This window comes from Aethalodelphis obliquidens, unplaced genomic scaffold (assembly GCF_003676395.1).
Source record: "Aethalodelphis obliquidens isolate GAN/ISIS:26980383/991018 unplaced genomic scaffold, ASM367639v1 scaffold47, whole genome shotgun sequence".
Taxonomy (NCBI): Eukaryota; Metazoa; Chordata; class Mammalia; order Artiodactyla; family Delphinidae; genus Aethalodelphis; species Aethalodelphis obliquidens.
In genome coordinates this window covers 9719361-9863539 of record NW_020837991.1, presented here as the reverse complement: position 1 = coordinate 9863539, position 144179 = coordinate 9719361, and the positions used below count along the sequence as shown (strand labels likewise).

The 144179-nt window shown below is 48.8% G+C and overlaps 1 protein-coding gene and 1 pseudogene across 4 annotated transcripts; one reads left to right on the top strand and one right to left on the bottom strand.

Moving 5' to 3' along the window:
* Positions 1–6282: 6282 nt before the first annotated feature.
* LOC113607236 (ubiquitin-conjugating enzyme E2 N-like) lies at positions 6283–7038 on the top strand (annotated as a pseudogene).
* Positions 7039–42993: 35955 nt separating this feature from the next.
* Positions 42994–103253, bottom strand: TFCP2L1 (transcription factor CP2 like 1). Of its 4 annotated transcripts, XM_027082577.1 has the most exons (16): positions 103115–103252; positions 102461–102490; positions 99493–99644; positions 67195–67271; positions 66541–66646; positions 65746–65852; positions 64481–64633; positions 60815–60925; positions 58344–58435; positions 56487–56535; positions 56312–56405; positions 54056–54146; positions 53142–53245; positions 50557–50699; positions 46217–46268; positions 42994–44949 (listed from the first exon to the last, which is right to left on the bottom strand). In XM_027082577.1, exons 1-16 carry the CDS (start codon positions 103174–103176, stop codon positions 44903–44905), a joined length of 1470 nt encoding a protein of 489 aa, XP_026938378.1. In that variant the 5' UTR covers positions 103177–103252; the 3' UTR covers positions 42994–44902. The 4 variants fall into 4 exon arrangements, with proteins under 4 accessions (XP_026938378.1, XP_026938376.1, XP_026938377.1 ...); XM_027082575.1 differs by having other exon boundaries at positions 56312–56535; positions 103115–103253; XM_027082576.1 differs by lacking the exons at positions 102461–102490; positions 103115–103252 and having other exon boundaries at positions 99493–99992.
* Between the last annotated feature and the right edge of the window lie 40926 nt (positions 103254–144179).

The window sequence follows — 144179 nt, the reverse complement described above, 5'->3', positions numbered from 1 at the left end:
CTTGCTCCTTGGGGAGAACCTCTGGAATTGGAATTATTCTCCCGGTCGCCCACCCCGGGGATATGGGTCTTGACTATGCTGTGTTTCTGCCCCTCCTACGCATCTTATCACGGTTTCTTCTTTATAGATTTTAGTTGTAGAAGATCTTTTCTGCTAGTCTTCAGGACTTTCTCATCAATATTGCTCTGTAAATAGTTGTAATTGTCGTGTGCCCGTGGAAGGAGGTGATCTCAGGATCTTTCTGCTCCGCCATCTTGGCCACACCCCTCTTGTTGATGGTCTTAATGGGGGTTTCCCCTACGTAACAAGATTGGAAACTCCAAGGCTCCAGACCTGAGAGGGGTTGTGCCCTGGGGTTTGCAGCCCAGTGTTGTTTAGTCATGTCTGCAGTGGGAGTGCTGGGAACTGAGACGGGGATTAGCCACTCCTAGCTTTACCCTCCACGGTGGGGTCAGAAGTAAGAGGCGGGTGAGAAAGAGGGAGAGCTGCCATCTCTCTCCTGAGGGTCAGGAAGACTCTGCCCAGCTGCTGCCTAGCCCCCCATCACCCCTGGATTGTTCAGCTGCTCCCCTAGCCCTGCCCGTTCATGCATCGGGAAAACCACACACTTGAGCCCTTTCCACTTCCCGGTGGTTCGGGTGCCTTGGCTAAGGCCCTATTCTCCCCTTGCTTGGTTCCACCAGACTGTCACTGAACACCTGGGGAGCTGTCAGGGTGCATCACACTTGATACTTGGACACTTCCTGTGGAAATTCCCGACCCCTGGTCCAGGAGGTCAAGGGCCAAGGATGGACTGAACCCAGGCCCTGAAAACCATTCATAGAATGAAAATTCATAGATTGAAAACCATTCATAGAGCCCTGCTGCCACACCCTTCCCAGACCTGGAGCCTCTGGGGCCATGGGACACACAGCAAGGCCACAGGGCGTGGCGGTGGGGATAGGGGTTTGGGGTCTGACACCATCCTCACTGTGTTGAGACGGATGGATCCCTTAACCTCTCTGAATCCCAATTCTCTTACCTGCAAAATGGATAAAATAAGATACCTACTTTAGAACACTATGGAGTTTCCTTAAAAAACTAAAACTAGAGCTACCATCTGATCCTGCAAGCCTACTCCTGAGTGTGCATCTGGAGAAAAACATGATTCAAAAAGTTACATGCACCCCAGTGTTCATAACAGCAGTAATCGCAATAGCCAGGACATGGAAGCTACCTAAATGTCCATTGACAGAAGAATGGATAAAGAAGATGTGGTACATATATACAATGGAATACTACTCAGCCATAAAAAAGAATGAAATTATGCCATTGCAGCAACATGGATGGACCTAGAGATGATCATACTAAGTGAAGTAAGTCAGAAAGAGAAAGACAAATACCATATGATATCACTTATGTGTAGAATCTAAAATATGATACAAATGAACTTATTTACAAAACAGAAATAGAGTCACAGATATAGAAAACAGATTTATGGTTAACAAAGGGGAAAAGGGGGTGGGATAGATTAGGAGTTTGGGATTAACATATACACACCATTATATAAAAAATAGATATACAACAAGGACCTACTGCATAGCACAGGGAACTCTACTCAACACTGTCTAATGACCCATATGGGAATAGAATCTGAGAAAGAGCGGATATAGGTATGTGTATAACTGATTCACTCTGCTGTACACCTGAAACTAACACAACATTGTAAATCAACTCTACTCCAATAAAAATGTTTTTAAAAACAGAAAAAAAAAAAAAAAAAAACAGAAAAAAATAAAATAAAAATGCAAAAGTTCCTGGGAAGGCTTACAGATGGAGCCTCTCAGCTTGAGTGTGAAAGCCTTCGTCATTGTTTGTTTCATCACCGTAAGTGCCGTGAAAGTGGAGAGAAACAAGAGGAACCTCAGGGTGGGGTCAGGGAGGGAAAGACCCGGAGTGAGAGGGGGTGGGGTGCAGAAGCCCAGCTGGACCCACCTCGCAGGTGGCGCGCAGGTGTGGGTTGAGGACCTGGGGTAGTGTCTCCCTGGGGGTGGTCCGGAAGGGTTTCACGGGGGAGGAGACCCCACCTCAGAGTCTGGAAGCAGATGGGGTGAAGCTCCGTGTAAACCGTGAGCTGCTCTCTCAGTTCCCTGCAGTCCTGTGACGGGGCAGCCGCAGGGTGGCCGCAGAGCACACACCTGCTCCCAGGAGGACAGAGACGGCTGGAGAGACGCTGATTAGATGGACCCCAGCGAACTCCCTCAGAGGACGGCTGGGCCCACGCCCTTCACACCAGCGTCCACGGGCCCTTCGGACCAGGGCACCTGTTCCCCTCTCAGAGCCTTCACACGGGCTCTTGTGTCCTCTGCTCACTAGATCCTTCTAGATCTTTCCTGGACTTCTCAGCTCAAATGTCACCCCCTCAGGGAGAACTTTCTGGCTCCTCCACAACTGAAACAAGCTCTCTCTCCACTCAGAGTGCCCTTTCCTCTCCTTCATGGCTCTGATATAATTTGCAGTTAGAGATTCATTTGCTTGTGGGGACGATTGTACTTATGGGAAATTCATCAAGGCCCAGTGAAGGGGAGGTCTCAGGGAGAGGGCCTGATGCCCTGCTTTGGGGCCAGAACTTGCAAAAGCACAAGCCCAAGGAAGGGGCTCTGAGCGAGCCCCAGGACAGCGGCTGGACCTGCCGGACAGTGGGCTGCACTCAGGGACCCTGCAGTATAAGTTGTCCGTGGAGCTACACAAGCCTTTCAGCACCCAGAGGCAATCCTAGAAAAGGAAAGGGAACCCTGAACTAACGGCGATCCACCAAGGATGTACTCTCCCAATGAAACGAAGTTTCAAAATAGAAATGAATAGGAATTAAAGGAATTAAAGAAAACTAACGACTTGAGAGAATGAAATTCACGCCTGTCTCCTCTCCCGACTTGGCTATGGTCTGGATCCTGCACTCGGCCACGAGTCCCATCGTGGTGGATGATGGAACCTTCGTAACCACTGTATTTTCAGAGCAAGCACTGCGCCTGCCACATAGTCTGCCCCCAGTACATATTTTGTGGGGTGCCTGCGTGGGATGGATGCGTGGCACAGGGCACCTCCTCCCCCACAAGCCCACCACCCCAGAGTAAGTCTCCTTGTTCTTGGGACCAATGTCCTGCCCCTCAGATCATGGGCCAGCATGTGTGAAGCCCCCTGCAGACCGCTTTTCTGGGGACCTGCCTCGGGGGCTTGGCCCAGACATGGTGCCTGGGGCTTCTGAGAGGCAGGTGACAGACCGGGCTGAGCTGGGAACGAAGGGACCGAGTTACCACTGAGAAGTTGGGCCTGCCAGGACAGGGGCTCAGGCCAAGTCAGGGAATGTGTCACCAGAAATCGGGGGCATGGGGGGGAGCACAGAGCGCGCTCCAGGGCTCCTGGGACCCGAGCTCCAAGGCCACATGTCAGGCTGTGCTTCCCATGGAGGCCAGGGCTCTGGCCAAGGGCAGAGAAGTACCAGAAGAGGCTAGGTCGGCCCCTGGGCTGTAGGAAATGAACAAAGTGGCCATAAAGCAGCCAGTGGTGCAGAAGCCTAGGTGATAGCGTGGAGTGGGAGCGGTTCACCAGCCCTGAGCCCTGAAGCACGTTTCTGAGCCTCCGTTTGCTGCCACCCTTCTCTCCTGTGCCTTGTGATGCTGAGGCTGTGATGCTGAAACCACATTTCTGCATCGCCAGCGGGCGCTATTTTAGGCTCAGCCCATAAGGGGCTCTGGAGGGAGGATGCAGGGCCGGCGGAGGAGGACAGGACTTGCTCCTTGCCTGTCTGCTTTCCATCACTCCAGCCACACTGCTTCACCCCAGGGCAGGAGTTCCTTCCCATAGCAGCAGCGGGATCCAGTCTGCAGTTTCCCAGGCTTCGTAGAACCTAGCCCCTTGGTGCTGCATCTCAGAGACTCAGCCCCAGACCAACAGCATCTCCCACACTCCAGAGATCTGAGCGTCAGCTCCACAGGCCCTCTCCTCCAACTACAATTTAATTAATTAGGTAAAATTATTAAGTTTTAATAATTCTAATCTCTTCCATCCCTTCGCCAGCCCCAGGGTACTAGCTGCTTCCAGCAGTTACTACCTTGGCAATAACTTAGTTTCCTTCTTACTTTTTCAGTTACCTAATTAACAACTTTATACCTGGTTAACCCTTTTTTTTTGGTTGCATTGGATTCTTAACCACTGCAGCACCAGGGAAGTCCCCCTGGTTAACACTTTTTAAATGAATTTCTCGTTGTATAAATATGGTTTCTATCTCCTGACGGGGTCCTGACTGATCCTTTAGGGTACTGAAACATGCTTCTTATTGTTTGTTTGTTTGGTTGTTTGTTTTTGATTTTGAGGATGAAGTTAGACAGCTTTTACACGGTGACCGGCATGTAAAAAGTCATCAATTCACGTTAGTCCTGTCCTTCCTTCTGGAACATTCTTAGAGTCATATGGTGCCAAATTGTTTTCAAAAATCTTAATTTTTTCCTTACTGAAATGTCTAAAAGTACAGGTTTGGAAACAAATAGATTTGTGCTTTGCTGCTTTCTCTGTTACTTTGGACAACTTTCTTCATGTCTTGAAGCCTCATCTATCAAGTGGAAATGACAGGAATAGCACTTATATAGTTGCCGTAAAGATTATATCAGTAATGTTTGTTGACTGTGCCTGGCACAGAGCAGCAGTCGGAAAATTATACCAGTTATGGTCGTTCCCTCAACAATTACTTTTGCAGCCTACTTTCAAACTGCCTCTCCTTCCTAAACACACTTTCCAGATGAGTGTCTGTTAAAACTCTGGTGCACAGAGCAGAATGCAATACTGCACCCAAGGGGCTGACCAGAGTGGAGGGGGCAGGTCATCACTTCTTATGGTCGAAATGTTCTGCTCTCTTTAATGGGAACTGAAATCACAGCCTGTGACCACTTTATTTGGAAGCGATGTCCCCACTTCTTTTACATCTCCCGTATGGTAATACTTTTGTATCAGTCTTGGTTCTTATTTGGGATCAACAGAAAAGATTAAGAGCTGAACCGTGCAAACCAAAAAAATAGTCAACACACACCGGAATTCTTAGAAGACGGTGGTGGTATTTTTAAATCTTCCCAAATTGTCTCACAGAGCAACGAAGATAGCAAAACTGAAGACCCACGGACAACATCTGCAACAAAACTAGGTGGTAAGATCTCCCCAGTATTCTCCTGATACGAGGAGGTGGGAACAACCCACTGGTAGCTAAGCTACAAGGACTGCATGGTGCATAGGGCGACATCTGGGCTCCTAAGACAGAAGAAGCCCCAAGTCACTAGGATGAACTCACTGGAAAGTGCTGTGGGCCATTCTGAGAACTAGGTTTTGAAGGATCCAACCAGGAGGCAAGTGCAATGGGTCCATATGACAGAGCTGATAGCACTGGAGCACTATGGGCCCTTGAACTCATGAAATGTAACAAATCAGGGACTTCCCTGGCAGTCCGGTGGTTAAGACTTCGCCTTCCAATGCAGGGGACGTGGGTTCAATCCCTGGCCGGGGAGCTAAGATCCCACATGCCTCGGGGCCAAAAAACCAAAAGTCATAAACCAGAAGCAATATTGTAACAAATTCAATCAAGACTTTAAAAATGGTCCACATCAAAAAAAAAATCTTTAAAACAAACAAACAAATCAAAGCTCTTTTCCAAAGCAGAGATCCAAACTGAGAAGAAACAGATAGAAGCAGAATCCAAATTGAGCAGGATAAGGAGAGTAGAAGCAAAGGAAAGAAAGGTCCAGATAAAAGCAGAGGGGGGGGTTTCCCTGGTGGCACAGTGGTTAAGAATCTGCCTGCCAATGCAAGGGATAGGGGTTCGAGACCTGGTCCAGGAAGATCCCACATGCAGCAGAGCAACTAAGCCCGTGCGCCACAGCTACTGAGCCTGCACTCTAGAGCCCGTGAGCCACAACTACTGAGCCTGTGTGCCACAACTACTGAAGCCCGCACACCTAGAGTCCGTGCTCCGCAACAAGAGAAGCCACCACAATGAGAAGCCTGCGCACCACAAACAAGAGTAAACCCCGCTTGCTGCAACTAGAGAAAGCCCGCGCACAGCAATGAAGACCCAACACAGCCAAAAATAAATAAATAATTTTTTTTTTATTTTAAAAATTAAAAAAAAATGCAGAAGAGGGGAAGAGAGTAGTCAGATCTCCAAGAGTGTGAGGCCATGCTTTTAATCATTTTGTGAAAACAACATAAGAGGAAGCTATAGGAAGAAGAGACCAGAGGCCCATCTTGGGATCTGACAAGATGGCCGGGCTACCCCATGGGATTTTCAAGGAAACCCAGCATTTGCTGGTTGGACCAGTTCCCAGCATCAAAGCAGAACCAGATGAGAGCAACACGCATTATTTTCATGTGGTCCTTGCTGGACCCCAGGGTTCCCCCTTTGAGGTGGGGACTTTTTTTTAATTAATTAATTTATTTATTTATGGCTGTTTTGGGTCTTCATTTCTGTGCGAGGGCTTTCTCCAGTTGAGGCGAGCGGGGGCCACTCTTCATCGCGGTGCGCAGGCCTCTCACTGTCGCGGCCTCTCTTGTTGCGGAGCACAGGCTCCAGATGTGCAGGCTCAGTAGTTGTGGCTCACGGGCCCAGTTGCTCCACGGCATGTGGGATCCTCCCAGACCAGGGCTCGAACCCGTGTCCCCTGCATTGGCAGGCGGATTCTCAACCACTGTGCCACCAGGGAAGCCCAAGGTGGGGACTTTTAAACTTGAACTCTTCCTTCCAGATGAATACCCAGTGGCAGCCCCTGAAGTATGTTTCATGACCAGAATTTGTCATCCTAATGTAGACAAGTTGGGAAGAATATGTTTAGATATTTTGAGTGGTCCCCAGCACTGCAGATCCGCACAGTTCTGCTATCGATCAAGCCTTTGTTAAGTGCTTCCAATCCAGCTGATCCATTAGCAAATGATGTGTCGGAGCAGTGGAAGAGCAACAAAGCCCAAGCCATAGAAACAGCTAGAGCGTGGACTAGGCTATATGCCAGGAATAATGTTTAAGTCCATCTGATCATCAGGTGTGCATCACTTCTCCTGTTCTGCCAAGACTTCTTCCTTTTTGTTTCCATTTAATGGACATAGTCTTAGAAACACGGCACAATAAAAGCCATTAGCATTTATTACATTAGCAGATCTAGGTCTGGTCCTGATCCACTGCTGTAAAACACGAGCAGAGGCTAGAAGTATCACCTGGATTGCTGCGAAACATCTAGAAACAGTGGCGCCTCTCTGCTTTTATTCGTTTCCCCCAACAAGGGTTAAGTATAAAGCACTGTGAATGAAGAGAGTTGTCAGGGTTAGCTGCAAGGATGTGGGTGTTTTTCTTTATTATTTTTTTTTGGGGGGAGGTAGTTTTATGTTTATTTTATGGGCTCCTTTCCCTCTTTTTATGATGATCTAATTGTACTGGTTAAAAGCAGCTAACCAGTTCTTTAGAATATGCTAGTTATTCAGATGCTGTAGATGGACAAGCTTCATTGTTTGAACCAACACGGGAACATTAAACAAACATCACAGTCCTCACTAATAACATTGTGACTTTGCTGTCAAGTGTAGAATCCTCCCTTCAAGTAAAAGCTTATGACCATTTTGTATGGCTTGTCTGGAAACTTCTGTAAATCTTATGTTTCAGTAAAATATTTTTTGTTCTAAAACAAAAACCAGGGAACTCTACAGGGATGAAGCCAAAAAAGGTATTCTGACACACATTTACATGCTAAAAGCAAGAAAAATGCATTGCAGATAAAAAGTGAGCAACAGAAAAAAAAAAAATCAAATCCCATAAGAAGATAATTCTGAGGAAACAGGAGAATGGGGAGTATTATATGTATATATAATAATATAGAAGAATCAGAGAATAAATATCCCCCCCAGACAATAAAACACACCAGAAAGACATGTATACAAGAGATAGAAGTTATAATCCAATATTAAAAAGCAAGCTAAAATGTATTATGAAAATGATAAAAATTATTAAAGAAAAGTATAAATTAAAATTAGAAAATCTTACAAATGAGGTGACTAGAGAATAGGAAGCTTTGAAAAGAGAAGTGACAGAACTTGGGACATAACTAGAAAAAAGAAAAAAATCTTTTAAAAATGAAGACTAAAGTAGAAGGAACACAAGAAAGAACAAACACAATAATGCCTTAAGATAAAGACAAGATGGAAAGGAAGACATATTTTTTAAACTATTTTAAAAGAGATAATAAGGACTGAAAGAAAAATGATAGATAGAAAAGATAAAGCAAAGAAGATACAACATATGTATAATAATGGACTTTTCAAGAAAGTCCATGAAAGCAAAGCAAAAGAACAAAGACTAAAATATATAATTTGAGAGAACATTCCTGAAATAAAAGAATTTGTGACTACATAGTGCAAGAGTGTATCACAATCCTAGAGAAAGTAACCTATATGGCCAATTTCAAGATATAGTCCGGTAAAATTATTGGACTTTATGAAAAAATTATTTTAGGCATCCTGGCAAAAAGACCAAGTTACTTAAAAGGGAAATATAACCACATCATCATCAGACTTTTTGATAGCAATTCTTCATGCCAGAAGACAATGGAATAACATATCCAACACATTCAAACAATATGTCACAGATTTTACATCAACCTAATAAACCTCTATGTAAAAAGACCATAGAAAAATGTTATGAACATGATAACATGGGGAATACTGTCCTACAAGCCCTTCCTGAGGGGCCATCTAAGGAATAAGCTTTCCCAAAACACTGGAAGGGCATGATGGACTAATAGGGACCAAATTTACCCTTCCACCTTGAACACCCAAAATACAAAACAAAATGTGTGAAACTGGTTTTCAGACATTTAAACCATCAACCAGCCCTGTGACCAAGGACAAGTACTAACCTCTCTAAGTTCCCAGTTTCCTCTTCTATGAAAGGAAAGACTTGGCTGTCCTAACTTCATATGGTTGTTGTGAGACAAAAATCAGATTATACATGTCGTGTGCTTACCATAGGCCCTGGCAGGGTTCTGGGTACCTAGTAGATATTAGTTTTATCCTTACTCTGCAGGCTGAGGAGATAGGAGGGTCACAGATACTAAGAAAGTCGCCAAGGACATACAGCTAGAAAGTGGCAACACCCATGCTCCTGACATGGTCTCTCTCTGTCTGGTCCACAAGGAGACCGCACACAATTTTACCACATGCCCTAGTGAGGTTCAGATAGGCTTTGTCTTTTGCATTCCTTGCTCACCAATATTTAAAGCCTGGCCTGAGAAAGACAAGCTGGCACAGGAAATTAAGAAAAAGTGTCAGAGAATTTCCCATCTTGACTATTCATCTTTTCATCTAGGTTGCCCTGGACGTCAGAGAGGAGAATGACCAGAACCAAGTAGGGTCATAAATAAGGAGCAAATTAGTAGAACAAATAAACTGATAAATGAATGAACAGACAATTAGCCCAGACACTGCCACATTATCCAGGGTCCAGATCCAAAGTGATGTTGGCTCTGGCCCGGCATAGTGACAACTTCCATTGCCATGGCGATCCTGGGGAATTTTTCTCTGCTCTTCAAAGAAGTTTGACCCCTCCATGATACGTGGGGACATTTCCAATGTCAGAAATTATAACCAACTGTAAAACATGTATTAAATCCAGGCAACAGCCATCTCTGTTGTATAAACATGTCAGGAAGGAAAGCGAATGCCCAGAGATGCTGGCTGTAAAACCCAAGGCCAAACCCAGCTCTACCCTGTTCTGCCGCCTGTCCCAGCTCCTGGGAGGTGCCTCTGGCTTTTTCATGCACTAAGACTTTATGGGAATGACTCAGATTCCCGCCCCTTCCCTAGAACCATCAGTACTGAAAGACTCACGTAGTCACCCTTGAACCCAACTGCGCCAAACTGATAATAATTATTTACCTACGTGCTGCTGGGGAAATCAAAAACCAGCACGTTCCTTCATCTGCCACGTGCAGATGTTTTCTTTTTGCCCCAAACCAAGGGCTGGTAATCCAAAGAGAGGGGAAAACCATCTTCTTTCTTAAGTAACTCAGCTCCAGAAGGGTGTCCAGCCCTCCAGGCACACCCCTCCCCACTTTGGTTTTCTTATTATTCATGAGTTCAAGGGAGCAGCCCTTTCACTTCAAGATTTTTTCCTTTGTATCCTCAACGTGGCTAACTGTGGCACAAGGCCCCTGGCTTCCGGCCTGTCTCGGCTTTCGACATGCCTTCCTCACTAAGCTTCCTTTCTAGTGTTTTATTTGACTCCCCCTTTCACTTCGAGGCCACTGTAAGGTTACTAATTGGCCTAATTTCAATATTGTTGTGTGTCAGGGAACAGGTAGGACCAAGAAGACGGAGAGATTGGGGAACAGCCAGTGGGTGGAGCAGTCAGAACACACACGTTTATAGATTACGTTTGCCATCTTCTATGGGCATGGTTCACGGTGCCCCAACCAATTACACTAGTAACATCAAAGACCACTGATCACAGATCACCATAACAAATATAATAGTGATGAAAAAGTTTGAAATATTGCAAAGATTACCAAAATGTGACACGGAGGCATGAACTGAGCAAATACTGTTGGAAAAATGGCAGCACCAATAGTCTTGTTTGACACGGGGTTGCCACAAACATTCAATTTATTTTTTAAAAAGCACACGAGGGCTTCCCTGGTGGCGCAGTGGTTGAGAGTCTGCCGGCCGATGCAGGGGACGCGGGTTCGTGCCCCGGTCCGGGAGGATCCCACATGCCGCGGAGCGGCTGGGCCCGTGAGCCATGGCTGCTGAGCCTGCGCATCCGGAGCCTGTGCTCCGCAACGGGAGAGGCCACAACAGTGAGGGGCCCGCGTACCGCCCAAAAAAAAGCACACGAAAACAAAGCGCAGTAAAACAAGGTACGCCTGTACTGTGCACTGGATGCTGTGAGGGGTAAAAAGGTGAAAAATACAAAGTCTTATTCCTCAAGGAACTCATGCTTTTTTCTGGGAGAGGAAATATAAACCTTTGGAAATTTCAACCAAGAAACAAGATTAAAAAAAAATTTTTTTTCTTCCGGGTTAATTGAGATATCATTGACATACAGCACTGTATAGGTTTAAGGTGTACAGCATAACGATTTGACTTACATATGTCATGAAATGATTATCAAGGTCAGTTCAGTGAACATCCACCATCTCATACACATATAAAATTAAAGAAATAGAAAAAAATATTTTTCCTTGTGATGAGAACTCTTAGGATTTACCCTCTTAACAACTTTCATACATAACACACAGCAGCGTTCATTAAATTAACCATGGTGTACATGCCCCCGGGGAGGCATGCCCTCAGGGTGGAGGGCAGCATTCCTGGCCCCGGGGGGTGTAATCCGTTTGAGGGAAAGAGTATTTGCTCGCCTGGAACAGTTGGTATCATGCAAGGCAAATATGTGTGTTGAGTGAACAACAGAGACCTGACCCAACTCTGGCTGCCAGGGAGCTCAGAATTGGCAGGAAGGTGAGAGAACAAAGCTCAGGAAGTGGGCAGGCGCCAAAGGAGGCCAGGAGCGAAAAGCAGAGCCAAGTCACAGCCAGGTGCTCTGGGCAAGGTCCACCCCACCACGGCTGGCCTGCAGGACTACTGCTCACCGACGCAGCCATGGGGAACAGAGTCCAGCTCTCCCTTTGAATGATGTCACTGCTTAAGATTCTGAGCCCTGGATGGGAGTGTCCTTTTGGCCAAGCCTGGTCAATATGCCCAGGAACTAGGTGAGGGTACACCTGCCCCCTTTCACAGCGGTATCACCTGCCAGTATCACATTAAAGAGGTTTTCCTCTCAAATAGGGCGAGGGGCAAGTCTGCTGGACAGTCCACTTCCCACCCCAATAACAGTATCCCCTGCAGTGCTTAAGAGCTCAAGAGAATGGCCTAGAGGCCGTGGGATCTAGTTATCTAGAGGAGGGGCCCAGGCCAGCGCTGGAAGGACTCAAGAGGGCTTCATGGAAGAGGTGTGTCTTGACGTTGGCCTCCCAGAGAGGATGTGGCCCCTGTTCTGTCCGTGATGCTTGGCCTGACCTAGAGAGTCACCTTGCAGGGTCTCTGTGTCATGGTCACAAGTCCCCCAGCCCCCAGCACTGGGCTGAGAGCCAGGCCTGCCCAGCTTCCAGCTTCACTGGCTCCATTTCACAGATGAGGAAACTGAAGCTTAGAAAGTCACGTGCGTTGGATAGAGGAGGCTGACGTGGGAACCCAGGCCTGTGCGACCAGGACCTCCCCACCCTTTGCCCGAAGCCTGACGCCTCCCAGCACGCTGAGAATAGCAGGGACACTGCACTTCACTCCGGCTCCACGTTTTTCTCAGGAGTTCCTGCATCCTTCACGCCAACCCTATGAGACCGCGAGGGCCACGTGATTACCCTGTTGAGTAGCTGAGGAGCCCGAGGCTAAGGTCAGCCAGCTTTCACACCTGGTGAAGGCTCTCCACCCTGATCTAGCCCGAGAGCTACCTTCCTCCCCGTGACCCTGTCACTGGAGGCTGTGGGGAGAGTGGCTTGGGGAACAGATCCCACGAAGCTGTGCCTGTCCGCGTGGTGTGAGCCACACCTAGCCCGCCCCAGAACTCGTGGTTGAAAGTGCGGAGGGGCCCCGTCTAGGGGAACAATGCGTATTGATGATCCTGGCAGCGGCAGCTGGCAGGCGCCCGAGGCAGTTTGGTCTGGGGTTTGGGGTAGGTTTTACTTGGATGCCGAAGCCCAGTTACTCATCATTCTCACTCTAGGCCCCTGGGCTACCCGAGATCCAGTGGGAACAGCTCCACAGCCCAGGACGTGGGCTGTCCGCTCCCCAGCCCCCGGCCCCTCTCCTCCCGGGACTGACTCATGTCACGGCACTGGCTGGGCCTGGGCTGGCCTGACACCCCTCCAAAGGCTGGGACGGGGGCCTGGACACTGGGGTCCGACCTCCTATAGCCCTGGAGCGGGGTGGGGGGCATCCTTCTTTATATGGGGTGCACACACCTGAGAACTTTCCAGAGAGGGCTGTCTTCATGCTCCACTCCTGGCCACCTATCTGTCGCTCCAAAAATTCTCTCTATGTATAACACACACACACACACACACACACACACTCTCTACATTTACACCCAGAGCCAGGCAACCTTCTTCCTGCCTGTCACCTGCCGGGGACCGTGGTCACCTCAGTGGTCTGAATGTCACGTGATCTCACGCCAGTCCCCAGCCACCAAGGCATGGCCTTTCACGTCCCCTCTCAATGTCCCCAGCTGTATGATAAGGAGACCGGACACATCAGCCACTTTGTCTGCACAGCTCTCTGGACCTCACCTGCCTCTTGATCCAGCCACCTGGGCACCTCTGCGGGGACCAGCTCTGAGTTCTCGTCCACTGAGCACACCTTGCCGGGCAGACGCGCACTGACAACAGGAAAGGGTGGGATACAGGGGCCTGAGGGTAAATCTCCCTCCTCCCGCCCCCAGGCAGAGTGTGTGCTGCTCAGAGCCAGGACCCAGCGGTCTGCCATCAATCCCATGCGAGCATCCGTTCTCTATCCCAGCCCGTTCACTCTCCTGTCCATCGCTCCATCTCCCAGGGGGTCACACTCCCCCAAAAAGGTCTCACACAGAGGCCAGGAGCCTCAGTCTCTGCTTGGGTGAACCCAGGTCAAGATAGTGGGGGCCTCTATTCTGTCACACAGGAAGGGTGTCCTTTAAAATAAAACAATGTCAAGGCCGGGGTTTTACTCATGCTGCACCTGCTGTGCGTCCTCGCCTCCTTGATTCACTGGGTAACTGATTCTCGCTGACCCTTCTTTCCTTCCTTCCTCTGCGTAATGAGGCTGAACCCTTGCAGAACTGCTCCCAGGATGAAATGAAACAATGCATCCAATGCACTGTGAGCAATGCCCGGTGTCCAGTAGGTGCTCAAGAGGGACCTTTCCAGCTGTCCCTCGGGAGGTGCTGCCTCGCTGGCTGCCCTGATGGCAGAGGGACCCACGTCCACCCAGGTCCCACACGCCTCCCTCCTCCGCCAGCCCCCAGATCTGGCGTTCGCAGGCTGCATGGTGCGTGCCCAGAACCGGGGCCGAGACTCCGGCAGGCACTCAAGATCAACAAGCATCAGGTTTCCTGGTTGAGGACACGCACGTACACCATGTTCCCTCTCTCCAGAAGGACGTGGCAGCCCCAGAGCCAGCCTTGTGCTCCTCTGTCACCCTGACCCTCTCCCACGCCCCTGCCCTCGGTTTCCCCCCAGCTGCCTGGGCCCGTTCACCTGAGCAAACCCAGAGCAGCTCCGAGGTGTTTCTCGGTGCAGCAGCCCCATCCCAGAGGGACGAGCGCCAGAGATAACTGTCTGCTCGCCCTGAGCCGGCCTCTAATCCTGGGCTCACAAGGCTCCGGGGACTTGGCTCTGCTGGGATCTCTGACAGCATCGCCATTCATCTCTGGAGGTCAAGGCCGGGTGGGGACGGTGGGAGGCTGGCAGTGAAGGAACTCCAGGATGGCGGGAGGCGAGTGCCCCTGGCCAGGTTGTCAGATACGAGCACTGCTCCCCCAGCCATCTGGACAAAGCTGCAGGTTGCCCAGTAAGTGGAAGGCCAGGGCCCTCGGAAGGCCCTGGCCTTGGGAAGTTGGTGTCATCACCAAACAGCCTGGGAGAAAACTCACAAGAGGCCGTCAGCCCTTTACTGGCAGGTGCGGTGGGAGCCGAGGCGGGGAAGCAGCGGGTCCCGGGGGTCCCAGAGGGTCAAGTCCTATAAACTCTGACTCCAATTTCCACATCCCACAAGATGGGCAAATGCGTGAAGTAAAACTGACCCTCTGGCCTGGCTCTAAGATTAATCTGGATCTAAACCTTACCCTTATCCAGGAGGCCAAGTCTGGTCCTGACCCAGACCTGGACTTGAACCCTAATGGGATCCAGTCTGCAGGCAGATCTCGATCTTTACCCACATGGAGGGCTCAAGAAACCCTTGTGTGATGAGTAACCAAATCGAACTCAGAAACCCTCTAGAGAAAGACTCTGGAAAAAGTAAAGCAGATTCAAAGAGCGGCTCCTCTGTAGGAAACCCACCTGCAGCCCCAGACCACAGCCGAAGACAGTGGCAGGGACTCAGGTGTCTGGGAGAGACACGTCCCTTCAGTGCTTCCGGAAATGGGCTGAGGGTCCCCAGGGAACCTGGGGTCAGTGAGGGTGTCGGGAGCAGTGGACGAGAGCAACTGGGCTTCTGTCCTCTGGGGGGCTCCTCCTCTCCCTGGAGGTCTCACTGCCCACCCTGACCAGCCATTGATCATCCGCACCCCCCGTGGGAACCCCTGCCAGGGCCGGGACCCATTCTGGGCACTCAGGGACGAAACACATGCAGATCTTGCCCTCAGGAACCCAGCTGCAGTGGGGGAGGGAAAATTTATCCCCTTGTTCACTCAACAGGCATTGCACATCTTTTGTAGTTCTCAAGCTCACGGGCAAGAGTCCCACAGCGCGAGACTTTGGACATCTGATTTGGGGGACACCCCACTCACAGCTCCATCTCTCGGGATGGGCTCATGTGTGTAAACCTTCAGGCCTATGCATTTGTCTATGGTGAGCAGTCCTGGGACATGATGGAAACCGCTCTTGGCCTGTGACAGTGCCTTCTCCCCCAGAGCAGACCTTCGTCAGAAAACCAACAACCATTCGTGAGTTGGAGCATGAATGTGGCACAGAGAGAGCTGGATAAGCCGATGCATCCAGAATTCTGAAAGGGCATTGACTAAAAAGCCTCCTTCTCATGGGCATTGCTGGGGTGGGCACTGCCAGTGTTTGCTTCTGTGACACTCCCCTTCTGAATGGCTGTGACAGTAACATTCCTTGTTTAGATGTTGTACAAGATAAGAATACATTTGGCTTCAAATTCTCTGAGAGGCTTTTCCTTTATGCTTATTGCCTCATGGTGACAAAATGGCTGCTGCCCCTCCAAGCCTCACAGCAACATTCCAGCATCCCCTCCACAAACCCCGACAGAGGGAAGCAGGAATGCTAGAGGGAAAGGCACCAGCTTTGGAGCTGGCCAGCCCTGAAGCCAAGTCCCAACCCTCTGCTCTGGCAGCTTCACCCCTCTCGGAGCCTCCATTTCTTCAAACCCGCAGGCTTTGGGGGAGGTTAGCACGTCATGGGGTTAAGTGGAAGGCTTCCTGGAGGAGGGGATGACTGAGCTGAGTGGTGAGGGAAGTGGCGGGTAGGAGTCAGCCTGCATGGGTGGGCGGAGGAGCTCAGGGAAGCACAGCAGCTCCTGGGGCTGCCGTGGAAGGAAGGGAGAGGTCAAATGTGAGGGTGGATAGTGGGCAGGGCTGGATCACAGAGGGCTGGAGGGTCAGGCGAGGGAAGGCTGGCCTCCTCCCACCCCTAGGAAGGATCTGTGCTGTCCCTGCATTCTCGAGGTGATGGCTACGTTTGCACAGCACCCACGAGTTGGGGCTGCTCGGAACTGTTTACTTGCATTAACTCATTTACCTGGTACAGCCCTGCTCTGAGGTGAGGACTCTTCTCACCTCTATATCACCGATGAGAGAATTGAGCAGGGAGGGCAAGGCAGTTGTCCAAGGTCACACAGCGAGTCAGCGGCACCCAGGCTGTCTGGTTCCAGAGCACAGGCTCCTAGCCTCTACCCCGCTCAGCACAGAAACACCTTTGGGTGGCTGCGGCCTGGGATGGGAGCAGCCCGGCGCTGCGACCTCTGATCACCTTGATTCTGCTTGAACTTCAAAGAGGCACCTCTCCGCTGCCAGCCAGGTGAGGATGCCGCTGACCCAGCCCTTCAAACCAAAGTCGTAAAAGGCAGCTTGTCTCCCAGGGGCAATGCAGCTGGAGCCAAGCCCCGAGGGGTGGGCTACGGGCCAGGGACTTGGTATGGCTCCAGGACATCACAGAGCGATTTGCAACACCTTCAAATCTCCCGGAGCAGCCAAAAGAGGCAGGTGAGGCGCAGGCCTGCGGGAGCAGGGCCAGGTGTCGGTTTACCTGGGGATGGGGTTGGGGGGAAGGGCCCTGGCAGCCCACCCCTCCCATCAGCACACCCACATTCTCCCCCATGCAGCGCAGGGCCTGGGGCCCCCATGGCCGGGTACCAGCCTCTGCAGTCCTGCCTACGACCTCCGTCAGCACCCCAACTTGGTCCCCTGGCTGGAGCTCCCCGCTTTCCCCTCCTCAGTAATTCCATGTGCAGACGTCTCTGTAGGATGGGGGCACACACGTAGGCGGGGAGTGTGGCCGTGACCTGCCCGCCAGGAGTGCCCATTACCTTCAGCACAGTGGGCTCAGGCTGGGTTACCCGCCTCGGAGCAGATGCAGGGGGTCGTAACTGTGGATGGTTTAAAGGCCTCAGATAAGACAACTGATACTTCCCCAGGGTCTGCTACAGGCCAGGCGCTATCATATGGGTTTTTCTCCCTCAGACACCTACCGAGTACCTACTAAGTGCCAGGCACCCTGGCAGGAGCGTCCAGGTGAGCCAGACCCAGGCACCGACCATCCCAGCTAATTCCCCCACGAACTACAAGGGATAGACTGCCATTCAGGCTTTAGAGGGGTGACACTGAGGCTTAGAGACGCCAAGCAAGTTGCTCAAGCTCACACAGCAGCCATGGTAGGATTTGAACCCCATTCTGAACACCTCCAAGTTCTCGTGCTCAGCCCCAGGGAACAGGGCAGGGAGGACAGTGCCAGGCAGCGGGAGCAGGAAGGCTGTGTGTAGATACGGTAGGAGTGGGCCTTCTGAGCAGAACGGTGACTCACCCACTGGGAGACGTCAACGCAGATTACACAAGAGGCCCGGCCTGTGCCAGACCCTTATTCTCACTCACTTTCTTCTGTTCCTTCCCTGCCCTTCCACTCCCTGTTCCTTGGGCTCCTTGAGTACATTCTGTTCTTGCTGAACTGAGCAGGGTGACCGGGTTAGGCCCGAGGACCGAGGACCCTCAACCACCGGGATGATCGCCGTGGCCTCCTGAGGGACCCGGGAGACAGGGGCTAAGGTGAGCCCCAGAGCCCAAGCTGCCCAGGCCGCAAGTCTGCACGGCTCCCCCTGCTTTTCAGGTGAAGTTCAACACTCAACTTGGCTCCAGGCCTGTTCGATTGCTGGGGCTGCCTGCTCTGCAGTCTGGCCTCCCCCTCCCCTCCCGGGCCCTCAGCACAGAAGTGCTTCTCAGACACACGAGCCATCTCCGCATCCCTGGGCCGCCCACCCTGCTGCCTGCAATTTCCTAACGTGGATCATTGTACTGTGGTTATGTCAAAGAACGTCCTTGCATTTAGGAAACACTCACTGAACTATTTAGAGGTAAAAGCTCATCATATCTGAAACTTACTTTGAGACGCTTTAGAAAAAATAAATTTCGAGAGATATAGATAAATGATGCAGAAGAGGATAGATGGTGGATAGACAGGTGAGACAGGGTGGCGGGGACACTTGGAAAGGCCCAGGCTTGCCATCCTTTCACTCGGGATGTGCTCTACACCGGGCACCTACCTGTCTGCGCTCTGCTCCAGGTACGGGTGACCCAGCAATGAATGAAGCAAAGTCCGCCTCCCAGGGACCGGCTGTCCTGCTGCAGGATACTGGCAGCCCCGCACAGCACGGGGGTCTACAGCACGCCCTAGTGGTGGAGAGAAAATGAATCTGATTAGCGGACTCTGGGGAGAAGTGGAAGGCGCTGGTCCAGCCCCTAGAGGCTGAGCAGATGGCGGAATCAAGGCCTCCAGCTGGGACGCTGGGCCAGACCCTATTCTCAAGTTGACACCAGGGAGGTGGTGCTGGGGGACCCTCCCCTGCCTCCTTTGAAAGGTACCCATGCCCTTGTCTGGAGGTGTTAGGGAACCATTGACTGAAACTGCCCGCCTTGGCCAGGCATGGTGATGGCCATGTGCATGAGTTGTCTCACAACAAAAGGTCCCCATAAGGAACATGGCTCTGCTGCCAAAAACTAACTGGAAGAATTCGGGAGGGGCCCAAAGGAGGGAGGAGACGCCAGCCCATAATATGTCCTGCCAGCCTCCCAGACTTCTCCTCGCTGGAACCCGTCTTGCCTGAGCGATGCACGCGCCACCAGGAAGGATCCTGAGTCAGACCAAACACGGGCCAAGCAAGGTGATTGGCCAGAGACAACCCGGAAACTAACCCCATCACCATAAAACCAGAGGCTGCGAGCCACGTGGCAGAGCAGCTCTCCTGGGTTCCCTTACCCTGCTGCTCTCTGCCCGGGTGGGCGCCACTTCCCAATAAAGTCTCTTTCTTCGTCAGCATGTGTGTCTCTTCGGACAATTCATTTCTGAGTGTTAGACAGGAGCCCACTCTCGGGCCCGGGAAGGGGTTCCCCTTCCTGCAACAGAGGGAAGTCACGTGGGCCTTCCACCCCCTGTCCGAATGGCCTTGGGTAAAGGCAAAGGGGGATCTCGGCTGCGGCCCCTCTTACCATCCCCTGCCCTACCAGCACTGTCTTCCTCCACACACAGCACAAGACCTCTGGTCTTCCCCAAGGTCATAGCCAAGGTCAGCCACAGGTGAGGTGTTTTCCTCAATGGACTTGAGGACTCCCACCCTGCCACCCTTGGAATAGTCACTTCAGAGCATCATCATGCGGGGATTAGGGTCCAAAGCGGGGAAGAAAAGTGAGTCGGGGAGACCTCTGCTCCTCTGCTGAGCCTCAGAACTCAGCCACCTTTTCGGCAAGTGTCCAGCGTCTGTTGAGTGGATGCCCTTACAGGCCTGTGTGTCCACCACCTCAGGCATGTAAGTTGACACTTGCACGGGGCAGCTTCCATGAGAGCTGACGTCTGCCCATTTGACTCTGATTCTCTCGGGGAACCAGACTGTAATGCGGCCTTTCCTTGGCCGGGGGTCTGGCCTTGCCCTGCCCTGGACCCCATGCCGGGCCTTGGACCCTGGTGGTCAGCCTCATAGGGCCTCACCCCAGGCTTGGCCTCTAGTTTCACCAGCAGTGCGCTTGAGGGCTGGCTGGTGCCTGGCCCGGTGAGGGTTGAGGATGCCCACTGTCTAGGACAAGCCTACACAGGCAAGGTGGGACACGGGATGGAGAGGACGCAGGTGCTCAGCAGGGAGCCCGGCAGCAGGAGGTCGGGGAGTGAAGCTCTGACACGCTCCTGACCACTGACCTTCTTTCTCCTCTGTTTTCTCAACTGGAAAATGGGTGTAATAACACCCATCTGGCAAAGCCATTGTGAGGATTTTCCGAGAGAATGAAGCAGAGTCTAGCTCATGGTAGACCCTCAAGAAACAGCGTTCCCTGATTTTTCCTTATAAAAGTTTCACGTGGGCTTCCCTGGTGGCGCAGTGGTTGAGAGTCCGCCTGCCGATGCAGGGGACGCGGGTTCGTGCCCCGGTCCGGGAAGATCCCACGTGCCGCGGAGCGGCTGGGCCCGTGAGCCATGGCCGCTGAGCCTGCGCGTCCGCAGCCTGTGCTCCGCAACGGGAGAGGCCACAACAGTGAGAGGCCCGCATACGGCAAAAAAAAAAAAGTTTCACGTGATGGGCGGGGCAGTGGGGTGGATACTAATGAGCCCCAGATTCCCCTTCAGGGATGAAGGGATTTCTCTCCAGGCTGCAGGGTGGGGTGCCCACAACCAGCCCCCCACCGTCTCTGCAAGGATCCCCGCCCTCAAGCCACGCCCCTCTCGCCTTCAAACCACGCCCCTCCCGGGTGACTAGCGTCCGTGGACCAACTGTCAGGGCGGGTAAAAGTGTGGCTCTCTCACCACGTTGGGGGGCAACTCTGAAATGTGGTCCAGCCGCGAGCTCCCCGTGGGGCCCGCGGAGCGCACCCCCAGACTGCCTGGCAGCCCAGCTTCTCCAAGCCCTTGCCTGCTTCATCCCCTCCCCCCCTTCGCAGTGCGGACCTCAAGAGCATTCCTATTAAGGAGCACCTTCCCTAGAGAGCATTCTCTGCATGCTAATCGCTGTCCCAGGGAACCCAGGCCCCCAAAGTCCAAATTCTGAATTTATATAAGAAAAAAAATTAGATGGGCTTCGTTGCTCTACCAAAGAATCCTTTACTCTCCCAAAGAACTAACTCATCACAGGCTTTCCTTAAAAGATGAGCCCCTCTGGTGCGTTTAAACTAGCACTCAAGTGACCCTCATTCTGTTTGGCCTCAGCAACTGGTCTGCCCTTTGAATCGGCTGTGTCCAGAGTAACCCGCGGAACCAGGGGCGTTGAACGGAGGGCTGGGGTTTGCTCTGGACGGCTGGTCAGCTGCCTGCAACTCAGCGGGGCTTCAGGGTCTCCCGAGCTTCCGTACTGAGACCTGTGGATCCCTCTCTTGCTGCATTCAGACCCTGGGCTGGCGCCAGAGCACCTGGGATGTGAGTAAGACAGGTGCCTGTGCTCCAGCTGTCTCTCGGCCCAGGGGAGGGCAGGGCAGGGTGGAGCGTCTTCGCTGGGGCAAGCCCAGGGCTGTGGGAGCTGGAGAGGGGTGTCTGGCCCACCTGAGTTTGGGGGCGCTCAGAGGGCTCCCTGCAGCAGGTGAGGGGTCTGAGGGACGGTGGGCTGGACGTCAGTGGAGACGTCTGTGCCTGCAGGCAGGGAAGGCCGTCCTGGGCATGGAAGCCACATGGTCGGGCCCTCTGCACATAAGCACCCGTGCCTTTTCCGTGTCATCGCATTGAAACCAGGCACCTGCTCTTGGGAGGAAGTACGGTTGTCTTTATTCTCCCGGCTCAGAGAAGTGGTCAGGGCAGATCTGCCTGAGCCCTGTCGTGCACCAGCTGGCCAGGAGTGGGCTGAAATGCCTCATGGTGGGCAGCTGAGCTCTGGCTCCTGGGGGCTGGGCCAGCACATGGCCAGGGGATGCAGAGGACCGCGTCTGCTCCCACCCATCGTGAGGCCTCCTCTTTCTCCAGGGCTGTCAGCTAGAGCCGTTTCGATAGGCGAGAACTATGGACAACCGCTCTGGCCTTTGCCTGGCATGACTGTGGGGTCGGGGGAAGATGGGCTGGCCTCCCAGGAGGGGTCCCCACGGACGGAGCACGAAGCAAGCACGAAGAACATGGACCCGAAACCAAGCGCGGCCAACACCATTTTGTGGAAGAGACTGGAAGCAAAGCAGGTGCGTCCAGAGGAGAGGACAGCAGACGATTCTTCCGGTCCGAGGGAACTGCCCGCTCCAGCTAGGAGCCCTCTGGGAGCGGGTCCTTCTTTTGCAGAATGACATGTTTCACGAACTGAGCATTTCTTTCTCTTTCTTTCTTTTTCAAACCTGTTTTATTGTGAAACTTGACGTGGATACAGAAAAGGGCACAAAACAGACACACAGCTCAGTGATTTATCACAAAGCCAACATTCATTAAGTCAGCGCTGGGGCAGGAAATGGACCACCGCAGTTCCCCAGCACCCCCGCAAACCTCGAATCCTCCCCCACTGCCCTGCCCCTCCCCCCCAAGTTAACCACTAGCCTGACATTCACAGCCATCACTTCCTCGCCTTTCTGTTGAACTTGACCTCCTAAGCATCCCTAAACACTCGCAGCTGTGCCTTCTTTACTGAGCTAGGAAGTTGGGCAACACGCCTTCTTCCTGGCTTTTCACTCACTGTCACGTTCTGAGATGGTCACGTGCCGCTTACTGAGAGGTCTTTACTGAGCATCTCTGAAGCCAGGCTGGCTGGTCCCAACTGCAGGGCACCTCGTGGGCTCCGAGCCTCCCTACACCTGGGCATCCTGTCCAAACCTGAGGATGTCCCGAAAATGCCACCCAGCTGAAGAGCTCCAGAACTCAGGATGAATCCAGGCTACACCACGAATTTTTTTTTTTTTTTTGGCTGCACTGCGAGGCCTGTGGAATCTTACTTCTCTGACCAGGGATCGAACCCGCGCCCCTTGGGTTGGAAGCGTGGATTCTTAACCACTGGACCGCCAGGGAAGTCCCTTCACCACTTTCTGATTGTGTCATTTTGAACAAGGTACTTGTTTTCTCTGAGACCCCATTTTCTCCTCTGTAAAATGGTGATAATAGTATCTCCTTGCAGGATGGTTTTAAGAATTACGGATGTTTGGGTAAATGCAGGCCCGTGGTACACATCTTGTCCTCTAAGCAATAATGTTCCTGTCCTGATGTGAGGTATATACCATATTACTTATAAAGCAACCACTTGTGAGACAGACCTTTTTTCTACTTTATATTTGAAAGCATGATGGTATCTATGCAATGCTGCCACAGTCCTGGCTGAAAGGACGCCCTCTACAAAAGAGCTCTCTGGGAACTTCCCTGGTGGCGCAGTGGTTAAGAATCTGCCTGCCAAAGCAGGGGACACTGGTCCAGGAAGATCCCACATGCCGCGGAGCAACTAAGCCCGTGCGCCACAACTACTGAGCCTGCGCTCTAGAGTCCGCGAGCCCCAACTACTGAGCCCGCATGCCACAGCTACTTAAGCCCATGCGCCTAGAACCCGTGCTCTGTAACAAATGAAGCCAGCTCAATGAGAAGCCCGTGCACCACAATGAAGAGTAGCCCCCGCTCGCCGCAACTAGAGAAAGCCCGCGCACAGCAACAAAGACCCAACGCAGCCTAAATGAATAAATAATAAAATAAATTAAAAAAAAAAAAAGTGCTCTCTGCCCTCAATGCATTCCCGGCTTAAAGGGAGTGGGAGGAAAGGCCTGCTGCCCTGGGGGAGCCCGGGACCCAAGCAGCTTGTCCCAAGTCCTGTCCCAGCAGGAGCCTCCCAGGGCCTTCGGATTCCTCTGGCCTCCACCACCTCAGAGCATGGGGTGTCCATGAAAATGTTCCAAAACCCTTTGTGCTCTGCCAGTTTGGGCCTTTCAAACCCACCCCAGCAGGAGCAGAGAAGGCACCTCTCAATAAGCAAAGCCACCAGTGTTAGAAAGAAAGGCAGATGGAGGTGACCTCTCTGGCACAGGACTGGCACACCAGGAGCTGTGGGCTGCAGGTGTGGGGCAGGACCCTAAAGTCAGGCTTCCCCCAGTCACACTCCCTCCCCAACTGGGCACCCAGCCAAGCCCAAGGCACCCCCCGACGTGGATGCCAGCCCTCGCTGGGGACGGCTGTGTCCCTGCTCCCTGGCCTAACCCCAACTCCTGAGTCTGTCCTGGCCACGATACCCCTTTGAAGCTAAAGTGTCACGAATCCTGGCCAGATGGAGATCAATTTTAAAATACAGAAGACAGGAGCGAAAATAAAGAAGTGAATGAATGAAATTTAACACCCTCATTCACCCGTGTGTGTTCCGTAATCTGTTTGCAATTTCACCCATGGAGGCAGATGTCCCACTGAGTTAGAGAAATGGAATTACACTCAGGTCCCCAGATGTCACTCTGGTCCCTCTTGGTCCTTTGTCCCTGCTGGACCTCAAAGGGGACAGGATGGAGAGGTTGGGCTTGGGTCGCTTTCCTTAAACTGGGCCCCACCCCAAGAGGCAGCATCTTATACCCAGATTGCCGGTCACCATGCAGGTATCAGGCCACCAGTCTTGAGCGTAGGTGGTGTCCTCCATGGGAAAGATGATGTGAAGAGGTGGGAGGGAGCTCTGTGCAGCCAGAACCCCCCCGTTCAGGGTGTCAGCCCACACCTTCTGGCCAAGCCTTTACCACATGCAAGTCAGTGCTTTTAAGCCTGAGGTTTTTCCTTGGAGAACAAGGGCAGTAGTCCTGTCTCACAGGGAACTATATCCATCTCTTGGGATAAACCATAATGGAAAAGAATATAAAAGAAGAAAGTATATCCAAAATATAGCAGAGGGAGGAACACTCCCAAACTCATTCTACGTGGTCACCATCACCCTGATACCAAAACCAGACAAAGGTGTCACAAAGAAAGAAAACTACAGGCCAATATCACATAGATGCAGAAATCCTCAACAAAATACTAGCAAACAGAATCCAACAGCACATTAAAAGGATCATACACCATGATCAAGTGGGGTTTATTCCAGGAATGCAAGGATTCTTCAGTATATGCAAATCAATCAACGTGATACACCATATTAACAAATTGAAGGAGAAAAACCATATGATCATCTCAATAGATGCAGGGAAAGCTTTCGACAAAATTCAACACCCATTTATGATAAAAACCCTCCAGAAAGTAGGCACAGAGGGAACTTTCCTCAACATAATAAAGGCCATATATGACAAACCCACAGCCAACATCATCCTCAATGGTGAAAAACTGAAACCATTTCCACTAAGATCAGGAACAAGACAAGGTTGCCCACTCTCACCACTACTATTCAACATAGTTTTGGAAGCTTAGCCACAGCAAGCAGAGAAGAAAAAGAAATAAAAGGAATCCAAATCAGAAAAGAAGAAGCAAAGCTGTCACTGTTTGCAGATGACATAATACTATACATAGAGAATCCTAAAGATGCCACCAGAAAACTACTAGAGCTAATCAATGAATTTGGTAAAGTAGCAGGATACAAAATTAATGCACAGAAATCTCTGGCATTCCTATACACTAATGATGAAAAATCTAAAAGTGAAATCAAGAAAACACTCCCATTTACCATTGCAACAAAAAGAATAAAATATCTAGGAATAAACCTACCTAAGGAGACAAAAGACCTGTATGCAGAAAATTATAAGACACTGATGAAAGAAATTAAAGATGATACAAATAGATGGAGAGATATACCATGTTCTTGGATTGGAAGAATCAATATTGTGAAAATGACTCTACTACCCAAAGCAATCTACAGATTCAATGCAATCCCTATCAAACTACCACTGGTATTTTTCACAGAACTAGAACAAAAAATTTCACAATTTGTCTGGAAACAACAGACCCTGAATAGCCAAAGCAATCTTGAGAACAAAAAATGGAGCTGGAGGAATCAGGCTCCCTGACTTCTGACTATACTACAAAGCTACAGTAATCAAGACAGTATGGTACTGGCACAAAAACAGAAATATAGATCAATGGAACAGACTAGAAAGCCCAGAGATAAACCCACGCACCTATGGTCACCTTATCTTTGATAAAGGAGGCAAGAATATACAGTGGAGAAAAAACACCCTCTTCAATAAGTGGTGCTGGGAAAACTGGACAGGTACATGTAAAAGTATGAGATTAGAACACTACCTAACACCATACACAAAAATAAGCTCAAAATGGATTAAAGACCTAAATATAAGGCGAGAAACTATCAAATTCTTAGAGGAAAACATAGGCAGAACACTCTATGACATAAATCACAGCAAGATCCTTTTTGACCCACCTCCTAGAGAAATGGAAATAAAAACAAAAATAAACAAATGGGACCTAATGAAACTTCAAAGCTTTTGCACAGCAAAGGAAACTGTAAACAAGACCAAAAGACAACCCTCAGAATGGGAGAAAATATTTGCAAATGAAGCAACTGACAAAGCATTAATCTCCAAAATTTACAAGCAGCTCATGCAGCTCAATAACAAAAAACCAAACCACCCAATCCACAAATGGGCAGAAGACCTATAGACATTTCTCCAAAGAACATATACAGATTGTCAACAAACACATCAAAGGATGCTTAACATCATTAATCATTAGAGAAATGCAAATCAAAACTACAATGAGATATCATCTCACACCAGTCAGAATGGCCATCATCAAAAAATCTAGAAACAATAAATGCTGGAGAGGGTGTGGAGAAAAGGGAACACTCTTGCACTGCTGGTGGGAATGTAAATTGATACAGCCACTATGGAGAACAGTATGGAGTTTCCTTAAAAAACTACAAATAGAACTACCATATGACCCAGCAATCCCACTACCGGGCATATACCCTGAGAAAACCATAATTCAAAAAGAGTCATGTACCAAAATGTTCATTGCAGCTCTGTTTACAATAGCCAGGAGATGGAAGCAACCTAAGTGTCCATCATTGGAGGAATGGATAAAGAAGATGTGGCACATATATACAATGGAATATTACTCAGCCATAAAAAGAAACGAAATTGAGTCATTTGTAATGAGGTGGATAGACCTAGAGTTTGTCATACAGAGTGAAGTAAGTCAGAAAGAGAAAAACAAATACTGTATGCTAACACATATATATGAAATCTAAGGGGAAAAAAAAAAGGTCATGAAGAACCTATGGGTAAGACGGGAATAAAGACACAGACCTACTAGAGAATGGACTTGAGGACACGGGGAGGGGGAAGGGTAAGCTGGGACAAAGTGAGAGAGTGGCATGGACATATATACACTACCAAATGTAAAATAGATAGCTAGTGGGAAGCAGCCGCATAGCACAGGGAGATCAGCTCGGTGCTTTGTGACCACCTAGAGGGGTGGGATAGGGAGGGTGGGAGGGAGGGAGACGCAAGAGGGAAGAGATATGGGAACATATGTATATGTATAACCGATTCACTTTGTTCTAAAGCAGAAACTAACACACAATTGTAAAGCAATTATACTCCAATAAAGATGTTAAAAAAAAAACGATTTTGAGGAGAGCATTAATGAAAGTTTAAAGTGCCTCAAATTCACTGTTCATAGGATTTTGGATTTTGAGGAGGCTGCGTCCGACATCATCTATGGTCCTCGGAGATGTAAATATGTTGACTCTTGTGTCTGTGGACTTTCACTAACAGTGGCTTATCATCTCGTGTATTTATTGGTTAGGTCATTGCTGAGCTAGCTCCCAATGTCCTCTACACTGCTACAGAATCCTTCTAAACCACTTATCTCTTCATGTCATTCCACTGCCTAACTTTCTTCAGTTATTACCGTTGCCTGTAGGATGATTTCTTGGTGTGGCACACATAATCGTTCATGATCTGACCCCAGATGATTCATTTAGATTTACTCTCTATCACTTCCACTTGTAGTGTATTCAACAGTGATTGAACCCTAAGTCCAACCAGCTTTCTTATACTTTTGTTCCTTGGCACAAACTGTTCTTTTTGTCTGCAAGCCTTCCCTACCACCTGTCTATCTGGGGAACTCCTCACAATACTTCACAGAGATGCTCTATACCTCCACTTAAAACATTCCACAATTTACTACACAGATTTCAGCCCCTCATCCAAAATCTCATTGAAATTTTAATATCCTTTTATTATAGCAATTAACATAGTATATTGCATTTATGTGTCTGTACATTTATTTCTCCATTAGATTATAAGCAACTTGAGCTCAGGGCTTGGCATAGGTGGTTATTTAGAAAGTGTTTGTTGGGACTTCCCTGGTGGCCCAGTGGGTAAGACTCCGTGCTCCCAGTGTAGGGGGCCCAGGTTTGATCCCTGGTCGGGAAACTAGATCCCACATGCATAGCGCAACTAAGAGTCCACATGCTGCAACTAAGACCCAGCACAACCTAAATAAATTAATTAATAAATATTTTTTTAAAATAGTGTTTGTTGAACGAATGAATGAGTGAATGAACGGTGCTTTAACCCCTCAGTCTTTGAGCTCTGGGATTATATTTTTCCAGCTTTATGGAAGTATAACTGACAAATAAAAATTGTATATATTTTTTTTAAAAAAAGAAGAAAGTATATATGTGTATAACTGAGTCACTTTGCTGTACAGCAGAAATTAACACAACATTGTAAATCAACTATACTCCAATAAAAAAAAAAATGTGGCCATTTAACTGGGTCTACTGTGCACTTGGCCTGAACCGTGGTGTACGCATCCCGTAAGTGGTGGTAACGGGAGTCTGGAACAAAGACCCTCCCAACCCCAATACTCCTGTGACCCCTCCCTCGGAGGCAGGGACTCAGCTGCCCCTGGCCGAGGCCCCTCCAAGCCAGACAGCCAGCCTCCACTTGTCTCGGGCGCTACCCCCTGGGCAGGTGCCTTGGCCACCAGGGCCTCCCCTTGACGTTCGGCTGCCCGCATCCACCATCCTCACCCGCTCCAGCTTCTCCCTGCATCCCTGCCTCCTGAAGGCTTCTCCGTGCTCTCTGGGTCCAGCCCAGCCCAGCACCCTCAGTGGCCACGCTGTCCCAGGAGCCACCCACTCCTGGGCACGTTCCTGACATCTCTGATGTGGGAAGGGCCGGAGTTGGAGGACAGAGCCGGAGGACCTGGGCACCTGGGCTCCTTCTCAGCCTGGATGGGCTCCCCAGACGCCAGGGGACCTGGGCATGCTGTTTCCTTTCTGTGGGCCTCAGTTTCCCCCGAAGCAGCAACAGAAGAGTTTATGTAACCAAGGGTGGGATCCAGCTGCTCGCCGCTCAAAAGCCAATAAAGAGGCCAGGTTGGTGGAAAGGAAAGTGTGCTTTATTCTGGATGCCGGCAACTGGGGCGAGGCAGGTGGGCGGACGCCTGTCCAAAGGCCGACTCCCCCCCACACCCTGACAATCAGGGGACAAGAGCTTGGAGGGGGCTACGTGCAGGAACAGCACAGTCGGCTCTGACCGTCACCTTGAAATTGGTCATCGTTGGTCTGACCACCGTCATCTTGATTGTTTTCAGAATAGTTAGTCTTCAGTTCCAGGGTCGGTTTGTTCCCATTTCTTTGAGGCCAGTTCTTGGAATTGTGGCAGCTTAGGTCATGGCGACAGGCTGGTCATCACGTAGTTAACTTCTTCCACCTGTTGGCGGTTCCAGTATCTATAAGACAGCTCAATGGATATGGCTCAGAATATTATCTACAGCCCTTGAGAAGGAACTAAAAGTCCTTGAGTCTGCTTAATGACTAAACGATTATTATTTGGTCTCCTTTGACTCTTTTCCTTTGTTTCTGCATTTCCTCGCTTCTCTGATTAAACTTATTCTTTGGCTAAAGTTTTTCCACAGACAAAAGGCGGGCGGAGGACATGGGAACAAGGACCATAGGGTCCTGCTCTGTTTCATTTAGACAAGCTCAGAGTTGTTCGCAGCCTGGCCCTCCGCACTCTGGGCATCCTCAGAGCCCCTCTCATAAATCCGTGCCCTCACCCCGTCCCAGTCTGGCCCCTCAGAGCAGAGTTTGGGGTGCACAGACACACGCTGCGGAAGGAAGGTTTGGGGGGGACGGCTTTGAAGACCCCTGGACTGGGCGATGTCGAGGGTTCCCGGCCGCACTGACCGTCCAGGGCCGGGTGACACGGGTCCGGCTGGCGTTGCTGCAGCCGGGTCACGCGGAAGCAGTGGATACGCCTCCTCAGTCACCTCTGTGCCAGAGACGGTCAGAACCAGCCCAGGAGCCTCAGCCCGCCTCGCAGTGGGCCCTGTGTGCCCCCGCCCAGCCCAGCCCTGCACCCCCAGGCCCAGCCTCTGTTTTGTACACAAACACCCAGGACGGGGCGCGTTGGAAACCTGCGGGCTGGTTTTGTCTTTCCAAAAACAATGCCCTTTTTTTTCTTAAAGGCACCTTTGCACACTCAGGTTGGGAAGGTAAGTAGAGGCCCTCAGAGAGGGCTGGAGGAGATGGGAGACCACAGCCCTGCATCCCTCCGCTACCTGCACGGGCCGGAGGGTCCCCCTGCATCACCCTGTCCAGCAAGGTGCCTGCCTGCCACACAGCACAGCGGGCTCAGAGTGACTGTTGGCTAAGAAAAAAATAATGAATGAATCGTGACGCAGAGCCCCTAAACATCACCCTACCTTTGACTTTTTTTTTTTTTTTTTAACTTTTTTGAGATTGTGTCTCTGTCAGGGCAGAGTCAAGGAGTGATTTAGGGCACAGGCTTGAGCCAAAACACTGGGGTTCAGATTCTCTCTTGGACAAGGTAATGAGCCTCTCCCACTCCAGTTCTCTCCTTCCTGAAACGGGGCTGTGGATGGCGTCTGAGCAGGGCCGTTGGGAGCGCATTGGTGTCTAGACCCTGAACAGAGCCGGGCACAGGGGTGACACCCGATGTGTCAGCAAGTCCTTTCTTCATCGTGGGTTTATTTATTATTAAACGCCATGGAGGCAGTGAATGCTGGACTTACAGCTGGCGTGCATTTCTCAGCCGCCCAAGAATGGGGCCTGTGGGGTCGTGCAACCGTGTTCTGCCCACGGTCATATGAGGGGAAGTTGCTGGGGGCTGCTTTCAGGCTGCTCTCTAAAGTCTCTCCTCCCAGCCTGCAGGGTCTCAGCCCATCCTCTCTCTGGAGCGAAGGGTCAAACAGAGGGCTCTGGGGCCCTAGAAAACAGCGGGACCCCCAGAGGGAGGGAACCTCGGTCCCTGAATGACCACACGGAACACAGCCCAGCAGCCCAGATCAGCCTGGGACACAGAGAAGAAATAAATCTTTATTGTGTTGGCTGAGGTCTAGGGAGTGTTTTATGGTGTCTAGCATTACTTATCTAATACGGCCATAATGTGAGACTATAGTAATCAGTTCTTCTCAGGGCATCGCCAACTTAATCTTTTTTTCTAATAATTGTTATCTTGGTGGGACTGTGTTATATTCTTGGTAGCCTTCTTTTCAACGTTATCTTGTGGCTGCTTCACAGACAGTTGAGTTGGTCTACCACCCATTCTTCTCTTAAGTCGCTAACAACCTAAAAATAAATGACACCCAAAGCACTAAGTAGAACACGTGGTTCCATCCACCCCTTTATGTGGCCCAAGGGCAGAGTTGGGACATGGCTGAGATGGGGACCATGGTACATGACCTCACCAAGGGTGTGAAGAGTTGAGAGGTACCCGGAGAAAGCTCTAATTTGAAAGGATACATGCGCCCCTATGTTCACAGCAGTACTATTCACAATAGCCAAGACATGGAAGCAACCTAAATGTCCATGGACAGAGGGGTGGATAAAGAAGATGTGGTACGTATATACAGTGGAATACTACTCAGCCATAAAAAAGAATTATTTCATGCCATCTGCAGCAACATGGATGGACCTAGAGATTATCACACTAAGTGAAGTAAGTCAGAAAGAGAAAGACAAATACCATATGATATCACTTATATGTGGCATCTAAAAAGTGCTACCAATAAACTTATTTACAAAATAGAAACAGATTCACAGACACAGAAAACAAGCTTATGGTTACCAAAGGGGAAACGGGGAGAGGGATAAATTGGGAGTTTGGGATTAGCAGATACACACTACTATATATAAAACAGAGAACCAACAAGGACCTACTGTACAGCACAGGGAATTATAGTCAAGATCCTGTAATAAACCATAATGGAAAAGAATCTGAAAAAGAGTATATATGTATAACTGAATCACTTTGCTGTACAGCAAAAATTAACACAACCTTGTAAATCAACTATACTTTAACTTCGAAAAAGAAAAAGAATTGGGAGGAAGGGCATCCCACAACCTACCTAGACGTCCTGGATCCTCCTTCCTGGCTCAGAGCAGCACCTCAACAAGCAGGTGCTTCCTCCCTACCTCTGGCTCCATCACCCCCTCCCCAGAGCCACCTGGCACAGCCCTGGAGTCCCTGGCAGTCCTTGGAGCCAACAGATGCAGGTCAGAAGCCTAGGTCTGCTCTGGACCAGCTGTGTGTCCTTGAGTAGACGACCCAGCCTCTCTGAGCCTCAGCCTCCTTGTGGGCAAGACGGAGACGTTAACACCCACCTCAAAAGGTGCGGTGAGCACTGAGCGAGCTCACAAAATGTCAGGGAGGGAAAATCTCTCCCTCTCCCCTCTGATGTTCAGTGACTGGGGGGCCAGAGAATTAAATGAACAGAAGGCAGATTAGCAAGAGAAAAGACAGAACTTTAACCTCGTGTACACAGCAGTTCACAGAACAATGTGACTCAAGGAGACAGATAGAATTTGGGACTTTTATACCATCTTCACAGGGGAAGGGGTGGGGAAGAAGGGCACTAAGGGGAAAACAAGTCATTTGCTTTCCAGAATGACAAGTGGGACCTTAGGAGAACAGAGGGAGGGATGATCATTTGGTGACAATGTTTGTTAGGTGATGTCTTATCCAAGGGAAGACGTCTTGACTTTTTCTCTCTGGTGATAGGAGTCAATCTTCCCTGGTTATAAAACCCCCGGGGAAGGGATTTGGCAGCTGAATTCTTTCGGAAAGCTCTGCTTTTAGGCAGATAAGGAGAGTTTTTAAGAAAAAAAAAAAAAAAAAACGCTCCCTGGTGGTGTACTCTAGCTCATTCAAAAGTCTGTAAGACCCTCGGCCCATGGTGGGTACCTGACTCAGGGCTCTTTCCATGCCGACCCACCCAGTGTTCCTTTGCCCCGTGCTTGGTCCTTTTCCCAATTCCCTACTCTCCCATCCAAACTGTCCTGTTCCCCAACCCCTACGACCATAGCCCCATTCCCTGTGCTGTGAGCGAATACACTCACGTGAAGTCCTGCCAAGGCACGCCAGCTGGTCCCCTGCCCCATCCAGGCACTCGTTCTCTGGGGCCTCCAGCTCCCACTCTTTCACTCGCCCACCACCATATTGCTCTCATTTAGTCATTCAACAAACGTTCCCGGAGAGGCTTCTCCCTGCCAGTCCCTGGGCTGGACCCCAGAGTGGCAGTGATCAGGCAGACCACCCTCTGTCCTCTAGGAGCTCTTCCCAGTGAGGGAGGCATTCAGACACACGGACAGTTCAGCCTATGCCCAGGAGCGCATGGGAGCTCGGAGGAAGAGTGGGGCTGGCAAGCTCAGTATCTTGTTGGTACCAGGAGATCTGGGTCCACAGAGGGATGGGAAGGAGGGAGGGAGGGAGGGAGGGAGGAAGGATGTCCCTCCATCCACCTTTCTCCCCTCTGGACGTGTTCGGGGTCCAGCCCCTCCCCCCTCCCCCCACCCCCCCACCCCCGTTCCATGTCAGCCTCTCAGATGATCAGATATTCCAATAGCCACTCCTGCCCGAAAAACTCTCTCCAGATAACCCCTTTCCCTTGTAATTGAGTTTAAATATTGATCCGCCCAATCAAGGCAGGTTAATATGCAACCCAGCTGAGCTCCCAGCCGCCAGGCTCCCTTCCCCAGAGAGCCCTGGGCAGCCATGGGGCACAGTCTTCTCTGGAAAGCGTGTTCATCTGGGGGCTTGGGCTGGGGTCCGTCCAGGCCTGGCTCTACCCCTGAGGGGCTGGTTCCCCGTGACGGAGCCAAGAACCCTCTCCGAGCTAAGCCTTGGTGCCTCTGCCTACAGCACAGAAACTCCAGCACCTGCCCTTCCCAGCTCACGGACCAGGTGAGGGCAGAACACATGGACGGTTTGGGCCCTGTCCACTGCTCTGGCCAGGGCAGGATGCAGAGGGAGAAGCACTTCTGCTGGTTCCTGCGCTCAGCTGGGAGAACAGCTCTCCTTTAGGGGCTCTGCTTTGCTGGCGTGGAGCGGATTCTCTCAGGCTCCTGGGGGTTTTGTCCCTGTGAGTCAGCCCCTGAGGGCCCATCCTCTCCGACACCCTCCTGGTGGACTCTCCAGCCCACAGGGCAGAGGCCCAGAGAGTGTGCCCCCGTCCCCGACTGGTGACTTTTTCTGGTCTTCCATGGGGACAACCACAGTCAGTGACGTGGGAGCTGCTGCAGCCCAGGACTCAGGAGAAGGGCTCAGTGTGGCTGCCACGCCTGGTCCAGAGTAAACAGGGGAGTGGAGCGCCAGCAGCCTCCACACTTGTAGCCAGGAGGCCTCCTGCCTCCCCGGGGGTGGGGGGTTGGGGCAGAAACCGGTTTCACAACCCAAATCAGCTTCCCCCAGACTGAGGATGGATGATCCCAGGGCTGTGACCACACTCCTCAGGTTCTGGTGACCTTTGTGTCCGCTGACCTAACATTCTCCAGTCACGCCCACTCCTCCGCCGCCCCCGCCCCCCCCTTAGCTCCCACCCAGGTCTGCATCCTGGGTGACTTGGATGCTTCTTCAAGAGGGTGCAGTCCTCCAGGGCAGTGGTTTTCAATGGGTGGTCCCCCCGCCAGCAAACAGCACCCACTGGGAACCAGGGAGAAATGCAAATCCTCAGACGTCCCCCGCCACCTCTGCCTCGCTGAATGGGAGACAGCGAGTGGGACCCAGCCCTGTGCCTTACGAGCCCTCCCCCTTCCCAGGGAATCTCAAGCTTAGGACGCTGGTTCTCAGCAGGGGCTACAAAGTTACCACTCCCTGTCAGGGCCATTCCAAACGCTTTACATAACTTAAACCCATTTAATCCCTAGAAAAATCCTAGGAAACAGGCATCATTAGTCCCCTTTTATGGATGAGGAAAGCAAGGCACAGAAAAGTTGTCACATCGCCCAGGTGACAAAGCTAAAAGCTGACTTGGAAGCACGGCAGTTACCCACTGCTTCAGGGGTTCTCAAAGTGTGGTCCCCGGACCAGCAGCGTTGCCTGGGAACCTTCTAGTTATTTATTTATCTTTTGGCCTCACTGTGCGGCATGCGGGATCTCAGTTCCCTGAACGGGGATCGAACCCACGCTTCCTGCAGTGGAAGCATAGAGTCTTAACCACTGGATGGCCAGGGAAGTTCCACCTGGGAAAGTTTTAGAAATACAAAATCCTAGGCTCTAGCTCAGATCTACAGAGTCAGAAACCCTGGGCGTGAGGAGTCCGTTGGACAAGATCTCCAGGTGACTCTGATGCAATTGGAGGACCATAGTACCCTATCCAGTTTGAGGACCACAGCACCCCATCCTGCTGCCTGAAAATGGGGCATCCCATGCAAGTCATCCCCGAAGCCTCATGCCCACATCGTGGCTAAGGGAACGTTTGCTGGAAATGGAGCATCTTGCGGTGTGGCCCCGCTCCTGCCCAGCTGGGACGTGCCTGGTGGGGCTCGCCTGCCTGGGCGTGGCTGGCTCTCTTGCAGATCGATGGGCGGGGGCAGCTACTGCTGAGCCCGGGCGGCTCTAGGTTCCAGCCGCTGGAGTGCCTGCCCAGGGTAAGCCAAGAGCACTGCTGGGGACACACCACCGGGCTTGCTGTGCCCTGCTGCTCATGTCTGAGTTCCCTGCTGGGACAGAGGCCACACAGTCATCTGGACAGCCAGCAGCCAAAGCCAGAAAGAAAGATAGGGTGATGCGGGGTAACGCCCAGGCTCCAGCCTCTAACGGCTCTGAGGCCTTGACGAGCTCCCGAGGTCTTCGTGGCGGTGCGCAGGCTTCTCATTGCGGTGGCTTCTCTTGTTGCGGAGCACGGGCTCTAGGCGCGCGGGCTTCGGTAGTTGTGACTCGCGGGCTCCAGAGCGCAGTAGCTGTGGCGCAGTGGCTTAGTTGCTCCACGGCATGTGGGATCTTCCCAGACCAGGGAACCCGTGTCCCCTGCATTGGCAGGCAGACTCCTAACCATTGCGCCAGCAGGAAAGTCCCCAACTCTGAGTTTTTGAACCCAATCCCATCCATCCCTTCTTAGTCTAAGGACCTCCATGGTTGTGTCCCACTGTGCTTAGAAAACAAACCAGAACTCCCCTCCCCGCCCACTGAGACCCTGTGTGAATCTTGTCAAAATGCAAGGCACAGCCCACCCGTGGGCTGGGAAGTCAACTTGGCAGGTCAGGACCCGCATTTCTAAAGAAAAGGTGAAATGCAACCGTTGGAGTACTGTTTTGTGAGACTCCTGTTCATGGGTAGGTGAGCGTGTACTGGGTGAGATCGTAAACCCAGAGAAGCACAGCTTTATCTGACCTGATCCCCGACCTCCATCTGTTTACCCCAAGCCCCCCATGGCGTCACTCTCCTTTGGATCTTGGAAAACATCAAGCTGTCCCCCGCCCCGGGACCCTCACCCCAGCTGCTCCCTCCTGTCCCTGGGAGCCCGGTCCTGCCAGGCCTTGTGCTAGGCTGTGCAAGGTCACATGTTGGCCTTGGGCTAGGCGGTGACAAGGGTCTAGGGTGGTGGCCACTGCAGATGTGCCCCCAGCAGGGCTCAAAACAGCCCACCCACTGATCAAGCTTCAAAGACCCCAGGCCTCCTATGAGGATGGTACTAGCCAAAAAAGAAAAGAAAGGAAGAAGGAAAAAGAGAGAAAGTGAGTGTTGGTAAGGATGCGGAGAAATTCGAGCCCTTGTGCACCACCAGTGGGAATGGACCATAAGATCCAGCAACTCCACCTCCAGGTGGGTGTGTATCCAGAAGTGAAGGCAGAGACCCCGACAGATATTTGCACACCCATGGTCACGGCTGCGTTATGCACAACAGCCCAGAGGTGGAAGCAACCCAAGTGTCCACGGATAGAGGGATGCACACGCAGCATGTAGTGTGTACAGACAGAGGAATACTATGCAGCCTTAAAAAAGGAAATTCTTGGCAATTCCCTGGCGGTCCAGGAGTTAGGACTCGGCGCTTTCACCGCTGAGGGCACGGGTTCAATCCCTGGTTGGGGATCCCACAAGCCTCGTGGCACGGCGGGTTAAAAAAAGGAAAGAAATTCTGACACAGGGTACAACGTGGATGAACCCTGAGGACATGATGCTGATTGAAATCAGCCAGTCACAAGAGGACACAGACTGCAAGATCCCACTTACATGAGGTCCCCAGAAGAGTCACCTTCGTAGAGACAGAAAGCAGAAGGGTAGGTGCCAGGGCTGGGGGGAGGGGGAGGGGGCGGAGCTGCTGTTTAATGGGACAGGGTTTCAGTTGGGGAAGATGGAAAGTTTCTGGAGATGGACGGTAGTGATGGTTGCACAACAGTGTGAATGTACTTGTCGCTGGATCCTACACTTGAAAATGTTGAAGATGGTAAATTTCCTCTTATGTGCATTTTATCAATACAAATGAAAAAAAAATTAAAAGGCCAGAGGCTTGAGTCACAGAGGTTTCTTACAAATGAGTTTTATTTGCTTTCTGACCCAAGCACAGAACCCCAAACAGATCTCTCGTCTGCACAATGGTACAGTAACAAGTGCAAAATATGCTTTATTTCGGGTACAAAATGTGGCAGTGTGACAACTTCTGCTTCAATGCCCACTCCCCCCACCCACGCCATGACCCATCCCACTGCCGTCACACCCACCTGACCCATCCCAGGGCCACACTACCCCAATCAAGACACCCGCCACCTTCAGAGAAGAGTCACCCAATCTGGAGAAAGGTGAGGAAGTGGCATTTTAAGAAAGAAATCACTTTCAATACAGGAACATTGGCGAACACAGTAAGCAAGATTTTGCCCAGCAAGGGGAGGGCTGGCCTTCTCTGCTGTCCCCACCCAGGGCGTGGAGCCCAGGGATGAGGTCGGCACAAAAGTGAGTGCTAAGGACGAAAGGGCTCCCTCCACCTGCGTGTCTGGGGCGAGAGCGTGCGTGTCTGGATGTGGGATCCAGAACCCGGCTCAGCCCACCAGTAGTCGTAGGACCCTGGGCCCCCATCTGATTTCTCAGTCTCGATTTCCTCACCTGGAAACCAGGCTTCGGGGGCCTCAGAGCCGTGGGGAGGCTCCAATGAGACAACGGCAAAGCACAGAGCACAATGTGTGACCCAGGCGAGGCCAGCCAGCATCAGCGGCTGGTATTAACAGAGGACCGGCCGCAGGCTCCGGCCATCTGCACAGGGAGCGAAGGAGCCGGGGGGCCCAGAAAGGATGGCCAAGCCACAGGGAGGTGGTCCCATCCCGGCTGGACCTCAGCATGAGGGATTCACCACGTGAGGCTGCCTGGGGGCTGGCTCCTCCGGGCGCAGAGCTGGGAATCGGGCCCAGGGAGCACCAGCAAGCTGAGGCTGCCACAGGTGGGGCCCTCAACAGAGGAAGAGCAGCAGACACGTGCGGAGGGATCTGCGGGACCCCAAGGAGCTGCGAGGTCCTCAAGGCACCGTGGAGGGGAAGGTCAGGCTGCACCTCCCAGGGCAGGAAAGTCCCAGTGACGGAAGTCAGCAGGCCGCCATCCACCGTGGCTCGGGGCCAGTGGAGGTCCCTCCCCGCACCTGGCCCTCGGGACACCAACCCCCAGCACCCTGCCCTGGGGATCCAAGGGTCCAGCAGGTCTCCAGGAACTGGACAGCAGGAGGGAAGGGGCAAGAGCAAAGGGCTCTGGTTCCTGAGCGGCTGGTGCAGAGCCGGCGGGGGGGAGGGGGCCGCATGCCCAACAGGCAGCAGGGGTTCAAAGACTGCTCAGCTGAATGGCTCTCCTGCTTCAAAGCTCCGAACAAAATACTTTTTTTTACTATTTTTAAAAGTCCTTATTTTCTAGGATGTTCTTCAACATAATCCAGGGGGAAGAGTAACAGAGGTCTAACTCAGCAGTGGGCAGTTTTTCTGCAAAGGGCTGGATGGGACCTATTTTGGGCTTTAAAGGCTAAGAGGAGGTAAATCGGTATTATATCAGTATAAGAGAAAACAAGTTTCCATGACATTTTTGATGATGAAATTCAAAATATAATCTTTGAGTACATTTTTTGGTAATACAGGTATACTAATGGAAATGGAACAGGGGAGGGGTACAGGATGCCTTTTACTTCATTGGGTTCAGTGTTCACTGTCATCAAAGAGACCGTGAAACCCAGCAGGGAGCTGCATTCAGCTCCTGACGAGTGGGTGTAGGGTGACCACTGCAGAGGCTGGGTGACGGGTACCAGAGTTAACTATATTCTTCTGCCTTTGAGAAAGGATTGCGAACCTTCCATGATAAAAGGCTTCCCTGGTCCCTGCTGGCTCCCTGGAGACCACCCTCAGGGCTCCCCAGGATGAAGGGCACAGGACAGGCTGACACACTCCCTCTTCGGAGGGGGCTGGTTTGACGGCCGGGAGGGCAGAGCGGCTCAGCTGCAGACTAAGCAGTGCCCGCCGTTCCCCACCTCACCCCACCAGCTGCCCCGCATAGAACAGCAAAGCCACCTCTCAGAGCTACTTCTTGGGGACACTGCCGCTAGAAGGGCCCCTACATGACAAGGCGGGGGGCGCCCCTCAGAACTTAGCTGTTCCCCAAGGGAGCAGAAGGACGGAGAAAGCCCAGGAGAAGCCTTTGCAGGGAGCTCTGGAGAGCTGGGCGGAGGCTGCAAGCGGCTCTCAGGATGCCGCTGGGAAGGAGGCCGGGGGACAGGGGGGCGCGGCTGCCCAGCACCTCACTGCCCTGTCCCCACAAGACAGAGGGGAGAGGGCTGGGAGGTGACCGGACAGAGTGTACAAACATTTCCTATTGGCCAGCCTGACTGATGATGTCACACACAGGATACACAGCCCTAGCGGACAGAGGGTACCTGAGGCAGCTTCAAGGAAGACCAACTCCACGGACTCCTTTGGGGTCCTGGTCAGATGACAGCTGCCAGCACTGCTCCCCTCCCCAGATGAGCGGGACTTAGGGCGGGCGTTTCCCCTCGATGAGGGCAACGGTGCCCTAACCATCTTCGTCAACGGAGTCTAAACCAGGAGGATCACATAAGATCTAAAGAGAGCAGCTGTAATCACCGCATCTAGGTAAGCTGAGGATGCTCAGGGCTGTGCTCATGGCAGACACAGGGGCGGGGAAAGGGGTCCACGTGCATCCATAAACACACGCACGCACACATGCACGCACGCATGCAGGCACGCACGCACACATGCATCTGTAATGTAGGCACAGAGCCAGCCAATGGAATCCAGCCTCAGGCTGCGGGGAACAGCTGGCGGCCACTCTTAAGAGCGCTGATGGAGTCAAGTCAACCCGGTTGTGAGCTAGGCTGGGTTCTTAAAGACACAGCTAAGATGCCATGCCTCACGCCGAAACGTGTGCAAACCTTGAGGTGCGTGCACCAGCCCAAGCGGGAGCATCTGAGGTGCCAAGTACCACCAGGACATACACGCACGCACGCCACCTGCCCACAGTAAGACCCTGATGGTGGGAAAGACGGAAAGCCTTGCTGCCCCTCAGACTCACCGAGGACTGAGTCAGCCACGACCCCAGAGGCCTCCCAGAGAGGAGGCAATACCAGAGAGGCAGAAGCCAAGTGAGGGTCTGGGGACCCAGGACCCCTGGCTCTTGGTCACCTGCTTTTCCATCTTCTCTGAGAGCCTGGGGGCTGCCTTCTTTTGCCCCATGACAGCAGCAAAAGAGGCTTTTTTTCCATTCTCCTCGTCAACTCGTTAATGATTTTCAGACCTTAACTCACTCAGCCCGCCCCTGACGCCACTCTGGACTTGGAAACTGGTGACACACTGTTCAGGCAGCTCCACTGTGCTCCCAGGAAAGGCCCCTCTAGGCTCACAGCTCTTCCCAAGAGGCCCTCGGGCAGAAGGTCACCAGGGCAACATCTGACCTTCGCTTAGGACCCCAAACCAAGCTTTCGACCTCCCTCCCCCATCCTGCTCTTTCCAAAGGCCCATCGGCCCTTCCCCCATTCAGAAGCCCGTGTCTTTATTATAAAGGTGCAACTTGGTAACCAGGAGAAGGTTCATCACAGCCTTGCAAACAGACACCTGCCCAGCAAAGAAATGTGATGGCCTGAGAATAAAGCACTCAGCTTCAGGTGACCCGAGACAGCGGCCCAAGCGCACGGTTTATCTTTTGTCCCTCTGCGGATCCCTTTTAAAACGTGTTGCTGCCGAGAAGCCACAATCTAGAATACGTGGGGGCAGAGGGGACAGTTCTGGGAGGGGCCGCCTGTCCAGCAGGCCCAGGCTCTGGACTTGGAGCTCACAAGAAAGACAGTGGACAGGGGTGGGAAGTGCTACAGCTTTTCTGTACTTTAATAAAATGTACAAAACAGAAATAAAACCCAAAAACCTACAGCTAGCTCAGCTGACCCGTGTGGAAGGGACGAGCTGCTGATTTGGGCGGCGAAAACATTTTGGTACCAAATGACTATGTGTATTCTTTTTTCGTATTTATTATTTTCTGCTTCTCTGTAAGTGCATTCCAGAGAACAGAAGACTCTACCTACAGCAAACTTAAGGTACCAGATCTTGATCAGACCCTCATCTGGAATGAAGAAATAAAAAGAGTAGCCTACCACATTTTTAGAATTAAGATTTCAGCCTGCCATCACTTGGGTCTGGGTAGTGGCATCTCTTGGGTCTAGTGAATGGCAGACACCTTGAAAGGCCGGCAGTCACAAGATCAACAGTCTAGTCCTGGATCTGGGGGACCCTGAGCAAGTTATTCCACTTCTGTGTGACTCTGTCTCCTCAAAAAAGGAAACAACTGGTCTTGATGCCCTAGAACTGACGTGTAGAGCTACACACCCAGAAAGGTTGCAGAACATCAGAGAGTGACGTGACCCAGTACTGTTGAGACAGGGAAAGGGGGGAGACAGCAAGAAGAGAATAGAAAGCCAGGTGTAAAAATGGGGGAGCCAAACGTGGGCTGAGTTTAAAAAAAAAAAAAAGGTGAGCTTCCTAATGACAGCCCCATGTCGCAGAAAAAAAGATCCAGTAAGAATCAGGTGCCGTTAGCAATGGTATGAAGGCAATTCTATGGGGATTCCAATAGTCTTTTGAACAACTGGTGCTGGGACAGCTGGATATCTACATGCAAAAGAATGAAGTTGGACCCCTGCCTCACACCATATATAAAAATTAACTCAAAATTAATCAAAGACTATTGGAGAGCTAAAACTATCAAAATTCTTAGAAGAAAACATAAGCATAAATCTTCTTGACCCTGGGTCAGGTGATAGTTTCTTATATAGGACACTGAAAGTATAAGCAACAAGAGAAAACATAGGTGTCTTAGACGTCATCAAAATTAAAAACTTTTGCCCTTAAGAGGGTAAAAGTTAAGAAAGTTCACTTTCTTATAATGAAAGTGAAGGCAACCCACAGAAGTGGAGAACATTCTGACACCTCATATATCTGATGAAGGACCTGCATCTAGAATATACAAAGAACTCATACAGCTCAATAACAAAAAGACAAATAAGCCAACTGAAAATAGGCGAAGGAGGTGAATAGACATTTCTCCAAAGAAGACGCATGAATGGCCAGTAAGCACATGATGAAACGCTCAACATCATTAGCCATCAGGGAAATGCAAATCGAAACCACGATGAGACACCACGTCACACCCACTGGGATGCTATAATCAAAATGACAGAGAGTAGCAAGTGTTGATCAGTATTTAGAGAAACTGGAAGCCTCATACACTGCTGATGGGAATGTAAAATGATGCAGCTGCTTTGGAAAACAGTCTGGCAGTTCCTCAAAAAGTTATTAAACACAGACTTACTATACGACCCAGCAATTCTACTCGTATGTATATTCCTAAAAGAAAACACAGGTGTACACCAAACCGTGTACAAATATGTTCATAGCAGCATGATTCATAATAGCTCCAAGGTAGAAACAACTCAAATAGCCATCAAATGATGGATGGATAAACAAATGTGGTGTAGCCAGAGAATGAGATATTATTAAGCTATAAAAAGGACGGCAGTACTGATATATGCTCAATATGGATGACCCCAGAAAACACTATGTTAAGTGAAAAAACAGCTAGTCACAAAAGACCACATATTGTATGATTCCACATACGTGAAATGTCCAGAATAGGTCAGCCCATATAGAAAGAAGATTTGTGGTTGCCTAGGAGTAGAGGAATTGTAAGGAAAATAGGAGAGGACTTGCCAAGGGTACAGGGTTTCTTTCAGGGATGACGAAAATGTTCTCAAATTGATGTGGTGGTTCTGGGCATTGACTAAAGAATCATAGAATTGTACACTATCAACGGGTAACTTGTACAGTATGTGAATCATATCTCAGTAAAGCTGTTATGTGCTCCTCTCCCCCAACCCCCAAAAAGGAGGGGGAACCAGAAGCTTGTCCTTACACCGTAGGACACCACACCCGTTGTCCCCACGCAGTTACTGCTAGAGCCCCTTTCACTCTCAGAAGTGTCCTGGTTTAGATGACAAATTTATGTCATTACCCTATCACTATGTGATATCAGGCAGGTGGCTTCGCCCCTCTGGGCTTTGGTTTCTCCATCTGTAAAGCGAGGTCTACCCGTTCTGGTCATCTCTACATGCCCCCAAAGCTCCACTTTAAAAGCTGTCAAGTCCTACTCAGTTGGTCACAGCGCTCACCGTGCTTTGTAAGTTGAACTGACATGAGCAAAGAGTTGAAGCCTGGGGCCAGTACAGATCAGCGGGTCCCAGGAAACAGAGATAAAGACTAATTGCTGAGTCTACTGGTTACTGATATTCATATTTCCCCCAAGTTAGGCCACTAAGAAAGGTGATCCAACCATTCCAGTGCAGGTGAAATGCCCCAAACACACCCTCTACAAATGAAAAAAGAGAAACATTTAAAGGGGAGCCCTCCCAGAGGATACAATGTCTCTAGGAAGCCTGGCAAGTTTGGAGGTCTTCTCTACATGGGATTTGCTGAGTCCATTCAAGAGGGCCTGGTGTCGGGATAGTCAAGGTCATGTGATCCTACAATGGAATGTTCATTTCCTAGTCCTCCTTTACCCATGGTTGCTTAGGAAATAAAATTATACCGAAGGAGCTCAAGAGGAATCATCTGGTTCTCTTCCCTTTTATATTCATGAGAATGTGCCTAAAATTAGTCTTTCTAGCCTCCCCCTGTCCCTCCCAAGGGCCTTAGAACTAGGTCTGTGTGGCCCCGTGGCGTGTCTAGCCCGGCAGTGAAGAGATGCGAGCCCACCTCTGGGCTCCGAGCAGCAGCAGACCCTTAGAATCAAGGTAAACGTGAAAGAAGCAGGAGGCACAGAATAAACCCAACTCCCATCGATCCACCCAGTAACAGGAAAGACGGATGCTCACCAGGGTCACGGAGACGGGAAACCGACACGAAGACAGGAGAACGGTCGCAAACCCCCATTTCGTCAGCAGCCCCATCACTGAGCCAGTTACCAGAGAAGAGGGTGAAGGCAGGGACCAGTACAGGTGGCACCCAGGTACCCGGTGAGCTAGCCTCCAACTAGGGGAGCGTCAGAGGAGATGCCCCACCGTCGGCCTCTTCAGAATGGCAGGGCTGGGAGGAAAAACAAGGAACCGCGCCCAAGCTGGGGCTAGGGGGAGGGGCAGGCTTTCTGCCCGCCAGAGACATGGCCTCCGAGGGTCTCGGCTAGGGGTTGGTCTGTGGCTTTCACAGGCTGGGCCAGGCCCCCCTCGCCGCAGCTTCCCGGGGTGCGATTTCTACATCCAAGGGGGTCCGTGGGGCTGAGGGTAGGAGGTGGCTGCCTGCTCGTCTCTGTTCAGAGGCCACATTTCAGGATGACGTGGTAGCCGTCATTGCTCTCGGCTGCAAGAGATAAACGTGGCGTTTTACAGGAAGAAAGGCAGGGCGCTGTGGCACCTGGGGGCCATGGGATTAGGGTACCAGCAGACACCCTGCCGTGGACACTGGCAGAGGCCACCCAAATGAGACTATGCAGAAAAAAGCAAGCTGACCAAAGCAGAAATCTCAACGTACACCTTCACGGCTGCCTGGTTGAGTTTCTTTTTGACAGCGGGCTTTTCCACCACAGCCTGAGGCCCAAGGACTGAAGGGCCTATGTCCGAGGAGGCTCTGGGCGTGGCGGCCCCCAGGCCTCTGAAGGCAGTCGGCAGCTAGATCCAGAGAACAGGGGAGAGGGTCCAGGGCCACGGTCCAGGGGCCATATCCAGGGTCTATGGCCCGGTCAGGGGGCTTTCATTCCCACCTAACACTCACCTGCCCCAGCCCTACAGGGGGTCACAGCTGGTCTCCCACCTTTCCTGGCATGTGAGTTCCTTCTCAGACCCCTTCCTCAGGTGGGTCCGCCGTGTCCCCCTGGTACCACCCAGCCCCGGGTCCCCGATCCACACGGCCTGCAGACTCAGCTGCTGTATTCCATGCCCACTCCTCCCAGAGACTCACACTTTAGAAACATTCAAACGGGTCTTACTGTAAGTCCCCTACACACGAACGAGTTCCATTCCGAGAGCACGTTCGTACGTCCAATTTGTTCGTACGTCCAAGAAAGTTAGCCTAGGTGCCCAACTAACACAATCAGCTATATAGTACTGTTTCTAGACTTGCTTCCGGACATCCTGGGCTCAAAATAAAGATACTGTACTACTGTGTTCTATACGACACTGTACAGGAAAGTACACAAAAGCACAACCACTTGTAGAGGATGCATGCACGTGACAATGTACGCCAGACATGTGAACTAACTTACGTGACTGGACACGTGAACACACGCTCGCATCTTTGGAAGTTTGCAACTTGAAGGTTCGTATGTAGAGGACTTACAGTACTTCTCGCTGGCACTGGGTTCGTGAAGCACATACTGTCTGGCCAGGATTTCCCTTTCAAAGTGACCTTGGCGCCAGCCGCACCACTTCTCACGTTTCCGAGGCTAGGCTTCCCGGGAAGTGCGTGTTTCTTTTTCCCAGAGGATGTTCCCAGGTAACACTCTCTCGAGGGCCCACCCCATGCAGGCCCCACTCACCAGCCTGCCCTCCCCGATACTCCGTGAACCCGGGGGCAGTGCAGCCAACATCCTTTAATTAAACAAGAAAAGGCGGGGAGGCGGGGGCTTTACCTTTTAAGGTACTGAGGATGAAACAGGATTCGTCTTGGAAATTCTGCACCATCTGAAAGGCAAAAGAGAGACCATGTCCCTTCAATGAGTTCAGAGACGGAAAAGCCTCAGTGACACGGAGCCCAGCTGCTCGCAGCATCAGAAATGACAGGCGCCGCGTTTACGCAAGTGCAGGAACATGCTTACGCTTAGCCCTCACGGAGAGAACGTGACACAGAGTAGATGGACAAAGCAATTACAGTTTCGAGTAACAAAAACTGAATGTAAAGGATGGAAAGAAGCCTGGAAGGGAATGAAGATGTAAACGTTTAATACAAGACTAAACTGTTCCTGATTTGCTTTCGTTTTGCTTTTTTCCTAGTGACTGGGTTTTCCAATGCCTATAAGGACACGTTACAGGAGCGGGTGTGTGTAAAACAGCACCGGATAAAAAAACTAAAGTGCTCTACACGGGGAACTATATTCAGTATCTTGTAACAACCTATGAGGGAAACGAATCTAAAAAAAGAATACATATATGTATATACACATATACTGAATCACTTTGCTGTACACCTGAAACTAACACGACATTGTCAATAAACCATCTTTCAATTAAGAAAAAAATGCTTTAACGAAACCCTCGTGATTAGTAGGCTCTGCATATCAGAGTCCTTTGAGGACCAACTATAAACAGAAGTCCACTCCCTGCGTCTACAAATGCGGGGCAGGAAGCTTATGATTACTCACCAGCCCCCTCTCTGGAGCTCTCGTTTTGATTAACAGCCCGGTGACCTTAGATAAGGCAACTTCCTGTCTCCAGGCACTGTCTGTAAAATGAGGCTGTTTCGATGATAAAAATATATATATAACCAGGATGCAGAGCAATGGGAATGGGCATCCTCTTCTGGGGGGGGGTCGTTCATCCAAATGACTGCTTTCTACAACTGTTCACAGGACGCAGCACAGACGACCACACACATCTCTCCTGCAGGCAGGTGCCCTAGGTAAGCTCCTGCATGTACACACACAAAACACACCTAAGGATGCTGAGAGCAGCGCTGTCTCTATGAGTGAAAACTAGAAACAGCCCTCACGTCACCCAGCAGTAGAAGCAGCGGGAACAAACAAGGACCTGATCACACCCGGCTGCTCGACAGGGCCGGTGACCTCCAGTGCCCCTCAACATGCACGAATCAAAAACCGTAAGTCCCTGAGGAAGGCACTCCTATCCCCCTTCTATAAAGTTTTAAGTGAAATTAAAGAATGCATTGAAGAAGAACCAGGGAATGATCAATATAAAATTCAAACCAGCACTGGAGGGGAACGTGAAATTAGCCCACAAAGGGAGTTCTAACAAACACCGCACTAACCTGAGTGCAGGCATGGAGGACTTTAGTTATTCTTTAAACTCTACAAATGAGCTTCCTCTATTCTAAATATGTATGCTGCATTTCACAGGACACCTTTAAACAATATGAAAAACGTACACATCTACCTAAACATACCCACAACACACATACTGGCCAATGGGACAGCAAAACCCCTTTCCAGATGAAAAGTACAACTCACATTTTACTGGGCCCCCCTCCCCCACCCGGATGACTGCCCCAGATCCTGCAAATCCGTCCACCTGTCGACCCCTGCCCCTCCCCCAGGCCCTAATGATGCATGAAGTACATTCACGCTATGCTGCCGGCCTGCTCCCTCGGGGACTCTTGGCAACCCCACTGCTGGGGCATGCCAAACCTGAAGCAGGGCCCACACGGGCTTAATCAGTAACCGCCTTGTTTAATGAAGTGCCCTTGCACCCCAGGGGCCGGCTGCACGGCTGGCCAGGCCACCTCCAGTGCTCCGGGCAGTTAAGAACCAAAGGTTTCCAACTGATTCGGGGTTAAGAGGCAAGGAGACTTCAGGGGAATAAGAATCACCTACTTAGCGGAGGTGGCGTTTGAGTTCTGTTCTCTGCTTCACTGGCTTAACTGCCTGCTCTGGGGGGGGCACAGGGCAAGCTGGGGGAAGGAACCCCTTCAGGGACCTGTGAAATTGCAAGGGTTCTGAGCATTCTTGGCTTTTGTCTTCACGGCAGAAATGCATTTGTGAGACGTAAACCGACGAGTTTTCCATGTCGTCACTACTGCCTGATGCTCAGGGCGTTTCACGCGTCCCGGCTCTTCTACAGGACTTGCTCAGGCCAGCAACTCTGGGCTACATGTGCTTTATCTGTGAAACGGGGGCCAAAAAGCAGCCACCGTACACTCGATTGTAACGATGTGGAAGGAATTCTGAACTGGTGACAACAATAGCAAGTTGCAGATCAATGGCCCTTTGTTCAAATGGATCCTGGTGGTGTGTTTTTGAAAACCCACACCTACACACACTCAGGCATGCAATGGGCACACGCACAAAAAGTTAGCTGGCAGAATTACATCCAACCTAAGGTAACTCTGCTAGGAAAAGAGAGTGGGGAAGATAAGGGCCTTTCACACTCGCCTTCTGCTTATATTGCCTGACTTCTACGAATTGTGAATTACTTTTTAATTAAAAAGGACAGAAGGGACTTCCCTGGTGGTCCAGTGGTAAGGAATCCACCTTCCAGTGCAGGGGACGCAGGTTCGATCCCTGGTCAGGGAACTCAGATCCCACACGCCTCAGGGCAACTAATCCCGCACGCCACAGCTGGAGAGAGCAAACCCGCATGCCACAACTAGAGAAGCCCACGCGCCGCAAGGAAAGATCCCGCACGCCTCAGCGATCCCGAGTGCCACAACTAACACACGGCGCGGCCAAAAGATAAGATAAATAAATAAATATTTTTTTAAAAAGGAAGGAAAACACCACCTTGCCCACCCCCAGGATGAAACTCCTATGAAACGGAGGACTCCCACGTAGGGGGGGCTTGGGCAATTATGATGACAAGTGACAACAGGATTGCTCCTGATGATGATGATTTATGAAATATACAGACCATTAAAAGCCTTACATGTTATACGCTGTCAAATTTAAGGATCTCTCCATCACTTGTTTCCCAAAACAAGTGCCAGGCTAATTTAGCATCTGCCGGTACCTGACACTGTTTTCTATTTTATCCTTACTACAGCCTGCTTGATGGATAGAATTATCCCCATTTTGCAGACATGGAAACTGAGGCTCAAAGTCATTAAGTAGATTTGCCCAAGGTCACCCGGCTACGAGGAGCCAGTCCAGGTGGGGACATGGGTCCAATTCCGAAGCCCACAACTTCCCTGCTTTCCCAGCCCCCCTTCCTCTACCGTCCCCTCCATCATCTTTCTGCTGAGGCTTGCAGAGTTCCCAGGGTGGGTGGAGGGTCTGCTGGGGGCTGGGCTAGGGGCTCAGGGTTCCACCTCTGCTCCTATCAGGACAGTTCTGTGTAAACGCCTCATTTCAGGGGTGGTTGGAGAGTCTGTGGGCTCGACGCTCAGGCTCTGCTGCCGGGCCACCAGCCTTCCCACCACAGCCCAACCTCTTACGAGCTGTGCACCCTGGGGCCATTACGCAGCCTCTCTGTGCCTGTTTCCTATCTGTGAAATGGGCTCATGACAGCACCTGCCTCACAGGGAGGCTGCCAGGATTAAATGAGTCACTTAGAACAGTCGCCGGGACACAGTAAGCGCTGATGGAACGCTAGCGCTCATAATTATTATTATTACTATTATTAAGAGAAGGGGTCCAGGATAAGACAAGCTTAAAAGCTTCTGTTCTACAACAGGCAGGAACGCCTGAAACATGTCATCAAGCCCGTTTAATAACTCCCTCAGGAGCCAGCAGTGGGATCTGATCACTCGAGGGCACGGTCGCCTGGGGGCCGTGTTCTGTATCTGTGTCCTCTGTCAGGGGCCGCTTATGCCCTGCAGAGGCCTGTGTGGCCAGAGACAGACCCTGGAAGGCTGTGGCACCTTCACCATTCAGCAGAGGACGCCTCTGTTCCCCGAGAGCCCCGGCCTCTCCATCATCAACCCAGCCCGTGTCACCTCTCCTGGGCCTGCCCCCTCCCAGCCCCCGCCCCTGCCCTGGGTGAGCACCTGCGTCTGAGTCCTCACAGCCCTGACTGTAAGCGCCCCAAGGCAGGGATGCGAGCAGGGCACCTGGCCGAGGGCGGGGTTCCAGATGGAGAGGCGACAGCTATTCAGAGCCCGTGGTCGTGGCCTCAGACCCCTCTCTCCCAGCTCCCCGGGCAGCCCCTGCAGCTGAGAGCAGGCCATAGGCAGATGAACCCGGTTTGCCATCTTCAGCCTAAAGTCACCCCCAAGCCCCGCAGGGCGCATTTCGGATGTGGGTCCGCGGCTCCCGCCCGTAGCCCTGGGCCCAACGCCTCGGGCCGGCGGGGCTGCAGTGCTCACCTCGTTGCTGACCACCACGTGGATGCCGGTGGGGCCCTGCCGGTACACCCGATGGATGTGCTGCGGGGAGATGCTGTACAGGTTGGCGATCTTCTCGATCAGCTCCAAGGTGGTCAGCTCCTCCAGGAAGATGGCGTGGTACACTGCAGGGCGGTGGACAGGGCCTTCTATAGGACAAGCGGCTGCCTTCAAAGGAGCCTGCCTACCCTCCCCGACCCCCCAAACCAGTAACGTGCTTGTAAGAATGTCCACCCCCAGATGGACTCGCGGGTTCTGGCTGTACTGGGGACGCGTCTGGAAGCTGCAAGGCTCCCTCTCGGCCCAGCGCCAGCTGACAAGATTCCAGGCTCCGTTCTGTATTCCTGTTTCATTCTCTCTTGGGGGACTTGTGTAAAATGGAGAATCCCTGCATCCACCCTGGACCAAGGACGCCCATCTAGGGGTGGAGGCTGGAGGGGGAACAGCTGGCTGAAGTCTGCATTTAAAAAAATTTTGGGGGGGCCCGCGCCCCACAGCTTACGGGATCTTAGTTCCCTGACCGGGGATTGAACCCGGCCGGGGCCATGGCAGTGAAAGCCCCCGAGTGTCCTAACCCCTGGACTGCCGGGGAATTGCCGAAATCTGCATTTCTTAGAAGCTTCTGGTGATTCTGAGGTGTGGCCTGCTATGGAGGAGAAAATCCTGTGTCTGCATTCCTTCCCTTCCACTGGTTAAAGGGGTTACTGGACGGCTCCCTGTGGCCAAGAGTGAGACGTAAGATAATTGCTACCTGACGGCAGAAGAGAAAGGGTCTGTCCTTACCCTTCTCCACGGCACAAACAATAGTCAGCTGGAGCGCTGTGACCCCAAAGGGCGGGGTGGGGGGGGCACCAGGAATATCACCAGACAGTTGAGACAACAGGGACCCTGAGGCTGGAAGCAAAAACCCAAACCAGTCGGGGAGGAGCAAACCCCGTGGGTGAACTGGGGGGGATGAAGCAATGCCCAGGAACTTCAAGTCCCTTAAAAAGTAAAACACAGCTGGATGAAACAAGAGGTGCTGAAACTCCTTGCTCAACTAAGGAAGGAACCCTTGGTTCAACAAATCCGATCGGCGGCCTGGTATGCTAAAAGCACGTGCGCGCACACACACACACACACACACACACACGCGCGCGCACACACGCACGCGCACACGGCGGCTCCCTTTGAAGGGGTGGCAGAGGCCATGGGGTTCCAGCCACACAAGAGACTCGCCTTCCCAGGATTTCAAATAGGATGACCCGCACCCAGACCCTGTTCAGAGAACGCGGTCGCTGTGTAACCTTCCTTCCCAAACTAACGCCGGGGAAGAATCCCAGGCCTCTGTCGTAAGATTCCTTTTTATAACAGAATTCTCATTGAACTTTTCCCCCCAACTTTTCAGAGCCAGTTCCACTTTTTCTTATTTTACTCTTGGACTGCTGGCAGAAAAGAGCCAGAAGGATTGCAGTGCGGCCCTCTGGCTGTAACCTTTTGTCTCTGGCCTTTCCTGTCCCTGGAGGAATGTGGGGGGGACCAGTACTGCTCAGAGCCAGCGGACAGCCAGTCACCCACTGCTCAGAACTCCTCTCATCGGGGGCCGCGTGGGGAAACGAGAGGCCCTCGAGCGGGCCAGCCTAGGTTCAAATCCCAACGCTGCCACTGCTAGAAGCCAGACCTCAGCGCTCTCCACACCTCTGAGGCTGGGGGTGTGGGCTGGGCGCCTGCCCTCGCCACATGTGCAGGAAACCACGAGACTCGAGCTCTGTCCTTCACAGGCTGACCGCGGCGGAAGGACCCGGACATTCGCAGAAATGTCCTGAGGCCCGGACGCCAACGGCCAGTGCCCGGAGATTTGGATCCTGGCTCTGCCACTCACAGCACTGGCATCTCGGGGCAGCCGCTGTGCCTCAGTTTCCCCCACAGCAAACCATGAGCAGTTCCTGCTAGGGGAAGGAAATGGAACGCCCTTAGCCCAGGGTCTCGGGCATCCTTGCTGATCTGGAGGGGCCCGCAGAGAGGTACAGGGGGCTCTCTCTGCAGACGACGCAGAGTCCAGACCCCGCAGGTGGGGCCGGGCAGCTCATCAGACTCGGCACTCACAACGCTCAGAAGCAAGACGCTGAAAACTGCCAACCCCAAAGAGCCATGTACCCCAGAGGCGCTCCGAGACCCCCCGTGCAGCGACTGAACCAAATGGGAAAGTCTCATCCAGCTGGGGGAACACACAGGAGGACACGCTCCTGGCAATACAACTGTCACTCGTCACCAGCCGAGGAGCCAGAAAGCCCAACTTCCAGTTCTACCACGAGTAGCTGAGTGGCATGAAGGGGACACAGCTCCTCGCCAGCCCTGTTTCCCCAGGTGGAACATCGGTAACCTGGACCAGCCATGCTGGGAGATGATGCCCACCCCAAACATTTCACCCCCAGGATGAAGTACAACAAGAACTCCTCCTGCATGAAAGGTGGATCAGAGAGGCGTCCTCAGCCGTGGACTCGTGTTGCCTCTCCTTCTTGTGTCTCTTCCCGTTACTCTGCCGCCCTCTATCCGGCCAGGGGTGTGGGGCGCACCCCACAACCCACCACACAGATTGGGGTCCCCGCCGCCGTCCCGCTTCTGCTGCAGGGGCACGCGGCTCTGCTCCAGCTCCTGGCAGACGTAAATGGTCATCTTCGGCCTCACGTTCCTGGCAGGAGGAGAAGAAATAAACAGCAGGTATGAGGGACCAAGCTCTGTTGTTCCAGAAAGTTCCAGAACCCAGGGTGGAAAGAGCAGTATGAGGGACTTAGGGGGAAAGAAAGAAGGCTACGGGGGTACAGAGTGCCTTTCATCGAGGAGCTGTCGGGGACAGAACCCCGTCTGGAAGGATCTTAACAGCTTCGCACAGGCTTGCTGGGGACAGGGGATGGACGATCCCCCCACCCCCGACCCCGGTCCTGCAACCTGCCCAGAGCGGGGCTCCGCCCGGGGCACCAGTCTCAACATAGGAGGTTTTCCGGGGTGACAGTCAGAGCAAGCGCTCTCTCTGGCTCATTCTGAGCTCATTTCATCCTCACACACCCATGAGGAAGCCAGGACCACCCTCTCCTTCTACAGATGAGGAAACTGAGGCTCACGGGGGTTAAGGGTTCGGCCCAGTTGCCAAGTTCCTAAGAGGCAGATGTGGGATTCAAACCCGGAGGGAAAACTGCGCTGTCCACATTGTGCCCATTTAGACCTCACCATCCACGCCTGCCCCGCCCCCAGCAGAAGCAACAGGAAGCAGCTCGAAGCCCAGGACCATGCGAGCATCTAAGAACCAGAGGAAGCGGCCAAGGGGCTGAGACTCAGAGGCCAAGGCCCCCGTCAAACAGAGAAGAGGGAGGGAGGGGAGGAGGGGGCTTTCCGGGCAGGGTGGGCTGCGAGCCATGGCATCGCACTTCCCCGCGGGGGCCGCCACCCCACTCCTGGCGCCTCCCAGCCACATCCTGTGCCCCCAGCGGGCACCAACACCCACCTGCCTTTGATGGCGTTAAAAAGCCGGATCCCATCTGCAGGGCCGCAGATCTGGACCAGGTCATCGCGGGACATCTTCAGCAGGTCAGCACCTGGGCGGGTACGTGGAGCCGCCTGTGACCCGGGATGCGGGGGAAGGGCTGCACCTGCAGACCCCGGGGGAGGGTCGAGCCAGCCTCACCCTCAGGGGGTACAGGCATCCCACAGGGAGAAACAGCAAGAGGAGATCACAGCCCCAGAGATGTCAGAAGCTCAACCACTGGCTTCACAAAGGCAGAGGAACCGCCGGGCATTTTCAGAAGTTCAGAAGCCCTCACTGCCTGTGGCTGCCTGGCCCTCCCTCTGGACCTTTTATTGGCATCACTGTCAGTGACGTATCTTATCAGTGTGATCGCGTGTGCACTTGTCCGGAGACGAAAGCTCACGGCTCCCCGACACTGCCGTTCTCAACGCGCCCGGGCACCCGTGCACCCAGCACCCGGGTCAAGAGGCAGGACATTCCCACCATCCCACAGGCCACCACCTCCCCCACCCTCACCTCTGGGGAACTGCTCTCCCCACTTGTCACATGCAGAGGAGTTTCGCTTGGCTTTTAGCACCTGTGTGAATGGAACTGAACACTAAGCACTTTTCTAGGCCTGGCTCTCCCTCCAAGCTCCGTCTAAGGGCTCATTCGTGCTGCATGTAGTTGTGGACCATTCGTGCCCACTCTTAGGTAGGATTCACTGCACGAATAAAGCACAGTTCCTGTACGCCCTCTCTGCCGCTGGGCTTTGGGGGTGCTCCCAGTTTGAGGCGATCATGAGTAACTGTCTATGAGCATCCTGGTACGTGGATGAAGGCGAGTCCCTTCCTCGAGGCCCGAGGAGTCCCCTAGAGCCCTGTGCCCAGGTGGACTCTGCAAGGCACGAGGATGCCTTCAGCCTTCTGCGGAAAACTTCACAACAGCCACGTGGCCTAGAGCCACAGCATTCGCCCCCGTTTCCTGCCACAGTTAAGATACAGTTTTAGGTACAATACTGCAGGTACACTGGCTCCCCTTCCATGGGGAATAAAGCCAAACTCCTTGCACTCTCCAAGAGGGCCCCTGGGCGCCTCTCTGACCTCACCGGCCGCCCGGCCCACTCGGCCCCGTCACCGGGGCCCTCCGCTCCGTAGCCAGGACACCTGGCAGGCCCCACCTTGCGCCTGCCCTCCGCTTGGAAAGCTCACCCTCCCACACCCGCCTGGCTCGTGCCCTTGCCTTTCCAGGTTTTGCTCAAGGCTGCCTCCTCGGCACGGCCCACACCACCCCCTGCTTAAGGGGGGCCTCCCCTCCACCCTCCTCCCGCCCAGGCTGGCCCAGGTCCCTCCACCAAGCCTGCCCATCCCAGAAGGGACACAGCATGTTGAGATGGGCGGTTTACACCTCCGCGCTGACTCAGAGCTGCCCGAGGACAGGGTCCCTGCCTGACTGCCCTGGTACTGTCTACCCGCAGCACAAAGAACATGCTCAGAAAAGCTGAGCTCAGGGACTTCCCTGGCGGTCCAGGGTTAGGGGGCCCCGGGTTCAATCCCTGGTTGGGGAACTAAGATTCCGCAAGGTGCGCGGCACAGCCAGACAAAAAAAAAAAAAAGAAAAGCTGAGCTCAAAGACCACGGATGGGGTGCTGGTTCCCTTCCACTGCCACAGATGTCCTTGAGGGCCAGTCTTCTGGTTTCGGCCAACACTTGACTCTCTGTCACTCTGGGCCGACTGCCGGGGAGCAAGGTTCATGGCTGTTACCCTGTCCCCCAATGCCCCCGGCTCAGGGCTGCTGTCTGATGGGACCACCAGCAAGGGCTTGAAAAACCTTTAGAGAAGGAAGAGCTGCTTTCCCTTCTCGCCCGTGGCTGTACCACCATCTCCCGGGTCACGGCGCTGGAGACAGCACGACGAGCAGCGTTTGCAAAGAAAAGGCTGGGAGGCTTGCTGAGTGTGCACTGGCCTGTCGGCTAAGGGCCTCTTCTGGGCGAAGCAGAGCCCACACTGTGGGGGAGGGGCACCTTGAAAAGGCTCCCAGACGGTCCTCCCGCAAAGCCACGCTCGGCCACGCTCGGCTGGACACCTCAGGGGCAGGACCGCCCACGAGCCCACGGCCCAGGGCCAATACACACAAGTGACCACAAGTGACCGCGCTGGGTCACCAGGACAGACCACGGCCCCTGGGGAGCCAAGCGCACATGCTGAGCGTTCCGAGATGCTCGCGGGGTCTGAGCACCATTCAGAGACGCTCACCTGAGAAGCTGGCGAACAGCCGGCAAAACTGGGAGAATCTGTTGCGGTGGAGCCACTGCTGGGCGTCCTGCGTGGAGGCCGAGGGAAGCAGGTGCTGCGGGCAGAGAGGACGGGCCTTGACGGGTTGCCCGGTCCGCACGGGACAGGCAGCCAGCGCCCAGCCGCAGACACTTACGTCACTGCCCACGGGCAGGGCCTCCACCGGGTGGGTTGGGGAGCTGTTGCTGAAAGGAAGAAGAGAGGTGGTGAGCGGCGAGGATGCTCCTTCCTGGCTGAGAGGCTCCTCGCCGGCCTGCCCTTCACTTCCCTCTGCTCTGGGGCTCATGAAATGAAATGGGCCCTCGAGAAAAATACAGACCTGCTCCATCCCTGGAAAGCCCTAACAAAGCCTCTGGTGTGGATGGGGGCTCTGATTAACTACACGCCCTCATCCCTCAGCTACGGCTCCAGGGCTTGTTTTGGCCAGATGCTGTGGTCCCCACCCCGAGCCCCAGCACGAGGGAAGGGCAGGTTGACCAAGCAGACCGGGACACACGCCTCACGGGGACTCAGTGCTGGGACAGCGAAGGGCCAGCCACACCCAGGAGAGGGCAGAGGAGTCCCTCGGGGAATTATTCTGCAGCGAACAAGCACCCACAGTTTGGCATCCGCCACGAGAAAACCATTCTCACGTTTTTCCCCAAAGGGAGGCAGAGACCTGAACACCTGGGTTTTTATGTCAAGAGAAAGATACATGGAGAGACGACCCTTCCAGATGGACAGTGGTGATGGTACAACTTGAACGGACTTAATATTACTGACCCAGCCACTTAAAAACGGTAAAATGGTAAATTTCACGTTTTGTGTATTTTATCACAATGAGAAAAAAACAGACCCCTGAGGGGATGAGCCCTAGACCAGTCATCGGTGACTACATATGCACGTCATCAGGGTCTAGGGGGTGCCAGGGACTTTATACATGTTCCCCTGACCCTGCGTGGAATTCATGCTCCCCCGGTCGTGAGGAAACCGGAGCTGCAGGAGGTTAAGGAACTTGCCCCCAGAAAGGTGCCGATTTAAGACTAGGTCTGCTGAATCTAAATGTGACAGCCCTTCCTCGTGCCCCCTCTCAAGGAGGACTGTCCTCACCTTGTAAACCAAGTTCATGTCTCGCTTACCCATCAATAGTTATCTCTCTAGCACGCGTGGGCTCCATTCTGCATGTTCTACCCTCACCTGTTAAACCCGCCTGGCACCCTCCCTGCCTCACCCTGGCCCCACGAACAGGATGGGCAGAGCCATCACAGGGATGCCACGGCCCTGGGACAGGTGCCACAGCTGCCCGCTGCTCCCTGCAGCCCCGTCACCTCGGAGTCAGCACCGCCTGTGCCTCGGCAGGGCTGGACCACCAGCAGTGAGGCCGCTTCTGTGCTGCAGGCCTGTGACCCCAGGGGCAGGGCGGGTCCTGAGCTGAGTCCCCCTGCCTAGTGACCATGCACGCGGGTGCAGAAAGATCTAAGAAGCCCCCCCAGGGACCTCCCTGGTGCTCCAGGGCTCAGGACTCGGCGCTTCCACTGGGGGGTGGGGGTGGGGGGGCGGCGCGGGTTTGATCCCTGGTCGGGAACTAAAATCCTGCAGGCCGCTTGGCGCGGCCAAAAAAATGAAGCCCCTCCGGCCGCTGCAGGGTCCAGAGGTCTGCCTCCTGAGGCCCCCGACGTCCAGGAGGTGGGCTTTCCCCTGCAAGGCACCAGGCAGGCTACCTCAGGGGGCCGGCCCAGGACCCCCGCAGCCCAGCCCACTTTAACCGGGGGAGGGAGTGGATGCCTGGTGCTCCGCTGCCCTAGCAGACAGCCTTCCTAGAGGTGTGTTCAAGCACAAGAACCTGGACGCGTGATGCTAAGAATGGTTGTGAATGTTAACACCAGTCAGCCGCCCTGAAACCCAGATCGATGCCAGGTTACAAAAGGAGCAGAGACCCAGGGAGGAAAGTGAGGGAAGGAGCCCACACCCGTGGTCACTCCAGGGACCGCAAAGGGAGAGAGGGTGCACGTACCCTTCGCCAAGGCCGAAGCTGTTCGGAGAGCCGTTGTAGCTTGGGGACGAGGCACTGTTCACCTGGTAAACCACGTCGGGCCACGGGGAGCACTGCAGGGAGAGAGCGCAGGGCAGCGGTGGTCCCGGCCGGGCCACTCGGTTCGGAACCACGTTCCTTCCACACCCAGCCCACACTGACCCGGCGCTCGGGGACGGGCACGCTGCTCGGGCCACACCGAAGAAACCAGCTAGGGCAGAGAAGAGGCAGTCCCCAGAAGAAGCAAAGCATGACACATGTCTGTCTGAGCTTCCGAAGAGTCAAAGCAAAGAGGGAAACCTCATCGGTCCCTTGATTCCTGGGTCCACAAGAAAAGAGACTAAAACGCAAGACAGGCCAGTTGCCCACAGGCGGGTCTTGGGAGCAAATGCACGAAACAGGGAGCACGGGGCCACAGACCACTGCCGACGGGAAAGCACCAGAGAAGCTCTGAATCTCCCGACGGGCCTCAGCTGAGGGGACAGACGAGGCGTCTCAACGCTGACCGGGAGCAGCCCCCTTCCAACCCAAGTCTTCGCACATGTACCACATTTCAGGAGCTCCCCCGCTTGCAGACCAGGGAGACGCAGCAACGCGAAAGCTGTGACCCCTGAACTCCAGGAACTTCTCGTGCGGAAGCTCAAACGGACACGCGAGAATCCCCCAAGGAAAGCAGAGACGTCGGGTGCTGCCCGGTTGGGGGCGGCAAGGGGTAGCCCGCGCACCAAGCATTCCCTGCTTCCCTTCCCTGTGACGACACCGCTTTGGACACGGCCAGTCGGAAGCATTCCTGAGATTTACTATCACCCACCCGACCACAGGGGGGGTCAATATTTAACTCTGTTACGAGTGAGGCCTGGAATGTGTTGGTGCCGAATCCTGCAGCCCCGGGGGGAGGAGGGAGGGGGGAGGGGAACAGGAAGGTTGATGAGCAGACAAGAGGGGATCCGGCAGCTCCCAAGGTCACAGGCCAGGTGCGGATTTCAACACCTGGCCTGGGACAGGGGCTGGGACGTTGCCTGGAGCACGCCAGGGGACCTGTCCTCCAGCAGGGAAGTCGGGGGAGAGGCAGAGGCCGGGAGGAGAAGGGTCACCGGGGTGCCTCACGAGCACACACCAGGCCTGGGAAGGGCTAAGGGTCCAAGCACGGCCCCACACACTGCAGAGCTGGCTCTGCCCTGCTGCAAGGGGGCAGGACTCCCTGGGCCAGGGCTCTCCGGCCACCGTCAGCCTCGACCCTAGGAAAAGCCAGCATGCATCTGTCCACGCCACAGAATTAGCATCCCTGCTGCCCTGCTGCACATACTCTTCTGTGTGTGGCTTTTCACACACACACACACGCAAACACACCCTCACACACCCACAGGCCTCTTAGCCCCCTGTCCCTGGGCCTCACCCTTAACCCAGACTTAACCCCACCATGGTCAGCACTGGACCTGAGGCATCCACGGAGGGCCTCCTGAGTAAGTCAGATTACTCAGTGGACGAGCCCAACACCTATCAACTGGCCTGATGGCAGGACACAGCGGGGAAGAGTTGTTCAAATCAAAAAACAGAGCCCAGTAAAAGAGGCAGCAGCAGCAGTGACCCGTGACGGAAGGAAAAGGGACCTGTGGTACGAAGCATCTCAGAGATAGCCTGGACGGAAGAACGGCTGGAGCAGGCTGGCGTCGGCGGCAGGGCTGAGAGGAAACGCACCCCAGTATCCACCCAAACAGCAAAGAACGAGAGCTATTTACAGTCTCTGACCCAGCAATCCCCCTCCGAGAACAGATGCTGCAGACATTCTTTCCACGTGCAGAACTACACTCGCACAAGGTGTTCACGGTACCCTGTGTGAAATGGCAAGAGCCTGGAAATAACCCAGCGTCCAGCAAAAGGCCATCCAGACAACGAAAGCTACACAGCTGGATAAAGAACTAGAAAGCTCTTTATGAACAGACAGGAAACAGACTCCAAGAGAGGCCATGAATTAAAGACAGGCAACCACAGAACAGTGTGTGTGCGTACTGTCGGGGGAAAAAAGAGCGCATGGGGCAAACGTGTATGAACTGGCTTCATCTGCAGAGAACGTTGGGCCAGATACACAAGGAGCCGGGGGTCGCCTGCTGCCCCGGGGAGAGAAACCGAGGCCAGACAGTGCTGGGAAGGATATTTTCCGATGGAGATGCTCTTATACCTTTTGAATTTGGACCACATGAATATATGATCTATTCCAAAAATCTGAAATAAAAATAACCTAATCTTGAAATGCGCAAATGGCAGCAGAGAGCTAGAAGGTACTTGTGAAACACCTCCCTGGACACCGGGCCTTAACTGAAAGCGCTCCAGACAAAGGAACACACCACAATTTAACGGGCGCTCTCGGTAGAAGTGTTCACCCCAAATGCGCACTTTTCCAAGGATCTAAACCCACCCTCGCCGCCCCTGGCAGAAGGCTCCGGCCGGCTCACCTCTGAGAGGATGGTGGTTTCATAGGATGGCTGGTATTTCTCCTTCTCTTGGGCCGTTCTTTTTTCCATCTTCTCTCGGTCAGTCTTCTGCTTCCGGTCAGCTCCCTTTGGCTGTAAGTGCAGAGCACAGGGGTCCAGTGAGTTCAAAGCAGGCAGAGGCAGCTGTCGGGGGGAGATCCAGGGCTGAGCAGTGGGCCCCCCCACCCAAGGCCAGCACACTCCCCACCTCACCCAGAAGCCCTAGCAGGATCTCACGGACAAGAAAGCACCTCTCTCACCTCCCAGGCATCCAACACACAGGTCCACCCGCCCGGAGCCCCTGCCCACCCCGAGGGACTCAGAGCCTGCTACAGGGTCCTACGGGGACTCTCCAGGGTCCACTCAGCAGACCATGCAGAAATGCTGGGAGCAGAGCTTTACCAGTGGCCACTTGCTAATGGAGAGGACCCCTCGAGGGCCTTCCGTGGGTGCCCCGTGGACCGTGACAGGAAGTGGATGAGCTGGGAGCTGCTGGCCGGGGCTCGGTCTACAATCGCACGCCATCTTGGCCATCTTGGGGGCCTCCTTGCCCCCAAGTCCTGGGACTACGACCATGCTCCCGGCCTCCACCCCAGCAGGCCCAGCTGATGGGGACCATCCTGACCACTGGGACTATCCCCTCCTGAGTTCAGGGCCTGGTGGTCGGGGCCAGATATCAAGAGTCCGCAGGACCCAGAACTGAGCGCGTTACTCTGTTGGCAGTGGACCACACGCAGTGGGCAGTCAGGGAGGAAAGTTCATCCTCAAGCTCGATGGCGCCTTTGGGATCATCCTGGCTGCAGCTTTTGACTCCCAGCTCAGGAGATCTGAGGAAATAGCCCTCAGGGGGATGCCCAGGCTGGAGGGAGGGAGGTTTGCTGGGGGTCCTATGGGGACGTGAGTGACAGACCCGGTGTCCAGTGGGAGAGCCAGGCATGCGGCAGCCGGGCTCCCATCATCGGGTTTCCCTGCTCCACCTCCGTCCTCCTGTCCTCCTGTCCCAGAAAGGAGGCCCTTCTTCCCGGCCCAGAAGCATTACTGGTAAAGCGTGGCTGAGCCTGCCTGTAGGGGGCAGCCTGTGGGGAGCCGGCGGGGCAGGGAGCGGCCCAGACACCCCCATGGAGCCCCAGGGCCGGGCTCCGAGAAGCCAGGGCTTCCTAGGAACCAGGGTGATCTGAGACGGGAGAGTGATGGGCGGTTCGGCTGGGCTGTGCCTGGCGCCAGTGCACACCCATCTGAGCTGCTGCTGGTGCGGGTTGCGGGGCTGGCCAGGTCACCTCAGGCATTCTGGGGAGCCCGTTTCGGGTATCAGAGGCTCCTACCCCCCTGCAGGAGATGGTAAGGCAGCTTCCGGCCCCAGTCCCCCAATAACGCCTGGTGTGCGGCTGAGAAATTGAGCAGAGCCCTCACTCCTGAGCTTCCCCCTCGAGCTGTAGGAGGGGAAGCTCACGGGAGCCATGGGGAGGGCTAGGCATCCCTGGCGCAGACGGCCCCTCCCTCCTACCGTCCGGCCGGCGCCCATTCCCAGGGCACACGCTCGGAAAGCGCTGGAATCACACTGGACGCGCCCACCACCTGAGGGCAGAAGACAGCTGGTGGAACCCTGGACCTGGTCTGTGCGTGACAGGGAGGGGGTGGGACTGCAGGACAGGCAGAGACCACCCGCTGCACAGCCTCGGAGCTGTCCAGGGTGAGCCAGAATCACCCTGGACCCTGGAGCACCCACAAGACCAGAGGCACCGGTGGACAGGGTCGGCAGACTAATGCTCCCCAAAGATGGCCACGTCCTAATACCCAGAGCCTGGGAGGATGTTACCTTCCAGGGCAGAAGGGGGCGAGGTTGCAGACGGAATTAAGATGGCCAACAACATGAGATTAAAATAGGAAGATGAGCCTGGATCATCCCGTGGGCCCAGTGTAATCACAGGGGCTTAGAAGTGGAGCGGGGGCGAGCAGGGGAGTCAGGGTGATGTGTGTGAGAGGGGCTCTACCTGCTCCAGCTTTGAGGATGGAGGAGGGGCCACAGGCCAAGGAATGCGGAGGCCTCCAGAAGCCGGAAAGGGCAAGGGAACAGAGATTCTCCCCTGGGCCCTCCAGAAAGGAATTCAGCCCTCCTGACGCCCGACTCTAGCCCAGTGAGACCCGGTTCAGACTTCTGACCTCCAGCATTAAAAGACAGTATGCAGTACTGAGCCACTCAACTTTGGGTCATTCTTTTACAGCAGGAAGAGGAAACAAATATGGGGCAGAAATGTAACTTCCTTCGGAAGCTGGTTTCAAGGCTTCATAATGATGCAGCAGGTTTCTGGAGGGTGCTACCGCCCTGGCAGAGAAGACAAACTCACGCTCCCCCCACCATCCCTCCCTCCCCACCCAGGGTGGCAGCGCTTACTGACCAAGGTGTCCCAGTGCACAGAGCCCGGCCAGGGCCTCAGGACCCTTTGCCCACAGCCCTCGGGCGGCCAGACGCTATCAGTGGGGATGAAGCCAGCCGCCCAGCTGTGTGGCCTGAGTGCAGACACGGGCAGCTTCAGGGCCTTCCAGTCCAGTTGGGAAACAGGGCAGATCACCACTCCACCGCCAAGTTGATGGTTCTACCTGTGGGCACTTATTTCCACATCCATCCCAAGCTCAGGAAGATCAACACTGACCCAGCTTCCTCTGGGATGAGGCCCTATTTCTACGGCCGATCACTCTGGCATCTCCAGCCCCAGCAGACGGAACTTTGTCGGCAAGTCCCCAGGTCCCCTGATTGTGAAAGACGGGAAGGACGGGGAAGGCACTGGGGCCGGTCCGCGCCCCGTCCTGGGGCACCTGCTGGGATCTCCTGGCTGGCGGGCAGGTCCAGCCTGCTGGCGACAGGGCCTGTGGTCCGGCTCGGCACCGGTCCGCCCACCCTGAGGATGATGCGGGGTCCGCGGCCACCCTCCCTCCCCGCGGGGCCACCCTGAGCTACACCACTGTGGACCGTCTTTAGGAAATACTCTGTCCAGACAGATGAGGTGAGAAGCAACGGCAGGAGACTGCAGGGGGTGAGACGAGAAAGGAAAAGAAGGGAGGTACCAGGAGGCCACTGCGCAGGGGCAAGGGAAGAACATCCGCTGGGATTAACATGTACACGCTACCATCCGTAAAACAGATAACCAACAGGGAGCTGCTGTGCGGCACAGGGAAATACTCTGTAATAACCTCAATGGGAAAAGTATTTGAAAAAGGATAGGTACGTGTCTATGTGTAACTGAATCACTGTGCTGCACACCGGAAACTCACACAACATTGTGAACCAACCATACTTCAATAAAAACAAATAAATAAATCACGTCCACGGTCAGGACCCACACGGGAGGTCTCCTAACTTGACTTCTAAGGGGAACCTAATGGGCAACCACAGAAGGTGCGGCCAAAGTGCTTGGGAGGAAAAACAAAAATCTACAAGTGTGCCAGTCCCACCACTCGGTCCAGTAGAGCCGAGCCCGGCCGTCTGTGGGGAAGAAAGCAGGCAGCCTGGCTCAGCAGAGCCCAGGCAGGAGCCCCGGGCTACTCATGGGGACGCCGCACTCCCTGCTGGGCCTCCGCGTTTTGGCATCGCCGTCCCAGGCAGGGCGAGGGGCCAGGTGACGGCGGAAGGAGCTGGCGGGGCCGTCCTACCTTGAACACCTTGATCTGGCAGCTGGCCGAGTGCAAGTGTTCCGTGTACTCCCCATTCTCACTCTGCTTGAAGGTATCGATCTGCACCCGAAAGGGCACGCCCTTCTCGCCCCCGTGCTTCCTCGGGGTGAACTCTGTGCTGATGCAGTGCACCTGCAGGGGACGCGGGGGGGCAGGTAGCCAGAAGCAGGCGAGGGTGGGCTCTGGACCGCCCCCCGCCCATGGGCTCCTCTCCAAATGGAGGTTTCCATTCCGCACGGTCAGACCCACCTCCACCTCTCCGCTCTCCCCCAGTGCTGTCCACTCTGTCGGGCCGCTGGCCGTCCCATCCCCTAACCACAGAGGGCCTGCCCTCTCACCTTTGTCCCTTGACCTTGGAGGCCCCGCCTGACCACCTAAGTCCTTGCCGTTGCTCCAGGCCCACTGACCCCAGCAGACCCGCTCACTCCCGCCCCTGAGAACTCTCCCTTGGCAAATCCCACAGACCACAGAACAGGGACCACAGCTTAGTCCCTAAGGGCCTGGTGGCCAGGTTACTCAGGCCAGGCCAGAAGCTGGGACCACTTCTTTATTTCTCGTTAGTGCCTGTTACACAGAAGGCACTTGACGTACATTTCTTGCTATAACACTGTGATCACGTCATAATACAATTCATCTTATTGTAACAGTAAACGGTAACATTATTATAATTCTTTTAAAATGCAGTTCAAGTATTGAAACTATGCAAGGCAAAAAGATCGCTCACTTTTACTGAGCGATTACTATGAACCAGGCCTTGTGGTCATGGCTCTGTTTTCACTCTCTAATTTATAAGACAGGTGGGAAAGCCAAGAGGCTCAAAACGGGACACACAGGAAGAGAGCCAGGGGCAAGCCCGGAAGCACAGGGCCCCAACTGGGCCCTTGGCCACCTCTATCTGCCATGGTGTTTAAAACAAGGCCAGGTTCACAAGCAGGTGCTTGAGAATTAAATAATTAATTTAATAACAGAAACAATTACGAAAAAACTTTTCACTTCAAATTATTTATGCTAGGCCATACTTATTTTGCAAAAAGCTTACATACTGATAAGCAAAACCCACACAGGATGCTACAACGTCCCGAGTCCTGTGACTCTGAGACACACCCATCCACCCTTTCAGCCTCCTTTCCTGCAGCAGAGGGCAGGAGCCCATCAGGGCCCCCCGGAAGGATGGTTTCGAGAAACGGCCCAAAGGACCCCAGAGCTCCGGCTTCCCCACCGAGGGCAAGCTCCCTCCCGCTCACCTGAATGAAAGCAGATGCTCTCTTCGAAGGGTCCCACAAAAACTCAACTGCATTCAGCTGGGTCGGGCTGGCCCTGGGGTCCAAGATACCAACAGACAGTGGAATATCTGTGCACATACACACACAAAAGTGCAATCGTCAGCCACTCCCAAATATTTCGGGAAGGATTCTCATTACAGGTCCAAATTCCTTACACAATTCGACATGCCAGAAGTTCTGAAAACTAGGTTTTGCGTAACTCAGTGGGCAGAAGCCTGACTTGACGCCTTTACCCCATTGTGTAGAGTCATTCTGTTTTGCTGCAGGAACATTGCTCTGCTTGACTGCCTGTTGGCGGTGTGACCCGAAGCTATGGGTCTACACACCTTACTATCATTCCAACCTCTGAGTTCCAAAACCCATCCGGGCCCAAGGGTTGTGGATAAAAGACCGCGGGCCACCGCCTGAGCCCCCAGTTGCATTTCCACTGCCCCTCTCTGTGAGGCCCCCCCGGCCCTTCATCACTCATCATGACCCTTTAAGGCAGGGTCTTTCTGCAAAGCTTTCCCTGCTTCTCACTCCCTGACGGCAGGTCCTTGAATCCCGCGTGCCACCCCATCCCAGGCCCCCACAAAAGGTGAACCCCCGAGGGTAGGCCTGGTGGCACGGTCACCTCCACCAGCTCCTGTGGGGTTTCACACAAGGCAAAAGTGCGCCAAGATGCCCTGGACAGGCCTGGGTCCGGAAGGCACCCAGGAAGGACCCCCGTGTGCCTGGAGCTCCGTCGGCCTCTCCCTCCTGGCCCGGGAGACTCACCGATGTCCAGGATGCGGTCCCCGGGCCGGCTCCACCGCCAGCCCTCCAGCTGTTGGTGCTCCGTGTACTGTAGCCGCCGGTCGTGGAACACCACGCGGATGATGCTCTGGGCGGGGGGAGGGGCAGGGGTGGCAGTAAGGGACAGCTGAGGGTGAGTCCTGAGAGGGACCCACAAGGAACCTGCCCTCAACCATCCCCAAGACAGACACACCTCCTGCCCTCCAAGGCCTGGAGCTGCCTGGAGGCTTCCTCCCCGCACCCCTCCCAGAACCCCAACAATATGAATGCCGGCACGAACACAAGTGCTGCCCTTCTTTCCAGGGTTGCTAAGCGCTCTGCACACGTGGGTCCTCTACAAACCCTTCTGCACAGATGAGTAAACTGACGCTCAGAAAAGGCTGGGAAGAGGCAAAGCCAGGCTGGAAGCCGAGTCTGTCCAACCCAGCGCCCAGTCCATCAGCCCACGTCCCTCTAGCTCCCAATGCTGCCGGCCCGCCCGAGGCCCCTTAGACAACACACTCCAGGGACCAGGAGCCCACCTCTGTCCCTGGAGCTTTCCCCAAACCTCCCAGGCACTCCCGCCACAAGCCCAGGTGCTGGGACCCCGACAGTGCACCCTCAGGAGCCCAGAAAGGGCACAGCTGGCAGCCTCACCTTCACATATTTTGTGTTCAGATCCTGAAAATCTCCCAGCTTCCGATTCTCCAGCAGTCGGATTTCATAAGACTGACCTGGAGGGGGGATAATAGGACATTTTCCATTTCTGGCTTCAAATTTGGGACTCCCCCAGCTAGAGGTCTTCTCGACACCCTCAGGGCCCCACCCAGGCCTCACGGCCCCAGGGACCAAAGCAGAGAACAAAGGCCACGGACAGCTCAGATCATGCTCTGAGTTTGTCCATGCGGCCTGGAGAGGCGCCTGGGGCTCCCAAGGAAACGCGCGTGACCCCTGGAGAGAGAGAGCACCTCTACGATGTTCAAAGACATAGAATCGAAAACAACACACTTAGCGTTCAATTTACAGAACACAACTTCGTATTTCTTTTTTCTGTTTTCTTTCGGCCTCACCACGGCTTGCAGAACTTCCCTGACCAGGGATCGAACCCGTGCCCTCTGCAGTGGAAGCGCGGAGTCTTAACCACTGGACCACCAGGGAAGTCCACGACTTCATATTTCTTTATGAAGAACACCCCCTATACACTCGGATGGAGAACACAGATACTTAAATCTCCATTAAATAACCGACCGGACCCTTCCTGAGAGCAGGTTTAAAGGAACGAATAAAAGCCTGTTAAACATTGTCTCTAATTGCAGAATGAAATGCATTTTCTCAAGTTAAAAGAATTTCATGTATTTGAAAGGGTGTGGGGATTCTATTTGGGGACATGTAACCAGCACGAGCCGGTGAAAGAATGTAAATGGAGGAAACATCCGTCCATAAGAACCACCCCAAACTTTAAAGGACCTGCAAATAACCTGAAGAAAACGACACATATTTTATTGGAAAATAAAATATAGCTTGAAAAAATAGGATATGCCACATTCCTAGAGGGGAAGACCACCTAGCAAATGGTATCAACTTTTTCCAAACTAAGTAAATTCAACCACAACGCTACAACAGCTTAGCATACATCAGAGCTTCATAAAGGATGCTTTACAAATAAGAGAGAACAAATGATCTCATAATTGTTCTTGGTAAATCTAATCAAAATTCGTAAATCTTGTTCTTGGTAAATCTAATCAAAAATTTAAAAATTTTTTAAAATAATGATACACTCACAAGAAGTTACAAAAATAGTACAGAAAGGTCCTGAGTGTCAACCCCAGCTTCCCCCGGTGATGGCATCTGAGGTCACTACGGTACATTATCGAAACTGACCATGGCACAGTACAATTAACTGAACTCCAGACCTCACGCAGGTTTCCCTGGGTTTTGCAGGTTTAATCCAAGTTACCACTGGATTAAAAAACTAATTTCCTGGAATAAAGACACAGACCTACTGGAGAATGGACTTGAGGATATGGGGAGGGGGAAGGGCGAGCTGTGACAGGGCGAGAGAGAGTGGCATGGACATATACACACTAACAAACGTAAGGTAGATAGCTAGTGGGAAGCAGCCACATAGCACAGGGAGATCAGCTCGGTGCTTTGTGACCACCTGGAGGGGTGGGATAGGGAGGGTGGGAGGGAGGGAGACGCAAGAGGGAAGAGATATGGGAACATATGTATATGTATAACTGATTGACTTTGTTATAAAGCAGAAACTTACACACCATTGTAAAGCAATTATACTCCAATAAAGATGTTAAAAAAAAATAAATAATTTCCTAAGGTTTTGTTTTAATGTGAATGACGACTCAATAGGGAAGGACTTTCTGAACCCAAAATCAATGGGAAAGAGAAATCTGATAAAGATACAGATACAGATGCAGATATATATACATCTATATCGTAAGTGCAAACAGCAAACTAGGAGCAGCACAAATCCAGTGGTTAACAGCTTTAATATGTCTAGAAAAGCAATGATTAGAAAAATATTAAAACAAACAAACAAGAAAGACAAAACAAAAAAAAAGAAAAATATTAAGACTCCCTGGAGTGGGTTAAATTGTAGTCCCCCAAAAGATATGTCCATACCCTAATCTCCAGAACCTGTGAATGTTACCTTCTATTTGGAAAGAGTCTTTGCAGATGAAATTTAAGTTAAGGATCTTGAGACGAGGAATTATCCTGGTTTGTCCTGGAGGTCCCTCCATCCAATGACAAGTGTCCTTATAAGAGGACACACAGGGAAAAGAGGAGGCAAGGTGACCACAGGAGCAGAGATGGGATTGATGCAGCCACAAGCCAAGGAATGCCCGGAGCCACCCAAAGCTGGAAGATGCAAAGAACGGATTCTCCGCTAAAGAGTCCCCACGGGGACCACAGCCCTGGGGGATTTCTGACTTCTGGTCTCCAGAACTGTGAGAGAATAAACTTCTGCTGTGTGTGTCAAGCCAACGTGTTTGCGGTCCTTCTGTTAAAGCAACCCCAGGAAACTAATACACTCAGTCGTGCAGTGCATAACAGAGCAGGCAGAGACTACGAAGTTCAGTCATTCGTTCCAAGCATTTGCTGAGCACACAACCACACGCCAAACGCCGCGCAATCCTGGGGACACGGTGCCGTGGGCGTGGACACGACGCTGGCTGGCTCAGAGGTGCCCACTCGGTGAAGCCCCCTGCTCAGGAAGGTGGGACCCGTCCATCCGGCTTTCGCCAGCCCGGCTGCCAGGACGAGTGAAAACCAGAAAGACACATCAGGCCCCGGCACCACTCAGGTCGCGCTGCTGGGCACGTTCCATCAGAAGGAAAAGGCATGGACCCCAAACTCTTGGCCTGCTCACGTGCCAGTTCCTAAGGGTCTCACTGACCTGAATCGACACTTGTACCTTTCTGAAAAACCCAGATTTTTCACACGTTTCCGGGCTCCGGAGCCAACACTCCCTTGATAGCGACAGGCAATGGAGCCTCACACACCCTAAACTGGTTTTTCCAGTGTCCTCCACCTTCCCCCAGGAAGAATGCAGCCAGCTCTGGCATGAGGCCCAAGGCCCAGATGGTCATTACCGTGGGTTTACGGGCGCCCCAGGGCCCCATGAACACTGACCCCAGGCTCTGCAGGGCAAGCTCAGCTCAGGCCCGGCAGGCGACACCTCCCGTTCCGCGCAGAGCAGTCCCCGGACGTGAGCATCACAGGTGGCCACTCAGGGAACAGAGCTACTAATGTGGCTGTAGGCCCAGGGTCCCGGCCTCCTCCACCAGCAGCACAGACCTGCCGCCCTGCTTCCCCACCGCATCTCCCTTCCTCACGGAACCCCCCAGCCACTCTGCACCCGCCCTGCTGAGGCCTCAGACAGACGCCCGGCCTCCCTCCCCATTCGGCCCGCCAAGGCGCCAACACACCTCCCCAGCCCCCTCGCACCCAGCGCAGCAGCAGCATCTCCAGTGACACACGGGCTGATGAGCAAGGTCAGGACGGCTGAATTGACCCGGGGGACATGGACATCTCTCTCCTTGGCCGGCATCACCTCAGGGCATAGGTGGGAGCTGAGGAAAGCGGGCTCTGTCAAGGCCCAGGGCTGTGTCTGTTTTGCTCACCACTGTACTGTTGGACGCCGGAGGGACTCGATGTTCTGTGCTAAAACTACAGGGTTGGCAAAAGCAAGACAGCCTCCCGCCCTCAAAGGGTTGGCAATCTTCAAACAGAACCGGCATATGGCGAACCCTAGAGACGATCACACTGAGTGAAGCAAGTCAGACAGAGAAACACAAATACCATATGATATCACTCATATGTGGAACCTATGAAAAGGATACAAATAAACTTATTTACAAGACAGAAATAGACCCACAGACATAGAAAACAAACGTATGGTTACCAAAGGGGAAAGGTGGGGAGGGATAAATTAGGAGTTTGGGATTAACATATACACGCTATACATAAAACAGATAACCAATGAGGACATACTGTATAGCACAGGGACCCCTACTCAATATTCTGTGACAACCTGTAAGGGAAAAGAATCTGAAAAAGAACGGATATGCGTATAGGTATAACTGAATCACTTTGCTGTACACCTGAAACTAACACATTGTAAATCAACTGTACGCCAATATAAAAGAAAAATTAAATTTAAAAATTTTTAGAAAAGAAAACAAATAAGAAACAACAGAGATCCAGAGGGGGAGGTGGGGAGGAAGGGTCTGAATAAGAAAATAACACTTGGCGATAAACTCTGAAGAGTGGGCAGGATTTCTACAGTTGAGGGAAGAATGAATGAGAAAAGTAACCCCAAGCAAAACTGTAGTCGGGAGGTGGCCCTGAGAGACGTGCCTTTAGGGAACACCTAACAGCTTCCATTCACTGGGTGCTTACCCAGCAGCAAAGTGTGCCCAGGTATTAACTCACCTGAATCAACAGTGCAGTTTAGATTATGAGCCCCACCTGACAGAAGGAAGCAGAGGCTCAGAGAGGTTGCCTGACTTGAGCAATCTCACACAGCTAATCAGTGATAGAGCCAGGAGCAGAAACTTGGCCCCAGCTAACCTGGTGGGTGTTGTCTGCTGGGCAGAAGGCTCTCTCTCAACGTCGCCTTTCTGGAAGGCATCTGGTTCCATTCTGGTTAAAGTTTGCCCCCAGCATCTGGTGGCATATAAAGCGCCCCATGAGTTCCATCCCCGGTCGAGATGGTATTTTTTTCCTCCTTCCTTCTCCCCTTTAGGACTAGAAATAAAGGGGATTCTTAGGATGACCAATTCGACTTGTTCCCTGACCCCGGATAAAGCACGTTGACTCCATTTCCTTGTCTGTAAAATCCTCTGTCTCCTACACCTTAAACAATAAGCCGGAAGGATAGCAAGAGGGAGGAGAGATGGGGATATATGTCTATGTATAGCTGATGCACTTTGTTATACAGCAGAAACAAACACACCATTGTAAAGCAACTGTACTCCAATAAAGATGTTTAAAAAACAAACAAACATGACTTTAAAAATCTGAAATAAAATGAAAAGATTTTGAACTTCTGGAAAAAAAAATAATAATCCAGAAGGATAAATAAATCACTACAGAAAATGAGAGTAAAGCCTGTTGTAATTTCAGAATTGTGAAATGTGGGACAAGGAAAACATGTTGGTCTTAGAATCAAGGGAACAGGATAATAAATAAGTAAACAATCACTTAGTTGTCATCTAGCTCTGTGTCGGGACATTGCTAAGCCCTCGTGAGCATTATTTCATTCAGCCCTCTCAACAATCTTATGAGGAAAACCCATTATTGCTCTTGTTTTATAGATGAGGACATTAAGATCCAGAGAGGTTAAGTATCTTGTGGAAGATCAAACCCAGCTCTGCCGGGCTCCAAAGACTGGTCACTTAGCCAAGCTACTCCGCACGGTGTCTGGTGGCTTCAGAAGTTCCCTTCTGGTTCTAATATTCAAGGAATCCGTCTGTTATATTCCTCCTGAATTTCTTGATATTTGTCTTATTTCATGACCCTGTTCCATCCGCCTAAACCCTCCCCTTTCTTTTAAGGCTCAAATTCCTAAGGCCCAGGACCTCAGTTCTCTGAACCAAGATGGGCCTTAGAAATCTGATGTATATGTGACCATTCTGTAGCGTATCATTTCCTCATGATAAACGAGTCTCCCTGAAAGACATGTTCCTATTCCCTTTAAAATACTCTGTATAGGGACTTCCCTGGAGGTCCAGTTGTTAAGACTCGACGCTTCCACTTCAGGGGGCACAGGTTCGATCCTGGTGGGGGAACCATGATCCCACCTTCTGCGAGACGTGGCCAAAACATAGAAAAATAAAATAAAATAAAAAAGAGAACAAGGGGATATATGTCTATGTATAGCTGATTCACTTTGTTATAAAGCAGGAACTAACACACCATTGTAAAGCAATTATACTCCAATAAAGATGTTAAAAAATAAAATAAAATACTTTGCATAGCACAGGGAACTATATTTAATATCCTGTGATAAACCATTATGAAAAAGAATGTATATATATATATACACATATGTGCATAACTGAATCACTTCGCTGTACAGCAGAAATTAACACAACACTGTAAATCAAGTAGACTTCAATAAAATAATTTTTAAAGTAATAATATAAAATACCCTGAACATATTATAACGTGACAATAGCTAAAACCATGACATTTTTGGTGTGAGGACAAATAGAACAATGTAAAAGAGCCCAGAAATAAACCTTTAGATTCCAGGAAACTTGATCTATGTAGCAGTGCTTTTAAAAAAAAGACAGACTTTTCAAGAGTTTGAGATAACCGGTTATCCATATGGAAAAATAAATCCATACCTCACATCACACATAATAAATTAATTCTAGGTGGATGAAAACCATAAAATAAAAGCAAAACCTTAACATTTCTAAAGAAAATAGGAGACTACTTTATGACCATGGGGTAGGAAAGGATTTCTTAAACAAGAAACAAATACACAAAAGAAAAATTATGTCCTTTATAAAACATAAGAAAATCTGTGTTAAAATTTATATTGAGAAACTTCTGAAAATACCAGGGGTGCTGTTAATATTTACACAGTCCCTATCAGTGGGAAATGACCTAGCAAACTGGGGCATATGGTCACCCTATGGAAACAGAAGAAGGTCAACAAACACATGGAAAGATGTGCCGGACGGTACAAGAAAACAGGATACGGTAAAGTAAAATAAGATACTATCTAACATCTGTCCGAGGGACAAAAATTTCAGCTTGACAGTAGCAAGTGTGGATGAGCCTGTGGAGAATGGGCTCTACGGCACTGCTGATGGAAGTGTTACACTGATATAACCATTGGGACCATAGTTTGCCTCCCTTCCCCCCCAAAAAAAAGAGTTAGGCTAAAGACACACAAGCCCCCCGTCAAGCACACCAATTCTAGAGGCACATCCTAAGGAAGTACTTGATATGCACTGGGAGACTTAGATAAAAATTGCCCACTGTGGCATTGCTCATTGCAGTGAGAAATTGTCACCAACCTATATCCAGCCACAGGAGAAAGACACATTAATTCTATTATGGGACTTAGAACGGAAGAGCACACAGCACTTAAAATGAGCCCTCCAGAGGCATGGATCAACATGGAGAAATCTCAGAAACATACTATTAAACAAAAAAAGGGGCACAGTGATGTCTATGAGACCACTTATATAAAGTTTGGAGACAGGGAAAATACTGGTCGCTTTTATGGTGAAGTATGCATAAAGGAGTAAAAATTTAAGCGTGTGCAGAGGGACCACCAACTTCACAGCGATGGTTTTGCTTCTGGGAGGAAAGGCAACAGGATTAGAAACAGGTAAAATCAGAAGCAAACTTGGCAAGGTTGCAAACACCGCATTGGGCACATGAATATTTGTTCTCTTATTCTCTAGAGCATTCAGTCGATCTGAAATTAAAATACAGTTGACCCGGGCTTCCCTGGTGGTGCAGTGGTTAAGAATCCACCTGCCAATGCAGGGAACACGGGTTCGAGCCCTGGTCCGGGAAGATCCTACATGCCACAGAGCAACTAAGCCCATGCACCACCACTACTGAGCCTGTGCTCTAGAGCCCACAGCCTGCGAGCCACAACTACTGAGCCCGAGTGCCACAACTACTGAAGCCCGTGCACCTAGAGCCTGTGCTCCGCTACAAGAGAAACCACCGCAATGAGAAGTCCCTGCACCGCAACGAAGATCCAACACAGCCAAAAATAAATAAATTAAAAAAAAAAATAGTTGACCCTAGAACAACGTGGGGGTCAGGGGCACAGACCCTCAGGGCAGATCTGCCGTTCCTCTGCGTCCCTGGGCTCCGCCAACCTCGGACTGTGTAGTGCTGTAGTATTTGCTATTGAAAAGAATTCAATCTTGTGTATAAGTGGACCCGCACAGTCCAAATCCATGTTGTTCAAGTTCAAGGGTCAACTAGTATTTCTCTCGCATAAAAAATAATTCAATGGAGGAAGCACTCTTGGAGCTGGCTGTCATTCTGCACTGCATTCTGGTTGTGGGTTCCAACTCCCCAGCCCTGCCTTAGAGGGAGGATCTCCTGGGCTCCATTGCTGAGCAACCATTGCACACCAGCCCCCTCCCCCCTCCCCCGTGCCAGTGACACGCTGGGTGCAGGACAGCCCGAGACACTAGCAGGGGTTGCATTCGCCATACGCATTCACACACCGTCCCCACCATTTTGCCACTGAAATTCAAAACCACCCGCAGTGTAACGAGCCTATTTTTTTTTATTTTATTGAAATAAATGTTGTGTTAGTTTCTGCTGTACAGCAAAGTGATGCAGTTATACACATATATATATATTCTTTTTCATGTTCTTTTCCATTATGCTTTATCACAGGATATTGAATATAGTTCCCTGTGCTCTACAGTAGGACCTTGTTGTTTACCCATCCTGTATATAAGTTTGTATCTGCTAATCCCAAACTCCCAATCCATCCCTCCCCCACCCCCCTCTCCCTTAGCAACCACAGGTCTGTTCTCTACATCTGTGAGTCTGTTTCACAGATAAGTTCAATTGTGTCGTATTTTAGGTTCCGCACGTAAGTGATACCACATGATATCTGTCTGTCTCTGACTTACTTCACTTTGTATGATCATCTCTAGGTCCAACCATGTTGCTGCCAATGTGAGCCTATTTTATTTAATCCACTCACTTCAACTTAATTTTTTCAAGTGCGCGTCACGTCTGCATACTGAAAATCATAATCATATACCATAATTAAATAAAGTCATGGTCAACACTGTACAGCTATGCAGCTGCCAGCGTTCTACAGACCCGTACGATTACCATGGGGATCTCGTTAGCACCCAGGTTTGGAGCCCAGACTCCCCTCTGGGCCCACGACTTTGTAATGGGTAAATGACTCCAAAAATGTGGACAGTATTGGTGGTTAACGCAGCGGGCTGATGTAAGTTTGAAGACACACCCAGCACACAGTGGCGCACAGGAGGTCCCCTGCTCAGAGGCTCCCCTGCGACGAGGCCATCAACAGCACAGCAGGGGAGCCCTACTGCTGGTGTGGACTTCCCACAGCCTTGACAGAGCCCTTACGGCCCTGGATTTCCTCCAGTGATCCTGTCCGGCACCCCACTAGCCCTGGAGCTGCAGAGGCCAGCAGAGCTCGGTGACCCTCTCCCACTTTAGGGCTCCAGCTTTAGCCTGTGGGGAGGGGTGTGGGCCCCTCAGCTGGGCTGAGGCTCGGTGGGGAGCCCGGGTCACCACCGGGAAGAGTGGCTTAGACTTTGTCCAAAGGGCCCTGACGCCACTCAAAGGGGGATGGAAGCTTCCCTCTTGCGCAACCTCCCACTGCCCGCCCCCTCGCTGACCTTCCTGCTTCCACCCCACGCAGGGAGGGGCAGAATGGGGGAAGAGGGCAAGGAGCACATGGGAAAGGAAGAGAAGACTCTTTCAGGGAGGTTTTAAATAAAATGCACAAGTGCAGCTCTCTATGTGGTACCCGGCACAGGCAGGGGCTCAGCACACCGAGCTTCACCCCCTCTTCCCTCGTGTAACCCACAATAACCAATGTCTTCCAGCCCAGGCATCAGCAAACTTTCTCCAAGAAGGGCCGGGCAGTAACTATTTTCAGCCATGTGGGCCATAAGACCTGTCACAACTCCCCAGCTTAGTCACTGTAATGAGGAAGCAGCCACAGACAGCATATGAATGAACGGGGACGGCTGGGTTCCAGTCAAACTTTTTATGGACACTGAAAGTTGAATTTTCACATAATTTTCACTCTGCCTGTTCACCTCTTCCTTCCAACTTCTCTCAGCACTTTGCAACTTTGCCTCTCAGCTGTCTTGCCTGATGGCTAAGTCAGAGCTCTCAGAAGCCAGCTACCAGTTTACCCGAACTAGATATGCACGCACGCACACACACACACCCATAGCCCCTTGGACAGTACTAACAAGTTTTAGGTTTTTAACTGATGGCTGCAGAATCTGACATTGAATTCTCTAAAGCAAATAACAGAGCTGGAACTAGTCAGCCAAACCAAGAAGAACATGCAAAGATGTTTAACCTCTTTAGTGGTCAAAGACAGGCCAAATGAAAATAACGCGGACTTCCCTGGTGGCGCAGTGGCTAAGAATCTGTCTGCCAATGCAGGGGACACAGGTTCGAGCCCCGGTCCAGGAAGATCCCACATGCCGCAGAGCAACTAAGCCTGTGCGCCACGACTACCGAGCCCACGTGCCACAACTACTGAGCCTGCGCTCTACAGTCCGTGCTCCGCAACAAGAGAAGCCACCGCAATGAGAAGCCCACACACTGCAACAAAGAGGAGCCCCCGCTCGCCGCAACTAGAGAAAGCCCGCGCGCAACAACAAAGACCCAACGCAGCCAAAAATAAATAAATAAAATAAATAAATTTATTTAAAAAAAAAAGAAAAGAATGCAATGGCAGTTTCGTTTATCAGACTGGCCAACGTTTAACAGATTGCTAACATCCCTCAAGGGCAAAATGTGGGGAAATGGGTTTTCACACGTCAGAGGTGGGAGAGGGGATGTCACAGCCTTTAGACAATATCCATCAATACTACAAACACATACAGCCTCTGACCCAACCATGCCATCTCCTGCACTCTAGTCCACAGAAGAGGGTGTGGAGAGAAGGGAACCCTCCTACACTGTTGGTGGGAATGTAAATTGGTATAGCCACTATGGAAAACAGTATGGAGGTTCCTTAAAAAACCAAAAATGGAACTACCATATGATATATCAATCCCACTCCTGGGCATGTATCCAGAGAAAACCATAATTCAAAAAGACACACGCGGGCTTCCCTGGCGGCACAGTGGTTGAGAGTCTGCCTACCGATGCAGGGGACACGGGTTCGTGCCCCGGTCCGGGAAGATCCCACATGCTGCGGAGCGGCTGGGCCCGTGAGCCATGGTCGCTGAGCCTGCGCGTCCGGAGCCTGTGCTCCACAACGGGAGAGGCCACAACAGTGAGAGGCCCGTGTACCGCAAAAAAAAAAAAACAAAAAGACACATGCACCCCAATGTTCATAGCAGCACTATTTACAATAGCCAGGACATGAAAGCAACCTAAATGTCCATCAACAGAGGGGTGGATACAGAAGATGTGGCACATATATACAATGGAATATTACTCAGCCATAAAAAGGAACGAAACTGTGCCATTTGCAGAGACGTGGATGGACCTAGAGACTGTCATACAGAGTGAAGTCAGAAAGAGAAAAACAAATATCACCTAGTAACGCTTATATGTGGAATCTAGAAAAACGATACAGGTGAACTTGCAAAGCAAAAATAGAGACACAGACGTAAAGAACAAACGTATGAATACCTACCAAGGGAGGAAGAGGGGAGGGTGGGATGAACTGGGAGACTGGGATTGACATTTATACACTACTATGTATCAAATAGATAACTAATGAGAACATACTGTTTAGCACAGGGAACTCTACTCAATGCTCTGTGGTGACCTAAATGGGAAGGAAATCTAGAAGGAGGGGATATATGTATATGTATCCATATATGTATACATATACAGCAGAAACTAACACAACATTGTAAAGCAACTAATTATTAATTTTAAAAAACTATTTCTCTGAGGCTATTCAATGCAGCAGTACTGTTATGGCTAAAAACAAAACGAACTAAATGGTCAAAAAAAAAGAACAAAACAAAAAATACCACACAAACAAAAAAGTGAACTATATGGTCAACAATTACGTTGAGACCAAGCTGTGGAAGAGCACGCGGCTGTTACAGAGATTGAGGCCTGTCCCTTAACCAGATGACAGCATCGTGTGCCCCCGGAGATGCTGTAGCCAGGACACAAGGTCACGAACTATCCCTGCCTGAAGTACACAGCCTGAATCTAGTCATGAGGAAACATCAGGCAAACCCACATCTGGCCTGGATACTCTTCGAAATGTCAACGTCGTGAAAGACAGGGTGAGGATCCTCCAGACGAAAGGACAACTAAGCACAGTGCATCGTTCTGGACTGGACCTGGAATCGGGGCAAAAAACTGCAGAAAAGGACGGTGTCAGAACCATTGGCCCAGTTTAATAGGGCTGTGTGGTAGGTGAAGGTATTGTATTAAATTTCCTGAATTTGATCATGGAAATATGGTTATAGAAGAGAATGGCCTTGTTTTGAGGAAATACCTGCTAAAGTAGTTAGGATAAAGGAGTATGATGTCTACAACTAACTCTCAAATGATTCAGGGAGGAAACATATATATAAAATACAGAGATAAAGGAAATGTGACAAAACATTAAATACTGATGAATCTAGTGAAGGGTGCAGAGAAGTTCATTATACTAACCTTTCGATTCTTCCACAGTTTGAAATTTAAAATCACTTTGAGGGGCTTCCCTGGTGGCGCAGTGGCTAAGAATCCGCCTGCCAATGCAGGGGACCTGGGTTCGAGCCCTGGTCCAGGAAGATCCCACATGCCGTGGAGCAACTAAGCCCGTGTGCCACAACTACTGAGCCTGCGCCCTAGAGCCTGTGCCCCGCAACGAGAGAAGCCACCGCAATGAGAAGCCTGTGCACCGCCAACGATGAGTAGCCCCTGCTCGCTGCAACTAGAGAAAGCCCTCGCGCAGCAATGAAGACCCAACGCAGCCAAAAATAAATAAAATAAATTAAAAGAAAAAAATCACTTTGAAAAAGTTAAGAGTTAAAAAATAATTTTAAAATTAAGATTATATATGTAAAGGACCTACTGTAGAGCACAGGGAACGATGCTCACGATTTTGTAATAATCTATAAGGGAAAAGAATCTGAAGAGGAATATATACATATACATATATATATATATATATATATATATATATATACACACACACACAAGAATGTATATATATGTATTACTGAATCTCTGTCCTGTACACCTGAAACTAATATGATATTGTAAATCAACTATACTTCAATAAAAAAGATTATATATGTATAAAGTAAGCTACAAGGATATATTGTACACCGCAGGGAATATAGCCAATATTTTATAATAACTGTAGATGGAGTATAGCCTTTAAAAACTGTGAATCACTATACTGTACACCTGTAACTTATATAATATTGTACATCAACTATACTTTAAAAAAAAAGACAGTGGAAACCAAAAAAAAAAAAAAATTAAGCAGATCTAGATCCACAATAGACAGAAAAAAATCCAACACACACACACACACACACACACACACACACACACACACGAGTGGGAAAAAAACGAGTCACTGAATAATATGTACACAATGATTATACTTTTATTTTAAAATGTTACAGTACGTATATCCCTATATTTGTGAGCCAAATACATGGAACTAATAATGCATAGAGAAGGACCCTTCCCTCTTAAATTGTATACATCTTCAGCAGTAACTAGGAATATATTCCACGTGACTTTGAAAAAACGACACAAAGAAAAGAGGGAGTAGTGCCTCATACTGTCCCAAGCACATAACAGATGACCACGGTGACGATGGTTGGCATTTTTTAGTTCTAGCAGCAGGCTGGCACTCAAAAGCCAATCAGACAGGGGGGCAATTGGGGAAAGCAGTTCTTTGTCCCATAAACAGACCACCAGACACAGGCAGACGAGGTCAGACCCGCAGGTCTCTCTGGGCGGCCACCGGAGAACCTGTCTTCCAGGATCCCTGTGTCCATTTTGGGGGTAAGGACACCCTGGCCCAGGGAGTTGCTGATGTGCCCGAGGTGACACCGAAGTTAGTGGCGAAGACTCGGCGGCCTGTGGCCTGGCCCAGGACGGGCGGCGGGGAGGAGAGCGGGGTCAGGGCAGACACACTGGGGTAGAGTCAGACCCTCCCAAGTCCTGGGCAAGTTCTTGAACCTCTTTGTACATCACTCTCTACATGTGCAAAATGTTCTTGCGGTTTGTGGGGAGGAAATGAGATCATGCACCTGCAGCCTGGCAGGGAGGAAGGGCTCAAAAAGTGCCCATCGCAACTACCACCTCCCACCAACAAGCGCAGAGCCTCCCCTGGGGCCCAGCCACTGTCCTGGGTGCCGCATGCCCTCCCCACTGCTCCAGCACTGAGCAGCCTGGCAGCCCAAGGCCATTCAAGGTCACCCAGTCCCAGGAAGCCCAGCTGGAACAAGCCCCCAGGCTACCTGACTCTCTTCCGGACTGTCTGGGGGAGGGGGTGCCCAGGGCAGACAGACACACCCCCGCCCTGCCAGCCACCTGCCCCGGGGCCGTGCCCACCGGGTGCCCCTGCAGCGTAGCTCTGGCCAGCCAGTGGAACCAGCGCAGGGCCTCCTGCCCGGATCACCGCGTTCCCAAGAACAGGAGGCAACTGCCCGGGCCGGCCAAGATTTACAGGTTGTTTACTTTCCAACAGTTACTGCTTTGGGTAATTAATGTCACATAAAACATAATGGAAGCCATCGTTACCTCTCAGGGAACGGACGGCTGGACGCCAGCAGTGCCAAGATAATGGCAGACGGGGAAAACGCAAGGCCACAGTGTCTTCAGCAAGGGTAGTCTGTCTTGTCACTCGCGTACGTGGGGTCTCCGGCAAGTGTGTAACACAGAGCGCTCACACACAAGGCTTTGGTCCAAAGCCACACACCCAAGTCCTGATCCAGACGGCCCATCACCTGTGTGACCTTGAGCCTTAACCTCCTCGCGGCCACCTACAGCCAGGGACTAGGCTCCGTGCCTGGTATACAGCGAGTCCCCAATAAACACTTAGAAGACAGTAAATATGTGTGTGCCTGTACCACAGCAGAAGAGGACATCGTATCCTGGAGACCCCTTCAAGAAGGGGTTGTTTCCGGGGCGGGGGCCCGGAGAACATAAGATGCTCAGCTTGCGGTAAGCATCTTGCAGTGCCATAAGTGGGGAAACGCTCAAAAAAAGGATGGAGGTGTGTCACAGCGTCGTAAGAGCCAATCTGAAGGATCTCCCAACAGCCACAACTGGAACAATTTCAGAAACAAAATAGATAACAATAGTGTTGAATTTCAACACAGAGAATAAAATAAATTTCCACTAGTCTATACTGATATAATAAATAGGTGAATAAATAAATTAGTGGTAGAGGAGAGAAAGCTCTTTCTTACAGTAGCATTTCAATTACTAGACGTAGCAAGAATTATCTCCTCCTCCCCAGAATGTTTATTAGTTACAAAGGGGAACATTGTAACTGTGCAGCAGAGAAGCCTGGCAGACACCCCTCAGTCATTAAGGTTAATGCCATCAGCAGTAAGACATATCGGTGTCATGATCCCCCAGTATGATGCCCTGGCAGGGGCATCACGTCACTTCAACCCCGAAAGGCAATAATCTCAACATCATCATCTAAAAACATCAGACAAACCCAGATTGAGGGACATGCTACAAAATAACCGGTAACCACTTCTTAAGCCTGAAGGTCATGGAAGAAGAAGAAAGTCTGGGAAATTATCACAGATTGGAGGAGATATAACAACAAAATGCCATGTGGGATCCTGGATTGGAACCCAGAACAGAAACAGGACAATCGTGGAGGAACAGATAAAATTCAAATGAAGACACAGAAGAGGTAACAGAATCATGCCCATGCAATTGCCTGGTTTCAATCACCGTACAAGATGTTCACGTTATGAAAAGATGGGTAAAAAGTAAGCAGGAACTAGCAGTAGTAGGAGTTCTAATTTAGACTAAGTCTCAATTAGTCTCTCCTTGTTCCCCAAAATGCAAAATGCTCCTATCCTCCAGCCCCACCCAGAACTGGGGAATGGTAGACGTAACTGGGACCCACGCTCGTAGGCACTGCTGGCTGATTCCGAATCCGGGGTGTCTAGACCCCTAGACACTTGATTAGCATCTTCTAAAATTGTTTGATTTGCTCTCAGTACTAGGAATGGTTATCTCTTTTCCCTGTTTCATTCTACGCTTGGTTGTTGCTGGTTCACAGGAAATTCACTACTTTCTACACGATGAACTTTTATCCAGCCACCCTGCTAAACTGAATCCTTAATCTATGAAAATGAATAACGTGAAACTGCAGATCGGCAACCCGTGACGACTTACACTTTGTTATAAAGCAGAAACTAACACACCATTGTAAAGCAATTATACCCCAATAAAGATGTTTAAAGAAATAAATAAATAATAAAATGCAGCAATTACTTATGAAAAAAAAACAAAACAAAATAAAATGGTAACTGCATTCGGTTCAACCTAATACCATGGTCCTTGCAGCTCGATACGCAAAAGGGCAGGAGAAAAATGGGCGATGGACATAAACTGCCGGTTTTTTAAAAAGTAAAAGGAATGCAAAGGGCTTGTCTCAGTTTCACTCATTTTCTCATGATGGAAAAGAAGGAAATGCAAATCAGAATCAGGAGCTTATTTTCTGTGCCTCTTAGAAAAGATTCAAAAGGCTGATAATATAGAGTCCAGGTAAGGATGTGGAGAAACAGGTACCCTCCTACACAGGTGGGAGGGGTGTGCACAGGTAAGTTAGTAGCACAAAGGACAGCACAGGGTAGAAAAGCAAATCTCTAAGATAAGGTCAGAACTGTGACTCACTCGGGCATCTCCCTCCATGCTCAGCCCAGCAGGAACCATGTGCCGTGGCTAGGGCTGTTCACAGGCTCGCAGGCCCTTGATCTTGAAAGTGGGAGCCAGACCCTCCCAGTCGATCATATTTAACCACCACTGTCTGGCCCCGGGCAGCCCCGTTTTCGGTCTCGGCCTCTGGTACGTGGAGGACACCCTGGGGCAGTCACTGTGGGGCAGACTGGGCTTGTCAGGGTAGCCCCAAGGCAGCCGAGGCCTCCCCCCAGGCCACCCAGGAGAGTGGGCACCTGGGGACCATCTCAGGGAAGTGCTCCATCGTCAGGTTCTGTTTAGAGCGGAGAAAGGGCAAGGGCGGGGGGCGGGGGGGGGGGCAGCCACACTGATGCAGCTCTCGGGTGAGCATCTGATCTACCCTCCTGGAACCAGGGGATGGGCGCAGCAGCCCCTCTGGGGGGGTGGGCTGAGGACCTGTGATCCAGGGGCGTCTGGCGGCTTCACCGTCTGCCCTCTGGCCATGGACACAGGGAAGCTGGTGGGCACAGAGAGCATAAGGCAGACAGACCCTCAGAGCATCCTCACAGCGCTGGAGCCTCTCTGGCTTCAGTCTGCTCCTGGGACCCAGCAGCAATCCTGCCTTGAGGTCACCTGCTCTGTTGAGGCCGGCAAATGGCTGAAGAGGCCTCCATCACCCCACCCTTTATTCCATCAAAACGATGGGCGATAAAAAGCGCTAGATGTGGAGAAACTGGAACCCTCCTCTACTGCTGGTACAATGTAAACTCGTGCAGCTGCCTTAGAAAATAGCCCGGCAGGCCCTCATAAAGCTAAACGCACGGTAGCCACAGGACCCAGAAATGCCTCTCCTAAGTGCATACACGTGAGAAATAAAAACACAGGTCCACACAAAAACTTGCACCTGAAGATTCATAGCAGTACATTCATCATAGCCCAAAAGTGGAAACCACCCAAATGTCTATCCACTAAAGAGTAAATAAAATGAGGTACGTTCGCACAATGGAATATTATTCAGCAGCAGAAAGGAAGGAAGTTCTGATACATGCTACGTTGTGGATAGCCCTTGAAATCGTTATCCTAAGTAAAAGAAGTCAGTCCCACAAGACCACCCTTTGCATGAGACCGATTAAATGCGAGAATAGGCAAATTCATAGATGGAAAGCAGGTTAGTGGTTGCCTAGGGCTTGGAGAGTGGGGGGACGGCAGGTGGAGAGGAAGAAAATGAAGACTGACTGCCACTAGGTGCAGCGTTTCTTTTAGGGGGACAAAAATGCTCTAAAATTAGTTGTGCTGATGGTTTAACAAATTTAACTGACTAAACTAAAAAACAATGAATTGTACACTTAAACAGGTATGTGAATGTATATGGTACGTGCATTGCATTCTAAGGCAACTTTAAAAAGAGAGAGATCAGGGCTTCCCTGGTGGCGCAGTGGTTGAGAGTCCGCCTGCCGATGCAGGGGACACGGGTTCGTGCCCCGGTCCGGGAAGATCCCACATGCCGCGGAGCGGCTGGGCCTGTGAGCCATGGCCGCTGAGCCTGCGCATCCGGAGCCTGTGCTCCGCAACGGGAGAGGCCACGACAGTGAGAGGCCCGCGTACCGCAAAAGAAACAAAAAAGAGAGAGACCAGATGGAAATCCCACTCTGTCACCTGAGGCAAGTCACACAGCCTCTCCGGGCCTCCATTTACCACCTATATGATACAGGGGGGTGGGATGCGGGGTGGACAGGCTAGATCAGAGCTTCTCAAAATGTTCATAAATCACCTGGTCACTTGCAGGAAAATGCAGGATCTGATTTAGGTGTCCTGCAGCAGACCCCAGATTCTGCATTTCTAACCAGCTTTCAGGTGACACTGGTCCATGGACATTTTCAGTAGCAGGACATCAGAGATGACATCTTAGGCCCCCTCCAGCCCTAATACTTAGGAATCTCCTCCGGTCCACCTCTGTGAATTCCCAGAGCATGTATGGTCTCTCCTTCCCACTCAAGACAAATAGGGTCCCCTAACCATCCAATGGAAGTGACTGGGAACTGGTCACTGGATGGAGACCACGTGTTCTCCACATAAGGAAGGTCAAGAACCTCCCAAGTCTGCCTGAGCACAGAGCAACTGGCTGGGCACAAGGGAGTCCCCGACCTGCAGAGCACAGAGCCATGAGTGGGGCAGGGCCCACCCTGTCCTCGCAAGGTCCGGGTCTCTCTTTCTGGAAGAGGTGGAGAACAGCAGTATACTCAAGGCAGTGGCTCTCAAACCCAAGAATACCTAAGCATCGATCACAGGTGTGCTTGGCGAAAACGGATCCCTGCCCCTCCCAGCTCTAACACGGAAGGAAGCACACACTCCAGGAGACTCTGATGCTGGAGGTCTGAGGCCCAAACACTGCCCCAGAGCCACCCTGGAGAGAAGGTAGGATTGCTCTCTAAGAGACCATCAGAAATGCACTCCACACGCTGATAAGTCAGGTCCACCCTCCAGACCTCTCTTTCCCCATCAGGAAAGGGGCAAAGGAGAAGGGGGGAAGGGAGGCCAGCTGTCCACCTCTGGCCTCCAACCAAGTCAACACCAATCCACCCAAACGATAGGTTTCCTTGCTGGAGGGCCTTGCAAGGAAGAGTATCCCATGGGGAACTGTGAGAGGGACACAGAGTCTGGAGAAGAATGAGGTAGGGACACCAGCTCTTAACTGACACAAAGAAGCATTTCCCCCTCTCCCTGTGGCCTCGACAGACTCCAGATCTGTCCAGCCCGGGGCTCACGCCTGCCCTGGGAACATTCCACCTTTCCTCTGGGCTTCTTCCTCTTCTTGGGAAAGGAAGGGGTTGGACAGATCACAGTACCTACTCATGTACAGCAGTTCCTTTAAAACAAGACACAAAACCCCTTCCTCATTCAGAGCAGAGAATCTGTACACGTTTTTTTAATTGAAGTATAGTTGATTTACAATATTTTGTGAGTTTCTGCTGTACAGCAAAGTGATTCAGTTATACATATATCTATTCTTTTTTTTTTCTCTTTTTTTTTTTTGCTGTATGCAGGCCTCTCACTGTTGTGGCCTCTCCCATTGCGGAGCACAGGCTCCGGACGCGCAGGCTCAGCGGCCATGGCTCACGGGCCCAGCCGCTCCGCGGCACGTGGGATCCTCCCGGACCGGGGCACGAACCCGCGTCCCCGCATCAGCAGGCGGACTCTCAACCACTGCGCCACCAGGGAAGCCCTTATATATCTATTCTTTTTCAGATTCTTTTCCATTATGGTTTATTACAAAATACTGAATATAGTTCCCTGTGCTAGACAGTAGGTCCCTAGTGTTTACGTATTTTATATATAGTAGTTTGTATCTGCTAATCTCAAAATGCTAATTTATCCCTCTCCTCCCCTCCTTTCCGCTTTGGTAACCATATGTTTGTTTTAGACACATTCTTCTAAGTAGTGACCTTAACCATAGTTCAGTGGTCCCTGAAACCTAACTCAGGAGCTGATTTACACAGAGCAAAGTGGGCCCATCTACTCCTGACCTTCCTTCCTGCCCCCTTCCCTCCAGTCAGCCAAATTTGGTGGCAGAAGGGAAATAACATTTTTTAAGACCCACTTATAGACCTGGCACTTAAATTATCTTCCCAATGGATAAACAACAAGGTCCTCCTGTATAACACAGAGAACTATATTCAATAGCCTATGATAAACCATAATGGAAAAGAATATTTAAAAAAAGAATGTATATATTAATATAACTGAATCACTTTGTTGTACAGCAGTAATTAACACAACATTGCAAATCAACTGCATTTCAATAAAAAAAGTTTTTTTAATTATCTTCCCACAATGCCATACAAAGTATAACCCTTCCTACCTGTGCAGTGACCAGAGTGAAGTCAATTAAACCTGATACCACCTCCCCCAAACTGATGGTCTGTCCTGGTGGCCAGGCCCATGTTTGGTTTAGGAGTATGACACTCAAGGCTCCAGGCAGGCAGTTGTAGCACCCAAGCCACTGACCAGGGGCAGAGCTGCTCTGATCAGAAGTGTTCCTATGAAGTTGTCCAAATTATGGGCACCAAGCGCAAGTGCATTTGATTTTCCCCTGGAAATTTTGGTGTGCGCTGCTTTGACTATTTTTACAGTAAAAAGCCAAGGTACTTTGGTGGGGGGTGGTGGGTGACAGGAATCAAACTAGCCAAAAGCGCTTTTGAAGAGTGTGTCGTCAGTTAGCAGATTATACTCGTTCCAGAAGCCCTCAAGTCCACTGCAGCAGGGGAAAGTCCTTGGACATTACAAACTATTTCTGAATGCTTGGAAGCACTTAATAAAGATGCGACTAGGTCCACCTTTGCACCTTGACTGAGAATAGAAAGCAGGTCCCCCAAAATTTCATTCCATGGAGTGATGATGGCTCGTCTGGAAGGCCAGACACAGTCACTGGCAGAGGTATCAAAATCCTTCCAGTCCCGGGACTTCCCTTAAAAGTGGTTAAGACTCCATGCTCCCAATGCAGGGGGCCCGGTTTCGATCCCTGGTCAGGGAACTAGATCTCACATGCATGCCGCAACTAAGAGTTCACATGCCGCAACTAAGGAGCATGCCTGCTGCAACTAAGACCCAGTGCAACCAAATAAATATTTTTTAAGAAGTCCTTCCAGTCCCAAGTGACTGGGGCCCAAAACGTCATAAATATGTCTCGGAAGAATGTAGAACGTATTCTAAAGGGACGGAAAGGATGGGAGAGAGGAAAAAACACAGAAAGAGCTGGAAAACTTCACAGAAAGGGAACGGGAGGGCAATGATACAGCAAGTCAGCTAAAACCTCTGAAGATGATAACCTCACCTGCTCTCTTGAGCGATTACATGAATGATGGCAACTTGGCATCAGCCAAAAGAGTGAGTCAGAAAACGCAGACCGGGCTTCCCTGGTGGCGCAGTGGTTGAGAGTCCGCCTGCCGATGCAGGGGACGCAGGTTTGTGCCCCGGTCCGGGAAGATCCCACATGCTGCGGAGCGGCTGGGCCTGTGAGCCGTGGCCGCTGAGGCTGTGCGTCCAGAGCCTGTGCTCCGTGACGGAAGGGGCCACAGCAATGAGAGGCCCGCGTACCGCCAAAAAAAAAAAAAAAAAATCTAACAGAAATAAAATAAAATAAATAAAGAAAACGCAGACCAAGGTCATCAGTCACAGGTCATTCTGAAGAGACTCAGTGATGCTATTAACTTAAATATTTCCTTAAAAAATCTTGAGAGGGGTTTCCCTGGTGGCGCAGTGGTTGAGAATCCGCCTGCCAATGCAGGGGACACAGGTTCGATCCCTGGTCCGGGAAGATCCCACATGCCACGGAGCAACTAAGCCCATGCGCCACAACTACTGAGCCTGCGCCCTAGGGCCTGTGAGTCACAACTACTGAGCCCGCGTGCAGCAACTACTGAAGCCTGCGTGCCTGGAACCCATGCTCCACAACAAGAGAAGCCACCACAATGAGAAGCCCATGCACCGCAACGAAGAGTAGCCCCCGCTCACTGCAACCAGAGAGAAAGCCCGTGAACAGCAACGAAGACCCAATGAAGCCAAAAATTAATTAATTAATTAAATTAATTAATTAATTAATTAAAAAAGAATATATGTATATATATGTACAGCTGAATCACTTTGCTGTACAGCAAAAATTAACACAACTTTGTAAATCAACTATACTTCAATTAGGGAAAAAAAAAGGAGAGAGAGTTTGTTGATGGTTGTATAGCCTGAGAGAAAGCTCAGTCTGAAGGGGGGAAAACACTCACAAGTAAAAATGACTGACTTAGAATGAGAAATCCAGGGAATTCCCTGGCGGTCCAGGGTTAGGACTCTGCGCTCTCAGTGCCAAGGGCGTGGGTTCAACCCCTGGTCGGGGAACTAAGACCCCACAAGCTGTGCGACAAGGCCAAAAGAAATTTTTAAAACAGAATAGGAAATCCAGCTTTTCCCAAGTGGTCCGTTTGTGCCTGTAACTCAACCTGCAGCCCAAGGCAGTGCCCAAGAAGGTCCGGTAATTTTAAATGAACCATGGGTTTCTGATGCTTTGACATCTGGAGCCCTGTGAACCCTGGGTAGGGTGCCCCTCCCAGGGCTGGCCAATTCTTAGGGATAGTCAATGACTAGCCTAGAGTATGCTTTTCATATGCAAACGAACCTAGAGTCCATACTCCAGTCCATGCCCTGCTCTATCAGGTTTTCACAGAACGTCACACTGCACCAGTCCCCTGCCCTAATCACTCCAGAGCTGGGTGGGTACCAGACACCTAGGGACAGCCTTTCTGCCCCAGAGCCAATTCTAAACCTGCTTTCTCTGCCTCACCCATTCCTTCCCCTAGAGACCACCAGGAAGGGTCTCGCCCAGATTCTCCCCTCATTCCCTCTGCCTCCTGACTGACCCTGGTGCCTCTCCCTAAGGCCCTCCACGTGGGAACCATGAGTAACAAACTGTCTTTCTCATGGTAATGTCTCCTTATCTTTTGGCCTCACAATGCCTGAAAAATAATAAAACCTCCATTGAAAACAGATCGGGACATCCCTGCGTCATCAGGTGTGGCTTCACTGATGCTGCATTTGTTCTCATATTATAATTTCTCATATAGTGTTTCTGAAGGTCTATGAAGAAATGTTGCCTGCCATCAGTAAACAAAGGATGTTGCAGCCTCAGCCGCTGCAGTCACCCCCCAATGATGCACCCCGAGGAGACTCAGGGTGAGAAAGTATAGGATACTGACCCTAGGTAGCTAAGGTGCATACCAAAGGAATGATTTCAATCAGCCCAGACTCTTGCATCTTCCCATACATAGAAAAGCGTTAAATTCCTTACCTTGAGCTGTCTGGTTTTCTTTAATTTTTAACATAATTCTTTTTTTTTTTTTTTTTTTCTGCACCACACAGCTTGCAGGTTCTCCGTTCCCTGACCAGGGATGGAACCTGGGGCCCTGGCAGTGAAAGCACCGAGTCCTAACCATTGGACCACCAGGGAATCCCCTTACATAATTCTTAAGAATATGTCATTCCTAGTTCATTGGACCCCGTGGAATTAGATTGTCTAAGTATTCTATCTTAATTTAATTAAATAGTCCACCATTGCTTAAAGCATAACTGACATGTGACACGACCAGGAGACCTTTGAAACATTAAAAATCATTTCTCTATGCTGAGCTGTGATAAGAAATCTGTACAAGGAAGCTCCTATTTATTTCAATAAATGTCGGTCTTAAAAACAAAGAAATAGGGACTTCCCTGGTGGCACAGTGGTTAAGAATCCGCCTGCTAATGCAGGGGACACGGGTTCGAGCCTTGGTCCAGGAAGATCCCATATGCCGTGGAGCAACTAAGCCCCTGTGCCACAACTACTGAGCCTGCGCTCTAGAGCCCATGAGCCACAACTACTGAGCCCTCGTGCCACAACTACTGAAGCCCGTGCGCCTAGAGCCCGTGCTCCGCAACAAGAGAAGCCACCACAATGAGAAGCCCACGCACTGCAATGAAGAGTAACCCCCATGCGCCGCAACTAGAGAAAGCCCGTGAGCAGCAACGAAGACCCAACGCAGCCAAAAATAAAATTAATTAATTAATTTAAAAATATATATGTTAAAAAAAAATTATTTAAAAAAAAAACAAAGAAATAATAAAACCAAATCAATAACCAAAACCCCAGCTCACTTCTTAGTATTTTTATTAGCTGATGAATTCATAAATGAATTATGAGGAGTTGACATCTGGGAAAACATTTGTTCCTTAATTTCTGGGTTTTTTATTTAAGCTTTGTTGTGTGGTTTATAAAATCCTTTGCTGAGGAAACATTTCCAAATTTTATGGAGCCAAAATAAAGTATCCTGGCACAGCAAAAACAAACAACAATAACCAATACCTCAGTTAATTCTCAAGACAACACCTGAAGTTGTTCTGTATTTTACAGAAAACACAGTTGACAGGTTCGGTAACTTGGGAAAGAACAGAGAGCCAGGAATTGAAACATGGGTGTATCCAGCTCCAAAATTCCTGGCTTTCAATCTGCCACCAAGTTTCTAAGAACGGATAATTACCAGCATTATCCTAATTGGTGTTACCAACAAAGAGAAAGTTTGTTTTGTTTTGTTTTGTTTTGTTAATTTAATAGCACATGCTGGATATCCTTCATGGCTTTACATAAGGATCTACTTCATGCTTTTTATGGCTGCATATTCTACCAAATGAAAGTTCCCTGTTCAGTAAGTTATTTGGGGGCAATATGATGGTTGGATTCCCACCTCATTCCTTCCATACCACAATAAGTGCCAAAGTATGAAAGACCCAGGTTTGGGGGTGGGGGAGGAGGACATTTCTAAAAAACAAGTGAATAAAAAAAAAATTTTTTAATTTTTTAAAAAAAGGAATTCCCTGGAGGTCCAGTAGTTAGGACTCGGTGCTCTCACTGCTGGGACTGGGGTTCAATCCCTGGTCAGGGAACTAAGATCCTGCAAGCCACACAGTGTGGCCAAAAATTTTTTTAAATTAAAAAAAAATTTTTTTTAATTTAAAAATTAAAAAAAAACCACAGGTGAATACTATTAAGATCTTAAAGTGCAGAAGGCCTTTCCCAAATGGGATGTGAAACATTAAAATCCAATAAGCCTGATCACATAAAAATTTATTAAAACTTTTATTATGTAAAATAAAGAACAAGCAAACAAATGAAAGAAAAATGAATAAAATAGATGAAAGCGTGGGAAAATATTTCTAACACATTATCCCACATATGCAAAGAGCCCTTACAAATAAATTAAAAAGGATGAAAACTCCCACTTGAAAAATGGGTAAATCAGATGAAAGGCAAAAAAGCATAGAAACAATCAAATCAAATATGAAAAAATATTCAGCATCATTGAGGAAGTGAGGAAAGTATTGAGGAATACCTTATATTTTCCCCACTAATTACCAAAGGTTAAAAAGTGTTGGCAAAAGGATAGAAAAATGGACATTCTCCATTCATTCAAAGAAGTTCTGTGAGCCAGGCACTGTATTAGGACTGGCAGTGAACAAGACACCCAGGTCTCTGCCCTCTGGGAGTTTATGTTCCAGGTGTGTAGGGATGGAAGAGCAATGGTGAATAAGGAGGAAATAAACAATTATTCAGATAGTTATTGTTCGTAAAACGACAAATTGGTGCAACTCCATTGACGCTATTGCATGGCAATACGGCAGATGCTATCAAAATGTTGTGCCGGCCATTCTATTTCTACATATTTATTCTACAGATATTCTCACTCCTGTTTAAGCACAAAGATATGTGTACATGGATGATCACTGGAGTGCTGGGTGTAATTATGAAAAAAAGGGAAACAGGCCTAATGTTCCTCAAGAGAACAAATTACACAACATCCATACAATGGATCACAATGTAACCAGTAAAGATCAGCTTTTTTGTTTGTTTTTAATGTACCCACATGGAAAGACTTTGAGGATACACTGTTTGGGGGGGGGGGGGACAAAGTTGCTAAAACAGTACACATAATATTATCTCATTTCTCTTACAGAGACACACATTCCTATAAGTGCGTATGTGTGTGCACCTATATAATTAGACATACATTTAATGTATGACTAAGAAAAATTTGGGAAGTGGGATTATGGGAAGCTTTTTAGAGTACAAATTTCTGTACTGTTTGGCTGTTCTGTTTAACAAGAAGTATGGGCTACTTTCACACTCAAACAATAAGGGAGAAAGCATTAAAAAAAAAAAAAAAGTAATGTATGTAAGGGTCATTTGGTTTCCTCAGTTTATATTCCCAAACTTCAGGCTAAAAATTAATCTGGAAAGAAAACTTCAACTAAGGAGGAAGGATAACAAACAAAGTAACTAATCCTTTGCCTCATTCCTTAAATTCAAAGTCACTGATATAATTGGGGAGAGGGGAAACTATGTGGCGTACCATTTGCCAGACATTTGTTCTTCACTTAACTTTCAAGGCAACGCACAAAATGCTACCTGGCTCAATTCCACAGGTGAGGAGCCCGAGGATTTTAGAGGTTAAGCGATCCCCCTAGAGCAGAAGCTGCCTCAGTTCTAGGATCTGGGAAAACAAGACTTCCCGCTGGGAGTTCTTATCTCCTGACCATTCCCTCAGGTCACGGTGGGCGGAGGCTTGGGGAGCGGGGGTGGAGTAGGAGAAACTGTAGGGTTTTGGGTGTTGTTCAAGAAAGCATTTTCTCTCGGCTCCATTTCGGCTCCTTCCTGGCCTTCTTCCCTGCAAGGCTCCTACGCGGCCCCTCAGAGCTGCACCAGGCGTTCCAGGCGGCAGGCATGGCCCCTGGAAGTGCTAGCCTAGAATCCTGCCTGTAGGGAGCCCTAGGAAAAGCGGGTGCCTGCCCCTCCCAGAATTCCCTTTACGGTCACATCGATGCTCAACCACTCCCCCCAAGCGTGCCAGATTTCACCCCTCTCGGCCTGTAAAATGAGAATAATACATTTTAGGGGAATTACTCAAAAGAGAATACCAGGGACTTCCCTGGTGGTCCAGTGGTTAAGACTCTGTGCTCCCAATGCATGGGGGCCGGTTTCGATCCCTGGTCAGGGAGCTAGATCCCGTGTGCCGCAACTAGAGATCCCTCACACTGCAACTAAGACCCTGTGCAGCCTAAATAAATAAAGAAAGAAAGAAAGAAAGAAAGAATACCATAAAGTGCTTTGGGAATTCTAAAGGCTAGGGTCCTCACCTTGCAATTAGAGTAACCCCTAACACAACAACTCACATCTTGTAGGGGTCCAGCACTTTCTGTGATCACAATTTTTTTTTTTTTTTGCAGTACGCGGGCCTCTCACTGTTGTGGCGTCTCCTGCCACAGAGCACAGGCTCCGGACGCGCAGGCTCAGCGGCCATGGCCCACGGGCCCAGCTGCTCCGCAGCATGTGGGATCTTCCCGGACCGGGGCACGAACCCGTGTCCCCTGCATCGGCAGGCGGACTCTCAACCACTGCGCCACCAGGGAAGCCCCTGTGATCACAATTTTAAAGACAGTATTTTAACGTCCTGCCTAGGAATGTCTCCTGCAGGTTACGTCTATTATCTGGTTGTACAGTGAATGAAGAACTAACAGAAAAGGTCAGCAGGCCTTCCTACCTTTAACCTATTCCAAAGCTACCACCTTTCAGTTCTAAGAGGTACAATTCTTAGTTCTAGAACCAACCCTGTGTTAATCTTTCAATTAGGAAAAGAAAGGATTAAAGTAGCAAAAAATAAAATAAAATAAAATACATCAAGGTCCCAATTTCATTGCCATGTTAACTTCCTAATAGGACTAGGGGAAACGTGTATCCACTTTACTATTAATAATAGCTAATATGTGAGTTCATATAAAGTGCCACACACTGTTTTCAGTGCTCTTCCTGCATTAACTTATTTTAGCTACATAGTAGCACGTACTTCGTAGGGATTCTATTTCCTTCCTTTTACACATGAGGAGTTGGAAGCACTGGGAGGTTGTTTAAAGGACGTACCCAGGGAGGGCTGCCCAATAGCTCAGCCTCAGCAAGGCAGCGGGAGATCTTGGCTATCTGGTCTACCTCTCCAGCCATATACATTCCTACTCCTCCTCATGTTCCAAACCCTAGTCATACTGAATTGCTCAGGATCCTTCATAAACAGTGTGCTTTAACTGCACCCACACCCTACCCGTTCTTGCCTTTGCACGTGGCTTTTCTCTCTCTCCCTGAACCATCCTCTCTTTCCAAAGGACAGGAAGTTTTATTCCATGAATGAATGAACGAACATAAGACTGTTGGAAAAATCCATCACTATATTTAAGATCGAAGAGTTGCTTTGGTAGGAAATTCCGAAGTTTTCTCCATAACAAGCCATTCTTGCAAAGCTGTTCTTATCTCAAAGCCAGAATTGCCTACACAGATTGCCTGGGGTCCTCTTTCTTCTGATCTCCCTGACTCTCCCACCACCTTACCTACTTCATCCCTTGCCTCCGGCTCCAGCCTTCAGGAAACATGTCTCCACAGTGACCTTCGGCCACTGACAAAGAGATTGGCCTGGGAGTTCGAAGACCTCCATTCAACAGCTGTCTACCCCTTCACCTTAGGACTCCATTTCAGGGGAAGAGCACGTACTTTGGTTCTCAAACCATTTTCACTGTATCCAAGACTAGCCGTTGGGCTTGGTGATAAGACACCCACAAGGAACACACCTTATCCAAGCCATGATGTGAGGGCACTGGTCTGACACTGCACTGAAAAATGAGCATCCAATAGTTTAAATGACTTTTTCATTTACAGATCCAGCATCCCTTCCATGTCTTTGGAGAACCTTAAACACATCATTACAAGAAAGAAGACATGGGATGGCCTCAGAGAAATAGTGCCCTAAACGTCATAGAGCCAACGCAATAAGCATTAAACACTTAATAGCAAACTTTTTAATTAAACAGAAAGGTTTTGACTGTTGACTGATATGTCAAAGCTCCTTTTCTTTTAAACTGATGCTTATTTGTCATATGACACAGGCATAGAAGCTACTTTAAATAAGGTACATTGAAAAAGATATCAAGTACAGCATTACTGATAATAGCAACAAAAAAAAAAGAGAGAGGGGAAGAGAGAGAAAAGTGAAATGGAAATAAAATAAATCATGCTTATTTTTAAATTTTCTGAATATTTACAGAGCATCTACTATCAAGGCACCAAGCTTAACACTTGGGATATAATGTTAAAAACATAGACACGGCTCTGCCCTCACAGAGCTTCCATTCTATTATGGGAGACAGACACTCAAGTAATTACATTGTATATTTCATCCCAGCAGTTAAGACAATAATCAGTCCTAAATAATAAAAGAAAATAGTGAAATATTACGTAGACATTTTAAATGATGTCTAAGAGGTTTTATAATAGAAAATATTACAAGAATAGTTTAATAAAAGAAACAACTTTATAAAGTATATGATCTCATAAATATTTTTTTAAAAAGTATAGAAGGAAGATTCAATGGTTGTAAAATCCATCTGTAAGAATAGGTGACTGAGAAAGGTTAAGAAGAATGATAAAAGGAACTTCTACTCCCAAAAAGGGAAACATACTTCCAAGCTACAATTAGTTCAGCTAGAAATGGGGCAACAATCAGGTGTACAGGACAAACACCTACACATCTGTTTCTGGACCCATAGTTTAGACTATGGCTTTTTAAATGTTTCGAAAGTGGCATTTAAACCAGTGAGAATAAGAGGTAAACTAGGCATTAACTAGTAGGTCAACTATTTAGAAAAATAAGTAAACTTAGACTTTTACATCACAAACTCCAAATGTAACGTATGAAAGTATAAATCCCACTGGTAAAGCTGGGAGAAAAAAAGAAATACATATATTTTATATAGTAATAATCCAAAATCATCATTAAATGACTAATTATCGTTTCCAAAAGAATCCCAAGCACATTGCAATGTTAAAATTTAGAAACCATTACATGAACTTTAGGAAACCACTCAGCTGATTTTGGGGTGGGCAGGCGTTCTAAACATAAAAGGAAAATCATTTTAGAAAACTGAAAGACTTGACAATAGATGTTGAAAGTCAATTTCTATCCATGACATACATCCCACACCATAAATATAGTTATCACAAAATAAATATGGTTAAATGGTCAGGGAAAAAATTGTTTCCAATACACGGCAGCTAAAAGGTTAATATTCTTCATTTAGGGTATGCTCTTACAGTCCGTGAGACGGAACCATCCCAATAAGAAATGTGCAAAGAACATGAATTTAACTGATGGAGAAGTTTAAAAGACCAATAAATATATTTTAAATATTCAACCACATTAGTAATGAGGTTACATTTAAATGCTAGTTTAAGATTAAGCCCTGTGGGGACTTCCCTGGTGGCGCAGTGGTTAAGAATCCGCCTGCCAATGCAGGGGACACAGGTTCAGTCCCTGGTCTGGGAAGATCCCAGATGCTGCAGAGCAACTAAGCCCGTGTGCCACAACCACTGAGCCTGTGCTCTAGAGCTTACGAGCCACAACTACTGAGCCCACGCGCCTAGAGCCCATGCATTGCAACAAGAGAAGCCACTGCAGTGAGACACCCGTGCACCGCAACAAAGAGTAGCCCCCGCTCGCCGCAGCCCGCGTGCAGCAATGAAGACCCACCGTAGCCAAAAATAAAATAAATTTATTTTAGGAACATATTAAAAAAAAAAAAGAAAGACCTAAAGCAAATACACTAAATTAACACAGGGGCAACTCTTTCTGCCTCTTTTATCTTCTCTATATTAGCAAAGGATCACCCTTTTAAAAAGGCCTAGTGTGTTGACTGCCAAACGTTGTTGAAAGTTGACTGAAAGAACGGAGGGATGGGGTGGAGAGAAGGTAGGTGGGGCAGTCAAAGGCCTTAGAGATGGGGGAGGGGGGAGGCGGGCGAGCTGGGCCAGCAGCTGGGCCTCTGACCCCAGGACGGGCCAGGAACAAGAACCACCCCTGACCTCAGCTCTCTGTAAACCTCACCCAGTTTCTTCATGCTGCACTTAGGCAAGAGAGCAGAGGCCCAGAGGGGAAAACCACTGCTCCAAGATATACAGGTTGGTAGCGTTTGACCTTCTGTGAAAGAGAAAGGAAAATGGCCAGAGCCGTTCCGCAAACAAGCACAGACACACAGAGGCATTCTTCCACACGGCCAGCTCACCTGCCGTCGGCGGTCACCAGCCTCAGCAAATGGAACACAGATCTCAGGGCCTGAGCCAGGCACCCGAGACACGACTGAGCTCGGCTTGGCGACCAGCTGAGGCCCCAGAGCCCCCCACAGGGATAAGCATGCCCTTGCCCTGGCCACATCCACAGGCCGACGCCGAGCCACCTGCTGATTCTGAGCTGGTCCCTGGCCCAGAAGCTCGCCAGCTGAGCTGTCAGAGGTAAGCCTGATGGTCAGGCTGGACTTCCGCCCCCGGCTGGCTCCCCAGGTCGGGAAGCCAGAGTTCTGCAGAAAGGAGGCCGCCCGTGGAAGATAAGCTGCAACCACACTGTCATCCCCTGCCCTTCCAGAAAGTACTGCGTCCCCCTGCCCCTCGGCTCTGCCCACTTTAAACACAGGGGCAACTAATCCGCTGCATGCCAGGGCGTCTGAGGTGACCCAGACGGGAAGGGCAATAAACACAGGCACACAGCATATAGAAACCACAAAAACACCATCGGTTAGGCCACTGGTCCACGGGTCCTGATAAAGGACATCAGAAATGGAACAGGCACTTCACACGCCTTCATCCTCTCAAACCTCACAAAATGACGGTTCTCGTTTCACACGTGAACACACTGAGGCTCAGAGGAAAAGTCAAAGAGCTGGGAAGCGCTGGGGCTGGAAAGCAAAGTCAAACGCCCGTGCCATCTCTCCCAGGACGCGCTTGTCCCCATCGCCACAAAGGGCTCCTGCCTGGCACGTGTGGAATCCGGCCCCTGGGCTGCGTTAGGATGGGCCTTCCCATCACTGCCGGGTGCAGCTCCAGAAAGGGCAGCTGACCTTGTATACCAAAGGTGCTCAATCTACGTCCGGGAAAGGACACCGGGTGTGGTCCCAGCAAGTAGTAATTATAAGTATGGTTGTCAATCACTGAGCATCATCTGCTCCCTGGAGGGCCCATACGAGGAATGTGAACCTTCACTCATTTGGCCTGAGTGAAACACAGCTGATGTGTCCATTTCTCAGATGAAAACACTGAGGCTCAGAAGTCTCGCAGCTAGGACACCAGCGCTCCTTTCCCGAACCCCAACTCTCCCACCCTGACAAGGTAACAGGCCCAAATGGGTCATTCAGGTCAACTCCCCACTCCTGGGCGGTCTCCCCAGCCCCAGGCTCCACCCCGGCCCGGTGCTCCAGGACTACCTTGGTTGAGGTAGGTCAAAGTCTCTTCGTGCAGCTTCACAGCTGGGGACGTGGCGGCACACAGCACATACTGCAGGGGTGGCAGGCGGGCCTCGTTCTCGGGGGACAGCTGGGGCTCCTCCTGCTTGAAGATGGGCAGGGCGAGGACGTCGCTGCAACACAGGAGGGAGGGGTCAGGAGCAGGGTCCCCGGAGCCCATTCGCAAAGACAGGGCCATGTGGCCAGCCCTGGTGTCAAGGGCAACGCAGCCCAGCATGGTGCAGCAGGCGGGTTCAGCCTACCGCACCGCGTGTCACAGATACTCTAAGGTGCTTTCCAGTGAGGGAGACCAATCCTGGATGATTCTACTTTCACGCCAAGACCTTCGAGAGATTGATTCAGATGCCGCCTGGTTGCCATCCACAAGAGTCTGGCTTTTAGAATAAGAGCCCGAACAAAATTTTTAATCTTTTTAAATAAACTGTTCCAGTTATTGGCCACTTCTCAGACCAAGACAATTTCCTGTCCTCCGGATTCTGGAAACCATGCAAATGGAGAAACTGCTTCACCCACCCAAACTGAGACAACCCTCCACCCTTCTAAAAAAAAAGGACAGCTGGCCCATAAGCCCTATTTTAAGGGTCATACTAATATCTCCTAAACGCAAAACAAGAAGGACCTTGGTTTCTGTTCAGTTTTCTTACCCAAATGGAAAATACTGAGATGCTCAAAGATTCTTTTCCTCCACCTCTAAACAAAAATCCCCATCAGATCCAAAAAATCAGCCTCACATCAGCCTAGGACTGGATAACTTGTTTCTGGATGTATTTCTTAAGTGCCTTCCCAAGGAAAAGAGAAATCCTTGAGAACATGAAGGACCTGAAAGCAGGAGAGACTTGGTTAAGCTCTCTGGATTACGAACAGATTATGGCACGGACACCCATGCCAAAACAGTGCCCGTGCCCTCTACCCTCGGAGCATCCTGGGTTCTGAATCAGATTCACTGACCCCACTTCACTATATAAACAGCAGAGTCACTGGTATAATCTGCTCCTCAGACAGCACCACAAACGAGTAGCTCTAAAACACAGACCCGGCACACACCCCAACATGTCGCAACAACTCTCAGAAGGAAAAGTCTGGCTTGGGGCTCACGTGGAAAACCTCCCCTGTGGGGGGCCAGCCCTGCCACCATCCATGGCCCTGGCTCTCCCACCCCACACCTTCCTTTGCCCAGACCGGGGCATACTCCCAGCCCAAGAGGTTATCTAGGAACAGGGGAGAAGCAGGCAGGCGTGCTCCCCGGGCGATTGCATAATTTTGTGTTTGCCCAGACCACGTTAAGTTAATAATCCATGGGCTGGTGCCTTTAAATTTAAAAAAAGGGAGGGATGCAGGGGAGGAGGGTGGGTAAGAGCCATCACTCAACAGTAACTTGTTTCAAGCCTGGCATCCTTATTTGCTGAGCAATAAAGTCACCAGGACATGAAACAGAAGGAGGGAAGAAGGGAGTACAGGCCGCTACCTGGGAAGGTGAGACAACTTGCAGAGGTGCCGCTCAGTGAGGAGAGGACCAAAAAGAAAATGCACAAACTAAACAAAAGGACAAGACCTTCGCTCTAGAGCCAGGGGGACCAGAGGCATATTCACTGACCCTCACCTTGGCGTTCACCGAGGTCAACCTCTCCAAGGGTGAACACCCCAGCTTCCAAGAAGTGAAATTAAAATAGAGTGTGGGGACCTCCCTGGCTGTCCAGTGGTTAGGACTCCACGTTTCCACTGCAGGGGGCGCGGGTTCAATCCCTGGTCGGGGAACTAAGATCCCGCATAATGCTAGGCATGGCCAAAAAAAAAAAAGAGTGTGGACCAACATGCTTTTTAATCCATGCTCCCCAAACGACCTTTCACCCCAACTCGCACCTCACCTCACCCCGCTGAATGCAATACCAAACTCCTAAAAGGTACTCCCCCAAATCCCATCTCCGGAGCAGGGGCACCTCCCGCCCAAGAGGAGAATTATTCCCTAAAAGGATGACATTTTCGGTATCCAGAAAGTTTTAAATACACTCACTTCTCCACTCAGGGTCACCTCCAAACTTAGTTCTAATCTATGGCAACATACCGAATGGCCACAAACTATAAAATTCAGGCAAAATCACACCTAAAACTGCATGGTGCGGTACAATATATGTATCCCATTGTAGCATTTCAAGTCAGCGAACAGACACAGCCTTCTGCCAGGGATTAACATCTGCCCAGTAGGGGACTTGCCTGGCGGTCCAGCGGTTAGGACTCCACGCTTCCACTGCAGGGGGCACGGGGAAGTAAGATCCCCGCGAGCCGCAAGGCACGGCCAAAAAAAAAAAAAAATCTTCCCGGTGGGCTTAACATCCCCCAGAGCAGTCTCCCTCTGGTGACATCACCATGGTCTGCAGAGAAGCCATCAGTCCTTAATTAAGACCCTAGACTTCTGCCATCCCCTACCACTCTGGCCCATGATAAAACACAGCAGACACATTACATAAACCCAATCACTCCTTTGCCTTCTGAAATGGGGATGCCTTCGGGGACGACTACTGGACAAATATCTATCAAAAGCCAGGATTTCCAAATCACCTGTACTGCTAAATCTGACTTGAAACTTCTAGGGACCAAAAATAAAAATGAAATGAAGCATGCAGGACGGGCTCTCACTGTGGGGCAGCCTGTACCAGCGACTTCCCACCTAGGTCCCACAATTCACTTTCTCTGAGCTCACACCAAATGCCCTTTGGGTTAAATTAGGCACATTTCATAAACTGTGACTAGGATGGAAATAAAGACAGGCTACAGCTGGTTCAGGCGAGTTCAGAAAGTGAAATGACCGCCCATTAGTACCCGGCCAGCTGCACAACAGGGAAAAACAATCCTCCAGGAACTGAAGCTAACGGAGGTGCCACTTCCTTCAAGGGGACAGGGGAGAAAACTTTGCAAGACAGGCAGGACTTACTTTTCCCTTTGAAGAGCACTAGTCAAATCCCTGCAGAAGAAGAAAGATTTCCATCAAGGGCAATCAATGTGCGGGCCTCGGGCCTACACACGCAAGATCACCTGGTGGGAGGGGGGACCCTGTCCCTCCCAAGCCCCCGCCCGCCCCCGCCGGCCCGCGAGGCCCAGCGCAGGGCCGCGCTCGCCGCTCTCTCGCCCCTCGGCCGGAGCAAGGACACTGGAGAGGACGCGAGGCTCGGAGAGGGACCGGGCGGAGAGGGGCAAAGAGCAGGGAACTAGACTCCCCGGGATAGGCTCCAGACCGACGGCAGGAAGTTTCCTCTTCTCCGACGCGAGCGGGGAGAGGAGAGACAGGGAGGCGGACGGCCCCGGAGAGGCTGCGGCCAGAGATGCGCGCTCTGCGCCCGCCGGGGTCGTCGGGGAAGCAGCCCCCGCGGGCACCAGACTCCGCAAACCCGCCTCCCGGGGGGGTCCCCAACTCTGAGCGTCGGCTCCCGCTGGGGTCGGTCCGTCGGTCCCAGGCGGGACTCTGGGCGGGTCTCCCTCAGTCCCCCAAGGGCAGACAGAGGGGAGGCGGGGGCGCAGCGGGGGCGCTCCGGACCCCTGGCCCGGCCGCCCCGCTCCCGGCCCGCAGACCCCGGCCCAAGCCCCTTACCGCAGGTAGCTGCCGGAGTTGTGCTGGTTGTAGTGCTCGGGCTGCGTGTGCCAGAACAGCATGGCTGGGGCTCCGAGCCCGGCCCGACCCAGGCGCGCGGCGGACGGGACGCGGGGCGCGCCGACCTCTCTCGGTCACCTGCCAGCAGCACTCCCGACCGCTGGGTCCGCCCGCCCCCGCGCATTTATGGACTGCCCTGGGGGCGGGGCCTCAACCGGACCCGCCCCCAGGCCGCGCGGCCGGGAGATGGCTCCAGCGGCCGCCTCACCTGGTGACCCGCACGGGCGCGTCCTCCCCGGGAGCGAGCGCGCCTCCAGGGCGGCGACCGCGAGCGGGCGGCGCGGCCGCGGGCGGGGGCTGAGGCCCGGGCTCCATCCCGGCCCCCGGAGCGGGGCCCAGGTAACCATCACCGCAGCCCCGGTGTCACCGACGCGCCTCCTCCGCGCGCCCATTCGCGCGGCCCCAGGGCGGGTGCCCAGGGCGGGTCCCCAGAGCGGTACCGCGGTTGGGGAGAGGCCGCTGTGAGCTTGGATGTCAGGGACCCCTACCTTGCTCTGCCTGACCCCTTCCCTTGCTCTTGCTTTTTCATAGCACTGTGACACGCTCAGAAATCGTATTTTGTTTTGTTGTTTAATGTACGCTTGTGTATGGACTGTCTGTCTCCAAGAGGGCAAGGCTGTGGACTCTCTAATTCACTGTTCTATCCCCACCGCCTAGAAAAGTGCTTGGGACATAGTGAGTGCTCAATAAATATTAGCTGAATAAATATTTTTAAAAAGAAATGCATCAAGTGAGTAATCAGAGAAGGCTTCCTGGAGGACGCGACCTTGAGCTGAGGCCTTATAGATTCAGAGGAAATGCCTCTGTGAATATCCGGAGGGAAAGTGGTTCCAGGCAGGGCAACAGTAAGCAAGGCCCTGCGGCTGACCTACTTTGGTGTGGCCTGGGGCTGGGTGACCCAGGGGAGAGCTTAGGAGGTGAGGTGGGCACGGTGAGTGGGGCAGATCAAAGAGGGCCTGGCAGGCCCTGGCAAAGAAGCAGCTGGGCTTTTATTCTAAGTGTGTTTTCAGCAGAGGAGTTGCATGTATGAGCTGCCTTTTGGAAGTCTGGAAGGAGTGTGGGCAGTGGGTCACGGGGGTGGGGCAGTTAGGACGGAGTGGAGGTCAAAGAGCCATGACCCACACCCGAGTGACATTCACACCCCACCCCGTCCCCACGTTGGTCCAGTGCCTGGCACAGAAGAGCTGCACGTTCTATCCCGGACTGGTATTCAGAGCAAATGACGTCCCCCGGAGACTGCAGCCCAGAACTCCCAGCTCCCTCAAGCATGGGGGTGAGTCAAAGCCTCCCTCACTCTGCTCTCTAGGTCCCCCCTGCCCCACTGCAGCCACTGGTCACAACTGGCAACCACTTCCTCTGGGCAGCTCTGAGGGCCCACCACCTCCCCACTGCTCTCCTGCCACTCAGATCCCCCTTCACGGATGGATTTGTTGCACCAGCTACAGGCAGGACTATAAGCAGACAGCCCGCAGCCTTCCGCCCCAGGGGCTCTGTTGCGGAGAGCCTCCTTGCCCAAGGTAACCCCCTGTTGGGGTGACCCCAATGACTACCCACACAAAATATCAAAGTCTGGCCATCTCTGCTGATGGGCTGTTGTAGGCTTAGGATCCCCCGTGGGGCCAGTCAGAGCTGTCACGGGACCTTCTTCATACACTCCTGTTTCCTTCCCATCCCTTGCATGGGTGTTAATTTCAAGGGCACCTCCAAATAAACATCCTGAACACTAAGCTCCATCTGAGGGTCCATGACAAGTCCGGTGTTCACGTGGGAGGTGCTCTGAGGTGGTGTAGAAACAGCGTGCCCTCTTCTGGATTCCCTCACTGGGCAGATACCCCCAGAGCACCTGCCGTGTGCCAGGCATGGCCCTGGGTGCGAGACGCAAGCTTGCATTCTGACTGGAGAGGCCGGTGGGTGAGCAGCAATGACAGTGCAGTGTGATCAAGGATGTAGAGGCTGCCCTGTGAATGCAAGGGAGGACTTTGGAGCTCAGAAAAGTCTCCCAGGTAGTGTGATGTCTCCTGATGGATGGGCGGAAGTTTGGCCAATCTGTGAAATCAAGGCTGGACGAGGGTCTCCAGCTGAGCACGCAACCTGTGCAAAAGCCTGGAGAAAGGGCGTGGGAAGCATGGGAAGGAGGTGACCCTGATTCAAGTCCAGCTTTCCCACCTGGCTTTGTCAGGATGTGTGGGCCTGGATTGGGGTAAATGGACCGCATGCGGCCTCTCACGTCAGCATGGTCCTGGGACTTGCTTTGACTGTAGAATACAGGTGATCCAGTTCCAGTCAGCCCTAGGAAGCCAGGCAGCTTCTGCCTGCACTCTCCTGGAGCTCTGGACCACCGAGGGGAGAGTCCAACCGCCCCGCTGGAGAGCAAGGCCCACCAGGCCCCACCCGTTCGGGCCACCAGCAAGGGCCGTCTTGGCTGGGCCAGTGGATCTGCTCCAGCAGACACCGCATGGAGCAGAAAAGAGCCACCCACCGAGCCCTGCCCAGAACGCGGCCCTGAGAGCAAACACACAGATGCGGCTCTAAGCCACGAACAGGTGACATGGTTTGTCTCACACCACCGGAGAGATGATTACTGGACCCTTTGAACTTGCCTTTGGTGAATGGGAGTGATCAGGCTTCGTTTCAAGGGGGTGATGACACTTAGGGTCAGTGAGCGTAGCCTCTCGGGAATGACCAGCCTTATCTGTCCCTTGAGGTGACTTCAGACCTTCACTCCATTCCTAGATTTTGACTCTTTTGTTTCTGTTGATGCTGCACGGCTTGAGGGATCTTAGTTCCCTGCCCAGGGATTGAACCCAGGCCCTCGTCAGTGAAAGGGCCAAGTCCTAACCACTGGACCACCAGGGAACTCCCAGATTTTGACTCTCCTGAGTGTAGGATTGGCAATGCCCTTGGAGACTGCCTCTGAGTCATGCTGTGTGAACAAGGATGCGTACCCCTGCCTGTGACTTGTCATCGTTGCACAGTTAGGACCAGCCTGGGCCCCAGGGGCTCCCAGTCCTGTCAGGAGAAGACAGACGTGCAGGCGATAGCCTATCAGTCTCTCTTTTCATTTTGTAAATGTCCACAGTTCACTTATGGTGGACTTTTTTTTTTTTTTTTTTTTTTTGGCTGCGTTTGGTCTTCATTGCTGCGTGCGGGCTTTCTCTAGTTGCAGCGAGCGGGGGCTACTCTTCCTTGCGGTGCGCGGGCTTCTCATTGCAGTGGCTTCTCTTGTTGCGGAGCACGGGCTCTAGGCGCACGGGCTTCAGTAGTTGTGGCATGCAGGCTCAGTAGTTGCGGCTCACAGGCTTAGTTGCTCCTTGGCATGTGGGAGCTTCCCGGACCTGGGATCGAACCCGTGTCCCCTGCATTGGCAGGCGGGTTCTTAACCACTGCACCACCAGGGAGGACTATTGACTTTTACTCTGTGCCAGGCCTGGCGCCATCCCCTGGAGTTTGCCAATGCTGAGAAGTAGGCTTATCACCCCATCTCACAGATGAGGAAACTGAGGCTCAGGAATCTGAATGCCACAGCTGGGTTTCGAGGCCAGAGCTGAGAGTTCAGGGCCTGTGCTCTTTGGTTACCATCAATTCCTGTCCCGAGGCCTTGCGTTTCTTTCTTCACATGAGGCTGGGCAAACGTGCTGGGATCAGAGGTGTGTCTGCTCCTAAGGAGCGGCCTGGGGCCCCACAGAGCTGGTGGGCAGGGGTGTTCTCCTGGGGCGAGCCTCTCCCTTGGGCCCTATTATGCCCACAGGCTTGGGGACAGTGGGTTGCAAATACAGAGCGGGCAGCATCCTCCAGCTGGAGACCAGGCCCGCCCCCGCTGCTGTACACTCCGCCCAGGCAGGGGAATGGGATGGGCCTGGTGCTGGCAGGCGGGAGCCCTCCTGCACTTGGTGTCTGGCCTGTGGGGCCCTCTTGACTGTACCTCGGGCCCTGACTCCCGCTGAGGGGCAAAGCCCCAGGCAGGGAACACACCAGAAGCTCCCATCTGCTGAGCCCTGGCTCTACACAGGCATTCATTTCACGAATGCACTCTCTCCTCTACAGCCCTGCAAGGTTCGCTGCGATTACCCCAGGAGGCTCCAAACACTGGAACGACCTGCCCAAGGCGAGGGGACTGAGATCCCAGATTTGAACCCAAGCCTCCTGACCTTAGGCCTCTGGACCCGGTGCCCTGTGCCGGTGCCGCCTCTCGGCCCCCAGCCTAGGCCAGGGCATGGGTGGGGCAGCTGGCCCACCTCACCCCATGTGCACCCAACAGCTGGGGGAGGCAGGGGTCTCCAAGGCCCTCAGGAGCTGACAGCCCTCCTGAGGAAGCAGCAATCTTCTGTGAGTCTGTGCCCCCAGCGGGCTCTGGAATCTCCTAGGCAGGGCCCACGTCCTCCTTGGAAATGCGTCCCCTGCACGTGGCGTGGGGTCCTCACACAAAGGCTACTTAGGAGCTGCTCTTCTAATGTGAATGACTTGAACTGACATGAAACACCATGGGAGGGAATTCCCTGGTGGCCCAGTGGTTGGGACTCAGTGCTCACATGGTTGGGGCCGTGGTTCCATCCCTGGTCTAGGAACTAAGATCCCACAATGGGAGACGCTTCCGATAGGAAAATCACTAGTACTGTCGATTATGCAATTAACTAATGTTCTAGGAATAACATAGAATTACGTACAACATTCAAAAAGTTCAGCCCCCCCGACTTCCACCCCATCCCGCTCATCAGTGTGCCTCCTGGGGACTCTTCCCGAGCTGTGTGGCGCCCATGAGCACGCATGTGTCCGAAGGAGGCTGCAGGGGCCACACTAGGGCTGCCGGGGCTGCCCAGAGATCTTAGAGCTGGATAATCCTGGCAGGCTTCCTTGGGGAAGGAGAGGCCGGTAATCTGAGCTGGGTTCCAAGGTAGGTAAGATTTCTGTAGATGAAAGAAAACAGCAGGAGGTTCTCCAGGCATGAGGAAAAGCATGTGCAAAGGTGCCGAGGGAGGAGAAAGTGTGGTTCTCTAGGGGGACAACAAAGTGGGAGCCACAGGGAGTAAGAAGGGGCCAGGTGACCTCTGACTTCTGGGGAGTGGACTGGCTGTGTTGCGTTGGGTAAGTCACTTAACCTCTCTGTTGCAGAGTTGCAACGGACATTTACTGAGGAGTGCTCTTGGGATCAGCAGCTGTGGGCAGTGGGGGTGAAGGAGGGAAGATGTGGGCAGACGGGCGAGTTAAGCTATGAGACCTCCATGTATCCTAAAGGGACCCGGGGACTGGAATGGCCCTCCGAGTTTTCTAGAAATGGGACAAGGAAGTCAGGTCTTTGTATACTCACACTGACCAGTAGCATCAGGCACGGGTTGCCCCTGGGGAAGGGAGGGACCTTGGCAAAGTGACTCAGCTGGTGGCCAGTCCTAGAGAGGGACCCAGCCAGTGCTATGCTCTGAGCGCCTCGGCCTGGGAGGGCACACCTGGGCTGGACGTGACCATGCTCTCCGAGCCGAGCCTTTGTTTACGGAATGAAGACGCCGCCTGCGTCTTGGATACGTTGGGAGGACTAAGCAAGAGAGTGTTCAGGATGCTCCCAGCTTCCCTAAACACTGTCAGCTTTTCTGCTGCACATCACCAATCTGAGTGTTCACTCCTTCTCGAATGTTCCAAAGTGTGCAGTGGGTAAAAAACCCCAAGTCCAAGTTAGGATTACATTCTGATGCAAGTAACAGCAACTTCGACATAAAGACAGCTCAGATGAGATAGAGGTTTATTTCTCCCTCAAGTTCTAAAAGTCTAGAGTGTTGACACTGTCCGATACGGTGCCAATGAACCACATGCGGCCAGTGAGCAATTGAACCGTGGCTAGTCTTACAAATGAACCTGTCTACGAGACAGAAACAGAATCACGGACATTGAGAACAGACTGGTGGTTGTCGAGGTGGAGGGCACTGGGGGAGGCGTGGAGTGGGAGTTTGGGGTTAGCAGATGCACACTATTGTATAGAGAATAGATAGACAACAAGGTCCTACTGTAGAGCACAGGGAACTATATTCAATATCCTGGGATAAACCACAATGGAAAAGCATATTAAAAGAAAAAGAATGTATATATACGTATAACTGAATCACTTTGCTGTACGGCAGAAATTAACACAACGTTGTAAATCAACTAGATTTCAATATAAAAATTGATAAACAACAAAAAAGAAATATGGCTAGTCTTAACTGAGGTGTATTAAAAGTGCAAAGGGGCTTCCCTGGTGGCACAGTGGTTAAGCACCCGGCTGCCAACGCAGGGGACATGGGTTTGATCCCATGTCTGGGAAGATCCCACATATCTTGGAGCAACTAAGCCTGTGCGCCACAACTACTGAGCCCATATGCCACAACTACTGAAACCTGCGCGCCTAGAGCCTGTGCTCTGCAACAAGAGAAGCCACCGCAATGAGAAACCCGCACACCGCAACAAAGAGTAGCTGCCACTCGCTGCAACTAGAGAAAGCCCATGCACAGAAACGAAGACTCAAAGCAGCCAAAAATAAATAAATAAATAAATAAATGTATTTAAAAAAAGAAGTACAGGAATTCCCTGATGGTCCAGCAGTGAGGACTCCGCACTTTCACTGCCAAGGGCTCAGGTTCAATCCCTGGTCAGGGAACTAAGATCCCACAAGCCACAAGGTGCAGCCACAGGTAAATAAATAAACAAAAGTGCAAAGTACACAGCAGGTTCAAAGATTTTATATGAAAAGCAGAATGTAATGTAGCCCATCAATAATTTTTACACTGATCATATGATAAATGATAATATTTTGAATATACAGCTGGCCCTCGATATCCGCAGATGCGGAACCCTGGGATGGGGGGCAGGGGCAGCCGTAAAGGGCTCGAGCCTCCTTGGATTTTGGTATCTGCGGAGCTCCTGGAACCAAACCCCTGCAGATAGCAAGGGACAACTGTGTTGAGTTAAATACACAATATTATTAAAATTAATTTCACCCCTTTATTTTTACTTTTTTTTAAATGTGACTACTACTAGAAATTTTAAATTTAAATCTGTAGCTTGCATTATATTCCTATTGGACAGACTCGTCCGGAGCAGTGGCTCTCAACCCAAGATGGCTTTGCCCCCCAGAGGACACATGGCAATCTCTAGAGACATTTCTGGTTGTCCCAACGCAGGGTGTGGGGTGCATGTTGTGGGTAGAGGCCAGGGATGCTGCTAAACAGCCTACAGTGCACAGGACAGGCCCCACAGCAAAGAATTCTCTGGTACAAAATGTCAATAGGGCTCAGGTTGTGAAACTGTCCTAGAGGTAATGAGTGCCTGGAATTCTGCAGTGTCAGGAACCCAGCCTTCTGATACCTTGTTTCTTTGCCATGTGTACCTTCCACTTGCAAGGTCACAGCATAGTCTAAAATGGCTACAGTAATCAAGACAGTATGGTACTGGCACAAAAACAGAAATATAGATCAATGGAAGAGGCTAGAAAGCCCAGAGATAAACCCACGCACATATGGGCACCTAATTTATGACAAAGGAGGCAAGAATATACAATGGAGAAAAGACAGTCTCTTCAATAAGTGGTGCTGGGAAAACTGGACAGCTACATGTAAATGAATGAAATTAGAACACTCCCTAACACCATACACAAAAATAAACTCCAAATGGATTAAAGACCTAAATGTAGGCCAGACACTATAAAACTCTTAGAGGAAAACATAGACAAAACACTCTATGACATAAATCACAGCAAGATCCTTTTTGACCCACCTCCTAGAGAAATGGAAATAAAAACAAAAATAAACAAATGGGACTTAATTAAACTTAAAAGCTTTTGCACAGCAAGGGAACCATAAACAAGACAAAAAGACAACCCTCAGAATGGGAGAAAATATTTGCAAACGAAGCAACTGACAAAGGATTAATCTCCAAAGTTTATAAGCAGCTCATGCAGCTCAATATCAAAAAAACCAAATAACCCAATCCAAAAATGGGCAGAAGACCTAAATAGACATTTCACCAAGGAAGACATACAGATGGCCAAGAGGCACATGAAAAGATGCTCAACATCACTAATTATTAGAGAAATGAAAATCAAAACTACAGTGAGGTATCACCTCATGCCGGTCAGAATGGCCATTATCAGAAAATCTAGAAACAATAAATGCTGGAGAGGGTGTGGAGAAAAGGGAACCCTCCTGCACTGTTGGTGGGAATGTAAATTGATACAGCCTCTATGGAGAACAGTATGGAGGTTCTTTAAAAAACTAAAAATAGAACTACCATATGACCCAGCAATCCCACTACTGGGCATACACCCTGAGAAAACCATAATTCAAAAAGAGTCATGTACCACGATGTTCATTGTAGCTCTATGTGCAATAGCCCGGACATGGAAGCAACCTAAGTGTCCATCAACACATGAATGGGAAAAGAAGATGTGGCACATATATACAATGGAATATTAGCCATAAAAAGAAATGAAATTGAGTTATTTGTAGTGAGGTGGATGGACCTAGAGTCTGTCATACAGAGTGAAGTAAGTCAGAAAGAGAAAAACAAATACTGTATGCTAACACATATATATGGAATCTAAAAAGAACCAAAAAAGGTTCTGAAGAACCTAGGGGCAGGACAGGAAGAGGTAGACACAGACAATGGACTTGAGGACATGGGGTGGGAGGGCGATGCTGGGGCAAAGTGAGAGTAGCATCGACATATATACACTACCAGATGTAAAATAGTTGGCTGGTGGGAAGCAGCAGCATAGCACAGGGAGATCAGCTTGGTGTTTTGCGATGAGCTAAAGGGGTGGGATAGGCTCAAGAAGAAGGGGATATGGGGACACGTATGTGCATATGGTTGATTCGCTTTGTTGTGCAACATCAAATAACACAGTATTGTGAAGCAATTATACTCCAATAAAGATCTATTAAAAAATAAAAATAAAATGGCTGCTGGAGCTCCAGCCATTCTGTTCTGACAGCACTCCCATCAGCCACAAAGAGGCGCAGAATAAGGGCACATCTCTCTCTCTCTCTCTTTTTTTTTTTTTTTTTGGCTGCACCTTGCAACATGTGGGATCTTAGTTCCCCGACCAAGGATTGAACCCCTGCCCCCTGCAGTGGAAGTGCAGAGTCTTAACCACTGGACCGCCAGGGAAGTCCCACATCTTCTCTCTTCACGGAAGATGTACACACCATTTCTTCTTACTTACAATGATTGTAAACCTAGTCACCTGGCCTCACCTTGCTGTATGGGAAACTGGGAAATACAGTTCTTAAGGTATGGCATATGCCCAGCTAAAATCAGGGGTTTCTTACCAAGGAAGATGGGAGAATGGATCTGAGGAGGAGACTAGTATCTGCCAGGGGCACCAGGCAAGACATATTATTCCCATTTTACAGAGGAATAAACGGAGGCACGTAGGTGAGGGGACTTGCCAAGACACAGAGTAAGGGCATTTTCCAGCACGAGCTGAGGTCTCCCGACTTCCCGTGCCTCTTCCTCACACCTGCTACCCTGCAAACTTGGCTAAATCACATTTTTGTCCTTGGAATCGGCCAATTACCCATATCGTCATCTCCATCACGGTGCCAGTTCCTCTGGCGAGAACTTCACTCGCTCTCAAAAATGCTCCTTCACGTTCAGGTAAAGTCTACCTTCCTGAAACCAGCCACAGTGGCAGTGCAGGCTTCTTTTTCTAAGTGCACACACACACACACCCTTCCAGAGTAACTTTTTCTCCTGTCTTGGGATGACAACACCTGTGGGTGTAGGGGATGCCTCAGTGTGCTGTCCAGGCATCCCCTTTAGGTCCAAACACCTGTCCCACCCTTGCCCAGCCCTGGGAATGCTGGCTGCTGACACTTTACAGCTGGGCACCTCTCTGGAACTTTCCCTCCTCTGTCATGTCCCCTTCACTGGGGCCGCCTACACCCAAGGGCTGGTCGACATGACATGTAAAGGTCTGGTTCCCACGCCCCAGCTTGGGACAATGCTGCCAGGCCATCGCAGCGTCAGAGCTGCCATGGGATTGGCTGACGCCTTCCTTGCATCTGCCTGGCAGTTCAACTCTCCCCTCCGTGCACTTCATTTACACACACCCTTACATCCATGCCAACAGCACTCCCCCAGAAACTTCCTGCACCCGATCTCCATCTCAGAGTCTGCTCTCGGGGGGTCTCTCCTAGGATGGCAGGTGGGAGATGCACAGGGATGAGGGGAGGGGCAAAGCCCTCGGCTCTACCATTCGCCAGACCTGGGGGTCCTCTGAGTCTCACTGTCCTAGTCCCGTCCCTGTCATCTGTTAGCTTATTCATTCGTTCATTTAACAAGTATTTTTTGAGCTCTATTACTGGTCGGGCAACCACACAGATGGTGCCCATCCTCACAGAGCTGAGGCTTTGATACCGGGAGACAAATGTGCAAACAAACACGCGGTCCCACGGCGGGGTGTGGGATTGGGAGGAAGCAAAGGCACAATGGGCGTGGGAGGGCTCCACAGCCTGCCAAGCCCTAGGAAGGAGCAGAATTCTGCACCCAGGGGTCGCTACTCCCACCTGCAGAACCCGATTCTGCAGGAGCCTGGGGTTGCCAGGGAGCCATGCTTCCCTCCTGGGCCTTGGGTACATTCAGGAGGCAGTTCTGTCCATTGGGCAGCTCCCTGCTCTTCCCAGGGTGGCCTGAGGAGTCCTGAGAGCTGTCCCCTTGGAACCAGGCACACTACCCATACGTCCAGGACCCCACGTTCACCAGCAATTCCCCCGCTCCTACCATGCCACCTCCAGTGGTCAGGAGCCGGGAGACATTTCCTCACTGTCCTGTCCACCAGTGCAGACTTTGCCCTGGTTGCCTAGAATATTTTGACTCCTTCCCCATGCTTGACCGACTATTTCATTGAATCTAAGATGCTCCCAATTGTAAGATGTCCTATTATTTTATGGACCGATAAGAGAAAACACTGGGAATTAAACTCTGACACAATGTTTTCTTACCACTTAGAATCTGCATTTTGCTCTTCTTGAAAGATCTCATTTTCTTTACTGAGACATCTGTCTCTCTTGTGAACACACAAAGAAGGAAAGCATAAGCAAAGGAGATCATTTAACTTATTTCTAGAAGTTCTCTATATTTTCAGGTACAACTCTTCTGGGTCCCCTTTTAACTCATAGTAGTCTGTTATAGGTTCTGCATTTGGGGATGGAGCATTGATGGTGCAGCGTTTATGAGCACTGTTTGTTCCAGAATTTTCTTCCAAGCTGCAGATACCTCAACTGCACCCTTTTTTATTTTTGGTTTTTTTTTTTTTTTTTTTTGGCTGCATTGTGTGGCATGTGGAATTTCCCTCACCAGGGATCAAACCCACACCCCCTGCAGTGGAAGCACGGACTCTTAACCAGTGGACCACCAGGAAAATCCTGCACCCTTTTTTTGTGTGTGTGGTACGCGGGCCTCGCACTGTCGTGGCCTCTCCCGTTGTGGAGCACAGGCTCCGGACGCGCAGGCTCAGCGGCCATGGCCCACGGACCAAGCCGCTCCACGGCATGTGGGATCTTCCTGGGCCGGGGCACGAACCCGTGTCCCCTGCATCGGCAGGCGGACTCTCAACCACTGCGCCACCAGGGAAGCCCCCTGCACCCTTTTTAAAAAAAAATTTATTTTGTTGAAGTATAGTTGATTTACAATGTTGTGTTAGTTTCTGGTGTACAGCAAAGTGACTCAGTTATACATATATACATTCTTTTTCATATTATTTTCCATTATGGTTTATCACAGGATATTGAATATAGCTCCCTGTGCTATACAGTAAGACTTTGTTTTTTTTGTGGGGGGTGGGGGGTACGCGGGCCTCTCACTGTTGTGGCCTCTCCCGTTGCAGAGCACAGGCTCGGGACACGCAGGCTCAGCGGCCATGGCTCACGGGCCCAGCCGCTCCGCGGCATGTGGGATCTTCCCGGACCAGGGCACGAACCCGTGTCCCCTGCATCGGCAGGCGGACTCTCAACCACTGCGCCACCAGGGAAGCCCCTGCACCCTTTTGATGGAGGTGTTTCACAACCTTATAAAGAAGTTTCATGTATGTACGGGCAATGCCAACTCCATCACAAAACTGGCAAATGGCCAAGAGCCATCACCAATGGTCAGAAGCATCCTGATTTGAGAGACATGAAAATGTGGAGGAAAGAAAATAAATAAATAAAAAATTTAAAAAATCATGTCTTAGAATCGGTGAAATATGCTGGTTTATCACAATTGTGAATCCCACCTTCTTAAGGTCAAATTTTTAAACTACATTTCCCAGCCTCCCTTGCAGATCTGTGACCTAGTTTCTACCAATAAGATGCACTCATCAAAGGCTCAGATTTGGAAGTGACAGGAAGAAGCAGGCTGTGCAGAGGTCATCCGTTTTGCTGGCATGGGTGGCAGCAGAAAAAGTGTTTCTGAGGCTAATCAGACCAATTAAGCAGGACCGTTTCTGGGAGCATTGCTTAGACTTGCTTCTTCAGCCCTTCTAACAATTCTGCAGGAATGAAATTCCTTTCTGCCCCCAGCCAGGTAGAATTGCCCATCTAAGATCTCTTCTTTCCTTCTTCTTTGTTAAAATAAACAAACAACAAGAAAAACCTCTGATCTTGCTGGGGCTTAGCAATGTGTGGCCAACTGAAAACCTACATTTCCCAGGCTCCCTTGGAGAGCTAACCACATGACTAAATTCTGACCAATGAGATGTGAGTAGAAGTTGGTGGGTGGACCTTTGGGGGGTGTTCCTTAAAGGTGAGCTGACTTCAGTGTATCCCACAAAGTAATGATCCTCAGATGGGGTGGTGTGGGTCAGCTCCCCAAAACTAAAATTTCATCTTATTATTGTTCATTGTAACCATAGGTCACATATTCAAGGGAAGTATCTTCAAAAACAAAATCACACCCTGAAATGCATATTTGCAATTATGGTAATGCAAGAAAGATATAAAACCTTAGTTCTCTCCACTGTCTGTTGATAACCCCCTGCCCATGGAGAATGCTTTTGGCTCTGCACACACGTTCATACTTAGTGTCTGGACCCCAGTCAGCTACAGAAGAAATTGCTGGGCACAAATTGGCAAAGTGCTTCTGTACCTAATGTTAATGTAGGAAATTGTTGACAGGCTAGACTCTGAGTTTATTGCCTTGCCCTTTTTGCAGGTAAATTTTGAATTCCCTGACCACTGATTTGGGTTTTATTTTGTACTTACAAGATGTGTCATTGAATAGAAATGAATGTCCCTAACTAGGGGAGGTGATGGATGTGTTAATTAGCTTGATCTTGGTAATCATTCCACAGTGTATATGCATACCAAATCATCACATTGTGCATGTTAAATATATTCAATAACATGTGTCAGTTATTCCTCAATAATTTCAAAGTTAGGGGAACGAAATTCATGTCCACCTTATGGAAAACCTATATTTAAAACTCAGTAAATACTGTTTTTCCATCTAGTTTGCCCTACATCCCTTTTCATATTCTCAGAAGTTGATTTTGTTTCCTGGTGGTCCTATCTCTTACTGTTTTAAATGGGAATAAGTCCTGCTGATGAAGCTTTAAATTATTATTATAAGTCTCTTTGCAGATTAAGTATCCCTTGTTTAACATTTGTTTCAATGTGCCATTACCTACTCCACACAGTAGCATTCTTCAACATTATATTCTGTTGAACCTAGTAGAGAAATCTGAGTATCATCTTCCCCACCTAAATAAGTACCTAAATGCTTATGTAAATATAGTTTATGGCAAAGAAAACTGGAAGGGAGAGCTGAATCGGTTGATCAATAATATCCTTTTGCCCTTGCCTTTTCATGCTCCCTGCTGCCTTGAAGGCAGCTGTGAAGGCTGGAGCTCAGGCAGCCATCTTGTGAAGGCTAAATGCCCATTCTAACATTGTCTGAGCAGAAAGACAAAAGCAATCGAATCCCTGAAGACATCATAGAGACACTATTTCAGCCCTGAATTGCCCATCAGATCATTTTTTATTTTAATATTTATTTTTTATATATATTTGTTTAATTTTATTCTTATTTGGTTGCACCGGGTCTTAGTTGCGGCATGCATGTGGGATCTAGTTCTCTGACCAGAGATCAAACCCGGGCCCCCTACATTGGAAGCACAGAGTCTTAACCACTGTGCCACCAGGGAAGTCCTACCCATCAGATCTTAAATGATATTAATTGATCCTAATTTGGTACTGGGGGCTGCAAGTTACAGAATCTAAAGTTTTAAAATTGGGTGAATGGAGAGGGTTGGGTTTGAGGCTATAAAGGTAAAGATGTGACAGGCTGGAAAGTTGTTGCCTTTAATCATATAGTAGTGAAACATTTGGTCAAATTGTTGCCTGTGGTCCTTTGGAAGCTGGATTCTGTGCCACCCAAGTCTGTAGGTTAGCACAGATGGTGGAAAGGGGGCAGAACATTGGCATGTGTTGACTCAGCTCATTCTGGCTGCTCTGAGCCAAGTTCTACAAGGAAAAGAAAACCGAGTCGAGAGCCACCTGGTTGGCAAAGGAAGGAAATACCACTCTGCCTACAGCCTGAATTCTAAATTGGTTGAGGGTCCTGGTTTGGAGCCTTAAAGAGTTGAATTCCGCTGCTCCACAACTCCCCCACCCCCCACGCCCGCCACCCCATATCCCCCATGCTGTGCAATGAATGTGAAGAAACAGTCTTAGCTGGGGACAAAAAAATGGTCTCGCATCCTTTTCAGTCTCACTCTAGTGAGAGTTTTCTGCCAGATGAAGGGGGCAAACCCACCAGGAAGATTGGATTAAGGGTGTGATTAAGGGTGTTGCCTTCCCACCTGAACCTATTGTTTCAAATGACCTCAAGGCAGGGGCAGAAGGGGATGGGTCAAGGGGGATGGGCAAAGAGGGTGGGCCAAGGAAAAGAGGATAGAGATCTATAGTTACAGAGCTCAATATTTTCAGACTAAAAAAGTCATTGCAGTATATATAATTGTCATGGGATTAGTGTCCAGGATACATTAAGAAGTCCCATAAATTAGTGAGAACAAGACAACACATTCAGTTGAATAAGGGGCAAAATAATTGAAGAAGAATTGCCCAGAGAGAAAACACAAATGGCCCGTAAGCATATAAAACACTGTTCAACCTAATTAGTAGTCAGGAAAATACAAATTTAGGCCATGAGATAAAATTTCACAGCCTGGCAAAAACTTTAAGTCTGAAATACCAAGTGTCGGACACTTGTGCAACAGTGCTGAGGATGGTGTAAATTGGCAAACCACTGTAGTAAATGTTAAATGTGGACATTCCAAGCCCTAGCAATTCTACCCCTAAGTATACTCTCTGGAGAAATTCTTGAACTTGTGCACCAGGGGTCAGAGCAGAAGTGTTCATAAAAAAGAGGAGCAGTAGCCACCTTCAACTGTAGAACAGATTAACAATTTTGGTATGAACAAATTCAACACAGAAATACATACAGCAGTGAAAATGAAATAAAAACAGTCACATGCATCAATGCAGTTAAATCTCAGAAACATAATCTTGAAAGGAAAAACTCAAGTTGCAAAAGAATTTTTTCTATTTATAAAAAGTGTAAAAACAGGCAAACTAAACAATACCTTGTAAAGGGATACATAACTATGTAGAAAAATACGGATTTTAAGTGCCAATGGGGGGAAATGGGGAGTTGCTTTAGTTTTTAAATGCCCATATATGTATATGCACTCTTTTGTATGATACACATATAAAAACAAAACAAAAAATTCACAATAAAAACAAAACAAAAAGTTGTTGGGGAGGCAAGTTATTGGGCTATGATTACTCACACATAGATCTGACCAGGAGAAATAGCTCTAACATAACAGTCAGAGACTCCAAAGTCCCACTTTCAATAATGAATAGAGCAACCAGACAGCAGATAAATAAGGAAATAAAGGACTTGAATATCACTTTAGACTAATTGTACCTAATAGGCTTATACAGAACATACACCCAACAACAGCACAGTATACAGTTTTCTCAAGTGCACACAGGATATTCTCCAGGATGGACAGTATGTTAGGTCACAAAACAAGTCTTAATAAATTTAAAAAATTGAAATCATACAAAGCATTGTTTCTGATCACAACGGAATGAAACTAGAAAGCAGCAGCAGAAGGAAAATCAGAAAATTCACAAATGTGTGAAATTAAACAACCCACTCTTTAACAACCAACAGGTGAAGAAAAAAATCAAAATGAAAATTAGAAAATACCTTGAGACCAATAAAAATGAAAACACAACATACCAAAACTTATAGGATGCAACAAAGCAGTGCTAAGAGAGAATCTATGGCTGTACGTGCTTACATTTAAAAAAAGAAAGATCTCAAATCAACAACCTAACTTTATACCTTAAGGAACCAGAAAAGGAAGAACCTAAAGCTGGCAGAAGGAGGGAAATACTAAAGATTAGAGGTAAAATAGAGAATAGGAAAACAATAGAGAAAATTAATGAAACCAAGAGTTTCATTCTTCAAAAAGATCAACAAAATTGACAAACCTTTAGCTAGACTGACAAGAAAAAAAGAGAAAAGGGTCAAATAACTAAAATCAGAAATGAAAGAGGAGACATTCTACCAATTTTACAAAAAAGGTTTACAAGAGAGTACTATGAACAACTGTATACCCCCCCTAATTGAATGACCTAGATAAAATAGACAAATTCCTAGAAATACTCAACCTACCAAGACTGGATCATGAAGAAAATAGAAAATATGAACAGACCTATAACTTGTAAGGAGACTGAATCAACAATAAAACACTTCCCAACAAAGACAAGCCTAGGACCAGATGACTTCACTGGTGAATACCACCCAAACACTTAGAAAAGAACTAACATCAATCGTTCTCATACTCTTCCAAAAAACTAAAGAGGAAGGAACAATTCCTAGCTCATTCTATGAGGCCAGCATTACCATGATACCAAAGCCAGGCAAAGACATTATACGAAAAAACAGACCAATATCCCTTATGAACATTAATGCAAAAATCCTCAACAAAATACTGGCAAACCAAACTCAACAGCTTATTAAAGGGATTATTCACCATGACCAAGTGAGATTTATTCCTGGAATGCAAGGATAGTTCAACATATGAAACGCGGTCACTCTTATACACCCCATTAACAGAATGAAGGACAAAAACTGCACACATTTATCTCAATTGACACAGAATTGCATTTGACAAAATTCAACACCCTTTCACGATCAAAACACTCAACAAACTAGAAATAGAAGGAAACTACCTCAACATATGGAAAACTCACAGCTAACTTCATACTCAATGCTGAAAGATTGAAAACTTTTTCCCTAAGATCTGGAACAAGTGAAGGATGACTGCTTTCATCACTTCTGCTCCACATAGTACTGGAAGTCCTAGCCACAGCAGTTAGGCAACAGAGAGAAGTAAAAGGCATCTAAATTGGAGGTGAATAAGTAAAAGTACCTCTGTTCACAGATGACATGACCTAATATGTAGAAAATCCTAAAGATTCTACAAAAGAACTGCTAGAACTAACAAACAAATTCAGCGAAGATATAGAAGCAACATGCAAAAATCAGTTTGCTTCTCAAGTAACTTTGTTCTGAGGATTTTGTAAGCTAGAAACTTTTTTTTGGAGATTTAAAATAACTTAAGGATGTAGTAAAACACTGCAAGAAAAAAGATATCTTTAAAAATTAAAGATGAGTTGGTAGAAAATCCATGCAAGAAAGGAAATATAAAGTATACTAATTCACTCTGCAGAAAGTATATTTACATATAAACATTTAATACATAGTCAAGAAATATATGAGTTTAAAATAAAAATAAAACCAATAAACAGTTTCCTATCTCAGCCACCAACATTTTCTAGACTTTTCCTGAAGTGATTTAAAATGGAATGACTTTTAACTAATAAACCTGTTTTGTTACTGTTATTTTTTTATTGTTCTAACGCAGACTTGGAAAACTGACAGGCAATCATGTACATGAGTAGGATTTGACTGGCAAATGTTGCTGTAGGTAACACTGTAAAGAGCTAACTATTGTGCTGTCTTTCCCCAAAAATACCAAAAGAAAGGAGAGCTAGAGTCTGGGACAACAACACTCTATACATTTCTCCTGATAATTCATTCATTTTGGGGGGAGAAAAATCTCAGTTGTGCATTTTGGTTTTGTTTGTTTAATTGGTTTGAAGAAGTGTCAAGTTACATGTGATTTTAAAAATAGGTGTGTGGGGCTTCCCTGGTGGCGCAGTGGTTGAGAGTCCGCCTGCCGATGCAGGGGATACGAGTTCGTGCCCCGGTCCGGGAAGATCCCACATGCCGCGGAGCGGCTGGGCCCGTGAGCCATGGCCGCTGAGCCTGCACGTCCGGAGCCTTTGCTCCGCAACAAGAGAGGTCACAACAGTGAGAGGCCCGCATACCGCATTAAAAAAAAAAAAAAAAATTAGGTGTTTGTGTGTGTACTGTTTTTGTTGTGTTGGTGTATGTGTGTTTCCTGAACTTAAGAAACTTACTGTTTTTCTGCACACAGAGATGAAGAAAGTTGAAGATGGGAAAACTTTCTCTGTAGACCAGTTTTCAAGTATTACTCTCGTTTTCATCCAATTTCTCATGGCTACCATTACCAGAAATTCATACCATTACTGCCAAAACCTCTCTTGGAGGTGTTTTAGGTAAATCAGTTTCAAAGAGTCTTGCAGTTTCTATGAAGGGCATGTTCTGAGCAAGATTTCTTATACTTCCTTTCTTTCATGAACACCATCCTGTCTTATTTCTTCCTTCCTAGAGTTTCTTGGTACCTTTCATCTACTGCTAACCACTTTCCTTTCCTACTTTTCTCAACTGTACTTCACTATTACGTGCCTCCTTGCAATGTAGTACTTTTTTTTTTTTTTTTTTTTTTGCGGTACACGGGCCTCTCACTGCTGTGGCCTCTCCCGTTGCGGAGCACAGGCTCCGGACGCGCAGGCTCAGCGGCCATGGCTCACGGGCCCAGCCGCTCCGCGGCATGTGGGATCTTCCCGGACCGGGGCACGAACCCGCGTCCCCTGCATCGGCAGGTGGACTCTCAACCACTGCGCCACCAGGGAAGCCCCAATGTGGTACATTTTAATACCAGGAAGAAGAAAACCTTCTCCTTTATTTTAACTTTTAATCACATTTTTATTTCCATTTTTTGACAGGGACTATTTTGAATAAATAATTTTTAAAGGTAACTTGAATAAACCCATTTAAAATTTTTAGAAAATCAGTTCATTTCCATACACTAACAATGAACAATCCAAAAAGGAAATTAAAAAAAAAAAGTTCCATTTACAATAGCATCAGAGAGAATAAAATACTTAGGAATTAACTTAGCCAAGGAGACAAATGAGTTGTACACTGAAAGCTACAAAACATTGCTGAAATTAGAGAAGACACAAATAAGTGGAAAGACATCACATGTTAATGGATTATAAGACTTAATGTTGTTAAGTTGTCAATACTACCCAAGTGATCCATAGATTCAATGCAATCCTTATCAAAATCCCAATGTTTTCTTGCAGAAATAGAAAAAAATCCTCCCTAAAATTCACAGACTCTCAAGGGACTCTGAATAGCCAAAACAATCTTAAAAAAGAAGAAAGTTGGAAGAGTCACTCTTCCTAATTTCAAAACTTACTTAACAAAACTAATACTGGCATAAAGATAGACATACGGAACCACGGAATTGAATAGATAGACCACAAATAAATCCTTGTGTATAGAGTTAAATAATTTTTGGCAAGGATACCAAGACCATTCAATAAGACAAAAACCATTTTTTCAATGAATAGTGTTGGGAGAAGTGGATATCCACATGCAAAAGAATAAACTCGAATTCTTACCTTACATCATATACAAAAATTTACTCAAAATTCATCAAAGACCTAAATGTAAGAATTAAAGCTATAAAACTCTTCTAAGAAAACACAGGAGAAAAGCATCACGCATAGGATTTGGCAATGATTTCTTGAATATGACACAAAAACACAGGCCACAAAAGCAAATATCAACAAACGGGACTACATCAAACTTTAAAACTTCAGCAAAGAAATAAAAACTATAAAAAAAAGAACCCAATTGAAAATTCTAAACTAAAAAATGTAACATCTGAAATTAAAAATTTACTGGCTTTATTTAATAGCAGTTTGTAAATGTCAGCAGCATCAGTGAACTTGAAGAGAGATTAGCAGAACGGATCCAATCTGAAGAACAGAGAGGAAACACTGGAAATAAAATGAACACAATCTTGGGGAACTGTAAACAATATTCAAATCCCTTACACACTTGTATTTAGGGTCCTAGAAAGAAAAGAGAAATAATCAACAAGGACCTACTGTATAGCACAGTGAACTATACTCAACATTTTGTAATAACCTATAAGGAAAAGAATCTGGAAAAGAATATATATATAAAACTGAATCACTGTGCTGTACACCTGAAACTAACACATTGTAAATCAACGATACTTCAACTTAAAAAAAAAGAAAAGAGAGATAACATGGGGTAGTAAAAATATTTGAAGAAATAATGGCCAACGTTTTCTCAAAGTTGGTGAAGGACACACATTCACAGATTCCAGAAGGTAAGCAAACCCCACAAAGAATAAATACCAAAATATGGCAACTAGGCATGTAATTGTCAAATGGGTGAAAACCAAAGATAAAGCAAAAACTTTTTAAAAAATCAGAGAAAAATAATGCATTACATTCAGAAAATCAATGATAAAAACTGTGGCTACCCTCCCATCAGGAAAAATGGGAGCCAAAGACCATGGAATGACATCTTTAAAATGCTGAAAAACATCCAGAATGCTTTATTCATTGAAAATATTATTAAACAATGATGGAAAAACAAAGAGATTTTCATATAAATGAAAACTAAGACAATTGCTAGCAGATGTGCACTATGAGGTCTTTGCTATGAGGTAGCAAAGACCATCTTCAGGCTGATTACATAGAATATTCAGGAAGGAACGAAGAGCAAGAGAAATAAAAAAAGAAATATGTGGGGACTTCCCTGGCGGTCCACTGGTTAAGACTCCGCACTTCCATTGCAGGGGGCGCATGTTCAATTCCTGGTTGGGGAACTAAGATCCCACAGGCTACGCAGTGCAGCCAAAAAAAAAAGGTAAGAAATATGTGGATAAATATAATAGAATATTGTCCCTCTTAATGTATTTTTATTTAATTTATTTTTAATAAATTTATTTATTTATTTATTTATTTTTGGCTGCATTGGGTCTTCTTTGCTGGTGTGGGCTTTCTCTAGTTGCGGCGAGCGGGGTCTACTCTTTGCTATGGTGCGTGGGCTTCTCCTTGCGGTGGTTTCTCTTGTTGCAGAGCACAGGCTCTAGGTGCGCTGGCTTCAGTAGTTGTGGCACACGGGCTCAGTAGTTGTGGCTCACAGGATTAGTTGCTCCACAGCATGTGGGATCTTCCCAAACCAGGGTTTGAACCCATGTCCCCTGCATTGGCAGGTGGATTCTTAACCACTGCACCACCAGGGAAGTCCTGCATTAAGGTATTTTTAATTTAAGGTGTGTACATTAATGCTATTGCACACAATAGACTACAGTATAGTGTAAACCTAATTTTATATGTACTAGGAAACCAAAAAAATTCTGTGACTCACTTTATTGCGATATTCACCTTATTGCAGTGGTCTGGAACAAAACCTGCAATATATTTGGAATATGCCTGTAAATGTATCTATACAGTTTCAAGCTTCCTGCATTTTACATGAAGTGGTATAATATTATTATTTGTTTCTATGTAATTCCATTGTGGTCGGAGGACATACTCTGCATGATTTCAGTCCTTTGTTAAAAATTTATTAAGATTTGTTTTAATGCTCAGCATCCAGTTTATCTTGGAGTAAATACCTTGTTTTCCCTCTAATATCAGGAATTAGACAAGGATGTCCATTCCCACTACTTGTATTAAACATTGTACTAGAGGCACTAGCTAGTGCAATAAGGCAAGTAAAAGAAATAAAAGGTATGCAGATCAGAAAGGAAGAATCAAACCTATCTCTTTTTTCAAATGACATGATTGTATTTTACATAGAAAATTCTTACCTAGAACTCTGTAAAACAATGACAAGGATTTAAAAGTTAATTTAGCAAGATCACACAATATAAGTCAGTGTGCAAAGAGTTGGAAATTTAAATGAAAATACATTCCAAGTATACCATCAAAAGGTGTATAATACTTAGGAGTGAATTTAACCAAAGATGTGCAAGACCTGGATCAGTGGAGAGACATATCAGTGTCATTAGGGAAAGACTCAATATTGTTAAAATGTCAGTTCTTAGATTTGTCTATAGATCCAATGTAGTCTCTATCTCATTAGGCTTTTTATTTTCTAGAAATTGACAAACTGATTCTAAAATCTGTATGAAAATCCCAAGGACCCAGCATATCTAAAGCAGTCTTGAAAAAGAGGAACAAAATGGATGGACTTCATACTACCTGACCTCAAGATTCACCATATGCTTTAGTAACCAGGTCAGTGAGATACAGGCATGAGGATCAGATGTCATGGAACCCAGACATAGATCCACATTTACTCAGTCACTTGATTTCCAACAAGCAGTATCCTCTTCTGTAACTATTCCCTTAAGAAACCAATTTTGCTCTGGTTAAGAGTGAATACCTAGGGGGCACCAGATGACCATGACCATGAAACTGAGCTGCCCAACATGAGCTGGAGGTTGTCAGATCATCCCACCATCAAATGGATGGAATTGGGCTCATGCAAGTCCTGGAAGCACAAGGAAGGCACACGAGCAGCTGGCTCACCCACCCACTAGCAATCTCTCCCTCAACCCACCCTAAGACCAGTTGAGGAAAGCACTGAAGCCCCGTTCAGATGGCCCTGAACAATATGTGGCAGCCAGCTGAAGATAAACCCCCGAGGAGCGACAGCCCAGCTCAGCGGTGTGCTGAAAGACAGTGGCAATGGGACATCCTCCCAAGGCCAAAACTCCAACCAGTACATCACTGCACGATCCTATAGATGATGTGAAGTGAGGATCCCTCCCGATTTGTGGGTGGTAGTTAAGGTCAGGGTAAGGAATTTGGAAGTAGCTAGATGAAAAACTGATAGCAAGGTTAGAGAAAGAATGGGCCCATCATGTGACAATATTTGTGTCTTATGTGAACGCTTCCCATTCTGAATACCCATTGCAGAGGAGGTTTTTAGTCATCCCTCTCTTTCCCCAGCCAGCACTTACTCGTTGACAAAGTGGAACAGTGATGGCAGAGGTGGAGGTTGAATGTTGGCACAACAGCATGGAATTGATCACTCTAAAACTGTTTTATTTACAAAACAGAAACAGACTCACAAACTTAGAGAATGAATTTATGGTTACCAGGGGGAAGGGTGGTGGAGAGGGATAGATTGGGAGTTTGGGATTGACATGTACACACTGCTATATTTAAAATAGATAACCAGGGCTTCACTGGTGGCGCAATGGTTAAGAATCTGCCTGCCAATGCAAGGGACATGGCTTCGAGCCCTGGTCCAGGAAGATCCCACATGCCACAGAGCAACTTAAGCCCATGCGCCACAACAACTGAGCCTGTGCTCTAGAGCCTGTGAGCCACAACTACTGAGCCCACATGCTACAACTACTGAAGCCTGCATGCCTAGAGCCCATGCTCTGCAACAAGAGAGGCCACCACAATAAGAAGCCCGCACACCGCAACGAAGAGTAGCCCCCGCTCGCTGCAACTAGAGAAAGCCCGCACGCAGCAACAAAGACCCAACACAGCCAAATAAATAAATAAAATAAATAAATTTTAAAAATAAATAAAATAGACAATCAACAAGGACCTACTGTATAGCACAGGGAACTCTGCTCAATATTATGTAATAACCTAAATGGGAAAAGAATTTGAAAAAGAATAGATATATGTATATATATAACTGAATCACTTTACTATACGCCTGAAACTAATATAACGTTAATCAGCTATACTCCAGGAAAAAATAAAAACTTAAAAAAAAGGGGCTTCCCTGGTGGCGCAGTGGTTGGGAGTCCGCCTGCCGATGCAGGGGACACGTGTTCATGCCCCGGTCTGGGAGGATCCCGCATGCCGTGGAGCGGCTGGGCCCATGAGCCATGGCCGCTGGGCCTGCGCGTCCGGAGCCTGTGCTCCACAACGGGAGAGGCCACAACGGTGGGAGGCCGCGTACTAAAAAAAAAAAAAAAAAAAAATAAAAAAAAAAAGAGGATATATTAAAAAAAAATATTTACTTAATTTATTTATTTGTTTGCACCAGGTCTTAGTTGCAGCAGGCAGTCTCCTTAGTTGTGGCATGTGTGCTCCTTAGCTGTGGCCATTGGCTCCTTAGTTGCAGCTTGCTGGCTCCTTAGTTGTGGCATGCTAACTCTTAGTTGCAGCAAGCATGTGGGATCTAGTTCCCTGACCAGGGATCAAACCCAGGTCCCCTACACTGGGAGCATGGAGTCTTAACCACTGTGCCACCAGGGAAGTCCCAAGAGGATAGATCTTAAATTGAATTTGCTCACACACAAAAAAAACCCTGATTTGGCTACTGTCATTCCCAATTCCTCAATATGGCTCCATACCCTCAGGGACCAGTCTTCCACCTGGTTGGTTGCATTGGTCGCCCTCCATCATGGTGGTGGCAGTGATTTTTCCTTATTAGGTTAGACAGTTCTTCAAAGGGATTTTTCTTCCCTATCTGCCTTGTTTCTACTGGCAGTATCATCTGTGGACTTACTGGAGCCCTTAGTCACTCAACATTGCTACTAATCAAGTAACTTATTTCACAACCTAAGAAAAGTAAGACAATGGGTTAATAATACCCATGGGATTCATGGGTTTTTACCATGTACCTGTTCACTCCAAAGCAGTTGACCTTATAGGACAGTGGGATGGCCTATTAAAGACCCCGTTATAGCACCAGATAAGAGACAACGCCTCACAAAAGTTTCTATTCTACACGGTACAATCGATGTCCTGAATCAGTTATCAATACATTGTCATGTTTCTTCCTCTTAGGCAGCATACCTGAGTCCAGGAGTTGAAGAGCTAGTCACCTCCCTCATAATGTTAATGACTAACACAGGTTTTTTGTCTTTATAACCCCATGATTTTGGGCTCCATTATTTAAGTAGTCTTGGTAACTTGAGGAAGGAAGGAATGTATCCACTAGAATAATTAAGCTAAATTAAATGAGAAGATGAGACCCTCACCTGGCTATCTGGGGATCCTCATGTCAATGAACAAACAAGAAAAAAGAGAGTTAAAATGTTGCATAGCAAAGGGAGATCAGCTTGGTGCTTTGTGACCACCTAGAGGGGTGGGATAGGGAGGGTGGGAGGGAGGGAGACGCAAGAGGGAAGAGATATGGGAACATATGTATATGTATAACTGATTCACTTTGTTATAAAGCAGAAACGAACACACCATTGTAAAGCAATTATACTTCAATAAAGATGTTAAAAAAAAATGTTGACTAGTGAGATTGAGCTTAATTTTCAAGAGGAGATATCATTACTGCTACACAATGGGGGCAGGAAATCCTCAGGAACTGTCCCTGGTACAGCTATGTCCAAAGGTAAGATTAATGGATGACATAGTAATCCAACATAAACAAGATCACTAAGAGCTCAGATCCCTCAGGAATGGTTTTGGGTCACGTCATTGTGTAAAGAACCTTTTGGGGTGAGAATAAGAAGACCTTGGGTAAATGGCCAAGTGTCTGCTTTGGGGTCCAATTGAGGGAATGAATGGGGGTCACCCACTCTCTCCATTCCACATGCCCCCTTCACCAACGTATTTCCCATACCCAGAGCTTTCATCCCCTCTCACGCTGCTGCCCCTTAGCACACACTGGTCCCCCTGTCTGGAGGGTCTGCGTAGATTTCAACATTCAGTTGAAGCCATACTCCAAGGAACGTTCCATCCTTGCCTCTCAACCTTCCTCACCCCCAGGTTGGATGGTGTTCCCTCCTCAGGGTCCTGGGTTCCTCTGGCCTTGTGCTCCTAATGCTGCAACATCACACCACAGATATGTCCGTGCTTGTCTCCTTCCAGAGGATAGGAACTTTTGACCTATCTCTCATGCCTGGTGCCTGCCCAGTGGCCAGCACCGCAAAGGAGCTCAGAAGCCAGCTGACAATGGAGCCCAGGAGGCAGAGGTGGCATGGGCATTGGCGGGGGAGATGGCATGGCCAAGGAACATGGTGGTCCCAGGGGAGGCTGCGAGGATTCTGCCAGGGCTGCATCCCAGGGGCTCTAGCTGTCCACCAGGGAGGCCGACCGCAGCTGCATGGTGCTCTGATGCTACCAAACCCCCAACCCCCTTGTAGAACAAACAGAGATACTAGGTCCGAAGAGCAGCAGAAGAGCTGTAACCTGGAATCAGAGGCTAGGAGCCTGGTGGATACAGCTCCAAACGGGGACGGGTCAGGAGGGAAGCAAGCCTCCTTGTACTGAGAGGTAGGTAAGCAGCAATGACAGCGAAATATTGAATAATAACAATACAATTCCATGTTGAGTCCCCTGCCCAGAGCCATGCACTCTGCTGAACAATTCACATTTCCATTTTGCAAATGAGGCTGCGACAGCTCTGAGGATGTGAGCACTTTCCCAAGGAGGCACAGCTACTCAGTGGCCTCACCAACGTATGACGAACTGTATGCGTCTCCACTGCCTGTCCTCTTAGCTACCATGCCATCCTGTAACTACATAAGAACCAGAAAATATTTAGGGGAAGAAATCCACATTTGGGCTCTTGGATCAATGTTACAGGGTGTATAAATTATTGCTGCATCACAGATTGCTCCAAAACTTAAAAAATTAAACTAACCAACATCTTTATCCTCACACACATGTAGGTGATGCTGGCTCAGGGTCGCTCGTGATCTTGCAGGCTGGTGGTCAACATGGCTGTGGGCACTGAAGGCTGGGCTGGGGTTGGGGAGCTTCTTCCAAGACGCTGCACTCGTGTGGCTGTTGGCTGGGGGCCTCAGTCCTCACCATGTGACCTCTCCACAGGGCTGTCTGAGTGTCCTCTCAACGTGGCGGCTGACTCCTTCCAGAATGAGCGATCCGACAGAGCGTAAGGAGGAAGTTTCAGTGCTTTTTCTGATCTAGTCTCCGAAGTCCAACACGGTCACTTTCACTTTATTCTATTTACTAGGAGTGAGTCATTATATCCAGCCCGTACCCAGGGGGAAGGGAATTAGGCTCCATCTCTCTCTTTTTTAATCCCAAAGGTTTTATTTTATTTTATTGAAGTCTAGTTGATTTACAATGTTGTGTTAATTTCTGCTGTATAGCAAAGCGATTCAGTTATACATATGCATATACATTCTTTTTCATATTCTTTCCCATTGTGGTTTATCACAGGATATTGAATATAGTTCCCTGTGCTCTACAGTAGGACCTTGTTTTTTATCCATTCTCTATATAATAGTTTGCATCTGGTAATCCCAAACTCCCAATCCATCCCTCCCCTACCCAAATCTCCCTTGGCAACCACAAGTCTGTTCTCTATGTCTGTGATTCTGTTTCTGTTTTGTGGATAGGTTCCTTTGTGTCGTATTTTAGATTCAACATATAAGTGATATCATATGGTATTTGTCTTTCTTTTCTGATTTACCTCACTTAGTATGATAATCTCTACTTGCATCCATGTTGCTGCAAATGGCATGATTTCATTCTTTTTTATGGCTGAGTAATATTCCATTGTGTATATGTACCACATCTTCTTTATCCATTCATCTGACATTTAGGTTGTTTCCATGTCTTGGCTATTGTAAACAGGCTCCATCTCTTAAAGGGAGGAATATCAATGATTTTATGGACATATATTAAAACCACAACAAAGGATGAGATTAAGTGTGTTTGTATTTCATCATGAGACTTTAATCCTGCCCTGACACCAATTCACTGACACCAGCTGGGTGTCCTTCAATTTAATTTTGACACTCACTACCCAAGTTAGCACAGACCCCACAGATTAAGGGCAAAGTTCTCCATAAGACTGCTCCCACTTCAGATGTCCACTGCAAGTCTCAGGAGCCTCCTGCACTTCTGACTGACCAGTTATACATTTAGGGGTCCCCAGGCTCCCTCAGCTTTGAGAATTCACTAGAACAACCCATTGAAACTCTCTGAAAGCATTATACTTACGATTACAGGTTTATTGTAAAGGGTGCAACTAAGGAATAGTCAAATGGAAGAGACCCATAGGGCAAGGTCTAAAAAAGTTCCATATGTGGAGTCAGAGCATGACACTCGCCCAGCACATAAATGTGTTCACCAACTAGGAAGCTCCTTGAACGTTGGGTGTCCAGAGTTCTCCTGGCATCTTTTTACATCACTGGTCGTGTGACTGAGCTGTCTTGAGCTCCTGGGAGGTTGGGGGCTGAGGCTGGATATTCCAACCCTATAATCACGAGCTTGATCTTTCTGATGTAGCTAGCCCCTCCCTTGAAACTATCTAAAGGCCCACCTTAGCATAAAAACAGGTGTGGTGAAAGGGCTTGATATGAATAACAAAAGACACTCCTGTCACTCAGGAAATGCCCGGTGTTTTTTTGTTTTGGTTTGTTTGGGTTTGCTGTATTTATTTGTTTTGCCACTCTGCAGGAGCTTGCCGTATCTTAGTTCCCCAGCCTGGAAGCGAATCCGGGCCCTGGGCAGTGACAGTGCGGAGTCCTGACCACTGGACCTCCAGGGAATTCCCTCCAAGTGTTTTTGAACTCTGTGCCTAGAGCTGCAGGAAAAGACCTGATATATTTTTTATTATTTCACGGATCCATATACGTATGTTTCACCATGGAATTTTAATCCTACACTTCCAATGCACCAATACTTCAATAAAGGTACAGGGCATTACTACCAGTAAACAAATAACTGGGTCCGAAACTGCCAAACTATCTTCCGAAGTACCGGTACCATTTTGCCATTCTAATAGATGTGTAGTGGTTTCTTGTTTTAATTTTTATTTCCCTGATGACATATGCCACGGAGCATCTTTTTCTATGCTTACTTGCCATTTGTATATCTTCTTTGATGAGGTATCTGTTAAAGTCTTTGACCCACTTTTTTGTTTAAATTTTTATGTATTTGGCTGCACCAGGTCTCCGTTGTGGCATGTGGGATCTTGTTCCCTGACCAGGGATCAAACCCATGCCCCCTGCATTGGGAACATGGAGTCTTAACTGCTGGACCACCAGGGAAGTCCCTGACCCATTTTTTCATTGGTTGTTTTCTTTTATTTATTTATTTATTTATGGCTGCGTTGGGTCTTTGTTTCTGTGCGAGGGCTTTCTCTAGTTGTGGCGAGCGGGGACCACTCTTCATCGCGGTGCGCGGGCCTCTCACTGTTGCGGCCTCCCGTTGCGGAGCACAGGCTCCAGATGCACAGGCTCACTAGCTGTGGCTCACGGGCCTAGTTGCTCCGCGGCATGTGGGATCTTCCCAGACCAGGGCTCGAACCGATGTCCCCTGCATTGGCAGGCAGATTCTCAACCACTGCGCCACCAGGAAAGCCCTAATTGGTTGTTTTCTTATTGTCATGTTTTAAGGGTTCTTTGTGTATTTTGGATAACGGTCCTTTATCAGACGTGTCTTTTGCAAAATAGTTTCTCCCAATCTGTAGCTTGTTTTCTCATTCTCTTGACATTGTCTTTCACAGAGCAGAAGTTTTAAATTTTAATGGAGTCCAGCTTATCAATTATTCCTTTCATGGATTGTGCCTTTGGTGTTGCATTTAGAAAGTCATTGCCATAGGCAAGGTCATCTAGGTTTTCTTCTATGTTATCCTCTAGGTGTTTTATACTTTTAAGTTTTACTCTTAAGTATGTGATCCATTCTGAGTTAATTTTTGTGAAAGGCATATGGTCTGTGTCTAGATTCATTTTTTTGCATGTAGATGTCCAGCTGTTCCATCACCATTTGTTGAAATATTATCTTACGCCACTGTATTGCCTTTGCTCTTTTGTCAAAAGTCAGTTGATGATACTTATATAGGTCTGTTTCTGGGTTCTCTATTCTGTTCCACTAATCTATTTGTCTCTTCTTTCACCAATGCCATGTTATATTGGTAATTGTAGCTTTATAGTAAGTCTTAAAGTTGGGTAGCATCAGTCCTCCAACTCTGTTCTTCTCCTTCAATATTTTTTTGGCTATTCTGGATCTTTTGCCTCTCCATATAAACTTTTTTTTTTAACATCTTTATTGGAGTATAATTGCTGTACAATGTTGTGCTAGTTTCTGCTGTATAACAGAGTGAATCAGCTATTTGCATACATAGATCCCCATATCCCCTCCCTCTTGCGTCTCCCTCCCACGCTCCCTATCCCATCCCTCTAGCTCATCACAAAGCACCGAGCTGATCTTCCTGTGCTATGCAGCTGCTTCCCATTAGCTATCTATTTTACATTTGGTAGTGTATATATGCCAATGCTACTCTCTCTCTTCGTCCTAGCTTACCCTTCCCCCACTCCATGCCCTCAAGTCCGTTCCCTATGTCTCTGTCTTTATTCCTGTCCTGCCTCTAGGTTCATCAGAACCATTTTCTTTAGATTCCATATATATGTGTTAGCATACAGTATTTGCTTTTCTCTTTTTGACTTACTTCACTCTGTATGACAGACTCTTGGTCCATCCACCTCACTACAAATAACTCAATTTCATTTCTTTTTATGGCCGAGTAATATTCCATTGTATATATGCACCACATCTTCTTTATCCATTCCTCTGTTGATGGACATTTAGGTCGCTTCCATGTCCTGGCTATTGTAAATAGTGCTGCAATGAACATTGTGGTACATGTCTCTTTTTGAATTATGGTTTTTTCAGGGTATATGCCCAGCAGTGAGATTGCTAGGTCATATGATAATTGTATTTTTAATTTTTAAGGAACCTCCATACTGTTCTCCATAGTGGCTGTATCAATATACATTCCCATCAACAGTGCAGGAGGGTCCCCTTTTCTCCACACACTCTCCAGCATTTATTGTTTGTCGATTTTTTGATAATGGCCATTCTGACTGGTGTGAGGTGATACCTCATTGTAGTTTTGATTTGCATTTCTCTAATTCCATATAAACTTTTGAATCAGTTTGTCAATATCTACAAAATAACTTGCTGGGCTTTTGATTGGAATTACATTGAATCTAAACACCACGTTGAGAAAAACGAACATCTTGACAATATTGAGCCTTCCTATCCATGAAAATGGAATGTATCGACTTAGTCCTCTTTGATTTCTTTCATCAGAGCTTTGCAGTTTTTCTCATATAGATCTTGTATGTATTTTGTTAGTATTTAATTTTGGCAGTGCTAATGTAAATGGTATTGTGTTTTTAATTTTAAATTCCACTTGTTCATTGCTGGTATATAGGAAAGTGATTGGCTTTTGTATATTAACCTTGTATCCTGCAACTTGTTATAATTGCTTATTGGTTCTAGGAGTTTTTTGGTCAAATCTTTCAAGTTTTCTACATAAATGATCATGTCATCTGTGAACAAAGACAGTTTTATTTCTTCCTTCTGAAGAAGCAGAAAAATCATCCAGGTTCCCACCCTTTGAAGGCAGCTACACATTTCATTATGGTATCTTTCTTTATACATGTATATAATTTCATAGCTGAGATTATATATTATATGCAGCTCATATCTTTTTAAAATGCACAGAACAGTGCATAGATCATAAGTGTTCAGCTTCATGAATCATTACAAAGTTAACATCCATGTAACTATCAAAGAACAAAAATAGGGCTTCCCTGGTGGCTCAGTGTTTGGGAGTCCCCCTGCCAATGCAGGGGACGCGGGTTCGAGCCCTGCTCCGAGGGGATCACACATGCCATGGAGCAGCTAAGTCCGTGCGCCACAACTACAGAGCCTGCGCTCTAGAGCCCACGAGCTACAGCTGCTGACCCCTGTGCCGCAACTGCTGAAGCCTGTGCACCTGGAGCCCGTGCTCCACAATGGGAGGGGCCACCGTGGTGAGAGGCCTGCGCACCGCAGCAAGGAGTGGCCCCCGCTCGCCGCAGCTGGAGAGGGCCTTCACGCAGCAACAAAGACCCAACACAGCCAAAAATAAAAACAAATTAAAAAAAAAAAGTAGAACCTACCAGCACCCTAGAGACAACCATAGTCCCTTCCCAGTCATGGGTCTCTTTTGTCTCCCTAATCATTGTCCTGATTGAATGGTAATCTCTCCCTTGATTTTCTCTACTTTTAAGTGTTTGTCAATAAACACTATAGGTTAGTTGCACCAATTATAGCACTTATATTTTTTGTGTCTGGATTCTTTGGCAAATTGATAGATGTAGTCTGTTTATTTTTATTGCTGTGAATTATTGCATTGCGAGAATACACAACAATTCATCCATTCTGCTGCTGATAGATATTTGTGTTGTTTACAGGGTTTTAGGTTTTTTGGGCGAGGGGGTGGAGAATATTATAAATAATGCTTCTTTTTTTTTTTGGCTACACCCTGCAGCATGTGGGATCTTAGTTCCCCTACCAGGGATTGAACCCATGCCCCCTGCTGTGGAAGCGTGGAGTCCCAACCACTGGACCCCCCAGGGAAGTCCCTAAATATTGCTTCTATGAACATTGTTTTGTCTCCTAGCACCCCCAAACTTTTCTGTTGGGTGTAAAGATGGAGTGAAATTGCTGCATTGTAGAATGTGCCTTATTCAACCTCAGAAGTGCTGTCTGGGTTTCCAAACTCTTAACATGAGAATGCCCATTACTCCATTCTTGGCATTGTTTGTCTTTTTAATTTCAGCCATCTGGTGGGTATGTGTTGAAGGGTCTCACTGTGGTTTTAATCTGCATTTCCCTGACCACTAATGAAGCTGAACACCTTTTCTTAACTCTCATTTGGATTTCTAGTTTTGCAAACTGCTAGCCTATCACCCACTTGTCTTCTAGGGTGTTTCTTTCTTATTGATTTACCAGACTTTTCCTTTTTTACATTTTGATGTTGAGCCCTTTAAATATATTGCAAATATGTTTGTACTCTCTAGCTTATCTTTTCACTCTTTTGATGATTCTTTTGAATCCATTGCTTTATGATAATTTCTCTGTGTCCTGCTTAAGAAATCTTCCATATCTTGAAGTCATGAAGATATTCTCAGTTATCTTCTCGAGGATTTATTGTTCTGCCTTTCGTGCTTAGGCCTCCAATCCCCCTGGAATTAATTTTTGTGCATGGTGTGAGGTAGGGGTCAAGTTTCTCTTCTTTTCCCCCCACATTTATGACCTAGTGTACTTATCGAAAATACTTTCCTTTTGCCGCTGCTTTGCAGTGTCTGTCACCTTTGTCATAAACCAAGTGACCAAATATGAATGGGTCTATTTCTGGGCTCTTTATTTGTTCTCATCAACTATTTGCAGTTTTTCTATTGCTGCAGACAAATGAATTATTGTGGGCTTTGTAAAAATTCTTGATTCCTGGTAGAACAAATCTTCCCACCTTGTTTTTCTTCTTCAAGAATGTCTTGTCTATTTTTGTCCCTTTACATTTCCATATACAGTTTAAAATAAGCTTTTCAAGATACATAAAAACACTTATTGCAAATTTTATTAGAATTGTATTAACTACATAGATCATTTGGGAGAGAACTGATAACTTTACAATACTATGTCTTCTGCTGAACATCTGTTCATTTAGTTAAATTTTTCTTTCAATAACGTTCTTATAGTTTTCTTCAATGAGGTGTTGCCCATTTTTGTTGTTAGATTTATTTCTAGGTATTCAAAATTTTTATTCTGTTGTAAACAGTACCTATTTAAAATTTTTGTTTTTTGTTTGTTGCTGACATATAGAAATACAGTTTATTTATTTTTTTAGTTTAATTTATTTGGCTGCATTGGGTCTTCGTTGCTGCGCACGGGCTTTCTCTAGTTGCGGCGAGTGGGGGCTACTCTTCGTTGCGGTGCACAGGCTTCTCATTATGGTGGCTTCTCTTGTTGCAGAGCACGGGCTCTAGGCGTGTGGGCTTCAGTAGTTGTGGCATGCAGGCTCAGTAGTTGTGGCTCACTGGCTCTAGAGCACAGGTTCAGTAGTTGTGGTGCACGGGCTTAGATGATCTGCGGCATGTGGGATCTTCCCGGACCAGGGATCGAACCTATGTCCCGTGCATTGGCAGGCAGATTCTCAACCACGGTACTACCAGGGAAGCCCCAATACCGTTTATTTTTACTGGGTTTTATCCAGCAACAGTGCTGAATTCATTATTTATTGGAATAATCTATCTGTAAATTCTCTGGATTTCCTATTTACATCATCATTTCTCCCATGAATTATGAGTTTTATTTCTTCTTTCCCAATCCTTATGAATTTAATGGCTATTTTTCTTGCCCTTCTACACTGGCCAGGGCCTGTAGCACAACTTTCAGTAGAGTTAGCAATGATATGCATCCTTGCCTTGCTGCAGCTTTCAGAGGGAAAGCTTTCAATACCTCATCATTAAGTATGGTATTTTTCCCTAGCTTTTTTTAATAGGCAATCTTTATCAGATTAAGAAAATTTTCTTCTATTCTGAGTTTTCTAAAAGTATGTTTAAAATCATGAATAAATGTTGAATTTCATCAAATGCTGTTTCTAGATTTGTTAAGATGATCATGTTTTTTCCCCTATACTCTGTTCATGTGTTGAATTACATTGACTTTCTAATGTTAAACCAACCTTGGAGTAAACACTACTTGACCTTATATGTTACAAGATTCCGTTTGCTAATATTTTGTTTAGGACTTTTGCATCTGTAATGAGTGAGATTGGCTTGTACTTTTCCTTTCTCATAAGGTCTTATCAGGTTTGGTATCAAGGTTATGTTGACCTGATCAGGTAGTGTTCCTTCTTATTCTATTCTCTGGAGGAGTTTGTGTGGGACTGATTTTTTTTTTTTTTTTCTTCCATAAATGTTTGGTAAAATGCACAAGTGCAGCCATCTGAGTTTGGAGTTTTGTGCAAAGGTTTAAAATTATGTATTCAGATGGCCAAGAGACACATGAAAAGATGCTTGACATCACTGATTATTCTTTTTCATAAATTTATTTATTTTATTTATTTATTTTTGGCTGTGTTGGGTCTTCGTTGCTGTGCACGGGCTTTCTCTAGTTGCAGCGAGCGGGGGCTACTCTTCATTGCGGTGCACGGGCTTCTCATTCCAGTGGCTTCTCTTGTTGTGGAGCACAGGTTCTAGGTGCGTGGGCTTCAGTAGTTGTGGCATGCGGGCTCAGTAGTTGTGGCTCGCGAGCTCTAGAGCACAGGCTCAGTAGTTGTGACACACGGGCTTAGTTGCTCTGCGCCATGTTGGATCTTACTGGACCAGGGATTAAACCCGTGTCCCCTGCATTGGCAGGCGGTTCTTAACCACTGAGCCACCAGGGAAGGCCCAACATCACTAATTATTAGAGAAATGCAAATCAAAACCACAATGAGGTATCACCTCACACCGGTCAAAATGACCATCATCAAAAAATCTACAAACAACAAATGCTGGAGAGGTTGTGGAGAAAAGGGAACCCTCTTGCACTGTTGGTGGGAATGTAAATTGTTACAGCCACTATGGAGGTTCCTTAAAAAACTAAAAATAGAATTACCATATGACCCAGCAATCCTACTACTGGGCATATACCCTGAGAAAACCATAACTCAAAAAGACGCAAGATGGGGGAGATATGGGGATATATGGGGATATGGGGATATATGTATAGATGATTCACTTTGTTATAAAGCAGAAACTAACACACCATTGTAAAGCAATTATACTCCAATAAAGATGTTAACAACAACAACAAAAAAAGACACGCACACCCCAATATTCACTGTAGCACTATTTACAATACGCAGGTCACGGAAGCAACCTGAATGCCCATCGACAGACGAATGGATAAAGAAGATGTGGTACATATAAACGATGGAATGTTAGCCATAAAAAGGAACGAAACTGGGTCATTTGTAGAGACATGAATGGACCTAGACACTGTCATACAGAATGAAGTAAGTCAGAAAGAGAAAAAAAAAATCGTATATTAACGCATATATGTGGAATCTAGAAAAACAGTACAGATGAACCTGTTTGCAAGGCAGAAATAGAGACACAGATGTAGAGAACAAACGTATGGACACCAAGTGGGGAAAGGCGGGGGTGGGATGAACTGGGAGATTGGGATTGATATATATACACTAATATGTATAAAATAGATAACTAATGAGAACCTACTGTATAACACAGGGATCTCTACTCAGTGCTCTGTGGTGACCTAAATGGGAAGGAAATCCAAAAAAGAGGGGATATATGTATATGTATAGCTGATTCACTTTGCTGTACAGAAGAAACTAACTGAACATTGTAAAACAACTATACCCCAATTAAAAAAAATAAGTTAGAGGTCAAAATAAATAAAATTATCTATCCAATTTCATTAACAGCTCTAAGACTATCTTTTTCTCTTGTATCAGTTTTGGATTGTTGGATTTTTTTCTACAATTTGTCAATTTCATCTACGTTTTACCATAATATTGTTATCATTATATTGTATATACTCAGCCTTTTTGTTTATTTTTATTTGTTTATTATTTATCTACTCATCAGCTGATGGACATTAGTGTTTCCACTTTGGGGTTATTATGAATAGTGTTGCTATAAACATTATTTCTTAAGTTTCTGTGTGGACATGTATTTTCAATTCTCTTGGGTAAATATCCATGTTTGAAATTACTGCGTCATTTGGTAACTATGTTTAGATTTTTGAAGCACTGTCAGACTTTTCCAAAGTGGCTGCACCATCTTGCATTCCTACCAACAATATATAAGGTTCCAATTTCTCCACATCTTCCCCAAAACTGTTCTTGTCTGCTTTTTGATGCTAGCCATTCTAGTGGGTATGAAGTGATATCTCGTTGTGGTTTTGGTTTGCATTTCTTTAATGACTAAAAGTGTTGATGATTTTTATGTACTAGCTGGCCATATATTTTTTTTTCTGAGAAATGTCTATTCAGATTCTTTGCCCATTTTTAAATTCAGTTATTTGTCTTTTATTGTTGACTGTAAGATTTCTTTATATATTCTGGATATGTCTTTTATTAGATACATAATTTACAAATATTTTCTCCCATCCTCTGGGTGTTTTTTTTGTTGTTGTTTTCTTTTCTTTTTTCTTTTTTTTTGCGGTACGCGGGCCTTTCACTCTTGTGGCCTCTCCCGTTGCAGAGCACAGGCTCTGGACGCTCAGGCTCAGTGGCCATGGCTCACGGAGCCCAGCCGCTCCGCGGCATGTGGGATCTTCCCAGACCGGGGCACGAACCCGTGTCCCCTGCATTGGCAGGCGGACTCTCAACCACTGCGCCACCAGGGAAGCCCTTTTCTTTTTTCTTTTTTTTTTCTTTTTACTTTCTTGATGTTTTCTGAAACACAAAAAACTTTTTTTTTTTTTTAAAGTTTTCACTTTGGTGAAGTTCAAGTTATCTATTTTTTTTCTTTTGTTGCTTGTGTGTTTGCTGTCATATTGCCTAATAAAAGCTCATGAAGATTTAACATGTTTTCTTCTAAGAGTTTTATAGTTTTAGCTCTTACATTTGGACCTTTGATCCATTTTGAGTTAATTTTTTGTATATGGTGGGAAGTAGAGATTCAGATTTATTCTCTTGCATGTGTTTTCCAGTTGTCTCTGATTATCTTTTTAACACCTATAAGATCTTTGATGATGTTCCTTTTTTCATTCCTGATATTAATAATTTGTGCCTTTTCCTTTTTATCTCAATTAATCTTGCCAAAGGTTTATCGATTTTGAGGTGTTGTTAATTTTATTAGTCTTTCCAAATAGCTTTTGGCTGTATTGATCCTCCCTATTACATATTGTTTTTTATTTAATTGATTTCAGCATTATATTATTTTTTCTTCTACTTCGTGTTTATTTTGCTATTCTTTTTCTAACATCTTGAGACAAATGGTTAAGTTATACATTTTCAGCTTTTCCTTTTTTCTAACATATGCATCCAAGGCTAAAATTTTCCTCTGAGCTTGGCTTTAGCTGCATTTCCAAAATATCAAAATAGTTGATATTTTCATTTAGTTCATATTTTTTCTAATTTTTGCAATAATTTCTCTTCAACCATTGGATTATTTAGAAGTGTATTTTAAATATTGTGCTTGCATGGTGTATCTTTTTCCTACCTGATTTTCAACTTACCTATATACTTATGTTTAGACGTGCCTCTTGGAAACAACATATACTTGTGGTTTTTTAAAATCCAGTCTAAAATTTTTGTCATTTCATCATCATATTCTGTCCATTTGTATTTAATGTAATTGGTAGGACATAGGCTTAAATCTAACATCTTACTATGTGCTTTGTATTTGTCCCTTCTGCTCTATTCTTTTTCTATTAGTTTTTGCCTTTTTTTTTCAATGGATTGTTTTTATTATACAATTTCCCCCTTTTAGTAGTTTGAAAGGTACACGTTGTTGTAACTTTAAGTTTTTCTTAGAGTTTCAAAATACATGTTTGACTTTTCAAAACCAAATGTTAATCAGTACTTCTATTTTCTTCTGTACAACACTTAAACCTCATTTGGATCCCTATTTATTTATGCACCATTGTTGTTATGAATTTTAATTCCATATACATTTTAAACCCCATAGGACTTTTTTGGGGGGGGTGGGCCATGCCACGTGGCTTGTGCGATCTTCGTTTCCCAACCAGGGATTGAACCTGTGCCCCCAGCAGTGGAAGCACGGAGTCCCAACCACTGGACTGCCAGGGAAGTCCCTGTGGGACATTATTGTTGTTTTTTCCACACAGAATCTTTTGGATTTGCCTTCGAAATTACCATTTCAATCAATCTGTATTCCTTTCTGTAGCAACAACCTAATATTTGGGATAATTTCTTTCTGCCTGGAGAAATCCCTTTGACACTTCTTTAAAATGCAGGTCTGCTCACAAAGAATTTTATTGTTTTTTGTTTGTCTGAAATTTTATTTATTTCATTTACTGTCTGACAGGATGTTTTTGTTAGGTACAGAATTCCATTATCTTGTTTTCTATTGTTTCTGCTGAAAAGTCAGCTGACAGTCTCGTCATTGCTTCTTTGAAAATAATCTTTGTTTTTCTGTAGCTGCTTTCAAGATTTTCTCTTTGTCTTGCTTTAATGAAATTTTATTATGATGTACCTACATTTGCTTATTTTATTTGCCCAAAATGGTAGGATCAGGGCTAGAGCGAGGCAATGAGATGCTTAGGGCACAAAATTTAAGGGTGTACTCAATATCAGGGTCATGCAAGTGTACCTTCAACCCAACCTTGCTTACTGGACTTCATTGGACTTTGTAATTTGCAGTTTGATGTCTTTAGTCATTGAAAAATTCTCAGCCATTATTTTTCAACATATTCCTTCTGCTCAAATCTCTTTCTACTCCCCTCTAAGATTCTCATTACATGGATTTTTACATCTTTTATGGCTTCTTTGCTTCTTACTATTGCTTCTGTATCTTCCATTGTTTTATATTCCTGTGATTCATTCTTGATATTGTCTTCTGGTCTGCCTTCCAGTTCATTAATCATCTTTTAAGCTATGTCTAATCTTGTGTTATATTTACCTCTAGAGTTCTTAATTGCAGTTAATGTGTTTTTCAATTCAAGAATTTTTTAAAATTCTACTATATTCTTTTTAAAAATATGATATTGATTTTTTTTAAAGTTTCCAGTTCTCTGCAGAAATTCTCAATCTTGTCTTTTATTTCTCTGAACATGTTAAATAAGGTTATTTTAAAGTCTATGTTTGATAACTCAACTGTTGGAGCCCCTGTGGGCATTTATCCATTGTCTGTTGTTTCTGTTGGTCTTTGCCCATTCATGCGGCAGGTTACTATTTATTGTTATATTTGAAAAGTTGTATAAATATTTTTGTCCCCTAGATGATGTTATCTTCCTCCAGAGAAGTCTTATGTTTGTTTCTGCCAGGAACTTGGGGCATCTGCAGTTTGGATCATGTTACTTCTTTCTTTTTTTAAAAATTTTTATTTAATTTTTGGCTGTGTTGGGTCTTCGTTGCTGTGCACAGCTTTTTTTCTCTAGTTGTGGCGAGCGGGGGCTACTCTTCATTGCGGTGCACGAGGTTCTCATTGTGGTGGCTTCTCTTGTTGCGAAGCATGGGCTCTAGGTGTGCGGGCTTCAGTAGTTGTGGCACACGGGCTTAGTTGCTCCACAGCATGTGGGATCTTCCTGGACCAGGCCTCAAACCCGTGTCCCCTGCACTGGCAGGTGGACTCCTAACCACTGCACCACAGGGAAGCCCCGGGTCATGGTACTTCTGTCCACATCTCCGTTGCCTCGGCTTTCCCTTCTGAATTGGGAAACACTCCCAGGACACAAGGGGCCCTAAACACAAGGCTCGTCTCTCCAGATTTCCATCACTTCCTGCTAATTCCAGGTAATTTTTCACTACTTTATTAAATCTCTGATGTCTTTAATCAGATTCTCAAACTATTTTGTCCAGATTTTTTTAGTTACCTTCTGCAGAAGGTAATACCAATTTGTCTGGTATACCATTATTAGATAATGGAATCCTTCCTATCTTTTCCTTTTCCACTTAACTTTGTGGGCATTACTCCACATCTTTAAGCATATTTTTGGACATACACTTTTACATGACTGGATAGTATTCCGTCAAAAGGCTGAGCCGTGGGCTTCCCTGGTGGCGCAGTGGTTGAGAGTCCGCCTGCCGATGCAGGGGACACGGGTTCGTGCCCCGGTCCGGGAAGATCCCACATGCCGCGGAGCGGCTGGGCCCGTGAGCCATGGCCGCTGAGCCTGCGCATCCGGAGCCTGTGCTCCGCAACGGGAGAGGCCACAACAGTAAGAGGCCCGCGTACCGCAAAAAAGAAAAAAAAAAAGGCTGAACCGTAATTCACTTTGTAGTTTTGGCTTCAGCTGGACATTTGTCTGTCTTGCTATTGCTCAGGGCTCTCTGTTACAAGTGA

Bases quoted from the DNA above. Each gene is read 5' to 3' on its own strand.
- TFCP2L1 (XM_027082574.1), bottom strand. From the start codon at position 99,748: ATGCTGGGCTGCGTTGCCCTTGACACCAGGGCTGGCCACATGGCCCTG. The intron at 60,926-64,480 runs GTAGGACGGCCC...CTGCACTTACAG, and splicing joins GCCAGATCAAGGTGTTCAAG to CCAAAGGGAGCTGACCGGAA. The intron at 53,246-54,055 runs GTGGGTGTTGGT...TCCTCCTGCCAG, and splicing joins TTTAACGCCATCAAAGGCAG to GAACGTGAGGCCGAAGATGA.